The 144179-nt window shown below is 40.7% G+C and overlaps 3 protein-coding genes across 5 annotated transcripts; 2 read left to right on the forward strand and 1 right to left on the reverse strand.

The window, feature by feature from the left end:
- Nucleotides 1-2882: 2882 nt before the first annotated feature.
- Nucleotides 2883-34530, forward strand: LOC108705351 (beta-hexosaminidase subunit beta). Its single transcript, XM_041580502.1, has 14 exons — nucleotides 2883-3696; nucleotides 9003-9151; nucleotides 9591-9656; nucleotides 11348-11394; nucleotides 13309-13419; nucleotides 15422-15523; nucleotides 17080-17212; nucleotides 21544-21724; nucleotides 21859-21945; nucleotides 24061-24133; nucleotides 24646-24820; nucleotides 32185-32275; nucleotides 32446-32550; nucleotides 34193-34530. Exons 1-14 carry the CDS (start codon nucleotides 3422-3424, stop codon nucleotides 34251-34253), a joined length of 1656 nt encoding a protein of 551 aa, XP_041436436.1. The 5' UTR covers nucleotides 2883-3421; the 3' UTR covers nucleotides 34254-34530.
- Nucleotides 34531-39214: 4684 nt separating this feature from the next.
- On the forward strand, nucleotides 39215-54017 carry nsa2.S (NSA2, ribosome biogenesis homolog S homeolog). The gene is made up of 7 exons (XM_041580503.1): nucleotides 39215-39267; nucleotides 39304-39396; nucleotides 49834-50021; nucleotides 51528-51678; nucleotides 51781-51960; nucleotides 52572-52764; nucleotides 53888-54017. The coding sequence occupies exons 2-7, from the start codon at nucleotides 39394-39396 to the stop codon at nucleotides 53953-53955; spliced, it is 783 nt and encodes a 260-aa protein (XP_041436437.1). The 5' UTR covers nucleotides 39215-39267; nucleotides 39304-39393; the 3' UTR covers nucleotides 53956-54017.
- Nucleotides 54018-60724: 6707 nt separating this feature from the next.
- On the reverse strand, nucleotides 60725-105984 carry fam169a.S (family with sequence similarity 169 member A S homeolog). Of its 3 annotated transcripts, none has more exons than XM_041580504.1 (13): nucleotides 105879-105984; nucleotides 80929-81065; nucleotides 79215-79314; nucleotides 76479-76564; nucleotides 75551-75722; nucleotides 73865-74044; nucleotides 72098-72226; nucleotides 70731-70867; nucleotides 67972-68014; nucleotides 64998-65124; nucleotides 64554-64725; nucleotides 62840-63115; nucleotides 60725-61589 (listed from the first exon to the last, which is right to left on the reverse strand). In XM_041580504.1, the coding sequence occupies exons 2-13, from the start codon at nucleotides 81061-81063 to the stop codon at nucleotides 61041-61043; spliced, it is 2106 nt and encodes a 701-aa protein (XP_041436438.1). In that variant the 5' UTR covers nucleotides 81064-81065; nucleotides 105879-105984; the 3' UTR covers nucleotides 60725-61040. The 3 variants fall into 3 exon arrangements, with proteins under 3 accessions (XP_041436438.1, XP_018099917.1, XP_018099918.1); XM_018244428.2 differs by having other exon boundaries at nucleotides 105773-105885; XM_018244429.2 differs by lacking the exon at nucleotides 105879-105984 and adding an exon at nucleotides 105640-105763.
- Between the last annotated feature and the right edge of the window lie 38195 nt (nucleotides 105985-144179).

The following is a 144179-nucleotide window of genomic DNA, read 5'->3' on the forward strand; positions in this document are numbered from 1 at the left end:
GAAGACATATTGTAAAATGGATTAGGATTTATGCGACATATGGCAAACATATTGGGGATAATTATGTTGTGATGCACCTCCAGAACTTCAGTTGCAGTATTTTGGCCCTGATTGCATGAGGTGATTTTTGGGGGAAATAATGTGTTTAGTTGATAAACCCTACAGGCAAAAAGATGCTTCTTCCCTCAAGGCACTTACAAATTAGGGCTCGGCCAAGACATACCAACTTCTAAGGCAAGTACCTCTTGTGCCCACTCCTACTTCCAGCCCTGAGGTGAGCCCATCAAAAACATAGATAGCATTTGTCAGAAAATGGTGTATGCTTTGTATAACAATGTGTTTTAGCTTGCAAATTGCAGAATTATTGATGGAAAATGTTAGATAATACAGACACGAAAGAGGAAATCATTATCAAGTTCCTCTGCTTCTGGCTTTCCCCAGAACTTCGGTTTCTGTAAAGTGATTGTCATGATATCCTCATTTAACCCTTCAAAGAAAACTTAAAGCTAAAACTGTATTCAGGAGTACTGTATTTAAGGGGGGTTGAGTTAACTTTTAGTATGATGTAGAGAGTAATATTCTGAGACAATTTGCAGTTTTTCATTTTTAATTATTTCTGTTATGCACTGATTTGAACAAGAGATTGAAATATGAATAGAAGAGACCCTGAATAGAAAGATGAGTAATAACAGAGATATTTCTGTGTGTCATAGAAAGCTTGTTCTTCAAAATTAGAGACAGTTATCAATTACTGGTATAGGATCCTTTATCCGGAAACCTGTAATCCAGAAAGATCCGAATTACGGAAAGGCTATCTGCTTTGATGTCATTTTATACAAATAATCCCAGATTTTCTAAATTATTTTCTTTTTCTTTGTAATAATAAAACAGTACCTTCTACTTGATCCAAACTAAGATAAAAACAAGACTAAATTACAGAAAGTTCAGTTATCTGGAAATCCCCACATGCCGAGCATTCTGGATAACAGTTCTCATACTGGTATGTACTTTTAGATACGCTGCAACCATCTAATACATTGCACCCATTTACAAAGAGGCCTATTTATCAAAATTCTTCTTATTCAAATAAACTTCCATTGACTTCTACATGAACTTACAAGCTTTAAGATGCCTAAGCTTTTTTTTAAACGTTTTTTTACAATTAAATGAAAACTATACCCCCAAACAATGTAGGTCTCTATAAAAATATAATGCATAAAACAGCTCAGATGTAAAACCCTGCTTCATCTAAATAAACAATTCAATATACTTTTTAGTACAGGTAAAACCAAGAGAAAACCCCTAGTTTCCGGTCTCGGCTCAATCTTTTAACTATAACAGCTGCCTTTTGCTTCGGGAGGAGCCCTCAGATGCTGCCAGGACTTAACGTGAGAGGACCAAGGGGGAAGCTCTGTGCAGGCAAGGGAACCGTAACATGTACAGAAAGGTCTGGAAACAAGGAGCGTGGACAAGGGACAGGCCTGTCATAAATCATAAAGCTTTTTACATCCCTTAGTTGGCAATCCAAACTTCATTCCAGGATTACCTTTCCAGGCCTTTACTTGTTGGTCAGGGCATCATTTTCAGAGACTGAGAGATTTGCTGACCCCCAGAGGCATAGTGTTGGTTGCACATCTACAAGAAAATGATCAGATTCCATCTTCTGAATTTTTTGCACTATTGCCAAATATTAGATTTTTATACTGCAGTCCACTTCACCCTACATTAGAAGGGTCTACATTTCAATCACATTGTACACACCCAAGATTTAACTAGTGGGGTAATCTCTCAGTTATATTCTCAATTAATAGAGGTCCCACAAGATAACATTCCTACTCATGGACAGGCAGAGCCGCCATCAGGGGGGCACAGGGGTGACTGGGCCCGAACTAAGGGGGCCCAGTCCGGCTGCAGAAGCAGCTCCAAAAAAGAACGAAGAAAACTGTTTGGGAAAAGAACAAAGAAGCTGAGACAGAAAAAGAATGAAGAAGCCATGACAGAAAACAATAAAGAAGACCGCAACGAAAAAGAACAAAGAAGCCACAACAGAAAAAAACAAAGAAGACCACAATTCACACTTCAGTGAAGTGGAGTAACGACTGTTCCCCAGAGCAAAAGTCGCCAGGAAATAGGGTGCAAATAGCGGTTGCCACCTGGCCAGTATTTTACCGGCCCGGCTGGTAAAAATGGTGCTTAATGCCAATCTTATTCATAGGGAAAAACCATAAAAATATAGAAAGGCTGGTATTTTTTTCCAGAAAAGGTGGCACCCCTAGGTGCGAACAGGCACTAGCAACAGTCTCTTTTGCTAGCGAATTGTCTTATACGACTGTTAGTAAACTGCCGATGTCCCTGCGGATGGGATATCTGGTGAATTGTCGCTAGCAACGGCCACTTCACCCTTTAGTAAATCTGCCCCCATAGTGTTTTGCAGGGCAGCCATCAGGGGGGAGAGTCGTAGGGGCCCCGAGGGTAAGGGGGGCCTGGTCACGCCACACTTACTTGATTAGCCGGGCCCCTCCATCTTTCTGAGAACTGCTGACTTCGGGAAGGCATGGACCTTTAAGGGACCCTGGCCACCAATTTTCTTATAATGTGGTGGGGGGGGGGCTGGTCACCAATTTTGGCCACCAATTTTTTTTTTCTCATGTGGGGTCCTAGCCACCAATATATTTTTAATGGGGGGCCCTGGCCACAAATGTTTTTTTATGGGGGGTCCTGACCACCAATATCTTTTTACTTTTTATTAACATGTGGGAACCCTAGCCACCAATATTTTTTTTGTTTTTTTAATGTGGTGGGGGTGGACCTGTGGGGTGGGGGAGGGCAGACCTGTAGGTGGGGCTTGCAGTGGGCGCAGCCCGGGGGGCCCAGGAAATCTTGTCGTATGGGTCCCTGTGATTTCTGATGGCGTCCTGGTGTTTGGTATACAGTAGGTTGGGCTTTGATTTCATCTTGTGGCATAGAAATCTCCCGCCTCCACAGGTAATACAAGGTACTGAATTTAAGTTCGCCCAGGTCACGGTACAGCATCTCACAGCAACCAACAAGCGATTTGTTTTTAAAGGTGATCAGTAAATGGTTCCAGGTGATAGGCTGCTGCTTTTTATTGAGTAATCCTACTGCTCCCCAGCACTATTTCTTTAAAAAGGGAACGAGAGAGACTCTCACTAGAGGAAGTTATAGAGCACTGACAGCAGCCATAGCTGCACACGCCTGCCACTGTGAATAAGCGGCCCAGAATTGAACCTGACCGCCACCACCTACAAACGAGTCCCAATTACAAAGTGATCTACTTCCTTTAAAATCACATAAATGAAGGGGCGGAGGCATGTTGTGCTTATCACGTGACACTGAAGTTGTGTGACTCCGGCTGTTCGGAGAGAAGTGGCGGCAGTGTATTCGTGACTGGCGGGGTGATATGGCTCTGCGGCGAGTCACAGGGATTCTTTCCCTGTCTTTCTGTCTATGGCTGTCTCTCGGTGTGGCCTCCCACTTGCGCGGGAAGCTGCTGGGTGCTGAGACGCAATGGACTGTAGCCGAGGACTCGCCCTACGGTTCTCTATGGCCGCTGCCTCGGACAGTGATTCTCTCAGCCGACACCTTCCGCATCCCGCCGTCCGCCTTCAGCATTGTGCATGGCTCGGGCTCCAGTGTGGGCACTTCCTGTGTGATGCTGCAGGATGCCTTCCGCAGGTGAGAAACCCTCCTCCTCCTCAGCCACTCCAGACTGGTGCAGGGGAAGCGATGTGCCACAGCTGGAGTATTTAGCTGGGCTTTTCCCTCACACTCATCACTACCTGCAACTTATAAAGCAGAGGACATGAGCTGACTGAAGTGCTGCTGTGCAGTTGGTCAGTTTGAGTAGAAACATTTCCTGGGGCGGAGAAACAAACATCCATATTCGGGCTGGTTGGCAAGTGTGTGTGGTGACATGGCTGTGGGCAGAATGGCGGTGTGAGGGCAGCTCTTCAGCTGGATTCTCATATGGCGACACTCACGCTTGTACCTAACTACTGCTCCTGTTGTGCCACGGATTCAAGTTCAATTGCTGCAATTTGGTCAGTTTACAGTAGGGCTGCACCCAATCCACTATTTTGGATTCAGCCGAACCCCTGAATCCTTTGTGAAAGATTTGGCCGAATCCTGATTTGCATATACAAATTAGGGGTGGGAAGGGGAAAATATTTTTTACTTCCTTGTTTTGTGACAAAAAGTCACGCGATTTCCCTCCCCGCCCCTAATTTGCACACTTTAAACCTTTAGTTTGGAAACAGATCAGCGCACACACACGAGATTATGCAGTCGGGGAGTTGACCTCTTTTACTGTGTCACCAGTAATATCAACCCTCCTGATCTCCTGATGAAGGAAGAAACATTACTGGTGGCACAATAAAAGGGGTCAACTCCCCTACTGCATAATCTTGTGTGTGTGTGTGTGCAGATCTGTATCCAAGTGATTGCTGTTGCTAAGGGATCAGGCCAGGCCAACGGGGGACCAGCACCACCGTTGCAGTTAAGTGAATTGCAGGTGTGCGGCAGAATCATTTTGTTACACTTTAAAGGAACAGTAACACCAAAAAATGTAAGTGTTTTAAAGTTATGAACATATCGTGTACTGTTGCCCTGCACTGGTAAAACTGATCTGTTTGCTACAGAAACACTACTATAGTTCATATAAATAAGCTGCTGTGGAGCAATGGCGGAAATTGAAAAACAGCTATATGGCACAGGTTAACGAATGGATAACCGCAGGCACGTTTCAGGGGCTGCTGCCGCCTGAGGCAGCAGCCCCAATGCTGCCCCTCCTCCTGCTCCGCTCTTCTAACTTCCAGCGTCGGAGCGGATGGAGGAGGGGCCACATCGCTAGTGCAGTGATCGCTATTGCGCTCGCTGCACTCAAGACTAATTTCCATTTTAAAAAACGGAAATTCGTCTCTTAAAGTTACCAAAGGCGGCCCTGGATAACAGATAACACCATTAGACAGACAGACCACTTATTTGCTATCTGCTGTGTAACCTGAGCCTTTTCTCCTTTGAATGGCTACACAGCAGCTTATTTAAATAAACAATAGTAGTGTTTCTTAAGCAAACACAGCAGTTTTACCAGTGCCGGGCAACACTGTATTATATTTTGATACACTTTTATTTTTTGACGTTACTGTTCCTTTAACCTTTGTCGCATACTGTAAGCTGTCATCCAGGTGCAAGAAAGCTCTGGCTCCGGCAGTGTCTGGGCATCTACTGACATCTATCCCCCTAATCCCTGTCATGTCCTGTTATTTTATTTCCTGGTATTTATATACAGTAACACATTCACAATGACCCCAGCCCAATACAAGCCCCAAGCCAACAAGTCAAAAACACCAATTTCTCCCCAAATTCCTAATGTATATTGCACCACAATGCACTTACCTGCCCTCACTCATTATGACACTGCCTACTTTTGTCTTTACCACACCTTTATCTGAAGTGGCTTCAATTAAACATAAAGCTGAGAAGAACTTAATAATACAACATGTTATCATATCAAAGGCTATTGTGATACTAAGCTCTATAGTTAGTATAGTTATGGGTATATAGAATTTAATTAAAAGTAGGGAGGGGTGTGTGTATGGATGCTGGGTTTTCATTTGGAGGGGTTGAACTTGCTTAGTTTATTGAGATAACCAACTTTCTCAAGTGCTTTCTCCAAATGCCAAGTGGAGATTTTCATAAACATGGAATAAGAAGCACATGTGATTTTTGTGGCTGCGGATGCACTCCTGTAACACAGAAGAAAGGAAATCAAGACCTTGTTTTCTTTCACAGAGTTCCCTATAGTTAAAATAATTCCATTTTGCTGATAGACCCACTCTCTTCACCTATATCTTATTACTGTTCAGACATTTAAAAAAAAAAAAAAAAAAACATTATTTGCCTCTTGCAAGTTAAGCAGTCTGTTCTTTATTGTTCCTTATTACAATTTTGCCTTTTCTGCTGCTGATTTAAAGCAATTTGCTATTCCAGTGCCATAAGTTCAGCTCTGACATTTTACCTTTGGGGGTGGTGACTGTACTGGTCCTGCCCGAAGTTCGTATGTGCAGGGGTGATGCTGCAAATTTTTCCCTGGGCCCACAGAAAACATATTACAGCTTCTGGCATTTGTTAAATACACTTTTAACATTGATACTTTTTACTTTGTTTGTACATTGTTTACATATGCCTACGTCTGACTTCTTCTTCTGCCTATGCTGCTGTTCATCTCTTTAACCTCACCACCCCCTAGTATATGCAGGTCCCTGTGTAACTCGTCCTCCACTTTATCTCTCACTGTCTAGCTTAAAATCTACTACATGAAAAAAGGTAGGCAAGCAGCAGGTTACCCAGTCTACTTTCACCAAAATATAAAATTAATACAAAGGGATCAGATGTTAAAAAGGGGGTTTGTGTGCTTGTAACTGAAAGGGAGTAAGTGTATAATGTTGCCATTTTTGCTGCATGGATTAATGCAGCAGACTAAATTTAACTGAAGGAATAAGGGTGTGCCCCATAATTGTTGGGCACACCCTGAAACATACAACAGGTGTCTTGCTTTTTTAATATGCTCTTAAAGGAGAAGGAAATGCTATATTTTAAGTAAGCTTTATAAGAAAGGTCTATAAAATACACCAGTAAACCCTCAAAGTAATGCTGCTCTGAGTCCTCTGTCAGAAGAAACACTGCATTTCTTTTCTTCTGTTGTGTACACATGGGCTTCTGTATCAGACTTCCTGTTTTCAGCTTAAACCTCCAGGGTTTGGGCTTGAGAATGCTCAGTTTGCTCCTCCCCTCCCTGCTGTAATCTGAGCCTAGAGCTATGAGTGAGCAGGGAGAGACTCAGGCAGGAAGTGATGTCACACCAAGCTAATATGGCAGCTGCTATCCTAAACAAACAGAGAGAGCTTCTAGAGCTGTTTACTAGGGTATGGTAAAGTATTCTGCAGAATCAATATAGTGTTATAGATTGCACTATTGTGGCTAATCTATTGGCAATAAACTGTTTCGGTAGCTTTCCTTCTTTAATGTAGCTTTAGTTGGCAAGAATGTGCCTAGGTTTGCTTGTGGGAGATAACCTGTTATCATTGGATGACATAGAAAATACACAGGAAAAGCAGATTGTGGTGAGTGAATAAGTTCTCAGTAATCTTCCTATGTGACATAAACAACAGTGGGGGTAATTTAATGTTTAAAGTTGGCTATAGGCCTAGTAACCCATAGCAATCAATAGGGAGGAAGCATTTACTGGTCACCTGTTTTAACGGGGACCCGTCACCCAAAAAAAATTATTCGAAATCCTATTTTATCACATTAGTCAAGTAAAATGAACTTTAATTACACTATATAAATTGTTTAAATCTTATGTACTTCAGTCTGGGAATTCAGAATTATAGCAAGCAGGCAGGAGCCATTTTGTGGACACTGTTATTAAGACAAGTCTTGTATCATCTCAGAATCTTGTTTGTGCACCAGAATGGGGGACCTGATGTCCATCCCCATGTCCTGGCTACACAATTAAATGGTAAAGAGAACTGGGTGACTGTGAGGAGAGCAGTGACATCTAGGAAGTGCTGAATGGAAAGTGAAAGTAATTGTCTGCCCCGCCTCTATGCATAAGGCATAGAGGAGGGCCAGAAAATATTTGATTGACAGACAAGATTTAATGAGCTTACAACAGCTATGAATACTTTAATAAAAAATAGAAATTGGCTTTCATGTTAAATTTGAAAAGGACTTTATTATACAGATTTTTGTGTCTGGGTGACAGGTCCACTTTAAAAGCAAATGTCCTTTTGGTTGCTATGGGTTTCTGCACCTGGGCAAACTTAGCACCTTTTATTACATAGTGGGGTATAGGTCTAGTAACCCATAGCAACCATTTAGGCAGGTCAGCTCTTTGAAAGCAAATATTCAACAGGTTGCAATGGCTTGCAAAAGTGGGGAAACTTTTTTTGTCATTAACCTAGTGAAATTTGCATACTGGTATTCTTTAAAGTACATTCAAATATATTCCCGAAGTTCTAATATAAGCACCATTTCAAAAAAAAAAACAAAAAAAAAACAACCTTTTTCTTTGTACAAATAATAAAACTGGTTTATTGCAGGCAGGGGAAGGGCTTGTATTGTTTGTGCAATGTACTTGGGAAAATGCTTTTACAGGTCAAGGCAACTTGGCTGTTGTCCATTACTTCTTAGTATTTTGTGTTCATTAGTGGGAACATCAGCATTGAGTCTTCACTTTCCTAACAGACTGGAAATGAAATCTAACCTTAGACCCATAGTTACATAATAGTTTCTACATAATGAAATAAAAACACCAAGACACATTTTAACTATAAATTCTCAAAGTCTTTATTAAGAAATAAATTACCGATTCTCCACTTGCGCTTCTCTTCAGAAACGGCGACAGGACGATGATCCATCTTGTGATGCCCAATTTCTCCTCCCTGGCACCTATAGAGGGCAGGGAGGAGAAATTGAGCGCTGCAAGATGGATCGTCGCCCCTGTTGCCGTTTCTGAAGAGAAGTGCAAGTGGAGAATCGGTAAGTTATTTCTTAATAAAGACTTTGTTAAAAGAAAAAAAAGTGTTTTGTTTTTTTTCGTTAAGTACAAACAATTTTTTTTTTTTATGTTACTGGTCCTTTAAGCATAGAACATTTATTACTTATAATACGGACACAGGAAACTGATATAATAGAGGCAACAGGCTTAATGGCTGGAGCACCGTTATGATGGGCCGAAGGGGGCCCACAGTTACACTATATGAATGCAGAACAAAACATCTTCCTACAAGGATTGGTTCCAGGGGTTCCTAAAAGCTTCTGGCTTTACAGCAGAAATATTTTTAGATATACAGATTTTTTTTTTTGTGAAGACAACATGAAAACAAATGTGAAATATCTTTATAATGCCCATTTACTGATTTATCAGTATGGGCCAGTGTATAGCGCATTCTCATTTTGTATTCTCATTATGTCTGCAGGTATTACGATTACATGTTTGGCTATTCCAAGTGGAAACATGTATTTGAAAAGCCCACGGATGCTGGCCAGTTGCTGCAGCTTCAAGTTATAATTCTTTCTCAGGACCATGAATGTCATCATTATCCCAGTGTTAAATCGGATGAATCATGTAGGTATTTATTTTCCTTTTTGCTTTTTTTGTGAACATCAAGCAAAATGCTAGTGTATCTATATCTAAAGGGAAAGTAAAATAGACTATGAAATGCCCTCACACACACACAACAATATACCCATTTCTAAAAAGTAATTGTCTTTTTTACTCTACCTGTCATAGAAAATACAATGTAGTTAGGCAGTTTAATTGTTCAGCTACATAGCAGTATTGCCGTTTTCACACCAGTGCAACCCACCTTTTTATGCAAGATTCTGGTTTCTGTATCCTATAGATATGCTCCATATTGGGTATGGCCAGAATAATGGCTGTTGTTCAGAAAACAATATAATGCATTATTCATCATTCATTTATCATTCTTTGCCATTTAAAATCAAACCTTACAGAGGTGCTTTATAGAATGGTAGTTTCGTTAAATTGACTTTTGTCTTTGCAGATGAACTAAGTGTTGGAGAGAATGTAGCTATCCTGAAAGCAAAGCAAGTTTGGGGCGCTCTCAGAGGTACACGCAAATGATCTTTATCAGTATATCTGTAAATCTTGTAAGGTAACGGGAATCAGAAAATTAGAGAATAAATGTATCTGAGCAACTTACAATATTTAATGTATATATGCTCTGACAAATGTTTAGGTTTTTATGGTTTACTTTATAATTATGGGTTACTTTAACCAGCACAGAGGTGCAGCTGCTCTGACAGAAAAAAACTTTCCATCTAAAGTTGTGCACAGATGGGTGCCTTCTTTCTTATATCAAAAAGGCCTGTCCAAGGTGTCAGTGAAACTTTAAGAAACAAGGGAAAGTTGTGCTAATCACTAATTTTTAAAACCATTCGGCGGGGGTGCAATGAGGCTGTGACCACAAAGTACGTACATATAGACAAATACAAGAGGTCCTCTGCACTCAACCCATTATCAATATATTTAAGAGAGATTTTGTGCATGCAGCTTCTAAACATGCCTTACCCTTTAAAAAAAACAGGGATTGCTTGTCCATATATTGCAATATATTTAAGCTGGACATCTATGTCAAAGTCATCCCATATCTGGCCAGTCCTACACTCCAACTTTAATCTGATTCATTACGAATTCTATTGCTTCATTATACATTTTACACAGGGACTAAGTTTTACCTGCAACTTACTTGCTGCTTTCAAAGTAAAACTCCCAAACTTGGCTGCCCTTTTATTAGACACCAGTGGGATCACCTGACTATAGCTGGGAAGGGTGGGAGCTACAACATGGAGCTGGTCACTGCTCCTGCTCGCCACTAATTTTTGAAACCATTCGGCGGGGGTGCAATGAGGCTGTGACCACAAAATACATATAGGTCAGTGAAACTTTCCATACTCTGCTTGTGAGGCTGTAACTCTTAACTCTTACCCCCATGATCTCTGTACACTACTAAGAAATCTCACTATCATTATCCTTTATAACACGTAGCACCATAGATACATCATGGAGCCTGCAATCTAAACTGATGAAGTGCCCAACATATGCCAGAAATCTTGCGCTATTTAGAGGACTATGTCCTATCTTCTTTGTTTAAGTAAAACATCTGGGTATAGGTTATTTAGTGTGTTGGGTAGACTTAATCCTACTGATCCTGTTGTTTCTGAACCAATACAGGTACTACACCCATTATCTAGAATTCTCAGGACCTGGGGTTTTCCGGATAATGGAACTTTGCATATTTTGGATCTTCATACCTTAAATCTACTAGAAAATCATGTAAACATTAAATAAACCTAATAGGCTGGTTTTGCTTCCAATAAGGATTTATTATAACTTGGTCTGGATCAATTACAAGCTACTGTTTTATTACAGAGAAAAATGAAATCATTTTTTAAAATTTTGATTTGGATAAAATGAAGTCTATGGGAGATGGCCTTTCCATAATTCTGAGCTTTCTGGATAATGGGTTTCTGGATAATGGAACCCATACCTGTATATCTATCTATCTATACCCTTCCCTTTCCGGGAAGGGTTCATACCTAAGTACACATTCAGACATTGCTGATAGATTTAAAGGCAGTTATTTATTCTTCTTGTTCTCTAGATTCAATAATGCAGACATGTGACTATTGTTTTAGCATAAGCTATGTATGACTGTGGAGTCTTTTTTTTTTTTTTTTTTTTTTTTTGGTGGACCGGAACAACAAAACTTTTCTGACTTTTTTTTAATCCTTTTTAAAGGGCTGGAGACTTTTAGTCAACTCATCTATGAAGACAGTTATGGAGCTGTAAGTGTGAATTTTTTCAAGAGAAACAGTGCAGGATGCTAGAAAAAGAATAATGTGTTATGAATGGTACATGGCAAAGATTTGCCCTTCACCAAACCAGGTGAAAAGTGGTATTTATCAATAATATCTTGCAATGTAGCATCATTCAAAAGAGGCATCTTCCACAAATGGCAATCTCTTATCTAATCCAATGGTTATGATCTGCAGCATATTTATATAAGAAAAGCAAAATAGTTACATAATATTTATGCAACATCAGTTATTTTGCATGTTTACCCTGTCATTGTGGACTAACTGTATAATAACAAAAAATATAACATTTAAACACAAACATAGATTTAAAGAGACCTTATACCCCTCTTTTCACCATGAGTTCAATGAAAAGGGCTTGTGCTGCACATTTTATTGACTGATTTTGTTTTTTAATTAGGAATGTGTATGCTTTTTATTTTTTTTGTATTAAACTGGGCAACATGTAAAAAGTGAAAGCAAAGTCACATTCTACTTCCTGACTTGTATAAGCACATTAAAAAAAAGTCAGTAGTCCACTGAGAAGCCTCTGTATAATGAGCTGTTTCGTATATCACAGCATAAAGCTGGCCATACACGGATAGATGCTGACTCGGCCCCTCCAGAATGAGCTGGCTGTTTTAGTATGTGTATGAGGCCCTCAGGAGGGTTGGACCCACTGACATTTGGCTAGAAATCAGCCAGATGTCAATCAAGCAGGCTTGAAATTCTCATCAGATGAGAACCATATAGCAGACTGAGAAAGTTCTCATTTGATTGGATTTTCGAAAACCTTTCATATAGATATGTGCCAAGTTGGCAGCTTCTATTGGCCCGTGTATGGCCAGTTTGGGCTTTGAAATAAAGAACAGCTCAAACTGAGTCTTCTCATGGGCAGCTCATTCATTTTGATTATGATCTTACAAATCAGAAAATAGAACGTGACTTTGATTTCAAAGAATTTTATCTTGTTTAGTTTAAGAAAGCCCAAACACCATATATTTCCTAATAAAAACAAGCCCTGTTCATTGAATTACTGTTGAAAAAGGGACTGTACAGGCCCCTTTAAGTCTACTCAAAATTATTGTAATTGTTAAATAAACACAATATAATTGTTCATTCTCTATTAAAGGAGAAGGAAAGCTACGGAGGCATTTTATTGCCAATAGATTAGCTGCAATAGTGCAAGCTAGAATGCTATATTTATTCTGTAGAATGTTTTACCAAGCTTTCTAAAAAGCTCTAGAAACTCTCTGTTTGTTTAGGATAGGAGCTGCAGTATTAACATGGTGTGACATCACTTCCTGCCTGAGTCTCTCCCTGCTCTGGGCTCAGATTACAGTAGAGAAGGGAGGGGGTGGGGGAGAGGAGCAAACTGAGCATGCTCTTGCCCAGGGCAATGAGGTTTAAGCTGAAGGCAGGAAGTCTGATACAGAAGTCCATGTGTACACAATAGAAGGAAAGAAATGCACTGTTTCTTTTGACAGAGGACTCATGTTTACTGGTGAATTTAGATGGACCTTTCTGATAAGGCTTACTTAATTTCAACCTTTCCTTCTCCTTTAAGGATTAATAATATCTTAGTTAGGATCAAGTAGAAAGTACTGTTTTATTACAACAGAAAAAAAGAAAATGCATTTTAAAAATCGTTTAGTTAAAACGAGGGGACTGATCTCCAGTAATTTGGAGCTTTCTGGATTCCTGGTTTCAGGATACTGGATCCCATAGTTGTAATTTAATTTGAACAAGAAATCAGGTAAATAGCATACTTTTGAGTAAGGAACAGTTGTAGCTGTAAAAAAAAATCAAACTAAAGTAAAATGTTCCTGTTCTTAGAGGAATGTGATGGGAAAACTCCGTTAGCTTCTACATTCCCCCAAATACATTTTGTTTTCTGTTAAACAGTTTATGATCAACAAGACTCATATAGAGGATTCCCCAAGGTTTGCACACCGAGGAGTTCTACTGGACACTTCCAGACACTACCTACCACTGAAGACCATTTTCCTGAACTTAGTAAGTTGGTTAGAGGCACTCTAAAGGTGGCCATACATGCAAAGATATTATTGTACAAAATTAATATTCAGTGCGTGTATGGGGGAAGACGGCCTGCTGATATCTGCTAAAGACCAATCCGCCAAAATGGAACATTTTAAAGGCGCCTGAATATTGGTCAGGGTTAACTGCTCTATCATCCGATACAGGTAGAGTTTTGTTGTTTTTACCTGTATATCTGACTAGTCAGCTCTTAACATTTTTAATGAAAACTAATCATCTTTTTTGCAACCAATGGTCACAGTAAAGATTGTAATTGTTACATGTATGGCCACCTTAATATGTTTGTAATTATTTGCACTTCTATATTTAATCTGTGCTCCCAAAGGCAGAACTTGTTTAGCCATGAATGTTACTTTTTCCCTAACGACTTTCAGAAGAATTTATATCTTTGTAGTGCATAGTCTTTTTTTGTGGAGTGAGACATAGACACTTTGCATGCTGTGACCTTACTATATATTATTTTAATATACAGTGGTGTGAAACTTTGCCCCCTTCCTGATTTCTTATTCTTTTGCATGTTTGTCACACTTAAATGTTTCTGCTCATCAAAAACCGTTAACTATTAGTCAAAGATAACATAATTGAACACAAAATGCAGTTTTTAAATGAAGGTTTACGTTATTAAGGGAGAAAAAAAACTCCAAATCTACATGGGCCTGTGTGAAAAAGTGATTACCCCCTTGTTAAAAAATAACTTAACTGTGGTTTATCACACCTGAGTTCAATTTCAAAGGTTATAAAGCCATTTCTAAAGCTTTGGGACTCCAGCGAACCACAGTGAGAGCCATTATCCACAAATGGCAAAAACATGGAACAGTGGTGAACCTTCCCAGGAGTGGCCGGCCGACCAAAATTACCCCAAGAGCGCAGAGACAACTCATCCGAGAGGCCACAAAAGACCCCAGGACAACATCTAAAGAACTGCAGGCCTCACTTGCCTCAATTAAGGTCAGTGTTCACGACTCCACCATAAGAAAGAGACTGGGCAAAAACGGCCTGCATGGCAGATTTCCAAGGCGAAACCACTTTTAAGCAAAAAGAACATTAAGGCTCGTCTCAATTTTGCTAAAAAACATCTCAATGATTGCCAAGACTTTTGGGAAAATACCTTGTGGACCGACGAGACAAAAGTTGAACTTTTTGGAAGGTGCGCGTCCCGTTACATCTGGCGTAAAAGTAACACAGCATTTCAGAAAAAGAACATCATACCAACAGTAAAATATGGTGGTGGTAGTGTGATGGTCTGGGGTTGTTTTGCTGCTTCAGGACCTGGAAGACTTTCTGTGATAGATGGAACCATGAATTCTACTGTCTACCAAAAAATCCTGAAGGAGAATGTCCGGCCATCTGTTCGTCAACTCAAGCTGAAGCGATCTTGGGTGCTGCAGCAGGACAATGACCCAAAACACACCAGCAAATCCACCTCTGAATGGCTGAAGAAAAACAAAATGAAGACTTTGGAGTGGCCTAGTCAAAGTCCTGACCTGAATCCTATTGAGATGTTGTGGCATGACCTTAAAAAGGCGGTTCATGCTAGAAATAAAGCTGAATTACAACAATTCTGCAAAGATGAGTGGGCCAAAATTCCTCCAGAGCCCTGTAAAAGACTCGTTGCAAGTTATCGCAAACGCTTGATTGCAGTTATTGCTACTAAGGGTGGCCCAACCAGTTATTAGGTTCAGGGGGCAATTACTTTTTCACACAGGTTTGGATTTCTTTTCTCCCTAAATAATAAAAACCCTCATTTAAAAACTGCATTTTGTGTTTACTTGTGTTATCTTTGACTAATAGTTAAATGTGTTTGATGATCAGAAACATTTTGTGTGACAAACATGCAAAAGAATAAGAAATCAGGAAGGGGGCAAATAGTTTTTCACACCACTGTATATAATTTTGTTATTTTAAACCATTAGCATTTTCTTTGCTGGTTTCTGACTTTTCTCCAATTATGTTCTTCCAGGATGCAATGGCCTTTAACAAGTTTAATGTGTTTCACTGGCATATTGTTGACGATCCATCTTTCCCATACCAAAGTATTACTTTTCCTAATCTAAGTGACAAGGTAAGAGCACTAACAGTGAGCCAACATCATAGGATGGGCTTATTCTAAGTTTGTGTGTGGATGCTGTTGCTGTAGATCTTGATGTGTTAGACAGTTTGTGATATTGTGATCATAGTGCAGTTCAGTTGTAGCGACTGACTGCCTTTTTGATACAGGTCAAATAGGACTTTAATTATTATTAAGTTGTTAACCTTAGTTTAGGACATTGGGGGGAAAAAACAGATCGCGAAACTGATTTAAAGTAAGCTTAACTCTTCAGAGAAGTATGTTGAAGAAGAAAATTTAACACCACCAACACACAATAAGGATTTAAACCCCCAGGTGCTTAGACGTAACTAAACATACTGTACATATTTATTATTAAAGAAAAAGTCATGTTTATTAATCAATTATACCTTTAGCCAGCATACCGGTAATTAAAAAAGCCCTAACCCATAAAAATAAAGACAATGCAGATTAGATCAAGGGGCCCCTTGTGTATATATACAATCCCATTCAGATATAAATTAGTGAATCATTGAATCCACTATTAAAAGTTTTCAATGTCAACACCAGGGGATATTAGATTTATAGGTCTAATATTATGGGTTAGGGTGTTTTTAATTATTCTAGCTAAAGGTATAATTGATTAATAAACATGACTTTTTCTCTAACAATAAATATGTATGTTTAGTTAAGTCTAAGCATCTGGGGGTTTAAGTCCTTAATGTGTTTGGTGTTTTATATATATATATATATATATATATATATATATATATATATATATATATATATATATATATATATATATATATATATATATATATATATATATATATATATATATATATATATATATATATATATATATATATATATATATATATATATATATATATATATATATATATATATATATATATATATATATATATATATATATATATATATATATATATATATATATTTAGACACCCCAGACCCTTATAATATCTAGTCACCAATAAGGATTCAATATGTTAATTGTAAGTTGAAGAAGCAACATTTCTCTATAGAGTGAGCTGCTAAGACGAGTAGAAGCACGAGTAGTTGGTTATTATTGAGGTGTTATAGAAGCATACTATTTTTTATGTGGAACTGATATGTGTAACGTAGCTGCTGAGAGCACTCGCTACTATATGGAATAAAAGTAAGTCTAGTGAAAATGTCTGATTATTGTCTAAGCCAGTGTTCCCCAACCAGTAGCCCGTGAGCAACATGTAGCTCCCAGTTGCCTCAAACAGGTGCTTTTTGAATTCCAGGCTTGGAGGTAAGTTTTGGTTGCATAAAAATCAGTACTGGCAAATAGAGCCTCCCATAGGCTGCCAGTCCACATAGGGGCTACCAAATAGCCAATCACAGCCCTTATTTGGCACTCCAGACACTATTTCGTGCTTGCGTTGTTCCCAACTCTTTTTACATCTGAATGTTGCTCACAGGTAAAAAAAGGTTGTGGATCCCCGTGGAACCCTTCCATGTAAAATGTTTTATTTCAATTAAATGGGTATATGATAACCATATAACATGTGTGCTTCCAGGGTTCTTATCACCCATACACACACGTTTACACCCCCATTGATGTCCGGTTGGTGATTGAATATGCTAGAATGAGAGGAATTCGTGTTGTACCAGAGTTTGATTCACCAGGACATACAGATTCATGGGGTAAAGGTGAGTAATAGAATGGATACGTTTATTCCACTCGGACACATTAATAATGGCCTTTCACACACAGGATATGTAAGCATAAAAAAATGGACTCGAGGTTGCTTTATTTAAGAGAATTTAAGAGAATAGAACAAATTATTTAGACTTTAGTGCTGCTATAATACTCCTATATAATTTAACACTCTACACTTTGCAAATAAAAATACTTTGTGCTTTCAATACAGACTGCAAATCAAAAGTACTTTGTACTTTCAATACAGACTGCGAATCAAAAGTCAGGTGATGTCATCATGTATCCCTGTAACAATTGTTTTAGGGGCAAATGTATCAAAGGTCGAATATCGAGGGTTAATTAACCCTCGATATTCGACTTGCTCTCCCATGGACTGCTACCTTGACGTGGTGGGAGGGCTTGAGTGTCTCAATAACCCAGAGAGCTATGCTGGCTGGAGCTTATACTCCTGGCAGGGCCACCCATGCCAGACAGGTCAAAGGATAGAGACCAGACGAAGTGCAGTCCCTGGCCCTCCAGGTTGGGGGTTGGGCTATGGGCCAACAACCCATTCTCGTTAAAAAAAAAAAAATTGTTACAGAAACCACAACGACACAATCAGAAAGCAACTTGGTTGGCAATGATTTCTCTCCAGCAGAGCTTATGACGCAATCTGGTGAAAGCCCTAGGGAAGCCAGTGCGCCGATAAATCTTCTATCAGCCAAGACCAAAACAAAGATCGGAACATGGAATGTCCGCACCCTTTACGAAAGCGGTAAAACAGCACAAGTGACCAAGGAGATGGACCGCTATAAGATCACCATACTAGGATTATGTGAAATAAAATGGACAGGAAACGGACAACAACGACTGGCGAGCGGAGAAACTATCAACTACTCTGGCCCACAAAAACAGCACATGTATGGAATTGGACTGCTTATGACAGCAGAGGCAGCCAAGGCATTGATGAAGTGGGAACCAATCTCAGAGAGAATCCTGTCAGCTAGATTCAAATCCAAAGGAAGAAACGTTACCATCACTCGGTGTTATGCACCTACTAACACTGCAAAAGAAGAAGAGAAAGAAGAGTTTTACAGTGCATTGCAGGCAGCTATTGATAAGATACATAGAAGGGACTTAAAGATCCTCATGGGAGACCTAAATGCCAAAGTTGGGAAGGACAACACCGAAAAAGAACTAATCATGGACAAACATGGAGTGGGGGAGAAAAATGAAAATGGAGAACTCTTCATGGACTTCTGTGCTTTTAACGAGCTTGTCATTGGAGGCACTGTCTACCCGCACAAGAGCATCCACAAGAAGACCTGGACCTCCCCTGATGGAAAGACAGAGAACCAGATCGACCATATCACCATTGGTCGAAAGTGGAGGAGGAGTCTACTAGACGTCGGGGTGAAGCGAGGGGCGGATGCTGCGTCAGACCATCACCTAGTGCAGGCGACACTGAGGCTGAAGCTAAGGGCACACAGGGACCAGGCACAGAGGCCAGCATTCAAATACAATGTGCAGAGCCTGAAAGATGCAAATAAAGCTACAGAATACCAGTGCAGCTTGAAGAACCGCTTTGAGGCACTAGCAGAGTTGGAGAAAGAGATGGTGGAAGACCACTGGCTGGAGCTGAAGAAAGTCTGGAGGGATACCTGCCAAGAAGTCCTGGGGAAAAAGAACAGAAAGCACAAGGAATGGTTGTCATCGGGTACATGGGATCTTATGACTGAAAGAAAAGAACTCAAACAGAAGATGAATAATCGTCAAAATCATCAGGAAAAGATGGATCTCCAAGCACAGTATTGGGAGACAAATCGGATGGTGAAAAAGAGCTGTAGAGCGGATAAGAGGAAATTCATTCACGACCTTACAGAGGAGGCAGAAACGACAGCGGGGAAACAGGACATGAAGCGATTGTATGAGATCACCAGAACTCTCGCAGGCAAGAACACACAGCCATCATGTGCAACAAAGGACAAAGAAGGCCGCACCATTACCAACGAAGGCCAAGAACGAACGAGATGGGTCGAGCACTTTGCAGAAGTCCTCAACAGGCCACCTCTAGAGCAGCCTCCACTCATCCCACCAGCAGACAGCCTTTTGGACATCAACACCAACCCACCCAGTAGAGCCGAGATCATCACAGCAGTAAAATAAATCAAGGCTGGGAAAGCAGCAGGTCCAGATGGTATCCCACCTGAAGCCCTAAAAGCGGACGTCATAACAACCACGAACATGCTATACCCACTGCTTCAGAAAGTCTGGGAGCAGGAAAGCGTGCCAAAAGAGTGGAGGGAAGGGCATCTGGTGAAACTTCCCAAGAAAGGCGACCTCTCCAACTGCAACAACTGGCGAGGCATCATGCTCCTATCTGTACCTAGCAAGGTACTCACACGAATCATGCTGCTGAGACTGAGGAAGGCTCTAGACAAACGACTGCGAGATGAGCAAGCAGGCTTCATGCAGGACAAATCTTGCACGGACCACATTGCAACATTGCGCATCATCATAGAACAATCACTGGAATGGCAGTCTCCACTTTACACAATCTTTGTAGACTTTGAGAAGGCCTTTGATAGCGTAGATAGAGAGGTCGTCTGGAAACTTATGGCACATTATGGGATACCACCAAAATTCATCTCCATTATCAAACAACTTTACAACAACTCCACATGCCAGGTTGTGCATAAAGGAAAAATGACAGAGCCTTTTGAAGGTGAGACAAGGCTGCATGTTGTCACCAACCATCTTCCTGTTGGTAGTAGACTGGATAATGAAGAGTTCTACACAAAATGCCAACACAGGAATCCACTGGTCCTTCACTAAAATCTTGGAGGACCTAGACTTTGCAGATGATGTCAGCCTCCTGTCGCACAGACAACAAGACGCACAGCAGAAACTCACACGTCTATCAGAGGAAGCAGCAAAAACTGGCCTCAAGATCAACACTAACAAAACAGAAACCATGAGGATTAACAACCAGCAGCAAGATCAAATCCAGCTGCAAGGAGTTGACATTAAGGACGTGGACAAGTTTGTCTACCTGGGCAGCGTAGTAAGCAAGGATGGAGGAGCAGATGAGGACATCAGGAGCCGTATCAACAAAGCCAGACATGCATTTAACACCTTACGTCCCATCTGGAACTCCACTGCCCTTTCACAACAAACCAAAATTCGTATTTTTAAACCAATGTGAAAGCAGTCTTGCTTTATGGTTAGGAAACCTGGAGACTGACCATGACAACCACAAGTAAGCTCCAAACCTTCATCAACCACTGCCTACGACACATCCTACACATCAGATGGCCAGAGAAAACTTCCAACATCAGCCTATGGAAAAGATCAAAACAGATTTCCATTGACCGAGAAATCAGAAGAAGAAACTGGGGCTGGATAGGCCACACCCTCAGAAAAAGTTCTGACAACATCACAAGGCAAGCTTTTGAGTGGAACCCACAAGGGAAAAGAAAAGTTGGCCGGCCAAGACAGACATGGAGGAGGTGCATGGAGGCTGAAATGAAGGCAGCCGGATGGACATGGGCTCAGCTGAAGAAGACCGCTGCGAACCGAGTTCGTTGGAGGAGTGTCGTTGAGGCCCTATGCTCCCCGCTGGAGCAAACAGACTAAGAGATTCGACTGGGGAATGAAAATCCTTAGACTTCGAATATCGAAGTCGAAGGATTTTGCACAAATAGTTAGATCGAACGAATAATCGTTAGATTGAACGATTAAATCCTTTGAATCGAAGGATTTTAATCCAACGATTGAAGGATTATCCTTCGACCAAAAAAAGATAGCCAAGCCTATGGGGACCTTCCCCATAGGCTAACATTGACTTCGGTAGCTTTTAGGTGGCGAACTAGGGGGTCGAAGTTTTTTCTTAAAGAGACAGTCTATTGAATGGTCGAATAGTCGAACGATTTGTAGTTCGAATCGTTCGAAGTCGATGGTCGAAATAGCCAAAAAAACACTTCGAAATTCGAAGTTTTTTTTCTTCTATTCCTTCACTCGAACTTAATGAATGGGCCCCTAATTGTCAGATATACTTACTGGTTATATAGCTTAAAGGAGAACTAAAGCTTAACTAAAGAAGTAGGCTAGAAATGTTGTACATTATATTTTGTATATTCAGGATAGGCACAGTATGTTAACTTTTCTATACAAACATATGCATATATTTTATTCTTATTTATGCATCTATTTTTTGTGGAAGCACAAAGGAATAAGCCATCAGTCAAGTCAGGGAGACTGTATGTAGACAGTGCCACAGTTTGAGTTGCTTTCTTTTAATTTAACAGAGCTTAAAATATTAACGAATGATTCCTTTTTGCAGGGCAACAAAATCTTCTAACTCCTTGCTTCAACAAAGGACAGCTGAGCGGTACATACGGCCCTGTAAATCCCATCATAAATGATACCTACAGTTTCATGTACAAATTCTTTCAAGAAGTCAGCAAAGTTTTTCCTGATCAATACATCCATTTAGGCGGAGATGAAGTAGACTTTTCTTGCTGGTATGTTAGAGATGTTCAATTGACAATACACCAACTGCAGTTTAACTGTTCTGTCACATCATCAGTACAGTATATATTTATAAAATACTTTTCTTTTGTTATGCGCATACCCAATTTTGATTTTCTTTTTGCAGGAAATCAAATCCTGATGTTGCCAAATTTATGACTGACCGCGGCTTTGGCACAGATTACTGCAAGCTAGAATCCTATTACATCCAGCAGTAAGTTGTTAATGATTCTGATATCTTGTGTATGAGTTGATATTTAATTAATAATGCAGCTAGCAATGGCTGGCAGCAGCAAACGCCACCAAGATATGATCCTGTATAAAAAGTTATAAATTCAGTCTTCTCTTTTATTAGGGATGCATAGTCCATCCATTATTTTGGGATTCTGGATTCTCGTTAGATTCAGCATAATTCCAAGCATCCCCTAGTTTTGCATAGTCTGGAAAAAAGAATTGTCACTTTGTCGTCCAGAGAATAAATTCTTATGACTTTAGGGCATTGGACTCTATTTGATAGAACCAAGTACTGAATTTGTCACATCCTTGCCTTACAAAGATCATAAGGGTGTATCTAGAAAATGCAGCGCAGTTTGAGACTCCACAACTCAAAATGGACTTTACATGAATAAAAAAAATTTGTAAAGGAAAAGTATAACTAGGTCTCCGTTTATATTACAGAAGCTGAGTTTAAAGGAGAACTAAAGCTTAAAGGAAAACTATACCCCCCAAACAATGTAGGTCTCTATAAAAAGATACTGAGTAAAACAGCTCATATGTAAAACCCTGCTTCATGTAAATAAACCATTTTCATAATATACTTTTCTAGTAGTATGTGCCATTGGGTAATCATAAATAGAAAATTGCCATTTTAAAAAATAAGGGCCGCCCCCTGGGATTGTACGATTCACTGTGTACCAAACAAACTATACTTGTTAGGTCACATGAGCCAATTAACAGATAAAGTTCTGTCTTTTGCTTCCAGACTTCTTCCTGTTACAGTTAGAGTTGTAGTATTTCTGGTCAGGTGATCTCTGAGGCAGCACACAGACCATCACGAAATGGTGGTTCAAGGCAAGAGATGTAAAAGGGCAAGATTTAGACCGGATATCTGACACCTCAGATATCAGGGTAACTTCTCTTTGATCTGCCCCCCCCCCCTATATAAGTTTTGAAGCCTCTGAACTGAAGGTTATGAACATTTGTAGTTATTGTAAGATTCCATTTCTTTATTCACCCTGAGGCCAAATTATTTAGTCTAAAAGTACAGTATCACAAAATATGTTTAAAAATACACCTGTAACCTGATTTGCCCCAGCGATCAGTTTCCTCCATATAGTGCTGGAAACTATTATTAAATGGAGTTTCCCTTGTGAAATAGCATATATACATGATCACAATTTATTAATCACAAAAACTGTGGCTTGGAATAACTGAACTTTACATAACTTTACATATGCAAGATGTTTATTTTTTTTTCATTTTGGCTTTTCTGTATCTCATAAGCTGGCCATACACTGCCAGAACAAGCTGATGTGGGCCCCATTTTGCCCACCGACATGCTAGCTCGGGCCAATGATCAGATTGGTGCAAATGTATCAAAATGTGAGATTAGAGGTCACCACAGAAAAACTCGCCACTTTCTATTCATTCCTATGAGATTTCACCATTTGATAAATATGCTTTTATATCCCATAGCAATGAATAGAAGTTTTTCTATTGGTGACCTCTAATCTTACATTTTTAACATTTGCCACATAGGGGCATATTTATCAAAGGTCGAACTTCGAATTCAAAAAGACCAACCGAATCGAGGTCGAAGTTTTTTGGGGTCGAAGTGGGCCGAATTCTGCCTACTTCGAATCGTACGAGCGTACTTCGATTCGAAGTTTTTTAAACTTCGCCTTTCGATCTCCCAAACTCCCCCAATTGCCTCCATATAGGTTCTAGGAGGTCCCCCATAGGCTAAAACATCACTTCGGCAGCTTTTAGGTGGCAAATGGTCGAAGTCGAAGTTTTAAAGAGACAGTACTTAAAAAAAATTTGACCTTCGAATTTCTACATTTTTTCAAATTGGAATCGAAGTTGGACTATTCCCTAGTCGAAGTACACAATAAATAGCTTGAAATTCGAAGTTTTTCAATCCAAAACTTCACCTCGACCTTTGCTAAATCTGCCCCATAGTGTTTTAATCACTGCAACTTTTCCACCAAAATACAAAGTGAATCACAGAATTTTACCACTGCAGTTTTTCTCTAGTAAAATAAATGCTGATTGGAATCAACTTTGCTATTGGCAGCTGGAAACTAATTCTACTTGTGCTATTGTTTAGAATTTTGGGCATAGTCTCATCTCTTAAGAAGGGCTACATGGTCTGGCAGGAGGTCTTTGATAACAACGTTAAGGTAGGTACATGGTAGTTTAACCTTTATTCCCTGTATCCTCCCCTCCATTCATGTCACATTGGATAATGAGCATGTCCTACATGTATTTTATGCATAATATTTATAAATGAAGGCATAACATCATCACACAATTACCCAGGTACATTTTATAACAAAGTTTATTTTTTAGTTTTAATAGTGTTCTCTTAATTACCCTCAATTTTGAGGTTCTGATTAAATTTTTTTTATACATTTCAAAGCATTAACTTTACCCAGTGTCCAGGTCATAATACATTAGAGAACCTGCTTGTTTTTATTGCTGCCCGCTGGGGTCTGAAGGGGGCCATACACAAGCTAAAGCAGATGACTATTGTGCAATTTTTGGCCATCAACCAGATGGGCTAATCTGAAAGGAAGTGAGTTGGAGCTGCACCTGACTTCTCTCCCTTTCACATAGGAAGTGACTTACATGTATGTAACAAGGCTGACTTTTAACCGGCTTTAATTAAACATATCTGTTGTAATCTTTACAGATTAATCCAGACACCATAGTGGAAGTGTGGAAGGAGGAGAACTGTTATGAAGCACTATACAAAGTGACAGCTGCAGGGTTCCCAGCTATCATGGCTGCCCCTTGGTACCTAGATTACATTAGCGTTGGCCAAGACTGGCAGAAATACTACAAAGTTGAGCCACTAAATTTCAATGGTTCGTTCATTTGCTTTTAAAAACGTATACATATAAAATAGCAATAATTTTTAACATGTTATTTTATAAACCGAACAGTAAACTGTTAGCAGTGTAGAGTATTCATTGTAAAAATCCATCTGTATGTGCCATTAAAGGAGAAGGAAAGCTACCAAAGCAGTTTATTGTTAATAGATTAGCCACAATAGTGCAAGCTATAGCACTATATTTATTCTGTAGAACTCTTTACCATACCTGAGTTAACAGCTCTGTTTGTTTAGGACAGCAGCTGCCATATTAGCTTGGTGTGGCATCACTTCCTACCTGAGTCTCTCCCTGCTCACTCAGAACTCTGGGCTCTAAATTTACAGCAGGGAGAGGAGGAGGGAAAAGGGTGGGGGAGAGGCACAAACTGAGCATGCTCAAGCCCTATCCCTGGAGGTTTATGCTGAAAGAAGGAAGTCTGATACAGAAGCCCATGTGTACACAATAGAAGGAAAGCATCAGCATTACTTCGAGGGTTTACTGGTGTATTTATATAGACCTTTCTGAAAAAGCTTACTTAATTTTAGACTTTCCTTCTCCTTTACGCTGCTTGGTGCTTTACACTCACTATGTTCTAAAGAGGGTGGGTTAGTGTCTCTGGAAGCTGCCATTCTTTTTGTTTTCGTTGAATTGATAGGTATAGTGTCGTAGCTAGAGTCCCTGGTTAATTGGCAATTATGTAAATGACAACATACATGCAGTTAGGTAATTTTAGCATTTTTGCATGTATGGCTGCATAATACAGACCAGCCTGCGGCCATTAGGTGGCATACATGTAAATGGTGTGGCAAATTGCTCAATGTATGGCTGATGGATCTACAAGTCTTTCAATATTTTGCTAGTCCTTTTGATTACTACACATTTGTACAGTTACTACACAGCTGAAAACCCCTATATCTATCTGATATGTTCTGCTGAGCCATTCTTCAAAGATTTCAGACACGGGTAGGCGGCTATGACTTGTATTTCAAACAGAAACCCATTGAGCGTTTCCCATCGTAGATCAACAATATGACATGAGGTGTCATGTTCACTTTAAACTCTGCATTCATTCTTTACTGTTTTCGGGAAAGTATATTGAGACAGTGTTGGTTTGACAATTCAAAGACTTCATAAACTATTTCTATTTGGTCTGATGCTTTAATTGTTGTGTGGGGTAATCTGTGTGATCAGTGCTGGTATTTTTTAAGTGCATTTGTATTGTTTATCGAGTAGAGTCTGCAGTTTGAAGCGGTAGAGGTTAATTTTTGGGATTGGGCTATTCCTCCAGCTGTTTCATAAAATTCACTAGGGAGTGTTTTTGACCAAAGCGGTTTCGTTTGGCAGTGCGGTAAGTGGTCTCAATGATCTTCTAGATCAGTGATCCCCAACCAGTAGCTCGTGAGCAACATGTTGCTCCCCAACCCCTTGGATGTTGCTCTCAGTGGCCTCAAAGCAGGTGTTTATTTTTGAATTCCAGGCTTGGAGGCAAGTTTTAGTTGCATAAAAACCATATGTCCTGCCAAATAGAACCTCCTGTAGGCTATTTGGCACCACCCAGGAACATTTTTCATGCTTGTGTTGCTCCCCAACTCTTTTATTTTTTACATCTGAATGTTGCTCACTGGTGAAAAAGGTTTGGGACCCCTGTTCTAGATATTGCTTCTTAACAATGGAACTAGCCCTCATTCTGATTCACGTCAACTATCTGCATTATTAGTTGTAATAAATGTTAGAAATAAATGTTTTATCTTATGAGTGAATGAGGGCATGAACCTGCTCCGTTACTTGTCATTTTTTTCTGTTATGAGCAAACGCTATATTACATGATGTTAGAATGGCCCCCCACTAGTAATTGATTTTATGAATGAGAAAAGGCAATGGGGCACTTAGATTATCTGAGTTTATGCCCACTTTTTTGCCTTACTCAAAATGCCCCAGGATCATATGAATTTCTGCTCACTGTGCCTTTGCCTAGAGGAATCTTCTTTAAAATAAGGGAGTGAATGGGAAATTCATGAACTTAGGGGCAATAACCAACAATTGGTTGGTCAGCAAACAAAAATAGTTACCATGATTTACTGCATAGGAGCACAATTATGTCTGTGTTTGTGAACTTTACTTTGCATGTTCATCCATAGATGAGTAACATTTCTTTTCTTTGTCTTTATTAGCAGGTTTTAATATATGGAAGTGAATTTTAATTTAATGTGTTATTTATTGTGATAATTTACAGTTATTTCCATCTGTGCAGTGTTTCTCCCTCCCAAATATGAAGTCATATTTTTCTAGTGAATAATTTAGTGTGGTTGGCCAGGTTTTGGCCAATGCAGGTTCATTGAAGTCTCAGCTTGTTTTATATTTTACCACTATTTAAAGATGACCTGTATTTAAGTGTCCGTTTAATTGGCAAAAACAAATGAATGAAAAAGTAGCATTTCAGTGCAAAGAATGCTTTTTTTGTTACAAGAAGAACTGCCGGAGAACTGCCTGAGCCTTTGGCTTATTGCCATCATTGCTTTAAAGGACAAGGAAAGTCTAAAATAGAATAAGGCTAGAAATGCTGTATTTTGTATACTAAATATAAACATGAACTTACTGCACCACAAGCCTAATCAAACTAATAATTTATACTTTCAAAGTTGGCACACAGGGGGCTGTCATCTTGTAACTTTGTTAAACATCTTTGCAAGACTTAAGGTGGCCATAGACACCAAGATCCGCTCGTTTGGCGACATCGCCAAACGAGCGGATCTTTCCCCGATATGCCACTAAACTGCGTGGCTATATCGGGGGTTATTTGAACGTTGGGCCGTACGGCCGAACGATCGAATTACGATGCGCCAAGCGGCTCCGACGGGTCGGTCGGGTAAAAATCCAACCTTCCCGATCGATATCGTGGCCAGATATCGATCGGGAAGACCCGTCGGAAGCCCCCATACACGGGCAGATAAGCTGTCAAATCGGTCCAAACGACCGATATCTGCAGCTTTATCTGCCCGTGTATGGCCACCTTAAGACTGTGCACATGCTCATCAGCCTAAACAAAGCTGCTTGATTTCTGCATGGCTGGGAAGTAAGGCGGGGGCTCCCCCTGCTGTTCATAAGTATGATTGTTTCCCTGCTCAGCAGTTAGGGACCGTCTGACAATTCCTATCCACAGCAGTAAATGAAGGAGAATTTCACTGCATACAGTCAGGTTTCTTATAAAAACGGTACACATTTTTTAATTAAAGTATATTGGAGATAGGTTTCTTTTTCATTAAAGAAAGTAAAAATGGGATTTTATTTTTTTGCCTTTCCTTGTCCTTTAATCTAACCCGATGTAGTTGTGTAAGTGATACAATTCTTCTTTCCATACACAGATGGTTGGCGGATGAGATCCGGGAACAACTGATTATTTATTTCCAGCCAATTCGATAACGAGACTTTTATTCATGTTTTCAGGGTGAGGTTATTTGGATGTGATTAGCAAAGTCACTGATTAATGAAGGTGTCTGTTTAAATTCCCCAGTTGAATCCAGACACTATAATTGAAGTGTGGAAGGAAAAGCTTTATCAAGAGAAGATGGCGGCTGTTACAGCTGCCGGCTTCCAAGCCCTTCTTTCTTCTCCTTGGTATCTAAATCGCATCTCATATGCTCAGGACTGGATCCAGGTCTACAGAATTGAACCAACAAATTTTAATGGTGCGTCTCAGTGCCTGCTTTGCTGCAGATTCACAGCTAAACATGGGCATGGCTCTACATTCAAGGCATCCTCTTTCATCTCTAACACCTCCATAGAAAAAATAAGAGGCAACTAAACTTACAGTAATAGAAGGTTATTAAAGTTGTACTGTCATGGAAAAAAAAATCAAAACACATCTGTGCTGCTCCAGCAGAATTCTGCACTGAAATCAGTTTCTCAAAAGAGCATACAGATTTTTTTTTATATTTAATTTTGAAATCTGACACGGGGCTAGACATAATGTCAGTTTCCTAGCTGCCCGAGTCATGTGACTTGTGCACTGATAAACTTCAGTCTCTCTTTACTGCTGTACTGCACCCCCAGTAGCCAAACAAAGGAACAATGGGAAGGTAACCAGATAGCAGCTCCCTAACACAAGATAACAGCTGCCTGGTAGATCTAAGAACAGCACTCAATAGTAAAATCCATGTCCCACTGAGACACATTCAGTTACATTGAGAAGGAAAAACAACAGCCAGTTCCATACTAAAGTGCTGGCTTTTTTCTGAAAGCACATGACCAGGCAAAATGACCTGAGATGGCTGCCTACCCATCAATATTACAACTAAAAAAAATATACTTACGGGTTCAGGAATGAAATTTCATATTGTGGAGTGAATTATTTGCAGTGTAAACAGTGTAATTTAGAAATAAAAACTACACCATTAACTAAAATATGTTTGTGTTGATCTCAAGCTCGTATAGTTCAGCCATGTCATTTACAGTCAAAGCAGGGCTTGTGTATAAGATAAATATTGCATTAGTCTTGGTACTAGTTATCTTCACTTGCGTTGAAAGTGCGCATAGAAACATGCAGCAGGTACAAGGAAAGTGCTGTAGGACCATGTTAAATGAACCTTGTTTGAAAATGTTTGCTATACAAGTATGTATAGTAGAAGCATGTGGCTTACAGGGTTTTTACAGTTGTGATAGTCTGGCCAAGATTTGAATAGTTCCTGCTGGACAAAGGCTACAGTCTGTCCATTTCTCTTTATACTATTGCCCAGGATTATTATGGTTTTATTCTTCTGTATTTTATTCTTGTGTTTTATTCTTCGTGACAGGACATAAAAGTGTAGTGAGTTTGAAGAAGAACAATGATCTTGGAAGGGAGATAAAATGAGAGAGAATAAGAATTGTCTTTCTTTGCAATATTAGCTGCCAGTCTGGCTGGTTGTTTACATTGGGGATTTTGAAATGTGGTGCCAGCCGGAACTGAATATATAGTGTGGCAAGGGAAATGCCATGGGTATCCCTGATAAAACATTTATAGTGGAAAGGGTGGCACCTGCTTATTTTGGATGGAGTTGACCTTGTATGAGAGATTGATGCCGTGTTACATGGGTCTAAATATAACAGCCATTGAGAGTGAGCTGTTGATATGCCCATGACGGAATCCGCTGAATAGAAACTACAACGTTGCTGTCTTGAATTTATTCAGCTATTTTAAAGGAGAAGGAAAGCTACAGAGGAATTTTATTGCCAATAGATTAGCTGCAATAGTGCAGGCTAGAATGATATATTTATTCTGTAGAATGTTTTACCATACCTGAGTAAAAAGCTGTAGAATCTCTGTTTGTTTAGGATAGCAGCTGCAGTATTAGCTTGGTGTGACATCACTTCCTGCCTGAGTCTCTCCCTGCTCACTTAAGCTGGCCATAGACGTGCAGATTTACCTTCATATCGGATGAATGGTCGCTCAGTGCCATCTCCCAACCTGCAACTAACCATTCAGATCAAATAAAGTAGTAAAAGAACAGATCAGAAGATGTTCTGCCCCTGATCAAACCTGTCCGATCAACTGAACAACCGACATCTCACGGAAAATGTCAGGACGCTCCACACACGGGCCGTAAATCGTACAAAACAGAGATTCGTGCGATCGAATCTTTGCGTCTATGACCAGCTTAATAGCTCTGGGCTCAGATTACAGCAGAGAAGGGAGGGGAAGAGGAGCAAACTGAGCATGCTCACGCCCGGGGCAAGGAGGTTTAAGCTGAAGGCAGGAAGTCTGATGCAGAAGTCCATGTGTACACAATAGAAGGAAAGAAATGCTGTGTTTCTTTTGACAGAGGACTCAGAGCAGCATTACTTTGAGGGTTTACTGGTATATTTAGGTGGGCCTTTCTGATAAGGCTTACTTAGTTTTAACCTTTCCTTCTCCTTTAAAGGAAAACTATACCCCCAAAATGAATACTTAAGCAACAGATAGTTGCATATTAAAAAATCTTACCAAACTAGAATATCTAAGTAAAGATTGCCCTTTTACATGTTTTCCTTTGAGACCCCATTTTATAATATTCTCTGCCTCGGAGATCACCTGACCAGAAATGCTGCAGCTCTAACTGTAACAGGAAGAAGTGTGGGGGAAAAAGACAGAACTTTGTCCAGTAATTGGCTCTTGTGAACATGTATAGTTTGTTTGTGCACTGTACACAGTGAATCCTACGATCCCAGGGGGGCGGCCCTTATTTTTTAAAATGGCAAATTTCTGTTTATTACCCAATGGCACATACTACTAAAAAAAGTATATTATTATGAAAATGGTTTATTCACATGAAGCAGGGTTTTACATATGAGCTGTTTTATGCAATATCTTTTTATAGAGACCTACATTGTTCAGGGGGTTTAGTTTTCCTTTAATTGTTGGTTTGCCTCCCACCATAGAAGAGTTATTGTGGAGTATTCATTTTTCTTACTGCTTTAACAAACATGGCAGCTGAGTAAGCCTCCAAGTGCCTTCAGGTCTATCGTCTGGCTGCTGCCTGGTTCAGAGCAAGCATGTCATGCGTATATGGCAAAGGTTATGCTGCCCCCCTAGGCTTGCTGGGTAACTACCTGCCTGCCAGGAATATTCAGCCCTACTCTGTACCATTCTTACACCAACCAAGAAGCTTGCCATAGAACTTTTTTTCTTATCACAGAACAGATGACATTTTCTCATTACAAATTGCAGAGTAAAATGTCGTAATATCGTTCTAATCTACAGCTAAAATATTCTATTCCATGAAAGTAATAATGGATGATGTGTGTGTGTGTATGTATGTATGTATGTATGTATGTATATATATATATATATATATATATATATATATATATATATATATATATATGGCACCTTAGTACACTGACCTTGTACCAATTTATGGTCGTCTGCTTTCTTTAGTATTCTTATAGGGGTACAGTAACCCATTGAGTACTTAAATATTGCTGATTATTAGGGAAGCCCCGAATCCACCTTTTGTGAAAGATTCAGGAAAATATCGAACTGAATTCTAATTTGCATATGCAAATTAGGGGCAGGAAAGGAAAACACGTACAATTTTTTACTTGTTTTGTGACAGTTATGTGACTTCCCTCCCCTAATTTATATATGCAAATTAGGATTCGGCCAGACACAAGGGATCAGTCCAAATTCTGCTGAAAAAGGCTGAATCCCAAACCGGATCCTGGATTCGTTGCATCCCTACTGATTCTCCTGATCAGTATTCTTGCATGCATTGTTGTCCAATAAACTGTGCTTGATACCATAGATAAGCCAGACCAATAGCTGTTATGGTGCTGAGCTAAAGATGCTGTGATTCAAATTACACCTTTCCATTGAGCTAATAAGACTCTGTGATTTGTTGCAGGAACTGCCCAACAGAAGCAGCTTGTAATTGGAGGTGAAGCCTGTTTGTGGGGTGAATTTGTGGATGCCACTAATCTTACTCCCAGACTATGGTATGTCTGTAGCATTCTGTATTTTACTTGGTATCTATGTTTGCTTTCCAACTTCTAAAAACAAATATTTCCCATAATACATAGTGAATAGTCCGCTTTCCGTACATGAAATGTGGCAGTGAATTCATCTGAACGACACTTAAGACTTGTGTCCGCTCTGTATCTTGCAGGCCTCGAGCAAGTGCTGTAGCTGAAAGACTATGGAGCAGCCAGAGTGTGACATCAGTGGGAGATGCTTACAATCGACTTGTGAAACATCGCTGCCGCATGCTCAGGTACTCGTTACTTCATTCTGCTCAAACAGCATATCATTAATACAGAAGGCGTTTATTGCACCAGGCAACCCAAAGTCGTGATACAAGGAGCAACACGCAAATAGTTTTTATTTATTTAAATTAAATAAAGTTGCCAACTCTTTAACTGTTCTAAACTGATACATTTAGTTAATTCATATACTATTTTTGTCCCTGCTGAGCAGAATCCCTGAGTTTCATTAGGGGCAGTGACACTCACAGATTCGGGGAGATTAGTTGCCCATCGACAAATCTCTTCTTCGGGCCGACTAAGCTCCCAGAACTGCCTCCCGCCGGCTAGAATGTAAATTGCCGGCGGGATGGCACTCGGAGCACTTTGTTTTCTGAAGTCGCCCGAAGTTTTCTTGTGAGACAACTTCAGGCGACTTCGGAAACAAAGTGCACCGAAGTCGAAGCGTTAATTGCCCGTTGAAAAGTGTTAGGGCTCTTACATACACAGTCTGTACTTTTGAATAACATTGTACTCGATGAACAACGTTGGAATGCATCAAGTATGTTTCTTCATGCGGTTCCTTGCAGTGGAATACATGAAGTTGAAACTGTAACTGCTTCAGTCCAAACCTTAGTACAGTGATCCCCAACCAGTAGCTCGTGAGCAACATGTTGCTCCCCAAACCCTTGGATATTGCTCTCAGTGGCCTCAAAGTAGATGCTTATTTTTAAATTCCAGGCTTGGAGGCAAGTTTTGATTACATAAAAAAACAGATGTACTACTAAACAGAGCCTCCTGTAGACTGCTAGCCCACATAGGGGCTACCAATAGCCAATCACAGCTCTTATTTGGCTCCATCCAGGAACATTTTTCATGCTTGTGTTGCTCCCTTACTCTTTTTACATCTGAATGTTGCTCACGGGTGAAATAGGTTGGGGATCCCTGCCTTAGTAGATGCCTATGTACAAGACCTCAAAGTGCCATGTTCAAACCATTTGAGTTGAGTCTGGCAGCTCAGTAATTCAGATTCAGACTCTAAACTGTTACAATTTTGCAACATTGAGTTGATACATTTCTCAGCAGCATCTCTGGAGTATCAGCAACAATTGTATCAAGTCTAACAGCTGCCTGTAATGAAACCCAGAGATTCTGCTCTGCAGGGACAAAGATAAGAAATGTATCAAATAAATGTATCAATTTACAGTTTACAGGATTGGTGACCCCCCTCCCCTCCCAGAGCTGCTTTAGGAGAGAAATTACTCTTTACACTTCATTAGAAAAACCGTCACACATAGAAAATAGAAAGTCATTGGAAAAAGTCATTATTTCTGGTGATCTATGTGAAACCAACTAGTTGTTTGAAGGTGAACCACCCCTTTAAGACTCACCACCACTCAAACTCGTTTATAGCTTTGCTTTTCATCCACGGTTTCCCAACAGAAATAATGTCTTTATTTCTCTCATTGTGCCCTGCTGAGACCAATACTAAACACAGAAATACATAATTATTTTTCCCTGTGTTTAATGGTCATGTCCTGTATCAATATGCACATGTGATTACAGAGCCTAAGGTTGTGGATCAGTAATGTCTCAGCAGCTGGGGGATCCTGAAATAGGGAAAACAACTTCCTGATGTACATACCTGACTTGTGATTTTCTCCTTTTTTGCAGGCGTGGAATAGCAGCTGAGCCTTTATATGTGGGATACTGTGACCATGAGCTGGATGTCTAGAATGGTCACATGACAATCTTTACACCAATCAGCAAGGGAACAGCTTTGGGATGTAGCGAGCCAAACAATGCACTGAATTATTTTCCTGATCATATTGTAAAGTGGGTGTATCCAAACGGCAGTTTTTTTTGTGCTGGCACGGCCTCTGCCAGCATCCAAAACCAGCTCATGGGCCACATGTTTGGCACCCCTGTGCAACTGTTTTTTTTTTTTTTTATAAATCATGATCTACATATAGAGAGATGTTTACATAATAAAATTCTTGATTTAAAAGGCATTTGCTTTATTTCTTAACACAAGCTGGTATTGTACATTGAAATAATGACACAACCAATCCCATAAAACATTTTATTCAAGCGTTATTCATTCTTAAGGGCTCGTACCAATGAGCGTTTATACCTGCGCTCCCCTGCATGTAGTTTTAATGCGATTCACAGCAGAAGAGCGCAGGACGAAACACATTCTTTTAGGGTTGATTGACTACACAGCCGACTTCAATGCGTTTCCGTCGGATCCGACGCTGGGCGACAAAACCCATGCATCAAGTCGGATGCGACAGGACAAGACAAGTAATATAAAGTCGGATGGTGTCGCAACGGTGATCCGACATGACTAGCAGATGCAAATGCTGCAAGCTACGTCTGCATCCGACAGTCGTGTCGGATCACCTTTGCAACACCATCCGACCTTATATTACTTACCTTGTTCCTGTCGCATCCGACTTGACGCGTTTTTTACGAAAAGTCTGTCTCCCATAGACTTAATTATAATCACAAACAATTCCGATTTTTAAAGATTTCCATTTTCTGTAATAATAAAACAGTAGCTTGTACTTGAATCTATATTATTATTATAATTATAAGATATAATTAATCCTTATTGGAAGCAGAATCAGCCTATTGGATTTATTTAATGTTTATATGATTTTCTAGTAGACTTAAGGTATGAAGATCCAAATTATGAAAAGATCCATTATCCGGACTAGTGTTAAATGGACTAATTGCCTACTGGCTGCAATTCGCAACTGCAGTGTAGCACCTGTGTTAACTCAGCCTGTATTCCAAACATAGAACTCTGAAAAAGTTCATTTGCAAAGCTAAATATCAATGTAGTTTTCAGCTATTAGCATTGTATCTCTTTGTGTTATAAACTATGCAATTATTATTATTATTTTGGCAGGGTGGGAAAAGAAAGCAGGGTGCTAGTGTCCTAAAGAAGCCAGCATGCATGAAGTGCGCTGTAGCCAAGTGATTAAGCTCTTGCTTGCTTTGCTGTTCTAGGGGCAGATTTATTAAGGGTAAAATTGAAAATTCAAATTTTTTTTTTTTTAACGTCCAAACTCTCAAATTCAGTTGTGCATTATCCAACCTTGATTCAAGTTTTAATTCTAATTTCAAGATTTATCACACTCTGGCCCTTTAAGAACTCAAATTCGACTATTTGCCACTTAAAACCTGCCGAGTTCATGCATAAGTCAATGGGAGAGGTCCAGGGACCAATTTGGACATGTTCGTAGCCTTCCTGACATTCGAGGTTTCTTTTTTTGAGAAAAAACTCGAATCAAGTTTGGTCGAAATTGATTTGAGTTTTCGAGTCGGTAAAATTAGTGCGAGTTTAAGATATTAGATTTTGCTGCTATATTTATTATGACCTCGTTTTTTTTTTATTAAATAAACCCTCCAATTGAATTTTGAGTGTATTCGAATTTAATGGTTACAAAAAACTCACATGAATTTGAAATTTGACCTTTAATAAAAGTTTTAAAGGAAAACTATACCCCCCAAACAATGTAGGTCTCTATTAAAAGATACTGAGTAAAACAGCTCATATGTAAAACCCTGCTTCATGTAAATGAACCATTATCATAATAATATACTTTTCTAGTAGTATGTGCCATTGGGTAATCATAAATAGAAAATTGCCATTTTAAAAAATAAGGGCCGTCCCCTGAGATTGTAAGATTCACTGTGCACACATACAAACCACATGTTAGGTCACATGAGCCAATTAACAGACAGAGTTCTGCCTTTTGCCTCCTCACTTCTTCCTGTTACAGTTAGTGTTGTAGTATTTCTGGTCAGGTGATCTCTGAGGCAGCACAGATAGAGTCACAAAATGGTGGTTCAAGGCAAGAGATGTAAAAGGGCAATATTTATGTAAATACATATTCCAGTATGGTAAGATTCTTTAATATGTCATTCAATTTGATATAAACTACCTGTTGCTTAAGTATTCATTTTGGGGGTATAGTTTTCCTTTAATATGATGTACAAACTGAAATTCTGAGACAAGTTGCAATAGGTCTAACTTTCATTTATTTCTTCTGTTTTTTCTTTTCAGTTATTTAGATTTGTTCAGCTGCTTTCCGGGCTGGTATTTTGGCAGCTAACTGGTTGCTAGGATCTTACCCTGTTTAGTAACGACAGTAGACTGGACTATGAGTAGAAGAGGGACTGAATAGGATGAAGTAATAAAAAGCAACAATACACTAGTAACCTCACAGAGAAGTTGATTTTTTGGCTGCAGGGGTTCAGAGATCCCCATTTCAAAGCTGGAAAGAGGCAGCAGACAAATAATGAAGACCAGTTGCAAAGTTGCTAGGAATGGGCCAGTCTATAACATATTAAAATTCAACTTGGAAGCTAAACCACCCCCTCAATCACAGTAACCTGCAGGCAGTTGATGATACAGGTTGGGAAAAGCGAGGTGGTTCTCCTTTCCAAAATCAAGCTCTTTAACCTTCAGCAATGAGGTATTTCAATTTATGTAGAAAACAAATATAACAAAGCCAAATGGTACATCTGAGAATAAATATGTTGGTGTGAAACTGCAGTAGCCGTTATGCAAATGCCTTTTTCTTGAGCAAAGCATTCTGATCCAGGATGTTCATTGGTTCATAATTAGACAGCTCAAGGGTAAAAGTAAGACCACATGAACGATTTTGGTGTGATTGGACGCGCTGCAACAAAAATAAGGTAAGAGAATTGACGCATCGTGTTGCAGCGTTGATCCGACAAGACTGTCTGATGCAGATGCAGCGATTGCATCCAACAGTCGTGTCGGATCAACGCTGCAACACCATGCGACAATTCAATCTCTTACCTTATTTTTGTCGCAGCGTTCTGATCGCGCCGAAATCGTTCATGTACAATCACAAATATGGAGCGCTCACCTCCCAACTCATCTCACAGTTGTTGTGCCAGGTGCTGAACCGGAAGACCCCAATCCTGTCGAAGGGTCACATCAATACTCCAAGAAATTACCAGCAGCACACTGTTAGTCTTGCATAAGTGCTCAAGTGCAGATTTATTGTGTAGCCCATAGCATATAAAGGCAACGTTTCGGACCTCCCAGGTCCTTTGTCAAGCTTGTCAAGCATTATGTATTATGCACTTGTGCCCCTGCTCTTCCCCATTTTGTTTCGGTCTCCTCTTCCTAACAGATTGTAAGCTCTTTAGAACAGAAACCACATCCCAACTGTGTACTGAAACTCATAACACATCATTTTTCAAGCCACACCTTATAATGTTATACCTTTTTAATACATTTTTATAAACACATGCACCCTTTTTGAAAAAAGTACACCATCACATGTGGAGAGGGGGGAAGGGGAAGTTCACAGTAAAACAAAAACAGTTTTAAAGTTTAAAGCAACACAAAATAAAAAAAATCATGGATATTATTTAACTAAAAGAATAGGCAAAATACACTGGCACTTTTCGTGTTAATAATTAAAGGTTATCGAAGGTCGTGGTGAATTTTCGAATTAATAAAATTAGAATTTCAAGCTATTTTTTGTGTACTTTGACTAGGGAATAGTCCAAATTCGATTTGAACAAACTTCGAAAATTTGAATTTCGAAATTTATGTACCATCTCTTTAAAAATTCAACTTCGACCATTCGCCATCTAAAACCTGCCGAATTGTTGTTTTAGCCTATGGGGGACCTCCTAGAACCCATTTGGAGTCAATTGGTGGACTTTGAAAAAATCTAAGTTTTTTTGGGGAAAAACTTTGATTCAAATTTGATCGAATGAGCTATTACTTCGAATCTTATGATTCAAATTCGGCCGAATACGAACCTATTTGATCAAAAACTGACCTATTTGGCCAAAAAAAAAAAACTTCGACTTAATTTGGTTGGTTTTTTGAATTCTAATTTCGAAGTTTTTCAAATTGGAAATTCGACCCTTGATAAGTCTGCCCCCCAGTGTATGCTTTAATAGCTGATAATACACAAAAGCCATAAATATCCTGTAAATTATATCCTTATAAACGGTGAGTTCTGATGTCACATGACTCACTAAAATGTGTGTATTATAATAAAGTACCCCCAGTTGTAAAATATGAGGATATTAGAAGTTACCTCGGAGTTCCATGACCTGTATAAAATCACTCGGCCGACATGAAACTTATAATATCCTTATATTTTACAAGAGGGGGGTACTTTATTCACTATATATTTTACAATAAGGGTACTTTATTCACTATATCTGTCAGTTCGTGTCACACTTCTAATTCATCTTACAAACCTAGCCCGACCAGGATTCCTACTCTGCTCCCATTGCAAATGACACATTCTGCACGTGACCCTTTTCTCTCTCGCTCTGCTTCCTGATAAACGTCACTGGGACATTACGCAAAGCTACGTCACTATTCATTACCCGAGCACTTGACCCCCTTCCCAGAATTCCCTACATAATTGTGTACCACCTATTTTAACTTCCAACCGGAAACTGCCACAGGCTTATTTCGTTCCCTTGTTGGGTCTATTTTAAGGCTTGCGTACAAAAGCAGCAGCAGCAACATCTAAGAAATTCCAAACGCGCACAAATGAATGATGAGAAATATGACGGCGAATCTCATTGGTAGCCGTCCTGTCACAGGAAGTGATCTAATCCAGAGGCGGCGAGTGAAACTTTCTTTACTAAGTTCCGCCTCCTCTGTTGTAGTGCGGCCGTGTGACTCTCCGGTGGCAGGTACCATCTAAGTGTTCGCTGGGAGCGCAGGAACGTCAGACAGCGCAGGGACGTCAGACAGCGCAGGAACATCAGACAGCGCGCAAACAGAGGTATCTCAACAAAAGTAACAAGGCGGCCGCACAGTCAGAGCTAAAGAGAGAGCCGAACCCACCGCCAGCATGGTGAGAACCGACAAGCCCCGCCTTCTGCCTGCTTTACCCAAACACTGTTTCCTGTCCTTACACATGGCAGTGGGCAGTAAGGGTTAAATCCCCCTGACGTAGGAAGGCACAGGAAATAGAATAAAAGCCCTTCCGGGTCCCACCCGCGCCCATCTCAATTTTCCTGTCGAGGAAATACCCCCACACCAGAGGAGCTCTCTCTCTCCTTCTGAAGCGCCTGGGGCCGAGGTTCACCTTGTGCGTGTCCCAGGGGAAGCCGGCGGGCTTCAGGGCCTTTTGTTGCCTACGGCGCAGTAAGACGCAATGCTGCCTCGGGAGGTAGCGCATGCGCGATAAGACGCCGAGCGCCCATCTGATAATGGCGCTACTTGACTTGGCGAAAACTCGCTCCCGCGACAACACGCCGAGAGCCCATCTCCAAAATGGCGCCTACGGAACACGGCGAAAAGACGCATGCGCATTGGCGCTCAAAATAAAAGGCGCGCGCCGATTACAGGTAAGCACTGTTGGCGTTTTTTATTTTCTTCAAGCTGCACCCTAACAGAGGATCTACTGAGAGAATCTCCAATACCTCTGCAGTGCACCTGTATTCTGTCCAGCCCAGGTGTAAGTAAGCTGGCTAACAAAAACGCAGGAACCTCATTGTTAATATACAATGCCTTACAAAGACTCTATCTATCTTACAGACTGTCTGATATGAGCAGACGCTCAGGTTCCAGGGGGTAAGTGCACAAGAGAGTTTTTTTCGAGGGATTACAAGTAAAAAGCCGATGGGCTTAGTGGTAAGTAACTGTTCTAACTGTCTTTCACAGAAGTCCCCCTCCAAGAGAAGAATCTCAAAGGAGGAAGACTCCCAGGATCGACTGCACGGCCTGTGGAGATGCAGCTCTACATGACAGAAGGCTATGTGAAAGATGCCTTCACGAAGCAGCAGGTCCTTCACCGGACCTACACAACCTAAAAGATTGGATGCAAAGCACCATCAAAGAATCCATGGACGACATGGTTAACCAAGTCACAGAGAGAGTCCTAATCAATATAGGAGACAGATACAACCCACAGTCCTCCACGGCAGGGAGCAGTGGCAGAGCCCATAAAAGAAGGGAGCCCCCAAGCTACTCCAGCGTCTCGGAAGGGGAACTTTCCCAAACCGAAGAAGACGAACCAGATGACTCGGGCTCTTTCAACTTGGACTACTTGGAACCCCTAATTAAAGCCATGAGATCAGCCCTAGATCTCGATGCTACCGAAGACACTCCCAGACACGACAGAATGTTCAAATCCATAGCCAAAAAAAGTGCTAAATTCCCCATCCACAGTGTCATCAAAGACACTATTCTGGAAGAGTGGAAAATGCCTGATAAAAAAATAGGCACCTCCAGAAGAATTAAGAAATTATACCCCTTTGAAGAAAATGACTTCAAATTCTGGCATACCGCCCCCAAAGTCGACGCGGCCATAACCAGAGTGGCAAGACGTACCACCCTACCAGTAGACGAAGGGGTATCACTCAAAGACGCCATGGAGAGGAGACAAGACATGACTCTCAAAAAGTCATACCTAATCAACGGAACATCCAATCAAGCCTCAGTAGCCATCACCACATTGGCAAGAGCTAACCAAATTTGGATAGAAGACCTAGAACTATCCATAAAAAATGGCACTGACAGAAAAAAACTGATACAAATGGTTCAAGACATCAAAACCGTCAACGAATACACCACAGAGGCCTCCATGGACCTAGTAAAATTTTCCGCAAAAGCCATGGGGCTTAGCGTGGCAGCCCGCAGAGCCCTCTGGTTGCGACACTGGCATGCCGATCCCCAGAGCAAGCACAACCTCTGCTCTCTTCCCTTCGAAGGGTCTTTATTATTTGGGGAGAAACTGGATAACATTATTTCCAAGGCATCTGCAGGCAAATCTGCCTTCCTTCCGCAAGATAAAAGGGACAAGAAACCCTTTCGGAAACCCTTCCAGGACTCCAAACAATACAGACCAGGCAAACCCTCCTTCAGACAACCTTGGAGGGCCAGAGGCCAGGGCCAACCCTGGACTAGAAGGAAGGACTTCAAATCTGACAAAAAGCCAGTATGAAGGTGCGCGAGCCCCCCTGTCTTGCCTTGGAGGAAGACTAAATCTTTTCAAGACAGTGTGGGCTCACAACATATCGGATTCATGGGTACTGAAGATCCTCGACGAAGGGTACAAGCTAGACCTCCTCTCCTATCCAACAAGTACCTTTGTGTCCTCAGAAAAACCCAGATCCTCAGAAGCAGAAAAGAACTTAAAGAGCATCCTCTCAGACCTATTGCTCAGAGGAATAATCTCAGAAGTTCCCCAACAGGATTCTTTCAAAGGAATCTACTCTCACCTCTTCCTGAAAAGGAAAACGAACGGAACCTTCAGGGTTATCCTCAACCTCAGACACCTCAACAAGTTTCTCAGAACAAAAAACTTCAAAATGGAGACTCTGAGGTCCATATGCCAACTTATCAACCACGGGGACTGGATGGCAAAGATAGACATCCAGGACGCATATCTCCACATCCCAATATGGGAAACTCACAAAAAATTCCTGAGGTTCACGATATTGGGCAAACACTTCCAATACCAAGCCCTCCCGTTCGGTCTTGCATCCGCCCCAAGGGTCTTTACGAAGATACTAGCACCCATGATAGCCTTTCTGAGACTCAAAGGCATCCAAATCTTCTCTTACCTCGACGATATGCTCATAAAGGCACCATCACACAACATGCTTATACTACATCTAGAGATTGTCTTAAATACCCTGAGACAATGGGGATGGATCATCAACTTGGAGAAATCCAATCTCCTTCCAACTCAAGAAATTCTATTCCTAGGAGTCCTAATCAACTCCAGAAAACTCCAAGTAAGACTCCCAGAAGACAGAGTCTCGGACATAATCCACCAAGTGAGACAACTATCTCTCCATCCCATCACAACGGCGAGGATATGTCAACAAGTCTTGGGGAAACTTACATCTACCATAGACTCAATAAAATGGGCCAGATTCCATACGAGGCCTCTCCAAGAGGACTTCCTAAAAAAATGGGACAGGAACCACGAGAGGGACTCGCAACTGATCCACTTAGACCCCAACACAATCTCTCAAATGTCCTGGTGGCTCAAAAGAGAAAACCTGGAAACTCCGGTATCCTTAGCCCCCCAGAAATGGGAAACAGTCACGACGGACGCAAGCCACATGGGCTGGGGAGCCCATTACAAACTAATCCAGATCCAAGGAAAATGGACCCATTCAGAGAGCAAGAAATCCTCCAACTGGAGAGAACTGAAGGCGGTCTCGTTAGCCATCTACCGCCTCCAAAAACACCTAAAGGACAAGTCCATCCTAATCAGATCAGACAACTTAACCGCAGTAAGTTATATCAACAACCAGGGGGGTACCAGGTCCAGACAGTTGTCCTCCTTGACCACAGCTATTTTCGAATGGGCACAAAAGAACGTGATAACCATCAAAGCTTCCTACATCCCGGGCCCTTCGAACTCCCTAGCGGATCATCTCAGCAGGAAGTTCCCAGCTATAGGAGAATGGGAACTGAACCAGGATGTATACCACACGATCTGCAAGAAATGGGGCAACACATCCATCGACCTAATGGCAACTTTCAAGAACAAAAAGAACAAAGTGTTCTGCTCATGGCAGAGGGACCCCAGGACAACATACTGGGATGCGTTCTCCTTCCTATGGAACTTCCCCCTAGCATACATTTTCCCTCCAATATCCATGATAGCGAGAACTATCAAGAAAATACAAGAGGACAAAGCACATGTGATCCTCATCACACCCTGGTGGCCAAGGAGACCCTGGTTCCCTCTGCTCTTCCATCTATCCCTACAGAAGCCATTCCGTCTTCCCGTCACTCCAGACCTACTCCATCAGGGACCAATACTACATCCAGATCCAGGGAACTGGGCCCTAACTGCCTGGAACCTGAAAGGATAAAACTGAAGGGACTGGGGCTCTCCGACGAGGCCATCAAGACCCTCACAGCATCCAGGAAAATTTCAACATCCTCCAAATACTACAAAATTTGGGAAAAATTCTCCAGCTGGGGACTGGGGAAATACGGAGAGGCCTTCTCCATTTCTGAAATCTCCATCATAGAGTTCTTACAGTCTGGGGTAGAGGCCAGCCTCAGCACCTCTACCCTAAAAGGGCAGATCTCTGCCATTTCTGCTTACACAGACAACCAATGGGCCTCCCGTCCACTCATCAAACAATTCTTCAAGGCTCTCTCCAGACTTCGCCCTCAAAACAGGGACTCGGTTCCCCCATGGGACCTATCTCTAGTCCTAGACGCTCTGACCAGAGCTCCCTTTGAACCCTTAGAGGACGTTCCCCTAGAAATCCTCTCATTGAAAACCACATTCCTGCTGGCCATCTCCTCAGCCAGAAGAGTGGGCGAACTCCACTCTCTTTCCGCCAGGGAGAGCAAGATAACCTTCCTCCATGACAAAGTCATCCTGAAAACCAGGGACAACTTCATCCCCAAGGTAGTCTCAAAATTTCACATGTCCCAGGACATAATACTACCAACCTTCTTCGACAATCCCCAAAACGAAGAAGAAAACAGACTTCACCACCTAGACGTCACCAGATGCCTGAAAATCTATCTCCAGAGAGTCGCAGACTTCAGAAAGTCAGACAACCTCCTCTTAATTCATGAGGGTTCTAAGAAAGGCCTTGCAGCCTCCAAAAAAACCATCTCTACATGGATTAGAGACTGCATACAATCAGCTTACTCCTCTCAGACAGTACCTGGGCCTACTTCTCTAAGAGCACACTCTACCAGAGGAATCGCGGCTTCCTGGGCCTTCCATGCCCAAGTATCGGCGGATACCATATGCAGAGCAGCTACCTGGAAGAACCTCCACACCTTCTCCAAACACTACTGCTTTGACATTTTCTCCAACGATATAGCTGAATTTGGGCGCAGTGTCCTTTCAGCGGCTACAATAAAAGCTCATAACTAATCCCTCCCTAATGTGTTGCTTTTGTACATCCCTTACTGCCCACTGCCATGTGTAAGGACAGGAAAGCAGAAAATCTATACATACTTACCGTGATTTTCTTTTCCTGGACTGTAACATGGCAGTGGGCAGGGGTTCCCTCCCTAAAATGGGGGTATTATCTCCAGCCATTGAGATGGGCGCGGGTGGGACCCGGAAGGGCTTTTATTCTATTTCCTGTGCCTTCCTACGTCAGGGGGATTTAACCCTTACTGCCCACTGCCATGTTACAGTCCAGGAAAAGAAAATCACGGTAAGTATGTATAGATTTTCTGCTATCCAGCGCGTGTTCTCCAGGGTTGCCAGGTTTTCATTTCAAAACCAGCCAAAGACTATCAAAAAACTAGCCAAAAACTAGCCAAAAGCCATTTTAAAAGTAGCCCAAAAGTAGCCCAATTCTTAAACTTACAAATCTTAAAAAAATAAAGTAAAACAATAAGGGTATCAAATAAATTACATTCCTCTAATTTTCCAATAATTTTTTTCATTAAAGAACATCCTGCAGCTGTTGGTTCAACTACAACTCCCAGCATCCCCGGCTGCGTGCATGTGTATTGGAAGTTGCAGTTGGGTGCTGGAGGTTGGGCATTGCTGCTGGAGTCAGACATGATCAGTAAGAAAACTGGGATATACACTGACATATATAAGAGACATACGCAGAAAAGGGAGGCAGCAGCATGTACTCACCCTGTACCAGGAACCCCTCAGTGACTTCTAATATCCTTATCATTTACAGTAGGGGGTACATTATCCCTTATAATACATGAGTGATACTCAGAGTTCCCTGTATAACTCAGCCTGCAGCCTTGTGCCTTTATATGGTCACAGAACAACCCCTCAGTGACTCCTAATATCCTTATCATTTACAGTAGGGGGTACATTATCCCTTATAATACATGAGTGATACTCAGAGTTCCCTGTATAACTCAGCCTGCAGCCTTGTGCCTTTATATGGTCACAGAACAACCCCTCAGTGATTCTAATATCCTTATCATTTACAGTAGGGGGTACATTATCCCTTATAATACATGAGTGATACTCAGAGTTCCCTGTATAACTCAGCCTGCAGCCTTGTGCCTTTATATGGTCACAGAACAACCCCTCAGTGACTCCTAATATCCTTATCATTTACAGTAGGGGGTACATTATCCCTTATAATACATGAGTGATACTCAGAGTTCCCTGTATAACTCAGCCTGCAGCCTTGTGCCTTTATATGGTCATAGAACAACCCCTCAGTGACTTCTAATATCCTTATCATTTACAGTAGGGGGTACATTATCCCTTATAATACATGAGTGATACTCAGAGTTCCCTGTATAACTCAGCCTGCAGCCTTGTGCCTTTATATGGTCACACCCCTCAGTGACTTCTAATATCCTTATCATTTACAGTAGGGGGTACATTATCCCTTATAATACATGAGTGATACTCAGAGTTCCCTGTATAACTCAGCCTGCAGCCTTGTGCCTTTATATGGTCACACCCCTCAGTGACTTCTAATATCCCACCTCAGTCTTTGTACTTTTCATTCTTCTCCCTCTGACTTCTGCCTTATTTAATACAAAAGTTCACTGGTTATTTTCCATGGGGTGCCCATTTTAACTTCCTGCCCATAAAGTTTTACATAATACTGCGAACCAATATCCTTTCAATCATATAATTTTAATCAATCATGTTTAAGCATGCATTTCTAACCTTTGAAAAAGCCATGCTTTTTTTAGGCAAAGCTCATATTGGCCTGCATTTGGACTTGCAAGTTAATTAATTTGCTTATGCTCCTATTTAATTTAAGGTATGCTTATCTTAGTACTTCCCATTTATTAATTATTGGCTGCAATAAAAAAATATAACAAAGTGGCTTTTTTAAAAATTGGAAATGCCAGCTAAAACTTGATTTGTTAAAATTACCTGGAAATTGAGCAATGAGTAAAATATAGTATAAAACAAGGCTGACGTCAGAGGGAGAAGATAGAAAAGTACAGTGACTGAGGGGGGAGGTTAGAGCACCAAAGTAAAATATGTGCTTTGCAGAGGAGCACTAAATAACAAGTACAGAGAGGGGGGAGGAAGGCTTGAGGAAGGAGATATGAAAACAGTACAAAAGACAAGGAAGATGAACAAAAAACTAAAGTCGGAAGGAGATGGAAAAATACAATGACTGAGGGGGAGCACGGATCACAGAAGTAAAATACGTACTTTGCACAGCCAAGATCGCAACTTGATTTGTGGCCAGGACTTTGCCATTGGTCTTTCTCTTTTCTCACACTCTCTTTCTTCATTGGTCTCTCCATCTCTCTCTTTTCCCACACTCTTTTTCTATTGGTCTCTCTCTCTTTTTTCCCACACTCTTTCTCTATTGGTCTCTCTCTCTCTCTTTTCCCACACTCTCTTTTTCTATTGACCTCTTTTCCCACACTCTTTCTCTATTGGTCTCTCTCTCTCTCTTGGTCTATCTCTCTCTTTTCCTACACTCTCTTTCTCTATTGGTCTCTCTCACTCTCTCTCTCTCTTTTCCTACACTCTCTTTCTCTATTGGTCTCTCTCACTCTCTCTCTCTCTTTTCCCACACTCTCTTTCTCTATTGGTCTCTCTCTTTTCCCACACTCTTTTTCTATTGGTCTCTCTTTTTTCCCACACTCTTTCTCTATTGGTCTCTCTCTCTCTCTTTTCCCACACTCTCTTTTTCTATTGACCTCTTTTCCCACACTCTTTCTCTATTGGTCTCTCTCTCTCTCTTGGTCTATCTCTCTCTTTTCCTACACTCTCTTTCTCTATTGGTCTCTCTCACTCTCTCTCTCTCTTTTCCTACACTCTCTTTCTCTATTGGTCTCTCTCACTCTCTCTCTCTCTTTTCCCACACTCTCTTTCTCTATTGGTCTCTCTCTTTTCCCACACTCTCTTTCTCTATTGGTCTCTCTCTCTCTTTTCCCACACTCTCTTTCTCTATTGGTTTCTCTATTTTCCCACACTCTCTTTCTTTATTGGTTTCTCTCTTTTCCCACACTCTCTTTCTCTATTGGTTTCTCTCTTTTCCCACACTCTCTTTCTCTATTGATCTCTCTTTTCCCACACTCTCTTTCTCTATTGGTCTCTTTTCCCACACTCTCTTTCTCTAGTGGTCTCTTTTCCCACACTCTTTCTCTATTGGTCTCTCTCTCTTTTTTCCCACACTCTTTCTCTATTGGCTTCTCTCATTTTTCCCACACTCTCTTTCTCTGTTGGTCTCTCTATCTCTTTTCCCACACTTTCTCTGTTGGTCTCTCTATCTCTTTTCCCACACTCTCTCTGTTGGTCTCTCTCTCTCTTTTCCCACACTCTCTTTCTCTGTTGGTCTCTCTCTCTCTTTTCCCACACTCTCTTTCTCTGTTGGTCTCTCTCTCTCTTTTCCCACACTCTCTTTCTCTGTTGGTCTCTCTCTCTCTCTTTTCCCACACTCTCTTTCTCTGTTGGTCTCTCTCTCTCTTTTCCCACACTCTCTTTCTCTGTTGGTCTCTCTCTCTCTTTTCCCACACTCTCTTTCTCTGTTGGTCTCTCTCTCTCTTTTCCCACACTCTCTTTCTCTGTTGGTCTCTCTCTCTCTTTTCCCACACTCTCTTTCTCTGTTGGTCTCTCTCTCTCTTTTCCCACACTCTCTTTCTCTGTTGGTCTCTCTCTCTCTTTTCCCACACTCTCTTTCTCTGTTGGTCTCTCTCTTTTCCCACACTCTCTTTCTCTATTGGTCTCTCACTTTCTCTATTGGTCTCTCTCTTTTCCCACACTCTTTCTCTAATGGTCTCTCTCTCTTTTCCCACATTCTCTTTCTCTATTGGTCTCTCTCTCTCTCTCTTTTTTTTCCCACACTTTTTCTCTATTGGTATCTGTCAGTGGCCAGCATCACTCACTCACCATTACAGTCTGTCTCTGTACTGTCTGTGTCTCCGTTGGTGAGGGCTTGATAAAGGGCCCAGTGGAGGCCCGAAACGTTGCCGCTTTGTTTGTGAGCTGAATAAATACTGATCACTTAATCAATTGCAACAGTTGTGCCGCAGGTCTCTTGCTTTGTGATATACAATTTTGGGCTTTGGGCAGTATTGGGCCTGATACCTGAAGGCACCTGACACCAATCCGGTGATACAGACCTGGAATAGCACTCCAATTTTGGGATCTGTTGGTGAGGTCTGTCTCATTCTCTATTCACTGGTGTGTCTCTCAAATTGTCTTTATTTGCAAAAGCAAATACAATTTTATCATTACCAAAACACACAGGGAATTATAATGGGCTTTATTAGGACTGAATGGTGTTGGGGTTAAGTCCTGAGATGGTGTTTGGGGGTAAACAGTAGCAGTCCATAGGATATAGATAAGATTCTGCTGTATTGCAAACAGTAGAGGATATCTGCCCGGCCCGGAAGGTGCTGCTTGATGTGTTCAGGTGGACCTAAAGAAATGTGCTTAAAGGATTCCAGATGGAATATTTCTGTTCGGATCTCATTTGGGTTGATCTGAGTAGGTGACAGGCCCTACATTTCCCTGTTAAGGAGGATTGGGATGATGAAGCCAAATGCTCATGGAAGCAACAAATAGATCTATAAACTGAGAGAAGTCAAAGAACAATTACATTTATGTTTCTGTTATCAATTTAGCCTTATTTTAGCCAATTTAGCAGGCTTATTCCAAGTCCCCATGCTCTCATTTAAAGGAGAATTAAACCCTAAAAATGAATGTGGCTAAAAATGCCATATTTTACATACTGAATGTACTGTACCAGCCTAAAGTTTCAGCTTGTCAATAGCAGCAATGATCCAGGACTTCAAACTTGTCACAGGGGGTCACCATCTTGGAAAGTGTCTGTGACACTCACATGCTCAGTGAGCTCTGAGCAGCTGTTGGGAAGCTGAGCTTAGGGGTCGTCACTAATTATCCAGCAGAAAATGAGGTTGGTCTGTAATATAAGCTGATGCTACAGGGCTGATTAAATTCGGATGCTAATTGCACTGGTTTCTGTGCTGCCATGTAGTAATTATCTGTATTAATTACTAATCAGCTTTATATTGTGACATGTTCTATTCTATGTGTACTGTGTATTGTGAGTGGGTCCCTAAGCTCAGTAAGTGACAGCAGCACAGAGCAGGTGCAGTGAATCAGCAGAAAAGAAGATGGGGAGCTACTGGGGCATCTATGGAGACACAGATCTTTACTGCTAAAGGGCTGTGGTTGCCTTGGGCTGGTACAGAAGCTCAAAACATAATGTACAACATTTCTACCTAATTCTTTAGTTAAACTTTAGTTCTCCTTTATTGGTAGAGTCCACTTGTTCTTTAAGAAGACAGTAACTGTGAAAACTCGTTACACTGCTATTCTATTTCCTGCCTTAATTGACGCTTGTGTTCTGTTTACAAACAGCCGCAGAACGACTACATCGAATTACATCGCAAGCGCTATGGCTATCGCCTGGATTATCATGAAAAGAAGCGCAAGAAGGAGAGCCGTGAGGCTCATGAACGCTCACAGAAGGCCAAGAAGCTCATCGGTCTCAAAGCCAAACTGTACCACAAGCAGCGCCATGCGGAGAAAATACAGATGAAAAAAACGTGAGTGTTTGAAGTTTCACATGATCTTTTGGTTTTTGTATTCGTGTTTTGCTGTGTTGCTCCCTGCCCTGTGTTTATGAATTAATATATATGTGTGGGGGACCTAACTGTATATTTCACCGTGTGATGTTGGCTATTAATTGCTGTATCAGAGGCAGGAAGCAGCAAAAGAAAAACAGTGAATATCAGAAGCAGCTCTATACCCCCTTGTATAACATAAGGCCATTGAATAGGCTTGTGCTGAACATACTATTTGCCTAGTGTTTTAATTGCAAAAAAGCTATGATTATGGTTATTGCACCGAATCCAGGATTCGGTTCGGGATTCAGCCTTTTTAAGCAGGATTCGGACTAAACCTTCTGCCTGGCCGAACCAAATCCTAATTTGCACATGTAAATTAGGGGCAGGGAGGGATATCACGTGACTTTGGTCACAAAACAAGAAAGTAAAAAATGGTTTCCCCTTCCAACCCCTAATTTGCATATGTAAATTAGGATTCGGTTCGGTATTCGGCCAAATCTTTCGCAAAGGATTCGGGGGTTCGGCCGAATCCAAAAAAGTGGATTCGGTGCATCCCTAAAAAAAAAAATGAACAGCTGGTACACCCAAAAACTGCAAAGTGGAGACAAGCCCATGTGTTTACTGTGTCAAAAGGAACAGAACGTTTTGGGGAAGGGCCCCTGCTTCATATGAATTAGAAATATGTTCCTTGAGGAAGGGGCCCTTTATTTTTGTTTGTTGTTTTTGGCATACTAAAGGGATTCTGTCATGGGAAAAATGTTGTTTTTTCAAAATGCACCAGTTAATAGTGCTGCTCCAGCACACTTCTGCACTGAAATCTGTTTTTCAAAAGAGCAAACTGATTTTTTTTTTTTATATATTTCATTTTGAAATGTGACATGGGGCTAGACATATTGTCAGTTTCCCAGCTGCTTCCAGTTATGTGACTTGCGCTCTGATAAACTCCAGTCACTCTACTGCTGTACTGCAAGTTGGAGTGATATCACCCCCTCCCTTCTCTCCCCAGCAGCCCATCAGCAGAACAATGGGAAGGTAACCTTGGTACATATATAAGAACAGCACTTAATAGTAAAAACCCATGTTCCACTGCGACCCCATTCAGTTACATTGAGTAGGAGAAACAATAGCCTGCCACAAAGCAGTTCCATAGTGCAGCACTGGCTCTTTCTGAAAGCACATGACCAGGCAAAATGAACTGAGATGCACCTACACACCAATATTACAACTAAAAGAAAATATACTTGTTGGATTAGGAATTACATTTTATATGGCAGAGTGAATTATTTGCATTGTAAACAGTGCAATTTAGAAATAAAAACTACACCATAAATATCATGACAGAATCCACTGGGGCATGTGAAAACCAGAAGTTTTTTCATAACTATCCCTAAATAAGTTCTTTATGTGAAGATTATTCTTCAGTAGTAGAAATTGTCCGGTTTTGTCTTAATTATCATTATCATTATTATTATTATTTTTCTTCAGTCTAAAGATGCATGAAAAGCGAAACACCAAGCAGAAAAATGATGAAAAGACGCCAGAAGGAGCTGTACCGGCATATCTGCTGGACAGAGAGGGTCAGACTCGAGCCAAAGTTCTGTCTAATATGATAAAGCAAAAGAGGAAAGAAAAAGCTGTAAGTAATGTGATATGATAAACATCTGACTTGTGACTGGCCGAGGCAACTGAGCTGCTTCAAGTTATAGCATTGTAATTGGTTGTTCCTCTTTCACTCTAGGGTAAATGGGAAGTACCATTGCCTAAAGTACGTGCTCAAGGAGAGACAGAAGTGCTGAAAGTTATCCGCACTGGAAAAAGAAAGAAAAAGGCCTGGAAAAGAATGGTCACCAAAGTGTGCTTTGTTGGTGATGGCTTCACCCGAAAGCCTCCCAAGTATGAAAGATTCATTAGACCTATGGTGAGTTATTTATACTTTTCTTAATGAAATAGTGCCTCTCATTTGACTTCAAAAATACAGGTTTCTTGTGCTACTAGTTTAAGTGGTGATAGACAAGGGTCACATTATTCAAGGCCACACACCCCCACACCATTGTCAAGCATACAAATCACACTGTGCATAAGCTATTTAACACCACCATGTGACACATTAATTTGCATAATTAGTTGAGTCCAATTAACCCTTCTCAGTCCCAAGACCAATTTCAATTGAAAGCAAAACTTGGTCTTGGGACTGAGAAGGGTTAAAGTCAGTAACTAACTCAGCGTTAGAGAGCTGAAAAGCAGGAAGTAGTGTTCTGACTGACATGTTATACATCAAATCACTCCAGCCTTTATACATTACATTTTTGGCTAACTAACTATATTAAAAAAGAATTTATTCTGCACAGCCTGTCTATTTACCCAGATTTTATTTTTACACTGAACTGTTCCTTTAATAACTGTCCTATATTTGCTTTGCATGTATGTATATACATCTGTACCTTCCATTTTAGACACTGTATTCAGTTGTCTTTCAGTAAAATATGCACACAAATGATTCTGTTGCTCTAACACACGTCTTTCCAACAGGGCTTACGTTTTAAGAAAGCACATGTGACACATCCGGAACTTAAAGCCACATTCTGCCTTCCTATTCTTGGTGTAAAGAAGAACCCCTCCTCTCCACTCTATACAACATTAGGTGTCATTACTAAAGGGACAGTTATAGAGGTGAACGTAAGCGAGCTTGGTCTTGTCACACAAGGAGGCAAAGTTGTTTGGGGTAAGTAATCTTCTCTACTATGAGCAGATCATTTGTATTGTTGCAAATATACGTATTATATAGTAAATAAAGAACCCCCTTTTGTAAAATTATAGGATATTATAAGTTACCAAGGAGTTCCATGACCATATAAAAGTACGAGGCCAAAAGTCATGTGACATAAATGACATCACTAAGCTCCGATGGCCACCGATGACATCACTAAGCGCCATTTATAAAGATATAATTTACAGCATATTCGTGGCTTTTGTGTATTATATTGCTATACAGATTTGTGATGGGCCCCCGGCATTCCATCAGATGGTGACAATCAACGACCGCCTTTGTCTGTAGGGAGCAGTGCCTGGCACATCTGCACTATTCCACTGATTACTCTCTACTATTTATGGCTAAACCTTGTGCTCATCATTAGATACCATTCATTTGATTGTAATTTGTTTGGCCTTAAAGGAGAACTAAAGCCTAACTAAAGAAGTAGGTAGAAATGTTGTACATTATGTTTTGGGCTTATGTACCAGCCCAAGGCAACCACAGCCCTTTAGCAGTAAAGATCCGTGTCTCCAAAGATGCCCCAGTAGCTCCCCATCTTCTTTTCTGCTGATTCACTGCACATGCTCTGTGCTGCTGTCACTTACTGAGCTTAGGGACCCACTCACAATATACAGTACACATAGAATAGAAATGTCACAATATAAGGCTGATTAGTAATTAATACAGATAATTACTACATGGCAGCACAGAAACCAGTGCAATTAGCATCAGAATTTAATAATCAGCCCTGTAGCATCAGCTTATATTACAGGCCAACCTCATTTTCTGCTGGATAATTAGCGACGACCCCTAAGCTTAGCTTCTCAACAGCTGCTCAGAGCCCACTGAGCATGTGAGTGTCACAGACACTTTCCAAGATGGTGACCCCCTGTGACAAGTCTGAAGTCCTGGATCATTGCTGCTATTGACAAGCTGAAACTTTAGCCTTGTGCAATAAGTTCATTATATAAAATATGCCATTTTTAGCCATATTCAGTTTTAGGGTTTAGTTCTCCTTTAATGCTTTAAAAAAAACTTGCTGTCATGATTGTAATCTTTAACTTCTCTCTCTTATCTTTTTTTTCCCCTTCAGGAAAATATGCACAAGTCACAAACAATCCAGAAAATGATGGGTGTATAAATGCAGTTCTGCTAGTATAACATGGATTTTCCTGGAAAATTGTCTTAATAAAATGGCTGTCCCAATAAAATGTTGCTATTTATGGCTCTCCTTTTCCTGCTTTCTTTAAGTGAATTGAGTATAAACTGACTTACGGCATAATGTGATGCAGTTCTTCATCCAGTTGCATGTGCCCATCACTCATTTAATGGTATTTGGATCCAAGGGAGAGGTTCAGCCCTGGTAAAAACACACTAGGCAATACCTGAATGCCTGTTTACAACTCTTGCCTGGTGCTTAAACTGAACCAGAACCCCCATTTTATGTTTTTCAGGGGACCAGAAAAAAATGGTGTAAAATCAGGGAAATGTATTGTACATACATAACGGGCTGGCAGGTCGGGTGGTTTTTTGTGGCACTCTTCTTCGTGGGTGGCGGCGGGTGTGGGTTGAGCTCTTCTCCTGCTCTCCCTACTTGCCACTGTCAAATGCCGACTTCCGAGCTCTTCTTTTATAGACTCTGCGCCTGCTCGCCCCTGCCCCTTTTGTGACGTCATCAGTGGGTCGGTGCGAGTCTATAAAAGGAACCCGGAAGTCGTGGGCAGGTGCGGGTTGGGGAAATGCTGACCAGCACATCACTAATATATCGCTGGGACCATAAACATGCCAAATTGCTGTTTTAGTCAATGGGAGAAGTCCTGGGATCAATATGGAGTTTGTTGCTTTTCTGACATTTGAGATTATTTCGGAGAAAGAACTCAAATCAAGTTTTTAAAAATCGAATTGAATTCAATTTGAGTTTTAGGGTTGATCTTATACACCCGAGTTTAGAAAAGTCCATTTTTTTAAAAAATTTCAATTGGTCGAATTTAGAGTATATGGGAGTTTTAAAAAAATTAATTTGAAATTCGACCCTTGATAAATCTGCCCCTAAGTGTGAGTTGTATGTAAGTGGGGTGTATGTAACTCGAGGACTCCCTGTATTATTTAGGGGTTTGCCAATCTCTTGAGAACTAGAAAGAAAATTGTCAACTGCAAAAGTGCTACAAAGAGCGATTTGAGCAATTTTATATTTAGAAGGTTTACATTCTCTTTAATCCCAAGGGTGGTCAGCAACTATGGAAAAGTCTCTTACAGCTTTGGAATATTTTTTTTTGCTGGGTGTAGCACAACCGAAAGCCTTAAAGGGCATGTAAAGTTTAAAATAGAATAAGGCTAGAAATGCTGTATTTTGTATACTAAATATAAACATGAACTTACTGCACCACAAGCCTAATCAAACAAATAATTTATGCTTTCAAAGTCGGCTACAGGGGGTCACCATCTTGTAACTTTGTTATACATCTTTGCAAGACTAAGACTGTGCACATGCTCAGTGTGGTCTGGGCTGCTTAGGGATCGTCATAAACAAAGCTGTTTGAGTTCTGCATGGCTGGGAAGTAAGGCGGGGGCTCCCCCTGCTGTTCATAAGTATGATTGTTTCCCTGTTCAGCAGTTAGGGACCGTCTGACAATTCCTATCCACAGCAGTAAATGAAGTGAGAATTTCACTGCATACAGTTAGGTTTCTTATAAAAATGGTACACATTTTTTAATTAAAGTATATTGGAGATGGGTTTCTTTTTCATTAAAGAAAGTAAAAATGGGATTTTATTGTTTTGCCTTTACATGCCCTTTAACACTCAGCAAAAAGCTGTAGTGGAAAAAAAAAATCCAAAAGTTAAAACCTTTTGTCCTAGCAAAACTTCCTAACTGCTAGTTGATCGTTTGTGTTGCACATACAAGGGGCACAGTCAAACACTTTGGTTCATGTCCCCAGATAAACAACTTGTACAGGGCCCAACATTTCTCATGGAGGTCCTGAATGGAAACGAGAGAAACAATTTGTACTTAACGTTGTGTTTTGCTCTGCATGAGATTCTGTGAGGGGCACTTACTTACATGTGGGATTCTGACCTACAAACACAACACAAAAAAAAAGCAAATAGCGATGTCTTTATGTACCTTCTTCAGAAAAGTCATTTTAATAAACGTGTCTGCTGATTGACAAAATACAGTTATTATAAAAGCAATAGACCTTATAACGTATCAGGAAGGAGATTGGTTAAACAGCAATTGAATGATCATGTAAATGTTAATCTATATTATAGGTGGAATATTAGACTTTATCTGGTGGTTCCCTGGTGTATGATGATATTCATGGCCGCTGCTTCGGCACTTGCACCATAAAACCTCATAAAGTCATTAATAAAACTCACGTTTATTTTACAAATCAACCTGCTAAACATGTTTGTAACAAAAGTTGAAACAATTCTAACGTATAAAGCAATGAACAGTTCACTCACAGAATTCACTTAAACGTCTCAAACAATGACAGGGTGTAAAACTTTTCCCAAACATCATAAAATGTTTCTTTGGAAGCAAAAGAGACACGTGCCGCTTACATTTACAGAACACTGTTGGGTGCTGGTTTGTGCCTTAACCTCCAAGGGCACCAATTAGGATACAGCAATGTTCAAAATAACATATTTCTTTTTAGGGATGCACTGATTCGGTTCAGGATTCGGCCTTTTACAACAGCATTCGGATTTGGCCGAATCCTTCTGCCTAGCCGAACCTGAATGCCTTCCCACTCCTAATTTGCATATGCAAATTTGGATTCAGTATTCGCCCGAATCTTTCCCAAAGGATTCGGTGGTTTGGCTGAATCCAAAATAGTGGTTTCGGTGCATCCCTATTTATTTTGTTCTTTTGTAAAAATATAAACAGAAATTAAGAAATCTGGAGAAAGAATTACAGGTGACCGTGGCAGAGGGTGGAAGACTGCAGTCCACTAGCAGTTGGGGGATAACTCTCCAAAAGCAAACAATTGCACTACAAGGGGTGGATTTATCATTACAAAAGCCTTACAGCTCACACAAAAATAAGGGAAACTTAAAGGGATACTGTCATGGGAAAAAAATTTTTTTCCAAAACGCATCAGTTACTAGTGCTGCTCCAGCAGAATTCTGCACTGAAATCCATTTCTCAAAAGAGCAAACAGATTTTTTTTATATTCAATTTTGAAATCTGACATGGGGCTAGACATATTGTCAATTTCCCAGCTGCCCCAAGTCATGTGACTTGTGCTCTGGTAAACATCACTCTTTACTGCTGTATTGCAAGTTGGAATGATATCACCCCTCCCCCCCCAGCAGCCAAACAAAAGAACAATGGGAAGGTAACCAGATAACAGCTCCCTAACACAAGATAACAGCTGTCTGGTAGATCTAAGAACAGCACTCAATAGTAAAAACCCATGTCTCACTGAGACACATTCAGTTACATTGAGAAGGAAAAACAGCAGCCTGCCAGAAAGCATTTCTCTCCTAAAGTGCAGGCACAAGTCACATGACCAGGGGCAGCTGGGAAATTGACAAAATGTCTAGCCCCATGTCAGATTTCAAAATTGAATATAAAAAAATCTGTTTGCTCTTTTGAGAAATGGATTTCAGTGCAGAATTCTGCTGGAGTAGCCCTATTAACTGATGTGTTTTGAAAAAACCATGTTTTCCGAAGACAAGATCCCTTTAAGGTTGGGGGGAAAACCATGTTAGTTAGGGAATTTTCCCCCAAGTGTGCTTTCTTAGATAAGAACAAGTTCAGCAAGAACTTTTTCTTATTTATGACAGCTAGGGTTGCCACCTTATCTGGAAAAAAATACCGGCTATACTATATATTTATCTTTTTTCCCTATTAATAACATTGGGATCAACCATCATTTTTACCGGCCAGGCCGCTAAAATACCAGCCAGATGGCAACCCTAATGACAGCCCACATGGAAAAAAAATACTTTTAACTAATTACATTCCCCCCCCCAAAACCTTACATAAGTTCCTTAACTTATACTGGGTTTTCTTAATGATGGCTGCGGTAATCATAAAGCCCCAAAGTGAAAAACAAACTGGAGGGGCAACCTTCCCTGTTTATGTCCCACCTATTGGAGCCTCTCCCAGGATAAATGTGTCACACTAGGAAGATAAAAACAGAAAACATAGTTGCAAAGTTGAAGCAAATGCTACTATTGTGTGTGGAAGTGTGAAACAGCCAATTCAACCCCCGAAAAGCAGTAAAAAGGTGCAGTTAAAAATATATATATATATAATACACAAAAGCCATGAATATCTTGTAAATTATATCCTTATAAACGGTGAGTAGTGATGTCATCAGTTATAAACGGTGAGTTCTGATGTCATTTCTGTCACATGACTCACTGAAACTTGTGTATTATAATAAATAAAGTACCCCCAGTTGTAAAATATGAGGATATTAGAAGTTACCTCGGAGTTCCATGACCTGTATAAAAACACTCGGCCTTCGGCCTCGTGTTTTTATATGGTCATGAAACTCCTCGGTAACTTATAATATCCTTATATTTTACAAGAGGGGGTACTTTATTCACTATATAAACGGCGAGTTCTGATGACATCAGTTATAAACGGTGAGTTCTGATGTCATTTCTGTCACATGACTCACTTAAATTTGTGTATTCTAATAAATAAAGTACCCCCAGTTGTAAAATATGAGGATATTAGAAGTTACCTTCGGAGTTCCATGACCTGTATAAAAACACTCGTGAAACTCCTCGGTAACTTATAATATCCTTATATTTTACAAGAGGGGGTACTTTATTCACTATATATATTATACCTGATATAACACAATAGAACAGCAATCTGTTTTACATGTGTTGTTTAATATGAAAAGTAATACCAATTTTAAAACTAGGGCTGATCGCTTATTGAATACGGACTGCGTTTATGCGTGCGCGAGAGCTTTCATGATGGCATCGGTGGGTGCGATATGAATGGATCAGCAAACAGAATTTGTTTAAATGGGTTATAAAGTCAAAAACTAAAAGCCCAATTCCAAGTTCTCCATTGAAAAAGTACCCAATTTCCAAAATACATTCATTAAAGGAGAAGGAAAGTCATTTACCACTTGGGGGTTAGTCACCCTCAATGATTGCATTGACTTACCTTAAACCCCGGGCCGGTGCTCCTATCAGCAGGAAACTGCACCGGCCTGGGGTTATACCAGTGAGCACCACGGAGCGATCCTCTTCCGCCTTCTTCTTTCTTCAAATTTCCCGGGGCAAACGCATGCGCAGTTGAACGAAATAGACGACTTTTTAGATAAAGTTCGGCTTTTCGTTCTACTGTGCATGCGCAGCCGCAGAAAGACAGAGGTAGTCGGAAGTGGATCGATCCGTTGTGCTCACTGGTATAACCCCGGGCCGGTGCAGTTTTCTGCTGATAGGAGCACCGGCCCACGGTTTCAGGTTTTCAGGTAAATCAATACAAGTGCATGAAGACTTTCCTTCTCCTTTAAAAATCCTGTACACAATCTCTTGTCTGCATTTCCCACCCCCCTTCACTCCACTAACTGTGATTACTGAGAATACAAATCTTTTGGGGCCACCGGCTGGACTACAATGAAAATCAGAGCAGCTGTGAGAGGCAGGGGAGCAGCTTGTGTGGTTGTTTCTGCTTTAGTGAGAAGCAAAGACATGAAACGTTCCCAAACACTGCAGCCCTACCATTCAGAACTGTGCAGCGCTGATCATTTCCCAGTTGTCCAGCAGAGGGAACCTAAGGATTTGTGCACAAAAGTGGGAATTGCAGGCCACAATTTTTTTTATGAATATCCAGTATATTAGAAAGTATTTTTTCCACTTTATTGTGTTTGAACTTTGATTCTTAACTTCTCAACATTCTATCTTTTTTTTAATTTGCCTTTGTATTTTACATGGATGCACCGAATCCACTATTTTGGATTCGGCCGAACTCCTGAATCCTTCGCTAAAGATTCGGCCGAATACCGAACCGAATCCTAATTTGCATATGCAAATTAGGGGTGGGAAGGGGAAAACATTTTTTACTTCCTTGTTTTGGGACAAAAAGTCACGCGATTTCCCTTGGTTCGGCCAGACAAAAGGATTTGGCCGGATCCAAATCCTGTTGAAAAAGGCCGAATCTCAGATTCGGTGCATCCCTAGTATTTGACCTTTCTCCACCTTTTCTTATTTCGAAGATATTAGCAGTTTTTATACTGCTAATATAATGAGTTTGAAACTAATGTTCATTTTTTGCAATTATGCACAGATAAGAAAATCATCTGACCTTTCTCTGGTCAGTTCTATAATTTCTTATATTAGTGTGAAAACTGATAATATTTTGAAAACAAAAAAAAGTATATATATATATATATATATATATACACCAATTATTCACAGACCAGCACTCCCTATTGTAAAAGTTCAATTATTTATTGTTACATAGTATCTATGCCCGACGTTTCGGTCCCTGTTGGGACCTTTTTCAAGGATGATACAAGGATCCGAAACGTCGGGCATAGATACTATGTAACAATAAATAATTGAACTTTTACAATAGGGAGTGCTGGTCTGTGAATAATTGGTGTATATAAAATTACCGTGCACCGCGCCCTTTGAAGAAGCTATTGGCCTTGGAGTGCGGATACTCACTTGCAAGTATATATATATATATATATATAAAATATAAATTGCAAAAGTGCTCAGAAGAGCTCTCTGGGCAACAACAAATTTCCTTTAACATGTGGAGCACTTTACATTGCCTATCCCTGGTGTAGATCACAGGAAAGGTTCACTTCGACCTCCTGTTCAAACATATCAATGTAAATATGAAGAGAAGGGCAGCTAAATACAAACAATGCATTATTAGCTCCTATTCTACAGTATAAAGTATAAAGCTATATATGCCCAGATTTGCCTGATTCTCTGCCATCTTGGGGGGGGGGGCACCTTAACTAACAGAACTGGAAGACAACACTTGTGTCATTGCAAACCATAAGTTCTGCTGCTCACACCTGGAAGTCTTTTTGTGCTTTGGTTCTGCTTTGATGTTTGTGTACTTGTGTCATCAACAGAAACGTGGTGGTGGGGGAGGGGGGGACTTTAAAGAGAGAACAGATAACATCAACAGGAAAAATTGTACAAATACAAATGCCTGTGACCTACGTCCACCAACTTTATAGAACTTTAAAAAAAAAAAATCTAGGTTATTTCGTTTTACAAATATGTGAATAACAACAAAGGTGACCATGAGCTAAACAAGCTTATTCCTCTTCTTGGCTGGTCCTTTATATGCCCTGGCCTTCCTGCGCAAACCTCTCCTCTCTATTACTGGCACTTCTGCTTCTGCTTCCTCCGAGCTGCTCTCCCCTCCTCTTTCCATGGATTTCTGCGCTGACTGATCTGTCTCCACCGCAGACTCTTCCGACTGATCCCCGGACTGACTTTTCTGTCCTTCTGAGAGTTGCTGGAATGCAACATCTTGTAGTTCAACAACAAGCAAGGGACCTTGCCGGAGGGTGGGGAGTGTGTCTGTCATCACATTGATGGAGTGTTTGTCAAGTGATCCTGTGTCCATGGATTCAGTTGTATCAGAGGTGGAACATTCTTCTGCACCGTCAGTTTCCTCATAGCTTGCCAGTCCGTTACCTGAGAGCTCTTTGCCAGATACTGGGATGCATGTCTCTGTATCTTTTACTTCCAGGGCCTCTTTTATATCTTCTTCCTGCCTCATCACAGTGTTTTCCAATTCAACTGCCATGTTCTCTTGGGAGGAGGTCTCTAAATCATCCGAACTGATGACCTGTAAGTTAAACAGTTTTCATTTGCTAATTCAGTTTAGTACATACATACAGCAATCGTATATTATTGTGCTGCTGAGTCGTTTTCCAATACCACTGAATGCTCCAATGTCATTGGTCAGATAAGCAGGTGGGCTTATACCCAGCATTGCCTAGGAAATGACAGGTTCTTACATCTGGTCAGTTTCATAATACTAGTACTAGAGAACTGTATTGTGACAAAGGACAAAACGTAGCAAGAAGTTTTCAGAGGTTAACGCCTTAAGGTGGCTCGTTTGGCGACACTCTCCACGATATGCCCACCTTGAGGTGGGCAATATCCGGCTGAACCTGATCGTTGGCCCTAGGGCCCAAAGATTGGATCCTATCAATGGGTTACTGGTGGTCGGATTGCGGGACCGCATCAACGAACAATTGACTTTCGGCCAGATATCGATCGGGGAAGCCCGTCGGAGGGTCCCATACATGGGCCTATAAGCTGCTGATTTGGTCTGACGGCAGCTTTTATTGGCCCGTGTATGGCCACCTTAAATCTGTCTGTCCATCTGTTTATTTCAAAACCATACAGCTGCCCATATGAACTGCTATCCTAGCATCTGCACCTACACCTGATATGAAATGCAAAGCTGGATTGGCTTTCAGTGTAAATGCTCCTGCTCACTGATCCCGGCTAAGGAGTATGGGCAACGGATATGAGCCGATTTTATAGACCCAGACTCTAGGGGAGGGATCCGCATGTTTAGGGAGGGGAAAAAAGCAGGGTCGGACTGAGGGGCCCGGGGGCCCATCGGAGCTGCTGTTGCAGGGCCACCCTCCACCGCCGCCAGACTCCCCCTGCATGCGCCGTCCAGCACCGCGCTCGGGCGCACTGTGTTGGGAAGGTCTCCGGCTGCAGGAAAAGGAAGCTCAGAGTGCGGATCTGGGCCGGGGGGGCCCACGGGTTTTTACCAAGTGTCCCGTTGGCCCAGTCCGACCCTGGAAAAGAGGTTCTAGGTAAGAGGCATATGAGTGTTGGAGGGGTGTTGTCTTTTAAAGAATTGGATTTTAGATATTCTGAATAATTCTGAAATATTTTTTTCAGCATTAAAGTAAATGATGAGCCCCAAATGCTACACTATGTACTAAGTAACATGTGATATTTTGTTTTTAGGTACAGTATAAACTGAACTGCTTTGCTATTGTCAAGTACCACTGGGGCAGGGAGTGATTGCTGCCCTGTTAGTAGTAAGTATAAGCCATATGCAATTCTCACCTGATCAGGAAAGGAATCCATTGATTTCTCCAAATCCATATTAACAGAAACTAGAGTTGTTAGAGATTTCTCATCCGTGTCTCCAGGCTCTAGATTTGACTCAGTATCCAGTACTTCCCTTTCTATTTCTTGTGTATCCAGCACGTGAGGTTCGAGGGTCTCCTTTATTATGTCCTCCTGCACCGTGTCATCTGTGTCATCCTTTTCTGTATCATCAAATAGCTTTCTCAGGTCACCATTGAATGATTCTGACACTGCTGGTTCTGGTTCTGTGATCTAAAAAAATCAGAAAATGTACAACATGTCAGGGCAACAATAGAGCTACATTTTGTATTAAATATAGAATAATCAGTTGTTAATATTTCCGCAGTGGGTAAAATTTGAATGAGTAAAGATATGTCAATATATTAAATAAATGCCAGCCATATTTTGCTGCTGAGCCACTGGCATACACCAAGCTTGCGGTAAGTTTGCTAAACATGCCAAAGAACTATAATCAATGGGCTGATTTATATTATTATATACTTTGTAACTGTAGTGCCAAGAAGTTTCATTCTACAAAGAAAAGCTTTATGGGATCTGTAATCTAGAGAGCAATATAGTAAGTGAGATAACCATATAGTATAGATTGCTTATAGGCCACCATTATTCTGTAGCAAATATAGATTCATTTTTCTTTAACCATTCTGATATAATGTAGACTTAGGGGGTTATTTACTAAACTCCGAATGCAAACATCACGAAAAATGTGTGATTTTTTTTTTATAAAATCAGACTTTTAAAAAAATCTTTATAAAACCCCAAGGATGAGAAAGTCCGAATCAGAAAGTCCGGCATCTCAGAACTGTCGAGGTTGCATATAAGTCAATGGGAGAAGTCCCCATGATTTTTTGATGTGCTCTGGGTTTCGTGGGCAAAAATCAGAGTTTTCAAGTGAAAAATTAGAAAATCAGATGAAAAATCAGAAAAAATGTGAAAATCTGTTTTTTTTCCCCCATGCAAAGCAAATTTTAGTGAAAATGTAATAATAAATAAGCGTAAAAAGCCAGAGCAGATTTGATCAGAAGTTTGTAGCAGGCACTTATACTTTTTGTTCATCTCGAAGAGACTCCAACATATTGGATATCTCACTCACACATAAGTGACAAGAGAACTGTGGAAACTTTTACACCAAACAAGTAACTTTTATATACGTATATGTAACAATCTTGTTGGGGCCCGGGCTTTCTACTGCGGAAGCCAACAAGGAAATGCAAAAAAAGTCCGTAAGCGAGGTACCGGCAGAGAGTTAGATAAGGCAAAGTCAGGCGAAGAGTTCAAGGCAGGTGGCAGAAATCATAGTCAAGGGTCGGGCAGAAGTCAAAACCAGGAATTCGAATCACAAACAAACGCTTCGGCAGGACAGTTAAACTGGAACCAGCTTGGGCACATCCAAAATGGCGAATGGGCCTTTTAAGGCTGTTTTGGCGCCAAAATTCAAATTTGCGCCGAGTAAAGACGTCATGACGCCCAGCGTCATGATGCAGGTGCCAAACCACAGACTACTCAACACTGGCGTCACCTGACGTCAATGCCGGATCCGCCCCCGCAATCGGAGAGAGATGCGCCGGGAGGTAAGAACCCTAGACAATCTCCCGTCTTTCAGTATGAAGCATTGAAAGGAGCGCTATTTAACTCTCTCTCTTTTAGTTATTCTTTTACTGTATGTTCCTACCTGATTATTGTCGCTGCTTTCTTCAGCATGAAGACTGTCCTCCAAAAGCTGCCCAACAGGTTTGCATGAAATCTCCTCCTGTAGCTTCGCCATATCCCCGTCATCCTTGTCTTCTGCTAGCTGTTGTATGAGCTCTGTAAAGTTTTCCACTATCTGTTCTTTGGACTCCAGCCTGCAAACAGCATAAATATTCACAGTCAACCAATCAATAATCTAATATTCAGTTCTAATAAGGAAACTTACTGATTTGGTAATGTAAACAAGCGAACCTGCCCAATTCACTGGACCACTGGCCTTACATTGCAGAGCATTTTAACACTAACATTATCTATGTCACTAAACTTTACAGATCTTACAACTGGAAAACATCTTAAAAAAAATGACTTGTCTACATTTTGTAAACAAAGTTATAATCCAAAGCAGTTTATTGAGTAACGTTGTTACTTTGTTGTTTCATGCTGGCGGCTGTTGTCCTCCTCATCTTCCTCAGTTTCCAGTTCCTTCCTTGAAATCTTGGGACGTTTCAACTGGCTGCTTCGAGTACGAGTTGAAACAAGTGTCGGCCCCTGCTCTGTTACAGGAGAGAAAATATGAGAGCCAACAAGCTGTGTTCCTCCTCCCGCCCTGACAAATGGAGGGTGTACCCCCCCCCCACACCAAAACGTTGATGCACAGGTGGTTACAATAAAAGGGGTAAGCTCCCCACCTGCAACAAACATGGTGTCTGTGCAACTCTCTCCAAAATTTTACTTGCATTTGATGTTTTTATATAAAGATATAAGAAAATATGGATAAGGGAGCACCTTCCATCAATTAGGAGAAACAGTGGATGGTGTGCAGGGTTTGAATTGTAAATCATAAGTGAGAGAAGAAAAAGAACTAACCCTTACAATTGCACCTCCCCATCCCGTCATCCAATCACTCAGTGAACCAGTTTAAAACGTAACTTTTAATAAGTAAATTAAATTACAACAAACCCAGGAAAACATTAAAAACAGATAAGGAGCAGGGAGGCGGAAAGACTAAAGGTAGGTAGCTGGTGTCTCAGACCCGCCTAATCGGCTTGCCACTAGCGTCACCCAAGAATAGGCTGGAGGGAGTTAAAGGGTTTCTAAAAAGCTTCAGAATGGGTCTCAGACCTGCCTAATCGGCTAACTGCTGATAACCCTACAAACCACAGTTAAATAACCAGCCCTTCACCGGCACTCAAACCCTTCCGGTGTGAATTCAGCACCATGTGCATACCAGCACACACCAAACCTGTCTGGCTGGGCTGCCGATTGGCATCAAAGGTTCAAGCCCTGTATGTGGCAATGAGGTAATGGGTTTCTAAAAGATTTCGGATTGGATCTTAGACCTGCCTAATCGGCTAACGTCGACGTCCCTTCAAACCACAATTAGATATCCACCTCTTCACCCGTATTAAACCCCTCCCGGTTGCGTAGAGAAAGACGCACCATGTGCCTACAAGCACACACCAAGCCTGTCTGGCTGGACTTTACCGCTTGTAAATTCACAGTTCACCAACCGCTTCACCCACTAAGCTCCCCTCCCGGTTCAGATTGTGGAAAATTGGTATAAGTCTTGTTCAGATCCTATTACCTAACCTTTCTAAAAAGCGCCTGATGCGCGTTTCGCCCACAGTAAACAGGCTTTGTCAAAGGCTGAATTGTAAGGGTTAGTTCTCTCACTCATTTATATAAAGGACTGTCACAAGTATGGTCCTTTAGCTGTTACAACTCCCAACAACCTTCTGTGTAATAAAAGGCATATACAGGGCCACTCCTGCCATGAATCAAGGTGAGAACCTTGCCTCGAGCAGCAGTGAACGGCCAGTTACAAGGAGCGGCAAAAAGCCGCCTCCTGTAACTTTAGGAGCCAAATTTCCAGTTTTTAAACCAGAAATTCAGCTCTGCTAGTGCAGAAAGCGCTGTGTCAGCCCCTTTTGACCCGCTCAGATGCTAAACTTTTAAGCGCACAATGGGAGAGGGGGGCGACAGCAGCCCACGGATCACCCCTGGGCATATGTAATAAAAGGCACTAGGTGCAGTAACCCATATCAGTCAATAAAATGGTTGTTGTTAAACTGGTGACCAGTTAATGTTACCTGCTCATTGGTTGCTGTGGGTTTTATACCAGGGTAAACTAAGTTGAGGTAAATTTGCACCTGGGCAGTAACTCATAGCAAACAATCAGCTGCAGGTTGAACAATGAAAACAATGTTTCCTTTGTTGCCATGGGTTACTGCCCAGGTGCAAATTTGCCCAGTGTCTAAAGGGAGCCCAAGGGTTTTTATTACATAACTCTATGAATATCTTAACTAGAATTGTTGTGCAGACTCCACAATATGCAGGATCAAGGTTAACCATCCTTATTTGCCCACCCCCCCATGACACTGCTTATTTTACTGAATGAATGAATCGTCACACTGACTATCAGTTCTTTTCCCAGTAAGGCTAAGGGCACACTAGGCGATAGCGCCGCGATTTGACTCGCGGCGACTTTTCGCCGCGACTTTTAATCCGCAATCGCTGTGGAAACTTTGGTGCTGGCGTCTATGGGGAATCGCGTCAAATCGCCAGCGTAAAAACACACGTGGCGATCTTTTTTCTATTGTCGCTCGAAATCGCCTAGCGAGGCGATTTCGAGCGACAATAGAAAAAAGATCGCCGCGTGTGTTTTTACGCTCGCGATTCCCCATAGACGCCAGCGCAAAAGTTTCCACAGCGATTGCGGATTAAAAGTCGCGGCGAAAAGTCGCCGCGAGTCAAATCACGGCGCTATCGCCTAGTGTGCCCTTAGCCTAATAGTTGGCCTGCAGACGCTGGGTTAACCCAGACTGGCATTCTCAGGACAGATCTTTTAATACAAGAAAAAAAAACAGTGACTATAGAGGAAGCACACCCAGTGGTTACTGGGAGGGTCTGAACCATGGAATGGATGAATGGTTTGGGCGGCTCAAACTGGTGGGGAGGGGGACGTGAGCAGGGAAAGTGGCTGCATATATGGGGCAGGTTGCTATTACTATGTCTGTTGGGCCCCTATGTCTGCTGGATTTTTTGGCGTGGGGGCCCTGTGTGGGGTTGGTACTAGGGATGCACCGAATCCACTATTTTGGATTCGGCCGAACCCCCGAAGCCTTCACGAACGATTCGGCCGAATACCGAACCGAATCTGAATTTGCATATACAAATTAGGGGTGGGAAGGGGAAAACATTTTTTACTTCCTTGTTTTGTGACAAATTCATAACCCATCCCTATTTTGCATATGCAAATTAGGATTCGGTTCAGCCAGGCGGAAGGATTCAGCCGAATCCGAATCCTGCTGAAAATGGATGACTCCTGGCCGAATCCCAAACCGAGTGCTGGATTTGGTGCATCCCTAGTTGGTACGTCCCTGATAAAATACTTTCTGTACCTTCAGATTTATCTTCCAGAGGTTTCTCCTCTTCAGGTTCTTCCTAAAAATAGAAGGAACTTTGATTATTATAAGTACCATCTCCAAATGATCATACACATGGGGGATGCAGTTCTGAGATGCCCATAGGAATCAATGGTGGGCGTTTGACAGCACAAACTAATATTCTGCCTTCATGCAGAAGTTTTCAATAAAAAAACATAAAAACCCTATACTGAACTGCATGGAAGCCTTAGGGATTATCCACAAAACTCTTTAATGCTTCCTCTGCAGTCCCCATTGTCACTTGCTCTTACTGCTCCAAAACATTGCAGTTACCTGTCTTGAGAGAAAAGAGACTTATGAACTATATATGTTTTGGTGACTTTGAGGGGGAATGTAATTAAAATCGTGAGCGTTACTTAAAATGGTGTTTTTGTGAATGTTTATTGCTGCTTGCAATGAAAAAACATTCGCTAGTGAATATTACATTGTCCATTATCGCTAAGCAAAGGTTACTGTTAACACCTGCTTTGGAGTTTCGTTAAATATTTTGTTGCAAAGACCCCTTTATGATCGCAAAATTTTATTACATACACTGCGAATGTTCTCAACAGCGATTTGGCCACAAACTTTGTGAGGAAGCCGTTGAGGTTTATAATTAGTCATAAAGGAGGCAAACACGGTCACTAAGGGTAAGGTCACACGGGCAGATTCGCGGAGATTAGTAGCCCCGGCTACAAATCGCCTCTTCTTCGGGGCCACAATATCCCCGATCTGGCTTCCCGCCGGTAATAATGAAAAATCGCCAGTGGGATGGCACTCGCAGCGCTTCGTTTTTCAAAGTTGCCCCGAAGTTGCTCATGAGGCAGAAAACTGCACTGGCCCGGGGTTATACCATTGAGCACCATGGAGCGATCCTCTTCCGGTCGGCTTTTCACTTTAATGCGCATGTGCAGCCACAAGAAAAAGAATAAGCTGGAAGAGAAGCCCTCCGTAGTGGTCGCTGGAATAACCCCGGGCCGGTGCAGTTTTCTGCTGATAGGAGCACCGGCCCGGGGTTTCAGGTAAATCAATACAATCACTTGGGGGTGCCTAACATTTGGCACCCCCAAGTGCACCAAGCCTTTCCTTCTCCTTTAACTGGGATTATTGTTTAAATAACACTGACACGCATCAACTATTTGTGTTAAGATCTTATATAGTTGGAACTATGTATTATTCAAGTTTATTGGGGGCCACCATCATCTGTTGTAGATTTGCAGTCGTCACTGTTGTGATATAAATCATTTTATGCAGCTGACCTGATGTAAATCTGCCCTAATGTTACTCTAATTACCCTTATTCAGAACTCCCAAACATTCTGTCATCTCGTGTGCACTGCCTGAGGGTTATATTTTTGTCTGTGGAAGGGCAATACCACCAACAGAGATCTGCTGCCAGAAATGTCAGGGTTAAGACAAACTTAAAGGGCATGTAAAGGCAAAAAAATAAAATCCCATTTTTACTTTCTTTAATGAAAAAGAAACCTATCTCCAATATACTTTAATTAAAAAATGTGTACTGTTTTTATAAGAAACCTGACTGTATGCAGTGAAATTCTCACTTCATTTACTGCTGTGGATAGGAATTGTCAGATGGTCCCTAACTGCTGAGCAGGGAAACAATCATACTTATGAACAGCAGGGGGAGCCCCCACCTTACTTTCCAGCCATGCAGAACTCAAGCAGCTTTGTATATGACGATCCCTAAGCAGCCCAGACCACACTGAGCATGTGCACAGTCTTAGTCTTGCAAAGATGTTTAACAAAGTTACAAGATGGAGACCCCCTGTAGCCAACTTTGAAAGCATAAATCATTTGTTTGATTAGGCTTGTGGTGCAGTAAGTTCATGTTTATATTTAGTATACAAAATACAGCATTTCTAGCCTTATTCTATTTTAGACTTTACATGCCCTTTAATATAAAATAATTGTTGTTATTGTTGAACCTCACTTTACATCTCTGGCTAAGGGCAGAGACACGCTGCTATTTCAGGAGATTAGTTGCCCAGCGACAAATCGGTTCTTCTTTGGTTGGCTAATATGCAGGTTAGCAGCGGGGGAGGATTTAGCCCTCAGACAGAAACCAAGGTTCAGCAGACTTCTACTTCAACTAATGCTATTATGCAGAGAGGCACAGGATCCTCAATACTATGACTGGTAGGTAAACAAGTTAGGGACCGCCATATGGGGTTTACCTTGACGTGGTATGGTGGCTTTTCAACTTTATGATCATAATTTGTAACTAAAAACCCCTGTCTTTGTTAACACATGCATTTGCATATCTACTGAATTACCTAGACAGGGGCCCAGGGAATGTGCACTGACCCATTTGGTTATGTCAGTAGCACTTCCCTTATACTTATATACATTTCTACTCTACAGTGCTCCCACAACCCCCTCTTGTATCGGCTAATATCTCTGAACTGCCTTCCCGCTGGCTAGAATGTAAATCACCGGCGGGATGGCACTCGGATCACTTCTGCTTTCCGAAGTCGCCCGAAGTTTCCTCGTGAGGCAACTTCGGGTGACTTCGGAAAACGAAGCGTTCCGAGTGCCATCCCACTGGCGATTTACATTCTAGCTGGTGGGAAGGCAGTTGGGCGACTAATCCAAAAAGTATTTGTACCCCCTACTGAGCCCTGACCCCTCCACCTGAATATTGCTCTGTTTATTTTAACAATGATTTTTTTTAGGGATGGAGAACAGACATGGAATTTAACTAACTCAAAAACAGACCTGGATATCCATTGGTAAGCATGGCTCACTGGGCTCGCTCTGACTCTCACAGACTGGATCCTCTATTTCAGGTTCAGGTTCTGGTTGCTGTGAGCAGAGTTCTTTACAAAATGTGTCTGAATCACTTTTGGAAGCCTCTGCAGGTAACAAAATATATACCTAAAAACTTCAGAATTAGTTATAAAATAAAACACATTTTAAAAGGATGTGAGCATGAAATGAGTAGCTCACCAGCAATTAGGGATGAACCGAATCCACTATTTTGAATTTGGCCAAACCCCCGAATCCTTTGCAAAAGATTTGTCCGAATACCGAACAGAATCCTAATTTGCATATGCAAATTAGGGGTGGGAAGGGAAAAACATTTTTTACTTCCTTGTTTTGTGACAAAAAGTCCCACAATTTCCCTCCCCCGCACATAATTTGCATATGCAAATTAGGAGTCGGTTGGCTGGGCAGAAGGATTCGAATCCGAATCCTGCTGAAAAAGGCAGAATCCTGGCTGAATCCTGAACCAAATCCTGGAGTAGGTGCATCCCTAATAGCAATGTTTAATATAGCGCTGATACATACAAGTGGTCATGGCTGATACTTAATGAGAAAGCTATGATGAATACGTACATCAGGTTTGTGCCTGTGTCCCTGTGCACTTTTTTTTAGTATGGATTACAATTTGAAAAGTAGGTTGCAATCACATGCATGCAGTGTCAGGTCTGCTTGCCAACATGACATTAGAAATTACAGGGCAGATTTATTAAGAGTCAAATTGAAAATTCAAATTGAAAATTTCTTTATGGTCAAAACTCTCAAATTCAATTGTGAATTATCCAAACTCGATTAGAGTTTTAATCAAATTAAAATTTCGAGATTTACCATACTCTGGCCCTTTAAGAACTTGAATTTGACTATTTGCCACTTAAAACCTGCCGAATTACTGTATAAGTCATTGGGAGAGGTGCAGTGACCAGTTTGGAGTTGTTTGGAGCCTTTAAAGAAAATAATCCAGTTTGGTCAAATTAGATTCGAGTCGGTAAAATTCGTCCGATTTTGACATATTTAATGTTATTAATAAATAATTGAAGATCCGATAATAATAATAATAATTTGAGTATTTTGAGTAAATTCTAATTCATGTGAGTTAAAAAAAACTCATATGAATTCGAAATTTGACCCTTGATAAATGTGCCCCTACATGTTCTACATGTTAATAACTAAGTCAGGCTGCTTAGACCTCCCTTGGAAGCAAAGAAACAAGCTGGAGGCTAAAGGTAACAACAGTAAGAAATTCAAATTGAACAAATTGAAAACTTAGTTTACAAATGGGCTTTTCTAAGGCATTCATATTTACTTTCATCCCGTGTATATACCTGAGAGTCTCTGAGCTTTCTTCTGGAATACACTTGAAATGAGAGTCCTCTGGAACAAGAGACCAACTCCTTCTACCTCCCACAAGAGTTCCCGGTCTCCAGGATACTTTTCTAGATACTGCTTGCAGGCTGAAATTCAGAACCCATACAAGAATGTATTCAATGATCTGACCCAAAACTGTTTTGTCCAGGATTACAGAACAGAAGTGCCAAAAATCCAAATCCTCCAAAATTGCCCATGCCGGCAGCACAGCAGTAGAAAGAGATTAGGAGCAGTGGGGCAGCGGATTCTCCATGTCGTGTGGCCCTAGCCTTAAAGGAACAGACCAGTGTACAAATAAAAACTGTGTAAATAGATAGGCTGTGCAAAATAAAAAATGTCTCTAATATAGTTAGTTAGCCAAAAATGTAATGTATAAAGGCTGGAGTGACTGGATGTCTAACATAATAGCCAGAACACTACTTCATGCTTTTCAGCTCTCTAACTCTGAGTTAGTTAGCGACTTTAAAGGAAAAGTCAAGTCGCTTTTTCATTTCAGTATCCCTGTGTAGCCTACCTTAGCCCAATGTGAACCGCATTAGTTGCGATTTGAAAAGCGCTCCAGTTTCACTGCACCGTCGCATTCTTTACACCATTGCGCTCTGATTTACCCGGCGGCCATTTTTTTCTGTATGCGCGCTTCCTCGTTCCAATGCGCATGCGCCAATAGCCCAATCCTCCTGACCTCTACACTGAGGTTGCTTCCGACGCTTAACACAAGCATGTGCGCATGCGCTAGATTTTTTTGGTGAACTGCGCATGTGCGCATCGCCAAATTTCAGCGTGCATTCCTAAGGGAGGGAGGAGAGAGGCTGCGAGTGCTGGAAACCAGACGGAAGAGAAGAACAACATTGCTGCTTCACAGATTAACTGTCAAGCACTTCAGTGGTCGGTATGTGAACCATTCTAGAAGGCTTTTCGCTGATAAAATTTATGTTAGGGGGGTTGACATGTCCTTTAAGGGGGACCACATGGGACATAACTGTTCAGTGGGTTTGCATTTTATCCTCAGCATTCAGCTCAGATTCAAAAGCAACATTCATGATTCATATGCCCCCCCTCAAGCCACTGATTGGTTTCTGCCTGGTAACCAATCAGTGGAAACCAAGAGAGCTGAAAAGCAGGAAGTAGTGTTCTGGCTATTATGTTACACATCCAGTCACTCTTTATACTAGTGATGCACTGAATCCTCTATTTTGGATTCGACCAATTACCGAATACCGAACCAATCCGAATCCTAATTTGCATATGTAACGTAAGGGTGGAAAGGGGAAAACATTTTTTTATTCCTTGTTTTGTGACAAAAAGTCAATGGTTTTTTCCTCTCCACCCCTAATTTGCATATGCAAATTTGGATTCGGTTCGGCCGGGCAGAAGGATTCGATTGAATCCGAATCCTGCTGAAAAACAATAAATCCCGAACCGAATCCTGGATTCGGTGCATTCCTACTTTATACATTACTATATTAGAAACCTTTTTTATTTTGCACAGCCTGTCTATTTACCCAGTTTTTATTTTTACCCTGAAAAATTCCATTAATGTGAGGTTTGCTTATCCAAACACTGGAACCTACCACTGCAAGTGAATTACACAGTGAGTTGAACTTGAATAATACATACTACTGCAAGTACTGCTAACTATAATAAGAATATCAGGGCACGATCTCTGTTCGCCAGACCTGTTCTGAACTTAATTTGAATAATATTACAATGATCCAAGCAGTTACCTGTATACATCAGTGAAGACAAAGGATACCTCAAACCAAGGTTCTCTTCAGTAAAAGAATCTACAAAGTCTTCCAGTATCTTTAGGGCAAATTCCTTATCCCGGTATCGCTTCCTTACAAACATGGTATCCAGAACAGGCAGCTGATAACTTTGAGTGAGGTAAGCAGGACACATACTCCCTGTAAATGCAATCAGATCATGTTGTTTCAGTGCTGCCAATTAAACAAGTCATGCTTAGCCATTCACTCTGGTGAACTTTGAAATACTCACAAATCTGGACATCTACACTGTAAATGATCTCTTTCTCTCTCTCTCAACTCCTAATAGGAATGGTATTGGCACATGCTACTTTTCCAAGTGTAGGTCAACATCTATACTACCGATATTTACTTCCCGGGCGCACCTAGGCTGGCTCGGTTTGTCGCCCCGTCCCCTTCCTTCCTCTTCCTGTCCCACCCCCTCCTGTTTGTAGTCTACCTCTCCTTCCTGCACTCCAGGCTAGAGTCCTGCACGGAACCAATTTCTAAGACCCGGACCCAACCCGAACCACAACCCACATATTTACCCACTTTGATCCGCTATCTGACCCAGACCTGCAACTGCCTTATTCACAACCCGATGACGACCATCAAACAGGAAGTAATGTTGCTGCAAACCAGGAAGTGATGTCATCAAAAGTGGGCGGGGACAGAAACACGTTTTGTAAAACTTTAAAAGGAGTAAAATATAGACAAAAGAACATAAGAAACTTAGATGAGACCCACAATCCGACCCACGATATGCAGACCCTCTGCCCACATATATACCCGCACCTGAAAATCCTCCCCTCATTCCGCAGGGTGCCCGACGACCCGCTGCAGGACTCTACTCCAGGCGACTGGTATGCAGGAGATTTGCGCATGTCGAGTGCCCATAACTGGGCAACTGGATGGCATGCCACCCCTGAATTTCTGCTGCTCTAGGACCAGGCCAGGACTGGCAATCTGTGGGTTTTGGCAAATGCCAGAGGGGCTGCTGTAAGTTTCCATAGACAGTCAATATATATTGGGCCGGTGGGGGGGGCTGTTTGTGCCTCTGTGTACCTGAAATGCCAGGGCCTATTTTGAATCTCAGTCCATGCTTGCCTAGGACTGGGCCTTTGTGGCCTTGCCACCAATCTGGGCCTGATGGCTGGGATTTGGTCTGGTGGGATCCTTAAACTCACATAACTTACTACAAATATATTGTCTACAGATGATACGTTGTCTTGCTTTATCTCAAATTTCAATATGCAAATGAGCATTTGGAGTCAACAACTTTTTTGCAATAGATTCTGTATCCGGTTGAATAAAAAAAAAATGTATTCCATTCATCCCTTGCTATCATTTATTTACCACTCTCTGTCAGCTTGTTCCATTCAACTACAGAGTTGGCAATTTATTCTCCTGCATTCTCTCTATGCTGCAGGGCTGTTTAAGGCTATGAGAAGAACGTTGCTAAACATCAAGAAGATTGAATACGGGAAGAAGTATGGAGGCAAGATCTGATGGGAGCCACATCATTAGATTAGAAATAATTTGCTAATTCAGCTCTAAACCTAAATCTAAAAACTTGAACTGGAAAACTGGAACTTGAAAACATTTTTTTAACAGATTAAACAATTAAGGCACAACTACATAACTATATTATACAAAACCACAACTGACCAGCGGGTTTGACAGAATAGAATCCAACAGCCTCCCCTTTCCTCCAGAAGATCTTTGCATAATCTGAACTGCTGTGGCACAAAAAAGGGACCTCATCTCTCTCCATCTCTTGCGTTCGATATATAATGCGATTTAGGACATAAAGAACCATTCGCTCTCCCAGAGTCCTGACCTGCAAAATAAATATTTGTCTGAGGTTTAGCACATCACCCACATTGACTATGTCAAAATAACCTTATGCCTTATTCATATTTAAAAGAACAGTAACACCAAAAATTAAAGTGTTTTAAAGTAATGAAAATAATGTACTGTTGTGCTGCACTGTTAAAACTGATGGGTTTGCTTCAGAAACTCTACTATAGTTTATATAAACAAGCTGCTGTTTAGCCATGGGGGCAGCCATTCAAAGCTGAAAAAGGAGAAAAGGCACAGGATACACAGCAGATAACGGATGAGATCTGTACTATACAATAGGATTATTCAGTATATATCTGTTATCCATTGTGTATCCTGTGCTTGAATGGCTGCCTCCATGGCCATTTATATGTATCTAAACTATAGTAGTGTTTCTGCAGCAAACACACTGGTTTTACCAGTGCAGGGCAACAGTAAATTATATGGACATTCCTTTAAGACACTTTCCTTTTTTTTGATGTTACTGTTCCTTTAAGAGAAATATTCTGTAGGTAAAATGTTTCAGAGATGCAGAAAACTGTAACTTAGATCTAGATCTTTTATATAGAAATTAAACTTACTGCAGCACAATGCACATATTAGGATAAATGTAACCAAAGTTACCAGTAACATTGCTTTTTTTCCTAATGCTACCCTCTCTTTATAAACAGTATAACTTCTGTATACTGAATGGTGCATCTGCCATCTCCGTTCCACTTTACAGCCCTACAAGTACAAGTCAGGAATAAAAAACCTGATGAAGGCCTTCACGGGAAGGATTGGATGTTCTCACAATGTCTTCAACAGTCCACCATTGATCAGCAAGGTAGAAAGCAACAGCTGCAATACAGAGGAAATGATATTTTACCATTAGAAAATAAGTCTTTATAACCATTAAGGCATATACTCAATATACAGTTAACAGGGTCGGACTGGGCCGGCGGAACACCGGGAAAAGACCGGGTGGGCCCTGGCCCTCATGGGCCCCCTGCCGGCCGAGAACTGCTCCCCAATCTGGGCAGAATTTAAAGGGGTGGTTTTAGTATGTTATTTAATTATATTCTAAGCAACTTTTCAATTGGTCTTCATTATTTATTTATTTTTATATTTTATGAATTATTTGCCTTCTTATCCTGGCTCTTATTTGCCTTCTTATCCTGGCTTTTTCTAGCTTGTCTAAAAACAAATGCTCTGTAAAGCTACACATTTATTGTTATTGCTACCTTTTATTACTCATCTTTCTATCCTGACCCTCGCCTATTAATAATCCATATTCTCATTCAAATCAATGCATGGTTGCTAGGGTAATTTGGAACCTAGCAACCAGATTACTGACATTGCAAACTGGAATGCTGCTGAATAAAAAGCGAAATAACTAAAAAAAATAGATAACAGATAATAAAAAATTAGGGATGCACGGAATCCAGGATTCGGTTTGGGATTCGGCCAGGATTTGGCCTTTTTCAGCAGGATTCGGATTCGGCAGAATCCTTCTGCCTGGGCAAACCGAATCCGAATCCTAATGTGCATATGTAAATTAGGGGCGGGAGGGAAATTGTGTGACTTTTTGTCAGAAAACAAGGTAGTAAAGCATGATTTCCCCTTCCCACCCCTAATTTGCATATGCAAAATAGGATCCGGTTCGGTATTCGGCCGAATCTTTCGTGGAGGATTCGGGGATTCCAAAATAGTGGATTCAGTGCATCCCAAATTAAAACCAATTGCAAATTGTCCCAGAATATCACTCTCTACATCATACTAAAATTTAACTCAAAGGTGATCAACCCCTTTAAAGAAAAATATGAAGGGCGCTCGGTGCGCTGGATTTGACGCATGTGCACCGCCTTCCGGATTTCGCGCATGCACGCCGCCTTCCGGGTTTTACGCATGGTTTGTAACCCAGTGGGCCCCAAATGCACCAGTCCCACCCTGACAGTAAATGATGGCAGGGTAGCTACAAAACATATTAAGCTTTTTGGAACAAACCTTATTTAAGTCACAACATTATCACCGGTTGAACAGTTTTACTAGAAACATCATCTATGTAACCAGATCATCCTTATATTATACAAGTGGTGCATAATCAAGCCATTAATTCTTTTTATACTATAATCCATAAATGTGTCTTTTTACAGATGTGCATTTCCTTTTAAGCATTTCTGATTAGTGCTGCCCAGTTTCCTGTTACTAATTCTACACGTTTTCATAATAGAACATATTTGTTTTTGTCTTGCTAAGATTTCTGTTTGTCTCCAGATCTACTCTACTTTTCAATACATACTCATTACAGTGCTATATTACGCTGCATTACAAGCAGAAATGTAGTAGTTGAAGGAAGATACTGGTATGACTGTAAATTAGAACTGGTCTACTGTAATGATCTGGGACTGATTACTTCTTGTTGTTATTGCATTTCATGGTATTTAAGGCATTTATTGCTCCAGTTAATCTAATGTACTGAGCATGAAAATCTCATGGGCAAATGATATGTAGGTCAGAGCACCAGAGTTCTCACCAGATTATGGCTGGGTGAATAGCTGTAGTGAAAAACATTGTTTACTTTATGTTATAATACCTAGAGCAGTGATCCCAAACCAGTAGCTCGTGAGCAATATGTTGCTCCTCAACCCATTGGATGTTGCTCTCAGAGGCCTCCAAGCAGGTGCTTATTTTTCAATGCCAGGCTTGCATTGTTCTGGTTGTATAAAAACCAGGTGTACTGCCAAACAGAGTCTCCGGTAGGCTTCCAGGCCACATAGGGGTTACCAATAGCCAATCACATCCCTTATTTGGCACCTCCAGGAATATTTTCCATGCTTGTGTTGCACCTCAACTATTTTTACTGAATGAATGTTGCTCTCAAGTGAAAAGGGTTGGGCTGCCCTAGAGTATTCCACGTAGCACAAAAAAATTAAAAAATCTGATGTGAGTTAAATTAACACTGAATATGTGAAAATTACCATATAATTCCCAGGACCAGATATAGTTGGGGTAGCATTGTTCACATTTTCTGCGCTATAGTTGCCTTTAAAATAAAGAAGTTGTTCACCATTAAGATAACTCAGTATGATGTAGACAATTTGCAATTGGCTTTCGATTTTTATTATTTAAGGTTTTTGAGTTATTTGGCTTTTTATTCAGCAGCTCTTCAGTTTACATTTTAAGCAATCTGGTAGCTAGGGTCCAAATTACCCTAGCAACCATGCATTGATTTGAATAAGAGACGGCAATATGAATAGGAGAGGCCTGAATAGAAAGATGAGTAAAAATTAGCAATAACAATACATTTGTAGCCTTACAGAGCATTTACTTTTTAGAAGGGGTCAGTGACACCCATTTGAGGCAAGAGGCAAATAATTATAAAACTATAAAAAATAAATAATGGAAACCAATTGAAAAGTTGCTTAGAATTGGCCGTTCTATAACATTATAAAAGTTACCTTAAAGGTGAACCATCCCTTTAACAGCAATCTTATAAAAGATCACATACCTGTCAGTGTATCCTCGGGTGCAAAGAGAGCAAGGACTTTGTGCGACTGATCTCCACCAAAGAGAGGCACAAAACCTACTGTAGAAAGGCTGATTTGGACCTAGAAAACAATATTATATCAATTACCTTTTATAAATCCACATAAAAAAATGACATTCTTTGCATTGTAACTGTGTCATAGGTTGTTATATTCAGTAACAGAAGCAGAGAGCCTTCTGCTGTATGTTTTGGGTTCAATAAACCTCACATTGTTTCAGACATTCATTGTGCTGCTGACATTTTCTTCCTTGCAGCTTTCACTGTGTATTCAGAATGGTCAGTACAGGTATAGGATCTGTTATCTGGAAACTCGTTATCTAGAAAGCTCCGAAATACGGAATGGTCGTCTCCCATAGACTCTGTTATAATCAAATAATCCAAATCTTTAAAAACGATTTCCTTTTTCTCTGTAATAATAAAACAGTAGCTTGTACTTGATCCCAACTAAGATATAATTCATCCTTATTGGAAGCAAAATCAGCCTATTGGTTTTATTTTAATAATTACATGATTTTCTAGTAGACTTAAGGTATGAAGACCCAAACTACGGAAAGATCCATTTTCCGGAAAACCCAGGTCCCGAGCATTCTGGATGACAGGTCCCATACCTATAGCCTAACATTTTTTCAGAGGGACAGTCCCTCTTTTGACAGCTTAACCCGCAGTCCCTCATTTGTACTGGAAAGTCCCTATTTTCTCTGCACTGAACAACCATAAAAAGAAACAAAGTTTCTAACTTAATTGGCTTTTAGCAGAGAGCACAGAAGAGCTAAAAGGTGCAAATAAAATACTTTGTAACAATTTTGAGGCACAAAAAACTGTTTAGATAAGGAGAATTATTTTCAAACTTTAATAAACTGGCAAATTTTGTAAAATGAACATGGTAATTAGGGGGTGTGGCCACAGAAAGGGCGTGGTCAAAAAAATTGCTGCGCTACGTACAAAAAAATGTTTCTCCTTCTTTTTACTTAAAAAATGTTGGGAGGTATGACTTTATTAACCTGGGCCACTCCTTCCAGCCTTGTCTCAGTTCCAGCACAATAAGCAAAACAATCATACAGTGTAAAATTATTTAGCCTCCCATTGTACTGTTCCATGATAACTGAGCAAAATTGTTCCTGTTTAGAGAATATTTACATATATTTATGAGGCTTTATTGTGGTTATCATTGCACAATGCTGTATTTATTTACACGAGAAGGCCACAAGTCTATACTAAAAAGTTGCTTCTTGTTAGGAAATTGGTCACATGACTAGGTACAGCTGGGAAATTGACAAAATGTCTAGCCCCATGTCAGATTTCAAAATTGAATATAAAAAAATCTGTTTGCTCTTTTGAGAAATGGATTTAGTGCATAATTCGGCTGGAGTAGCACTATTAACTGATGAGTTTTGAAAAAAACATGTTTTCCGATGACAGGATCCCTTTAATTTACTGCTCGAGCCCTGAATTTTATTACCCTGCTAGGTAGTAATTCTACAGTCAGTCTTTGGGTTTATATACCTACTGGCAACATGATTAATTACTACAATCACCAGTTGTTTTTTCAACTATAAACTCTATTATCCACTCTTTAAATGTCTCTGTAACCACTTAGCTGGTCTCCAGTGGTAGACAAAATACACACAATTATTTCAACAGAACCTGCTGGTGGTACTCAATGCAGTATTATTACCTCACTGTGATCTGCTAGAGAGAAATACTCTGGGTTGTCAGGATCAGCACAGTGCAGGTCGGCCAGATAGTCCTCTGCTGAGTTGTCCAGTTCATTACGGCTCCAGTTATCCAGGATATCAACAAGGAAAGCCATGCCTGAAAAAAAAAAGCATATTACACAAAATGTTTTATACTACCGTAAGATAAATATGATTATTAACAAAAAAGTATCTATCCTTATTTGCAGATATCTCTCTGCGTATCTGGGTATCATATATTTTAAATACTTTTGTTTACAAAGCACGTTTAGCCCTGCTTGTGCCTAACAGTGACTTGCCCTCTGGCAGGTGTAAGTGTGGTTTGCAATGTTGAGGAGATGCAGGCTTCCTACTTGCATGTGATTCGTGTAACACATATAGGAACACCTGCAAACACAACGCTTCCCCACAGAATATATTTTCAAGCCTAATCTATATTTAAAGGAGAAACACATCTTAAAAAAAACCCTACCCCCTACCCTACATAGACTTAGGGGGTTATTTACTAAACTCCGAATGCAAAAATCATGAAACACTCGTGATTTTTTATATATATATATATATATATATATATATATATATATATATATATATATATATATATATATATATATATATATATATATATATATATATATATATATATATATATATAAATATAAAATCTGACTTTTAAAAAATCACTGACTTTTTTCGAATTTAATAAACCTCTAGGATGGAAATCTGAAAATCCGGCATCTCAGACCTGTCGAGGTTGCATATAAGTCAGTGGCAGAAATCCCAATGATTTTCTGATGTCCGCTGGGTTTCGGACAATACCCTTGAAGTTTTCGAGTGAAAATTACGAAAAAATTATGAAAATCTTGAAAATCGGATGAAAAAGTCAGAAAATTCGTGAAAATCTGATTTTTTTTCCCCAAAAGCAAATTTTCTGGAAAATGTAATAATAAATACGCAGAGCAGATTTGATCAGAGTTTGTAGCAGAAAATATTGAGATAAATTCGGACTTTGATAAATAACCCCCTTTGTGTTTAGTGTACAGCAAATGAGCCCTTCTGTGTATATCTAATTACTGATGTGACAAATTCGGAGACAAGTCACAGGGTGGAGCCAGTCCTTATTAACATACAGATGTTTGGAAAGGAAAGACACAAATTGCAGTTCATACATGGCACAATACACCGAAAAAAATAGCACCAACTATCACAGTATTCTGTTTTAGTTGCAAAACATTAAATGCTAAACAGAGAAGCAGTTAGTCAATACACAATCCACTGTAGTCCCACCTACTGCTATCTCTATCCCTTCCTTACATTCACCTCCCCCATACTTAAAGGAACAGTAACATCCAAAAAGTGTTTTATAGTAATACAAATATAATGTAGCGTTGCCCTGCACTGGTAAAACTGCCGTATTTGCTTTAGAAACACTATTATAGTTTATATAAATAAGCTGCTGTGTAGCAATGGGGCAGCCATTCAAAGGAGAAAAGGCTCAGGTTACACAGCAGATAAGCTCTGTAGAACACAATGGTGTTATCTGTTATCCACTATATAACCTGTGCCATATAGGCTTTTTTCAATTTCCACCATTGCTACACAGCAGCTTGTTTATATGAACTATAGTAGTGTTTCTGAAGCAAACACATCAGTTTTACCAGTGCAGGGCAACAGTACATGATATTTTCATTACTTTAAAACGCTTTTATTTTTTGGTGTTACTGTTCCTTTAATAAGAAGTGTCCCAATACAACAGGCCAGTCTTGCCTGAGGGGAGAGCTACCTCCTTGCTATCCCTCCTAGTTGGAGCCAAGCCGCTCTTGCTACTTAACCTACCTATATTACTCTCCTAGAGAGTCTTATAACAGGTAGTAACCAATCTCTATCTGTCCTCATTCATGAGGTACTGGTCCCTCTAGAGCAAACTGGTTTTACTGGGCTTTGTTGTACCCAGGCTCATGGAAACACCCAGCTGGGTCAGCAACCAGAAGCCAAAGAGGAAGATCCACCCTTCCCTTCTCCACATTAACCCTATGGGTCCCTACATAACAATAAAATTATAGCCTCGCAGAGCAATAGTTTTTTGGCTGCCGGGGTCAGTGACCCCTACTTTGAAAGCTGGAAATAGTCCGAAAGAAGGCATATACTTAAAAACTATGAAAAATAAATAATGAAAACTCAATTGCAAAGTTGGAATAGGCTATTCTATAAAATACTAAAAGCTAAGATGAACCACCTCTTTAATTCAAAGGATAGATTGGTTGCTATAAGTAAAATTCAATACATTATATACAATTATTATTTTAAAAGCAGTGACATATGTCAATGTGTATGCACTCAGCCATCCTTAGTTTTAAATTAGGGACCATATGATGTCTATACATTTACAGTGAAGTCCATACATTTATGTTTCTTATCATATGAGCACAAACATATACATGAAAATCATTTATATCAATAATAGACCCAGGCATTGGTATACGGCACTCCACCAAACGTAGGCAGCACCCCCAATAAACAATGATATTAACTGCCAACTGATGCCATATATGTTATTTGTGAAATGTAGGCAGTTAGCATGGTTAAGCAATTATACTGGGAAGGATAAAGCAAACTGCAGAAACAGCTGTAAATGCCCACAAGCCTGTCAGGTCACATATATGTCACATCATGTGTTTCTCACGAATGCGCCATGTGATTGGCCAGAAACCCTTCCGCCCGAATAAGTAAAGTAAAAGCAGCCTCGGGCAACCCATCTGATCAAACACACACGCAGAACGGATATTGGAGAGGAAAAGAATGTCCAAATAAAGCAGATAAAAAATGTGCCCGGTTTATTTTACAGAAATATGATAATATTTCAACCTATGTAGGAACTCTGGCTGATTATTAAGGCAAATCTGTAGTGGGCTACAAACTGCTGTTAAACACTGTGTTCAGTGCTCTACCCATTAATGCAAAAACAATAGGAGAATATCTTTCAACTATCTGTGCACCATACAGAAATCATATAACCATTTTTGGTACATGCAAATATATTTAAAAAAGAGAATAAGTTAAAGGGGAACTATGACAACAATGGAAATTTAATATAAGCTTCAGCATACTGAAATAATAAGTTTTATATATATAATCAATTAAAAATTCTGTATGGTTTCTGAAATAATCAAGTTCATCTTCACTATCCCTCTCTCAGCATCTGTTTTTCTTCATTGTCCCTTCATGCAGGAGTTGGGTGTCATATATTCATTGACAGTTAGTTCCAATTTATATTATGGAGGGGCTCCTTTTGCCTAGAAGATGCATTAGAACTCACTCTATTAAAATCACCAGACATAATGTCTCTCTACATGCAGAATTTGTGCAAAAGGCAGTTATTTTTTTAGATTTTGTTTGTACTGGAATCAGTTATTTGAGTGAGCTCTAATACATCTTCTAGGAAATGAAGCCCCCCTATAAGATATATTTGACCTAACTGTCAATGATTATCTGACACCCAACTGCTGCATGAAGACAGAATGAAGAGAAACAGATGCTGAGAGAGGAATAGTGAATATATACGTGATCATTTCAGAAACTATGCACAATATGTAATTGATTGTACAGGTATGGAGAATGCTTGGGACATGTGGTTTTCTGGATAACGGATCTTTCTGTAATTTGGATCTTCATACCTTACGTCTACTAGAAAATCATGTAATCATTAAATAAACCAAATAGGCTGGTTTTGCTTCAATAAGGATTAATTATATCTTAGTTTGGATGAAGTACAAGGTATTGTTTTATTGTTACAGAGAAAAAGGAAATCAGTTTTAAAAATTTGGATTATTTGGATAAAATAAAGTCTATGGGAGACGGCCTTTCCATAATTTGGAGCTTTCTGAATAATGGGTTTCCGGATAATGAATTCCATACCTGTATTTAGAAAGTTTCTTATTTCAGTATAATGAAGCTTATATTAAATGTTCATTTTCACGATAGTTCCACTTTAAGTATTGACTGTGAAACAAACCTATACCATCTGCACAAGACATACCACACAAGGCATCTGAAGACTTAGAAACAATGTTTAGGATATTTCTTTACAAAACTGGTGGAGGATGCCTGCAATAACTTTCAGGAACAAGTGTAGGAACTGGTTGGCATTACAATAAAGTCTGTAGCTTAGAATTTGGAAAAGAGCAAAACAGGTGGCCTCAGGTCTGTGATCATTCATGGAAAGGCTCATGACAAAACATCCTGTATGGGGCCCTAAAATTTATATGACGCAGGAACTTATGCATCCTGGAGCCCTCCAGCTGTTCCTAAACTGCAACTGCCAGCGTCCTGGAAGTTGTAGTCCAACAATGACTATAGGCCCTAAACTGAAGAGCCAATACACAAAGTAATAACGACAGTATGTTGCACTATATTTTATATTACCCCACAGCTACATCTTTTTGCCAAAACAGAGATAAATCTTTTGGGATTTACAAATTTCCCAAGTCTCCATTAAATACAGCTCTGGACTAGCCAGTCAGTTATTCTTTGCAGTGTAGAATTATACTATAGGTGATTTGAGGGCCACCCACAACTCAAGACTCTGAGGGAGACCCAAAGACTCCAAAGTCACTTGCAATAAAAAGAGATTTGTATGTTTTGATCTTTTGGTGTTAACAGTGTGTTCAACTGGACATCCGAAATAAAATAGTTTTTGAATTAATATTTATATGCAACCTCAGATCAATGATCTGGGGATGATAAGACATATATATGAGGTTCCCAATGCTATTAGCCTAAACCTCCACTTTGACACCACAGTGCTTCTCTAGCATTATATCCACAAACCAAAGTACAAGCTATTGTAATCAAATAATTGTAATTATAAATTATTTTCTCTGTAATGTTAAAGGAATACTTTACCCCCAAATGAATATTTAAGTACCAGATAGTTTATATCATATTAAGTGACATATTAAATAATATTACCAAACTGGTATATATAGTTAAGTAAATATTGCTCTTTTACATCTCTTGCCTTGAACCACCATTTTGTGATGATCTGTGTGCTGCCTCAGAGATCACCTGACCAGAAATACTGCAGCTCTTAATATAACAGGAAGAAGTGTGGAAGCAAAAGACAGAACTCTGTCTGTTAATTGGCTCATGTGACCTAACATGTATAGTTTGTTTGCGTGCACCATGAATCCTACAATCCCAGGGGGCGGCACTTATTTTTTAAAATGGCAATTTTCTATTTAAGATTACCCAATGGCACATACTACTAAGAAGGTATATTATTATGAAAATGGTTTATTTACACGAAGAAGGGTTTTACATATGAGCTGTTTATGCAATATCTTTTTATAGAGACCTACATTGTTTGTAGACTTTAAAGTAGACTTTAGGTATGCTGATCCATATTATGGGAAAAAAAACCAAATAACTTAGGTTTGAAAAGTTTCAGAAAATAAATACCATACTATTCAAGAGAAGATCATTTGCAGATGCTCAATTCTGAGACACAAGTGAAGATGTAAGCCAGCGCTTTGCCAAAAAGTATTAGACTCTGGCCCTGATGTTGATGTCTGCATATGAGGAGGCTACTGTGTGGCTTGAGAAGTTCTGCCTGGATACTGCTCTGCGATTTATACCTCCTAGGCAGACACACCAATAAATACAGATGAACCCCAGAATAACAACTAGATCATGATGTGGGCCAGGAGAGGACAGACTCAATGGGCTAATACTGTCCTCACCAGATGTGATTTTTAAATCTGCCCTGTAATCGAGGCCCCAAACACACTGCCCATGTATGACCAGTTTTTAGTTTCAATTTGCAAAAAAGGAAAGCCATTGTGTTGGGTATGTTTCTTTCATATGCTTTCTTATTCTTAGGATGGCCATGCAAAGGCAGCTTTAAGCTGGCCATAGACGAAAAGATCTGATCGTACGAATCGAGGATTCGTACGATTTTCGGAACGTGTGTGGAGAGTCCCGACATTTTTCGTCCAGCGGAGATCGGTCATTTGGTCGATCGGACAGGTTAGAACATTTCTGTCGGCTGCCGATAATATCTCTGCGTGTATTGCCGATCGTACGATTTTCAGTGGGAGACTGTCACTAGTGTTGTCAGACATAAGTATCGTACGATTGCTGTCAGGGGCAGAACATTGCTGATCTGTTCTTTAACTAATCTGACTGGTAAGACTTTGATCTGAATGGTTAGTGGCGGGTGGGGAGATGGGAAAGTCCGATCGTACAATGATTCGTACGATCGCATCTTTGCATCTATGGCCAGCTTTAAGGAGCCAATTTGAGTCCTTTATAGTGAGTCAGAGGCTTATATGCCCATACATGGGGCCCTCCGACAGGGCTACCTGACCAATATCTGGCCAAAATTCATACAGATGATAACCGGGCATGTTTGAATTTTACATCAGATCGAGGATGCAGTCCTCACCCCAACAGCCCCTATTGCATTTAGTGACCTTTCCAAATGAGCGGATCTTATAATGTATTGCCACCTTCAGACAAACAAAAACCTGAAATTTAGAAAGGGAAATTAAAGTAAAAATCTGTATTTTTTAGGTGTTTTTATGTAAGCACAACACGGCCCAATGTTGAAATAGCTAGACAGGCAGCATTGTGTCTGATTCCTGTAAAGACATCCATACCAACACCAGGCGACTTTAGGCAATTCTCTCAATCTCGTCTGTGCCTTGGGCAACAGTTTGTGCCTAAAAAATTGTAATGTGCTGCATTTAATTTTAAATCAATTTAAATCAATTTGCGATATAAAAAAAGCAAACTATAAGGGCTATAGCCCGTTGTATTTTGTGTTCTTTAGCAAGTAAGAAAGTAGATATTTTTTTCTGTAGAACATTAACAGTATGTTTGAGAAACTATTTTTGTCTCATAGGTTTTCCCTGTTTGCTGTTTATAAGCTAAATTCAAAATTCACGGTTGACAGCTTTTTAAATGGTATCGATCATCAGTAGGGCTGATTTATGCAGGATCACTGGTACAATGGTGTTGCCCTTCAATGGTGTTTTGCTTCAGAACTCTACTGTAGTTTATATAAACAAGCTGATGTGTAGCCATGGGGGCAGCCATTCAAGCTGAAGAAGGAGAAAAGGCATAAGATACACTGCAGATAACAGATAAGCTCTCTAGTACACAATGGGACTACTATAGAAAAGTGGTAAGAAGTGGTAACTCCAAGAAAAAGTGGTATGTTTTAACACCCCCAAGAATAAGTGCTGCGGTCCGAACATTCCCATTAGGAAAAGTGGTACGATCCGACATTAAAAAAAGTGGTACAGTCTGACACCCCCATCAAGAAAAAGTGATTTGGATCAAAAACACCCTATAGAAAAGTGGTAAGGTCTGACATTTCCACAGATAACCCCAACAACCTTCCCCAAGAAAAGTGGTACAGTCTGATGCCCCCATCAAGAAAAGTGGCATGGTCCAACACCCCCCAAGAAAAGTGGTATGGGTCGACACCCCCTCTCAAAAAAAGTGGTATGATCTGACACCCCCACCCCCTCAAGAAATGTGGTACAGGCCGACAACCCCCCCCCTTAAAAAAAGTGGTATGGTCCAACACCCCCCTCTCAAGAAAAGTGGTACGATCCGACAATCCCCAAAGAAAAGTGGTACTGTCCAACATCCCCTAAAGAAAGTGGTATGCTATAACACCCCCAAGAAAAGTGTCAGACTGTACCCCTTTTCTATTTGTGTGTTGGACTGTACCACCCCCCCCCTCTAGAAATGTGGTACAGTCTGACGTCCCCATCAAGAAAAGTGGCATGATCCGACAACCCCCAACAAAAGTGGTATGGTCCGACACACCCCCGTCAAGAAAAGTGGTACGATCTGACAACCCCCTCAAGAAAAGAGGTACGGTCCGACACCCCCTCAAGAAAAGTGATATGGTCACCAATTATTTTTACATTTTCTATGGGGGCCCCTGACCACCAATGTTTTCTTTTTAACTTGTATGGGGGGGGGCTGGCCACCAATTTTTTAAATTTTCTATGGGGGGCCCTGGCCAGCAATAATTTTTTTTAACTTGTAGGGGGGCCCTCGCCATCAATGGTTTTTCTAACTTGTAGAGAGGGGGCTGGTCACCAGTGAAGTTTTTTTAACTTTTATGGTAGGGCCATGTCCACCAATTTCTTTTTTAAATTTTATGTGGGCCCCCGACAACCAATGGGTTTTTAGTGCCCATGTTTGTGTGGCTGTTTTTAAAAAAAAAGACTGCTAGACACAAGCAGCGATTTATATATAAAATAAAGTGAGTAAAACAGAGAAACAGGGTAATTGCTTCCTGCCAGCACTCGTAAATAAAAGCCCAGAATTAATGAACTCAGTGTTATTACTGTTATAATTATTTGCAGCCAACACTTTGGGCCAGGATCAGGGTCGGACTGGGCTGGTGGGACTTTTGCATGCAATTCCGCTTCAGAAAAGGAAAAGTCGCCAGCGTTTTTGGAACTTTAATGCATTTTCGGCACACAGCATGATGTAAGTGACAGTGGATTGAGGAAGATGTAGCTGCTTTTTAGCACTTCTCCTGGTCTGAGATGGTGGTCAACTCTGGCGAAAGAGGTAACGTTCAGTAAAATCCGCTCTTCAGTGAATTTGCACAGTAGCGCACATTCGCAGAGAGAAAATACGCCTGGCAATAGGATCTGAAACAGCGCTAGCAACTGTCTGGTTCACTAGCGAATTAGCGCTTGCGCCTGTTAGTGAGTTGGTGATGTCCCTGTGGGTGGCAACGCTAGAGAATTGTCGCTAGCATTAGCCACTTCGCTCTTTAGTAAATCTGTCCCCTTGTGTGCCATAATCCCAAACATTTACTATACTGCTGCTCAAGTCCGGACTGAGAATTAAAATAGGCCCTGGCATTTCAGGTACACAGAGGCCCAAACAGCCCCCACCAGCCCACTAAATAGTGACTTTCTATGGGACCTTATAGCAGCCCCTCTGGCATTTGCCAGAACCCACAGATTGCCAGTCCGGGCCTGCTGCTGCTTGGAAAGTCTATGGCTGCCTTAACAGTTATCATTCATGACATAAATAGACTTATTTTGAGGCTAAATTAACAGATGCATTCATTGTACTTATTTTAAACTGTATAAATACTTGACGTATGAAACCAAATCTCTACTGTCCAAAAAAGAAAATAACAGAAACCTTTTAAAGCTTGGGTAAAAAAACAGAAACTGAAGTATTATAAAAAGGAGGGTAATGTAATGAAGTGTGCCTGTGCTTGAGTTCTAAGGGGTGCAAGAGTGTGCTCCTTAGTTCTTACTTACAAAGCATTTGCTTCCCAAGCAACATCAGGAGATGCAGCCCTTACCACCTAAAAAAACCTAAAATTTTTCGAAATTTATTATACCCCAAGTAGTAATGGGCAAAATTCTTTCATTATGGGAAAAAAAAGCGAAGCTCGGAAATTGACGCTGGTGTTAAACGCAATGGCAGTCCGAATAGTGTTGACCTGCAACAGATTTGACGAGAGCGACTTTTCCAACATGTGTCCAAGAATTTTTGACCCCTGCAAATTTTCGCGGGAGTTTAGCAAATTTATTCACCGGCAGAGAAACACGGAAATTCTCTGCGAATTCGCGCCTCGCTAATTTATTCGACATTCACTAACCCAGAGGATGGAAAAAAATCGAATCCGAAAATCAGACCATCTCAGAATCATCTCAGACCTGCCAAGGTTGTATATAAGTCAACGGGAGAGTTCCCAATACTATTTGGAAGTTTCTGTGGTCTGCGGACTTTTCGGGAAAAAGTCCTAAAAAAATTGAGTGATTCAGGAAAAACTCCCTCCATTTTTCCCTCGATTTTAACAAGTTTGTCCCCTATCCGATGAAATTGTGCTTTTTTATAAATAAATAAGGTCAAATCGCAGATTCTAGTTTGCTCTGACTTTATTATTTAATAATAAATAAACCCGTTCCCTAATCTGTCTGTTTCCTGAACACATTATTAAAGGGGACCAGCCTAAGCACAGCCTTTTTCCATTGATGCTTTAGATCCCTCATTATTATAAGCGGCAAAATTCCACAGTCTTAAATCCCAGCAGCATATGTAACTCATACCCCTCAATGTATAACCTTTGTAAAGGATTATGAAATATATCAGCACTCTATGTATTAAAGGATAATAGTAATAATATGTGTGCAACAGCCATTCTGTATTAGATAAGAAAGCAATGCGGTTCCCTCAGGGACATTCTTTCTGGCTGAAAAGTCTTAGGCACATTCTGCACAGCTGGGGCAGGGTCTTCTATTAAGCCACAAATCCAATGCAAAGGCCTCCAGAAGGGAAACATACTGGGAAAAAGTATAGTTTTCTCCATTGGTTTCCATTGCTGAACTCGAGTAAGACCCCATCATTTGCATAGGTAGATCTACATACTCCTCCCACCAATGGTTCAACATATTTAGGAGTTAAGCCTTATTCTGTAAACTCCTGTATGGGACCTGTTCTCCAGATTGCTCGGGACCTAGAGTTTTCCAGATAACAGATCTTTCCGTAATTTGTATTGTATACCTTAAGTCTACTAGAAAATCATTAAAACATTAAATAAACAGAATAGGCTGATTTTGGTTCCAATATGGGTTAATTATATAAGGTACTATATGGTACATGTATGGGATCCGTTATCTGGAAACCCGTTATCCAAAAAGCTCTGAATTACAGAAAGGCTGTCTCCCATAAACTCCATTTTATCAAAATCATCCACATTTTTAAAAATTATTTCCTTTTTCTTTGTAATAATAAATAAATACATTGTACTTGGTACTAAGATATAATTAATCCTTATTGGAAGCAAACCCCGCCTATTGGGTTTATTTAATGTTTACATGATTTTCTAGTAGACTTAAGGTCCCAAGCATTTTGTAAATGTAACATTCTTTTTGATACATATACATATTCCCCCGCCACCCAGATATATTTAAACTTATAGATAAATAGTAAGATTACAGTACAGGTATGGGACCTGTTATCCAGAATGCTTGAGACCTGGGGTTTTCCTGATAACTGATCTTTCCGTAACTTGGATCTTCATACTTTACGTCCTGGACATGGCACGTGAGCTTACATATTTTGGCAAAAACATGCTACTAACACCTCAATATTTGTAAAAATTTATTTAAAGGGATTCGCACAGGCTGAATTTGAGCTCTGAAAATTTTTTCTCTTGGTTATGTGCAAATAATATCTGTAGCAGCTGCTCACCCCCAGAATGTAGGTTAGACCGAACACTTTATTTTTAATGGGTCAACGACTTTGAGAAGGGTATTGAAAGCAGTACACCTTTATTAGCCGTTGACACATTACTGACTGCCAAACAGTGGCGGAACTACCGGTGGAGCAGGGGGTGCGGTGCCCGCACCCCCTCAGGGCCCCCCGGCAGCTCGCGCACCACTCAGTTCTGCGCCCATTTCCGGCCGTACGGAGGGGGCGGGGCCCGGCTGCACGTCCCGCGCCAGGGCCTGCCCCCCTCTAGTTACGCCTCTGCTGCCAAACACTAACAGGATAGACCACCAAGGTAGAGTACTGCATGGGTTCAGTCTGAAAAATCCATTCCCAACTCAGAACGGCTGACCTGTAACCTGACCTGCACCCGCCACCCAATATACACCCCTACCCAACCAGGACAGCACACAGTTAACTAACCTTCAGACCGGGACCTGCAGAACCAGAAGTGACATCACTCCGGCGCAGATTCAGCAGGGTAGGGAAAGAAACTTGATCGAATCCCAGGGGAGGGTGAGGGAGACAAGCCCTTCTCCTTACTTGGGTATCCGACAGGTTACTTATGGACTGGCTGGAGAGATTTTCTGCATAAATCCTGACTGATATCTATACCAAGATATTAAAAGGGAGTATACAGTTGCGAAAAAAGAAAGCACCAGGCTCCCAGTGGACCTCGGAACCCTCAGTCCAATGCTAGTCAGGAGGCAGGTGGCGACATTTGGGGCCGGGTCCGTGATGTCACCCTATGTCCATGTGAAAACTGTATGGTTGCCAACCATATTGACTGTCTGATTGCCCTTTTAAGAATCAGGAAATTATTTTTCCCCCTCAGAAGTTTAAAGTAGACCAGTCATCCAGACACAAAAATCTGTATAATAAAAGTCCTTTTCAAATTAAACATGAAATCCAATTTCTATTTTTGATTAAAGCATTCATAGCTGTTGTAAGCTCATTTAAAAATCTCAGCTGTCAATCAAATATTGTCTGCCCCTTCTCTGTGCCAATGGCACATTCTTGTTTTTCAAACTTCTCTGCTCTAAAACGTACAATCAATATCTGAATATTCGCTGTATGACAAATAAAATCTGATTGTGTATGGCCAGATTTAGGGACAGTTTGCTCTTCTAAATTGGGGAAGGTTCTGGGGTAAATATGTATAAGTTGTACAAGATTTGTTGTAAGTTAGATTTACTAAAGGCGAAGTGGCCGTGGCTAGTGGAAATTCGCCAGAAATTTTTTGCATCCTATTGCCTGGCGAACTATTGTTAATCCGCAAATACACTAAAGTGCGGATTTTATAGAACGTTACCTCTTTCGCCAGAGTTTCCTTCGCAGCTTAGACCTGGCGAACTGATAAAATAGAGCTACATCCTCCTCAATCTTATGTTAGTGACATCATATCCTGTATGCTGAAAAGTTGTTAAATGATAAAAAACACTGGCATTTTTTCATATTTTATAGTGGTATTGTATATAAAAGTTGAAACTATTACGAATTTTAGTTTTAACCATTTGAGGGGCATGCCAAATTTATTTTAGGGTGGGCTCATGTCTAGGGCATTAGAGGATCTCTTTTGTCTTTATTTTGCTTCCTTGGAAATTTTTAATAAGTGGCCACTTCAAGCATTTGCACCAACATCTCTAATAAAGTCATATTTATGATCTATATGTACCTGCCCTATTCAAATTGACCTAAGGGCAAGTGTACTTACAAAGTTTTGCTAGGCAGAATCAAACGTTAGCAAAAGTTCGCTATGAAATGCTAGTGCTGACATATTAATGCTAGTGAAACTTCGCCAGCGTTTGGCTGCTGAGACGCAGCTTGGCATTTTAGTGAATTAGTGTAGTGGTAGCGAATTTGTGCCTGAAATGACGTGAAGTGTGGCGAAGTAGGCGAAAATTCACCCTTTACTGAATATGTCTCTTAGAATTGATACTCCAATATTTTCATGTTAGTTACACTATATTTATTAGGAGCTAAGGGGGTAAAGATGACCCAAGGTTGGACCTACAAGAGGAAATTAAACGGAAAAAGGCAGCAACCACTGCATGACAGGCTATTTATAGAGATATAAGTGGTGGGTAAACCTTTGCTGTAAATGCTGTATATTTTTCATTTCAGTTCAGCAATCATGGAGAAATGTTACTAAAGGCACAGGTGCAGCAAACACACAGACTGGCACATCACACAGTGCTAAAAGCCGAGGCCTGTTATACCCGCAGTGCACAATAAACACTATTATTACTACGGGGCTGGAGCCATTTTGGAACAGAAAGTGTTTCAAAAAGGGATGTAATTTGAGCACATTTGAAGCGCTAATAACATCACTGTAGGTTGCCAAAATGTTCTTATGTAACTGAAAAACAACCAGTAAACCTGAATTTAAAAAAAATGACTAGAATTTTGTAAATTAAAAAAGGTAGTAACCTGTGAATGGGAATGAGCTTTCCACTGCAACCAGCAAAACATTTTCTACTGACTGATCTGTATGAAAAGGTAAACAAACACTCCCTGAGATATTCCAGTCACCACTCTGACACTGACATTTGCTAAATGTATTAATAATATATTATATGGAAATGTACTTATAATTGTATGTAGCTTACAGGATTTATTTATTTAATATACATAGGGGGAATGTAATATTGGTCACTCACACAAAATCATTTGCAATGCGAATAAATGTTTGCAAAGTGAAAAATGTTGCCTTTGTAAATACTTTGCCCCTCACACGACAGTATGATAGCGATTGCGAATTTTATCCTTTATCGTTTTATGTAATAAAACTTCACAATCGCAAACCATTTTTTGCGACAAAATATCTAACAAAACTGCAGAGCAGGTGTTAAAGGTTTGCAATGCGCAATTGAGATTCGCAATGCAATAAAAGCCTAATGAAGAATATTACATTGCAACATGCCCATTTTTATTACATTTCCCCCTTAGTCAAATATGCACATATACATCCAATATATCTTATAGGGGGCTCCTTTTGCCTAGAAGATGTATTAGAGCTCACTCTATTAAAATCACCAGACATCAAGAGAGCCCTGGAGACAAGCGTAGCATAGGGGGAAGGGCGGCATGACCAGGCCAGCCTACTAAGCGGGGATTGGTTAGGCAGAATAGACTGGGCAAAGGAAAGGGGGGGGAGTTATAGTGGGCATAGGTTTGGGCGCCAAAAGGAAAGTCAGTCAGCGGCCATTTTACAGGAGAAGAGACTGGTCACTGTCTTACAAACCGAGCGATAATGGAGCCGAACATTGAAGCGATGCAGGAACAGCTGCGAGCAGAGGCATCAACGAGAGGAGCGGGGTGGCTTCAGCAGCTGTTACCAGAAGCAACAACGGAGTCGGAAAGGACGGGAAGCGACGGAGCAGCGCCGGTTCCAGCCAAGAAGGCACGGCGGTCCAGGCCTCCAGTGAGACTCAGCCCGTCACCACCGCGCAGAGGCATCAGACGGACAGCAAGGAGCAGCCCGCAGCCAGCGCAACAGAGGTACCGGAGTCGGAAGGAGTCAGTTGATGCGGCGAGAGGTGAGACACCCGGGAGGCAGTCAGCAGGGACAATCGGAGACAGAGGGAGCGGCGCGGCAGACGGTAATATCCCTCAGGGCAGCGCCGGAAAGCAGACGGAGAAGCCAGGCACCAGGGGGAGGAGGTACCCCGCGGGTGGGCTGGAAGCGGCACAGGAGCGGGGCGCCAGCAGGGGGTCTAGAGCAAGGACCCGACAGGTGACAGCGCTGCCGCCGGAGGAAGCCGTATGGTCTACCCCATCTACGGCAAGGGGAGAGGGTCAGCTTGCACAGCGTCCACATCACAGCGCAGTGGCTGCAGCACGGCAGTCAGCTCAGGCAATAACAGACCCACAACTATTACAGGGGAACAGACAAGGTAGAGAGGGGTCGCAGCCAGCTGAGAACAGGCAGTCAGGGTTCGATGGCGACAGGGTAAGATCCCTGTCAGGCAATGTTTCGGTACAGAGCACAGATGACAGCGTGTTGCCCAGCACTTCTACAGCTGGGATGACAGAGAGAGCAGCAGAGGATCAACGTAGCACGTTTGCTAACCACAGGTAGCTCTAGCCATACGGCACAAATTATCACCTCACAGAACATGCAAAGTGAAATGGGGCAACAGGGAAGGGAGCTAACAATCCCAGTTGGGGGACAAGGAGCCCATAAGGTCCAAGAGGGTAGTACTCCGGGGGCAGCCAATTCTATGGAGACATTCCTAGGGGGTTTGCGCACCTTGCTGATGCAAATGGGTGGTGCACAAGGTAACAATATATTAGCCAATGCGGCAAGTGAAATAAGACCAGCAGTGGTAAGCACCACAGAAAAGGCGGCAGAAAGTACAGGGAATAAACCAACACCTATTTCAGATGCAGCTAAGGGGCATACATATGTGTGTTATGAAGGCCCACTAGGGGCACATCTGAAACAGGAGCTTAGAGAAAAATTTGGAAACGAGAGTACGTGGATATATTTACCTTACTACCGCTGGAGAGGTTTAATGTAGAGAAGTGGGAAAAAGGGAAAGAACACAGAAAAGAGGAAGACGAGGACAGAAGGCGTTTCCGGTTGATCCCTAGAACATTTGGGAACTGGTTACAGGCATTTGCAATTTTGGCCAGTGTGACTGGTGAAAAGCACCCAGGGCAATGTTCTGGGTTATTTTGTTATTTAGATGGGATATGGGAGGCACATAGAGTATACGGTGGTTTGGCATGGTTAAGATACGATGAGCATTTTAGGCAAAAGATGGCGATCAGACAGGACCTTCAGTGGGATCATAGAGACATTGGTCTGTGGATGCGACTCATGAACAACAAAGGTTATCAGGGCTATACAGTGGCGCATAATGCTCAGCCCTTTCAGGGGGGCTCCAGCGGGGGGACGGCCAGCTCGGCAGGAGCCCACAAAAAAGGAGTTTGCTGGCTGTATAATGACAGCTACTGCAAATGGGGGAACACATGTCGATTTAAGCACGAGTGCTCAACATGTGCAGGAACACACCCGTTTTCCAGATGCTTTAAAAGGAACAAGGCGGTTTCACCCAGAGCAAAAGATAGCTATACAAAAAGGGGAGACACCAGTGAAAATAGAGGAGATGCTTCCTTTTCTAAATGAATACCCTGATAGAGATAAAGCAAAATTGCTGATTGGGGGTTTTAGAGACGGTTTCCGAATTCCTGGGAAGGAGATGATGGTTGCAAACCGTTTTAAAAACCTAAAATCGGTGAATGAAAATCTACAATTGGTGAGGGAAAAATTGGAGAAGGAAGTCAGATTGGGGCGTATGGCAGGGCCGTTTAAGGAATCACCTTTGGATAACATCAAGGTCTCACCATTGGGCTTGATTCCAAAAAGGAACAAGGAAATACAGATTAATTCATCATCTGTCCTATCCAAAAGGGGGTTCAGTAAACGACTACATTGATAAAGATCTGACAAAAGTATCTTATACATCTTTTGACGAAGCCATACGGCTGGTCAGAGAGGCAGGCAATGGCGCCTTCATGGCCAAGACGGATATTGAGGCAGCTTTCAGGCTACTGCCAGTGCATCCAGATTCATTGTACCTTTTGGGTTGCCATTTTGAAGGGGAATTTTATATAGATCGATGTCTGCCAATGGGGTGTTCGATATCATGTACGCTGTTTGAGGCTTTTAGCACATTCTTGGAATGGGCTGTGAAGCGCAGGGCTGGTCTAGATTCTATGATACATTATCTAGATGACTTTTTATGTGTGGGCCCTGCCAATTCCACGGTGTGTGCTGTATTGCTTCAAACGATGCAGGAGGTTGCCATTCAATTTGGCATTCCACTAGCGCCGGAAAAAACTGAGGGCCCAACAACGTGTATAAAATTTCTGGGCATTGAAATCGACACAAGGGAAGGGGTGTGCAGACTCCCTGAGGATAAGATTCGAGGGCTACAAACAGACATTCACAATGCGTTGGCAGCAAAAAAAGGTCACGTTAAGGCAATTACAGTCACTCATGGGCAAGCTCAATTTCGCTTGCAGGGTTATGCCAATGGGCAGGGTATTCGCAAGACAGTTAGCGATGGCCACATCAGGAGTAAAATCACCACATCATTTCATTCGTTTGAATAAGAGTCATAAGGCGGATCTAGTGGTCTGGGAGCGATTTTTGGAGACCTATAACTGCAAGTCCTATTGGTTGGGGGAGACAGAATCCAATGTGGATCTGCACTTATTCACAGATGCAGCTGGGTCTCTGGGGTTTGGAGCCTACTTGGAAGGCAGTTGGTGTGCTGAGCAATGGCCGGAGGCATGGGGGCACGATGGCCTTACGGGTAATCTTACACTGCTGGAACTATTTCCTATTAGAGTGGCCATTGAAATTTGGGGTGAACGTTTTGCAAACAAATCAGTCCTTTTTCACACAGATAACATGTCAGTAGTGATGGCGATAAACAACCTCACGTCATCTTCACAACCAGTATTAGCGGTGCTAAGGTCCCTGGTGTTACGTTGTTTACAGTTGAACATTGTGTTTCGGGCAAAACATTTGCCTGGAGTTGTCAATGATATTGCTGACGCTCTATCTCGATTCCAGTGGGACAGGTTCAGGATCTTGGCACCAGGAGCAGAACGGAAAGGAACACGCTGCCCGGCACATCTCTGGAAAATCGTGTGCGAGGTATGCTAGAATGGCTGGAACAGTCAGTGGCACCAACAACATGGTTGAGTTACAAAAGGGTATAGGAAGAATAGTTCAGGTTGGAGAGAGAGAGTGGAAGGGCACTGGATGACACAGATAGGCTGAACATTTTACTTTGGCAGTTAACGTTGTATTTTGAGGAGGCTATATCGGTGAGCCAGTTAAGTAAGAAGATGGCAGCATTGGCATTTTTATTTAAAGCAATGGGTTGGAGGGACGTGACAAAAGATTTCATGGTGCAGCAAATTGTAAAAGGTTTTAAGAGAGGGAAACAAGTGATGGACAAGAGACGACCAGTCACGTTGCAGATCCTGAGGGAGATTATTGCGTTGTTACCGAATATGCTGCGTTCCCAATACGAAGTGGCGTTATTTAGATTGGCGTTTTCGTGGGCATTTTTCGGAGCACTTCGGATTTCGGAACTAGTGAGCAATAGTAGAAAAGGTTCAGGAGGGTTACAGTGGGAAGATGTACATCTGACGAATGACGGCCTACACATTGTGGTCAGGCATTCGAAAACAGATAAAAAAGGGGCAGGGTTACATATATTCCTTTACGGGGTTGAAGGGTGCGACACTTGCCCAATTCAAAACTTCAAAAAGTTTGGGGCTGTTAGGCCAACAGCTCAAGGCTCGTGCTTGATACACGAGAATGGAGCATGTTTGTCCAAGTTTCAATTCATAGCCATATTCAAAAAAGCAATAAGATCTTTAGGGTTGACTTTTTCAGAGTACGGCAGCCACTCTTTTCGTATTGGAGCGGCAACCGAGGCGGCAAGGTGGGGCCTCGGGGAGGAATCGATCAAGAGAATCGGGCGATGGGAATCATCTAGGTTCAGGTCATATGTAAGACCACATAGGATGGAAGACGGGCTAACTCGATAATAAAAAAAAAAAAAAAAAAAATTTTTAGTGAGAATCGAAAGTTTGAATTTACTTATGTTTTACAGGTTCAGGACCTTGTGTGGCTTGGATCGTGGGCCACTCCTACATTCGGCGGGCAGAAAACAGGGCCAGGGTCCGGGAACCCAGTGGGCAGTTGGGGTTTTTAAGGAGCCAATTACTGTTAACATGGATTGGAGTACCAGGTCTACAATGGGAAAGAATAGTACCCATTTTAGTGGAAAATGCAAAGAAACAAGGGCCGCCGAACGTGGTGATTTTGCATGCAGGGGGCAATGATTTAGGGAAGTACCCAATGAAACAGTTGATAAAAGATATACGCCGGGATTGTTTGAGATTATGGTCCCTATTCCACAAGCTGCTGATCATATGGTCAGATATTATCCCCAGACGGGTTTGGAAAGGGGTCAGGTCAGAGATAGCCATCAATAAAGCAAGGATTAAGGTCAACAAGGCAGTAGGAAAATTTATACAGAGCAACGGAGGGGTAGTAATCCGCCATGTAGAGCTAGAAAGTCAGGATTCATGTTATGCAGCGGATGGAGTGCATTTGAATGACATAGGGCATGACTTATTCAACAGGGGCATTCAAGAAGGCTTGGAGTTCGCTCTTAAAGTATGGGGTCATATGTGTGCTTGAAGGAGTCCAAACACACATATTGTGGCGGGTCCTTGTCAGTCCGCTAGGGCGATACTCATGGTATGGGATGGTATAAAAGGTATGGTTAACCCCTGAGGTGGGTAACCATGGTAACAACTGGAATATTTAACACAAGCTTGGAAGGGGATAAGTTATATACTTGGAAAAGTACAGCAGATTGGTGATAACTGGACTGTGTTCTGCAGGTCTGCTGAGCTAGGAATTGCGGCCAGCTGACAATGCATTGAGGAACGGCAGACTGACAGGGAACCCAGGGTTTTTCATTTAAGGCTATATATGAATATATACTGTTATGTGATGTTATGATAATTGTTGTTATACCATGTTGAAGCCATATAAGGGCTGATATGTTTTAATTGACATGCATTTGTTATGTATACAACTGTTGGGAAGTGATTAAATAAAAGCTGTGGCCAATATCATTCCAAATAAGCAGATTGTCACGCGTGGTTAATTGGAGGAAGGAAGCAAAGTTAGGCCGTGCCTGTGTCAAGAGAGCCCTGGAGACAAGCGTAGCATAGGGGGAAGGGCGGCATGACCAGGCCAGCCTACTAAGCGGGGATTGGTTAGGCAGAATAGACTGGGCAAAGGAAAGGGGGGGAGTTATAGTGGGCATAGGTTTGGGCGCCAAAAGGAAAGTCAGTCAGCGGCCATTTTACAGGAGAAGAGACTGGTCCCCACCCACCCTCCCTAGTTAAAGAGAAGAAGGACGGTTAAGGTTAGGAAATATTATAAGAAGTAATTACAAGTCACAGCTCGAAGGGCGGGTCCTTGTCAGTCCGCTAGGGCGATACTCATGGTATGGGATGGTATAAAAGGTATGGTTAACCCCTGAGGTGGGTAACCATGGTAACAACTGGAATATTTAACACAAGCTTGGAAGGGGATAAGTTATATACTTGGAAAAGTACAGCAGATTGGTGATAACTGGACTGTGTTCTGCAGGTCTGCTGAGCTAGGAATTGCGGCCAGCTGACAAGGCATTGAGGAACGGCAGACTGACAGGGAACCCAGGGTTTTTCATTTAAGGCTATATATGAATATATACTGTTATGTGATGTTATGATAATTGTTGTTATACCATGTTGAAACCATATAAGGGCTGATATGTTTTAATTGACATGCATTTGTTATGTATACAACTGTTGGGAAGTGATTAAATAAAAGCTGTTGCCAATATCATTCCAAATAAGCAGATTGTCACGCGTGGTTAATTGGAGGAAGGAAGCAAAGTTAGGCCGTGCCTGTGTCATGTCTCTCTACATGCAGGATTTGTGCAAAAGTGAGCTCTAATCCATCTGTTAGGAAAGGAAGCCCCCCTATAAGATATTTTGGATCTAACTGTCAATGAATATCTGACGCTCAACTGCTGCATGAAGACAGAATGAGGAGAAACAGATGCTGACAGAGGAATAGTGAAGATAAACCTGATTATTTCAGAAACGATGCAGAATATTTAATTGATTGTATTTAGAAAGTGTATAATACCTTGTTATAGTTATAGTATAGCTTATTATAGTTATATTATAGCTTATTTCAGTATGATGAAGCTTATATTAAAGAGCATGTAAAGTCTAAAATGGAATAAGGCTAGAAATGCTGTATTTTGTATACTAAATATAAACATGTACAAAAACATTACACAATTTTTAATTAAAGTATATTGGAGATAGGTTTCTTTTTCATTAATGAAAGTAAAAATGGGATTTTATTATTTTGCCTTTACATGCCCTTTAAATTTTCATTTTCGCAATAGTTTCCCTTTAAGTTAGAGAACAAGGAAACTTCACTTCTGTTCCCCCAGGTAATTTCCCCCAGTCCCTAAGCAATAAGCCATGCAGAACCTTCGCTTTATGTTCAAGGCTTACTATGAAAAGAAAGAGAATGAGCTTTGCTTACAGTTGAGGTGATATTTACCTTCACTGTCATTGACCTCTGAACTGAGACAAAAATCCCAATGCATAAGCTGCTACATCATTTCCAACCTACTGGTAATAGTTATTAGACACAACACAGAGGTCCGCACAAAAGAATGTAGAAAACAGCTGCACTGGTGCAAGAAAAATTAAAAATAAGCAAAAAACATTTCTGCACTCAACAGTCTTATGGAAATAAATAGAAAATATGTATTTAATTACATGAAAACTCCAACATTTTGGTCAATACAGTATGATGAGAAAGGTCAAACTGTAGTGACTGAAATGTTGGATTTATAAATATCGAACCACAAATCACATCAATTCGTTTGTAGATGCTGGGAGCTGAACTTCAACAACTGGTGGACCATAAATTGAGCAATAAGGTATTGCTGTTTTCATCTTGCCCCACTGCTGCCATTTTACTACACTACAGTGCTGTACATACTTGCATCTTAATTAGGAAATATTTGTATTTTTTTTATTTTGTGCGTTTCTGTCACTGTCTGGGGGGGTAAAAAAATTAACAGTCCACAGATCCGGTATATCCTCTGTATAATGAGCTGCCCTTATCTTAAAGCCTGAGAAAGGCTGCAGTTTAGAAAAGGAGGGTTTTTTTACACAGAGCTCATTATCTGCATTCAAACAAATTTCTTTAATAACAGTGGCAGAGAGGGGATTTCAAGGTAGAATCAGGGAAATTTGTATTTTTATATGTTATACATTATAGTTATCATGCTTCAAAATCGTGAATATACTCTACAAAGCCTCTCTGTAGCCATAGTGGCAGGCATTCAAGTTAAATAGGTCAATAGGTCACATTTTTACACAGCAAATAACAGATAAACTGTGTAGAATACAAAGGTTTTAGCACTTAACAGGGGAGATAAACAGGGGTCAAACGCATTTCATGGCTCTCTCTAGAGCTTTGAAATCCTTTCTCATTTACAAAGCATATATGTTGGATTGAAATTGTTTATTTGTGGGAGCTGGCAGGACAGACATACTTGAAATTTTAAACATAATATTTTATTGTTTGATGATTTAAATTGATTATAAAATATATATAATACAAACAAAGGAGTAAAAAAAGTGTGATAAACAAATCCCTGTTTTTTCTCACTCCGTGTGGCATCAAGGATGCTCAGGGACCAGGGGCTTTCTGGATAATGGATCTTTCTGTAATTTGGGTCTTCATACATTTAGGGGCAGATTTATCAAAGGTCGAGTGATAGGGTTTTTTTTTATACCTGGAAACTCAAATGGAATCTATATTTCCGACCTGAAAACTCAAATCAAATTCGAATGGAATTAACATCTTCCAATGGGCTACTGGACCTCTGCCATTGACTTCTACATGAACTCGGCAGGTTTTTTTGGTGGCGTACTATAGAATTCGAGTTGTTCCCAGGGTCGAGGTATGATAAATCTCGAATTCGAGTTGGGATTTTTCCCAACTCGAATTTGTGAGTTTTAACCAAAAATCCAACTTGAAAATTAGAATTTACCAATCGAACCTTAATAAATCTGCCCTTAAAGCTGGCCATAGAAGCAAAGACTTGATCGTACAAATATTTTATTCGTACGATGTTCGTGCCACGTGTGGTTTGCCCCAACATTTTTCGTGCCATGGCGATCGGTCGTTCAGACGATCGGATAGGTTAGAAAATTTCTGTCGGCTACCGATAATATCTCTTCATGTATTGCCGATCTGACGATATCAGTGAGAGACCAGCTTTTGTCGGACCTATCTTTCGTACGATTGCTGTCAGGGGCCGAACATCGTTTGATGTTGTTACTACTTTATTTGATCTGAATAGTTAGTGGCAGGTCGGGAGATGGCACAGAACAATCATTTGTCCGATATGAAGGTAAATCTACACGTCTATGGCCAGCTTAATTCTACTAGAAAATCGTGTAAACATTAAATAAACCCAATAGGCTGGTTTTGCTTCTGATAAGGATTAATTATATTTTAGTTGGGATCAAGTACAAGTTACTGTTTTATTATTGCAGAAAAAAAAAGAAATAATTTTTAATCATTTGCATTATTTGGATAAAATGGAGTCTATAGGAGAAGGCCTTTCCGTAATTTGGTGCATTCTGGATAACAGTTTTCCGGACAGCGGATCACATACCTGTATAATCATTTCAACATGCGTTGATATAATATAACGCCAAAGGCCAGTTACCCAACACGACTGCTTTCTATCTGTGCAGAATTAATTTGCTTAACAGTTTGGACACAACTTGATCAGTAATATGTACCTATGGGTATTCAAGCTTAACTAGTATTTTCAGGGGCCCATAGCAAAAACTTTTCTTTAGTTCATTTCTCAATATCTATTGTTTGGCGCAAATCTATCACATACTACTTGGCTCACAAACAGCTTCTAAATCTGCGGTTAAGCTTGTGGTTGGGTAGCTTTGCTCTAGAACAGGTCACTGGGATAGAATAACTCCCCGGCACCCAGTTTTATTGCACAAACATTAATATGTACCCCCAGATCCGAGCAGATATCCAGTCCCAATGATGTCATACTGCTCCCATTACATTACACAAGGAAGCTGCCATATCCTAAGCTGATGAGCCGACCCTGTCATTCATTCTCTGTTACATAATAAGACCATGCCCAATACGCTGCCACAATGTAGTTTAATGTAGTCCCTGGTAAATAATGACATTACACATGTGTTTGCTGTGTGTTCTGATGAATACAGACGTGTAAGGAATATAATACATGTGCAGCAAAGAGAAGCCTCAGCCAATAAGTTTGTAGCCATCCGTGCCATTGGCTTTTGTGCAGGAACGGCCTCTGTAGAAACAAATTGTGTTTGTGTCTCCGAGAAGCACATTCATGACAATAAAAGCAGCTGCTACGTGTGACAGTGGAACGGCTACGCATGGCTGAGTGATCAGAGAGGCTGCAAGAAGGAATGAAAGAAATACACGAGAGCAATGATAAGGTATTGGGCCAGGACAATGGCAGCTACATGTACTGCAACAAAGGCTCTTTATCAATCTGCCAGTGTGTGGCTGTAGCATTCCTGCTGTCACTGGCTGCAATTCCATGAAATATACACTCACTTTACACAGCACCCCCCCCCCCCAAATATGTACAATGGCTGCACCCCCCAATAGGGCACCAATCAGCACCCATGTGCAGTCATCCCTGGCACCCTGTATTAAAGGCTGATGACACCAAAGCAATAGAAGGAATAGTACAGAAGGCTGCCATTAGCCTGACACTGCTTACCTGCCTGTGAGCCCCAGGAGAGGACAATGCTTAGATCAGATACAAGTTGGGTATTACCAATGTCCCCCAGTCACAGGGGCCCAGCCCAGAGCTCCTCAGGTCGGTGTCAGCTCCTCTGCCCATTGTCACTCACCTTGGCCAAAGCTGCGCCTCCCCGGGTGCTGAATGGTTGCGCCGAACGGACACTGCCAGGTTCAATCCTCTCCCCTTCCCCCTAAGCCGCTGTCTGCTGCCCCTACCTCTGTGACGTTGCGATCAGTCCCCGCACTCACTGCCTACGGCCTTAAAGCGACAGGCACGCAGCCCATCCTCCCTGCCTTCAACCCGGGCTCCCTGCTAAAGAGACAGGAAAGGGAAAGTTTCCTATAAATAAAAATAACCCCTGCTGCAGCCGAGCATCTGACCTTGGATTGTGTCAAGGAGCAGCACGATAAATCAGCGCTTTGTTGCACCCTGAATTCCACAAATAACTCCCACATGCCATGGAGAAAGCTCACAATGGGATTGGTTCTTCAGCTACATGGTTATACCAACATAGCCTGTTGCTTTTGTAGTAAAGAGTGAGTTGACATGAGCTTGCTCATCTGCCTTCCATTTGTATTTCTTTTACAATACTGGGAGCTGCCATGTTGATTGTACTGGCTGCTAAATGATTTTCCATAAACTTCAACAAAACAGGACTGTAGCTCCAGTGAGGCAGGCGGTGTTGCAGAACAGTAAGTATAAATGCAAACCTGCAAGGGAGAAATGTTTTGTGTGTTCATGCCCTTACACTTTGAATGAAGTCTATATTAGTAAAAAGAATAATTTTTCTTAAATATTTAGTTCTGTCAATTGTGAATGCATGCACACGTATACCAAGCAATGTATGTGTCTTTATTTATCTAGTACTGTATTTATTTACATAAGGGAAACTGCAAGTACAATATAGTGCAGCTTGTAGCTACAGTTGTCCTTTAAAAGACAAAGTAACCAGTGTTATCCAAACTGGCTGCAGGGCCCCACCAAGGGCACGGCCTCCTTCCTGCAGAGGCGCAGTTTAAGTATTTGTCAGAGCAAAACAGCTGAGAGGGGGGATGCAAGCAGGGAAAATATGGCATGATTCTGTTGCCACTATGTCCGAGTAGATCAGATAAAGTGAGGTGTAATGGGAATCAGTGTAGGTAAGTACAAGGGTACCTACCCGCTGTCCATTAAATATTCATTTGTACACACATTGCTCCCCTGCATGGAAAAGCATGTGTGAACTGATCCAGCTCTCATGTATGGGTAGGGTTGCCACCTGCCCGGTAAAATGATGGTTGATCCCAATGTTATTAATAGGGAAAAAAGATAAATGTATAGGAAGGCCGCTATTTTTTTCCGGAAAAGGTGGCAACCCTATTTATGGGTCAGTACACACATGAACAGATATCCCTTCGCAATCCTTCCCAAAGTTAGTGTTGTCAGCATTCAGTGATGGTGTGTTGTCAATGGGTGCTATCCGCAGGCCAGAACTGGATGAATTAACACATGCATTGCTGTGCCGCGGAATAAAAGTGCACTGCTTGGCACATTCCTATTTTAATGCCAGTGAGTTTGTATGTTACGGCAGAGACTGATCAGTGTATTTCACTTACATGTGCAAATTTACCAACATAGGTGAAATGTTGCACTAGGGTAGTATGTGCCCTTTCTTGGCACTATGCACAAGCCTAGGGTGACACAAACCATCTGCTTCAGGCATTGCTGGTATTCAGACTTGCACTCAGATAGGGGTCATCAAGTGCAAAGGTGCAATTTGTCATGTTTTGCACACTTTGCACCATGCACTGCACTTTTTAATATTGCAAAAACAAGAAATCTGCAATCTGTATTCATGAGTGGAAGGGTTGGGGCGGTAAGTAGGCAGCCTCCCTTCCAACCCCTAACTTTCACACCATTTGGACATCATACAGAGTGCAGGCCATCTGGTCAAGGCACCTCTGTCCTTAGCTGTCCTGGTTATGTGGCCCTCTTATGGGCATGGTATTTGCCCCTTTGTGCCCCTGCACTTCTGTGCTATGCAATAGTGCAATGAATCCACATGCCAGGTTACAGTGGCTACAGAGAGTGGCAAAACAGGGCTTGTTTTAGGTCCCCATCTTTACAGGGGCCCCTTGGAGACAAAACATAAATAAAATACAAAAGAATATAGTATATTGTTTAAATATTAATAGATATAATTGGTATAAGTATGCAGCTGCTGTTGAATTGCTAGTTTCATCATTTGGCTAGCTATGAGTCAGGTTGCCACCAGCCTGGTATTTTACTGTTACAGCTGTCAATGTTATCAATCTGGAAGAATCATTAGAGATATGGAAAGGACTGTATTTCTAACATTCTGGGAATCTTATTTAAGAGTGATACATCAATAGCTGGTGTGCTGCCGGACAGACATCTAGATTTACAGTATATCATTTTCCACACAAAGTTACTTGGAGTTATATACAATAATAGTGTTGCCTCTGGAGTACCTCCCTACAATAATCACTGGCACTGCACTTTAACAGAGTCTCACAGGTGAATAATGGTTCTGGCACCTCAGCTCCTGCTAAATCTCTGGCCTTGTTCACAATGAGCAGATGCAGGTACTCTGCATAGATGGGCAAACTTTGCACCCATCAGGGCAAAATACATATAGCATTTGCCCCCAGTTCAGGACTCATGGGGGCAAATTCACTAAGCGCTGAATCGCCGAACACTAGCGTTTGGCATTTTCGTTACTGCGCAAATTCACTAACGAACGCTGGCGTAGTTTCGCTAGTGTTACTTCGCACCCTTACGCCTGGCGAATTTTCGCTAGCGATGTAACTACGCAAATTCACTAACGCGCGCAGTGTACTGAACGCTACCTTTTACGCTAGACTTCCTTCGCCACCTCAGACCTGGCGAAGCGCAATAGAGTAGATAGGGATTGTTTCAAAAAAAGTCAAAATTTTTTCTAAGTCCCAAAACACGCTGGCGTGTTTTCTACATTATGGGTGATAGGCTGAAAAAGATCGAAATTTTTTTTGGGGCTCCCCTCCTTCCCCCCTACATTTCCTGACTCATGGCAACTTACCTAGACAGTGGGCACATGTGTAGGGCAAAATAACATTTTTATTTGATGATTTGAAGGTATTCTAGGCATTTGTAGTGCTGATACGTATTCCTCCATTGAAATTTGAATTTGGCGCCCTATGCAAATTAGCCTTCGCTAGCGTAACTTCGCTTTACTTAGCGAATCAACGCTAGCGCAACTTCGCAATCTTAGGCTACCCCTGTGCGCAACTTCGGATTTTAGTGAATTTGCGGAGCGCTGGCGAAACTACGCCTGGCGAAGTGCGGCGAAGTTGCGCCTGGCGAAACTACGATTGTTAGTGAATTTGCCCCATTGTGCTTGAGAGCCCTATACCATGGCCTACTACGAGTAAGCATTAAAGGACCGGTAACATAATTTTTTTTTTTTTTAAATTTCCGTTAGTATAGAACGAAAAAAAACCACAATGACAAATTAAACTTTTAAATGGCTAAGTCTTTATTAAGAAATAACTTACCGGAACTCCGCTTGCGACCTTCTTCAGAAAAGGCGACACAACGACGATCCATCATGCGGCGCTCGATTTCTCCTCGCTGGCTATCTCCTATAAGGAACGACAAAAGACTTCAGGACAGCACCAACGAATTCTTTTATATTAAAACGCCTTTATTCGTGCTTCACAGGGGCATCACGGCCGTGATGCCCCTGTGAAGCACGAATAAAGGCGTTTTAATATAAAAGAATTCGTTGGTGCTGTCCTGAAGTCTTTTGTCGTTTGTGGTGCCAGTGGAAAGTGGCCACTGGTGGACGTGCACCACCCACAAAAAAAGAGTGAAAATCGTTGTGCTGACTGCTTGTCTACTATCTCCTATAAGGAAGGCAGGGAGGAGAAATCGAGCACCACACAATGGATCGCCGGATCACCTTTTCTGAAGAGGAGCGCAAGTGGAGTTTCGGTAAGTTATTTCTTAATAAAGACTTAGCGATTTAAAAGTTTCATTTGTCTTTGTGTTTCTTTTTTTGTTCTATACTAACGATTTTTTTTTTTTTTTTTTTTTAAATGATGTACTGTTCCTTAAAGTACACAGCTTGCAGCATGCCTTGCTTCCACATATTCTCCAAAGGAGTCATTTATGAGTGTCCATGCCAATACCCATATGCTACTCCTTACAGAGTGTCCCATACTAAAGGTACCAAGAATGCTGGACTAAGCATTTTACAATTTCTCACTTAATTGTGTGTCCTCTCCTGGAGCATCTCTTCATCAGCAGCTGCCTTTGTCACACAGGCTCTCACTTGGGCTGCAGCGAGGGCAGCCATTAGTGGGGTACAGGTGATACAACTATATAGGGCCCCATTACTTTTGGAGCTCCCAGTCAAGTACAGTTTAGTACCATTGAATTCTGGTTTGCTGTGCTGAATGTACTTGTCATGCAGAAGCATAAATAACCCTCCCCAGTTATGAAAATTTCTTGGGGTCCATGCAGCAAGTATTGACTAGCTCCAATGGAACACATTCAGTATAAGTCTGGCCCTAGGGAATTAAAAACAATTGCAGTAAAAATCTCTTGAAGCTGAGCACTATCCATCACGGCAAGAGGAACCTGCTAAGCAGGATATACTATATATGTGCAAAGAGAGTAAATAAAAGGAACTGTGGGAAGATGTGTTGGAATAGAAGAATTCTCTGACATTTCTTGAAGAAATTACCTACAAAGAGAATACCTTCCTACCTAGTAACTAGGGTGAGTAGCACTAATTATCTTTATACTTATTCTCATATATATCCTCTTCCCTAATAGAGTTGCCTACGGTGGCCGGTGAAGTTGGGGGTTGGTCCAGTGACGTTGGGGGCAGTCCAGTGATGTCAGAGGCGGGACAGGTGACATTGGGGTGGAGCAGGTGACGTCAGGGCAGGACTGATGACTGATCACCATGTCATTATTCAGTGTCCTATCCGGATTTCCTAATTTGGAAATCTGGACAGGAACTTTTCACCTGGGCAGCCCTTCCACAAACCGACAAACAAATTTTTTCGCCAGCCATGGATTCGTGGCAAAAGTCCGCATTTTGCCATCTGTGAATTTTTCCGCGAAACTGCAGCAAAAGTTCACTGCAGAAAAAAAAATTGTCGTTCTCGTCAAAAATCTGTTGTGTGGAAAAAAATTTTTGATGCCCATTGACTTCAATGCATTTTGCTAATTTTTCGGGACAAATTCACTCATAACTAGAGAACCTGCATAGACTTTGGATTTGGTTTCTAACCTTCAGTAATTTCTATGACTTGCGGTGCCACCGTAATCAGGAATGGGTTGACGTGAATCAGAGCACTATTTGGTGGATTAGAGGAAAGAAGGTGAGATGGGCATAACCTGGCTATGTAATTGGGTTGCAATTAGGGGGAGTAGGAGTAGCAAGAGAGGTGTCTAAATGTAAAAGTATATAATTGAAGGAAAATATTTAATACGAGCCTTGACCTAAGGCAAATTTACTGGACAATCCGGTGAAATACTAGCTGGTGAACAGCCCTAGTTTTGCTATGAGTTATTGGACAGGCACCTGTCTGGCTACCATTAGTGGTATTAGCAATAATCCTCTCCAGGGGTCCAGAATGTCACGAAGTGTGGGGGCTTCACACCAACATGCATTTATTTGTATTTATAGTCACAATACCAGCAGCTCTTCTCAAATGGTTGTACCATAAACAAGAAATTTACAGTAACTTATACATTTAAGGAGCAGTGTAAGGCTAGGGCCACCCATGGGCAGAACACTCCTAGCCAAAATCGGCTTACTGATTTTAATTTCTGCCCTACCTTCGAGGACAGTAGCCTCCTCTCTTCAGCATTGAATAGGCTCTGTGTGAACAGACTCAGCAGATTTTGGTAAAGAACCACAAGTCTCTGCATTTTGAGGCTACTGCCTGCACTAGGTAAGAAATCAGCCAGCGAATTTTGGCTAGCGGTTTTCTGCACCTGTGTGGCCCTAGCCCTAGGGCCACAACACCCCATTGTATTGCATTCAGGTGTAACTAAAACTAACCATGTACAGCTACTCTGTGTACTAATCTTGTTCCAGGGTTAGAAGAAGATTTCTTAAATCATGTGTGAAAGGGATTGCAAGGGGCTAATGTCTTTTCCTGCCTGAACACTTGATTGCACAAGTATGCTTCTTATCAAATACACACAAGTTGTAGACTGTGTAAACATACTATAGCCACTCAGGTGTTCAAACATTACCAAATATAGGGTAATCACATTGTGTATGACATCACAATGGAATCTCTTTGTTTACTATGCTATATAAGTTGTAGTACTACCCATAATAAATCGGAACTTGCTTTGTAACACACGAGCCTACTGTGTCGTTCTTTGCAAGACCCCTGCGCAGTGTATCTGGAGGGTGTAATCAGATGGTTTCTGCCGTGCCAAGACGAACCGGTTCGCACAGGGATAGCACAAAGATAGCACAGTGAAAGCCCGGGATTTCTCCTGTTCCTTTCAATGTGCTAATGACAGCCATTCTTCATCATCCAAACAGACCATTTCTTTCAACTGAAAACTGCTGTATTTCATGTACAGTTTGTTTATTAAACTAGAATAGAATCTATTTTATTATTAAAGGCTGTTTGCTAAGGCTCTACTACATGATGTCTGGGGCTATTTGTGTATATATTGTCCTACTAACTATATTTACTATCCCTAAAGGAAAGATTAAAAAATGTTTCCTGCAAGACTTTCCCTATTACTTCCCTGCTTCCAGCCTTGAGGCTGAACCCTGCTCCACAATACAGTTAGGGTTCAAAAGGTGGTAAATTATTTTTGTTATTATTATTATCAAGAAATTATAGGTAGTTCTATTTACATTGTCACCCATGGGCACCCAAAGCATATATGAGGAACAAAAAATATCCAAGCAAGCACAGATTAACCAGAAAAAGCCAACTGTTTGTTGGCCTCTATCCAGCATTTCATACTCTAACGCAAAGTGGAAGGTTCTCCTTATTATTGCAGTGACGAACTTACTAACCCTAGATAAATACTTGCAGCTATTCAAACAGTGCTTTGTCAAATACAAGAGTCCCTTGTCAACTATGTAAATAATTAGTAGAATCAAGGACTATTTAAACATGTAGATGGTAATCTATGCAAATGCTACAAGGATTCACATAATGCCTACGGAGGCCAGACTAATAAGTGCCTTCTACTTGTAACTGGCTCCAAAGAGGCTTGTATATGGGGCATACAGTGTATTTTGACCCACGCAGTCCTCTCAGCAGACATTACTCATGTGCCATAGGCCTTTATCAACCTTCCTCCTTCCCCCTATATAAATCTATAATTTTCACCACTCCTTTTTTTGCACATACCACACCCCATTACACACAAACTACACCCCCACCAGGGGTTTAAATAAATGTAACGTCCAAACAGATAAATAAATGTGACTGGTTTGTAGGCCTTAAAGGGATACTGTCATGGGGAAAAAAAATGTTTTCAAAATGAATCAGTTAATAATGCTGCTCCAGCAGAATTCTGCACTGAAATCCGTTTCTCAAAAGAGCAAACAGATTTTTTTATATTCAATTTTGAAATCTGACATGGGGCTAGACATATTGTCGATTTCCCAGCTGCCCCAAGTCATGTGACTTGTGCTCTGATAAACTTCAATCACTCTTTACTGCTGTACTGCAAGTTGGCGTGATTTCCCCCCCTCCCTTTCCCCCCCCCAGCAGCCAAACAAAAGAACAATGGGAAGGTAACCAGATAACAGCTTCCTAACACAAGATAACAGTTGCCTGGTAGTTCTAAGAACAACACTCAATAGTAAAAACCAATGTCCCACTGAGACTCCTTCCGTTACATTGAGAAGGAAAAACAGCAGCCTGCCAGAAAGCATTTCTCTCCTAAAGTGCAGGCACAAGTCACATGACCAGGGGCAGCTGGGAAATTGACAAAATGTCTAGCCCCATGTCAGATTTCAAAATTGAATATAAAAAAATCTGTTTGCTCTTTTGAGAAATGGATTTCAGTGCAGAGTTCTGCTGGAGTAGCACTATTAACTGATTCATTTTAAAAAAAACATGTTTTCCGATGACAGGATCCCTCAAAGCTGGCCATAGACGCAAAGATCCGATCGTACGAATCAACCACTAACCATTCCGATCAAAGTCTTACCATTCTGACCAAATAAAGTAGTAAAATAACAGATCAGCCAATGTACTACCTCTGACAGCAATCGTACGATAGTTATGTCTGACAAAGCTAGTGACAGTCTCCCACTGAAAATCGTACGATCGGCAATACACGCAGAGATATTATCGGCAGGCAACAGAAATTTTTGAACCTGTCTGATCGACCAAACCACCGATCTCCGCCGGACGAAAAATGACGGGACTCTCCACACGGTCCGAAAATCGTACGAATCCATGATTCGTACGATCGGATCGTTGTGTCTATGGCCAGCTTTAGGCTTCCTTGTGCACAGAAAACAATGGAAAATATTTCCAGCTGTGCTCATTCCCTAAGCTCAAATGCAAATCAAAGCAGAACCGAGCTGCACAAATCTATAATAACCTCTGTGCAAAGCAGGAAAATGCACGTTATAAAACTAATTGTACTCACACATGTTAGATGGTGGTCTTTCTCCCAGGTGGGTCCTCAGTTGTAATATGGAGAAAGTGTATGCTTTGCTGGTAATTCCACCACTGGCTAACAGGGATGGACTGGGCTCCCTAGGGTCCACCAGACAACGTGACACCCAGGACCCATTTTCACAGCAATAAGCAGGAGACAGTGCCAACTCTAACATGTTTTATATATGGTGGGAATAGGGGTTATGGACTGGAGACCAGTAGAGCCTAGGCTTACTGGGAGATCTATTGGTACTCCAGACCAAACTTGGAGGATAGAGAAAGTGTCAGACTGGGCCAACAGGACACTGGGAAAAAACCTGTGACTCAGATCTGCTTCCTAAAAAAACTGCTGCCACTTCTTTCAAACCTCACCCGATTGTGGCAGGTACTCTGAGGTTGTTCCAACAAGAAGTAATAGTTTGGGCTAGAGCCCCCAGAGTTAGGGAATTGAGTGTTCAGGGGTAGGCTAAGCCTAAGGGAGAAGCTTGGGCATTGAACGTGAAGTCGTGGCAGAGAGTTGGGGTAACAGTTTCTTAGCCAAAGGGGGCCCCTGTACAGCAAATTCCACTCCTGCCAATGTGTCTTACATGACAAGTGCCCTGGAGGCTTCAGAGGGGAGAACACTATGTATGTGTGTGAGTAACCGACATTGTGTGAATAAGATCTTTGTTGGCAATCAGTGACCTGGTCTTAGTGTAAGCTGTTGCCCTGCAAGAGGCTGCTATCTCAATAAAAGTATTTGGGTTTGTCGCATTTATTGTGGAAGTGGATTTTCTGGCGGCAAAGGCCTAACCTAGGAACATATTAATGACAGGTGCTCACCAGCCACGAGGGGTCCTATTGCATGTTTGCATTTATAAGTATATCCAGTGGCATTTATTTTTCATTGCCATTATCAGGAAGGAAAACATTTGTTCCAGACACCAAGGTGGCAAGGGGATCAAAATGTTGAAAAAATGCTTTGGCAATAAAAGCAACAGTCAGTAGTGTTCTATAGGCCTTCCAATGGACTTTAAAGGAATTGTTCAGTACAAAAATAAAACTGGGTAAGTAGATAGTATGTGCTAATTAAAAAAATGTCTCTAATATAGTTATTTAACCAAAAATGTAATGTATAAAGGCTGGAGTGACTCTATCTGTAACATAATAGCCAGAACACAGTGACTTGAGGGGGGTCACATGGGTCATAACTGTTGCTTTTGAATCTGAGCTGAATGCTGAGGATCAATTGCAAACTCACTGAACGAAAAATTATGACCCATGTGGCCCCCCTTAAAGTCACTGACTAACTCAGAGTTAGAGAGCTGAAAATCAGGAAATAGTGTTCCGGCTATTATGTTACACATCCAGTCACTCCACCCTTTATACATTACATTTTTGGCTAACTAACTATATTAGAAACATTTTTTTGTTTTGTTATATTATATATTTACCCAGTTTTTATTTTTACACTGAACTGTTCCTTTAAATCAAAGTATCCTAAAGCGAAATGCGAGCCATGTACCTGCCAACAAAATGCAAAAAATATAAAAATGCAAAACGACTAAAGATTATTACTAAAGGGGTTGTTCACCTTTCAGCAAGGTTTAAGTGTGGTTGAAAGAAGTGGTCCCCAACCAGTAGCTCACAGGCAACATGTTGCTCACCAACCCCTTGGATGTTGCTCCCAGTAAATACACAAGGGGGGTTGTGGGAGCACCCGCATTGCTAAGTAAAAATATATATAAGTATAAGGGAAGTGCTACTGGCATATCCAAATGGGTCAGTGCACATTGCTTTTACAGCCTGTAGCTTTGGCTAAGCTTCTTGTGGCTTGTAGCACCCCCCATACCCACCCCTATTAATTAATAGTGGCCCTATGCTTTTAACTGCACCATATTTATATATTTTTGTCAAAAATGGGCGTTGGTTTGGGCAATCACTCTCTCTTAAAAGCTGCAATTCAGCAGCGGGGGAGGATATAGCCCTCCAGAAACCAAGGTTCAGCAGACATTTACTTTTTACTTTACTAATGCTATTATGCAGAGAGACACAGGATCCTCAATACTATGACTGGTAGGTAAACAAGTTAGGGACCGCCATATGGGGTTTACCTTGACGTGGTATGGTGGCTTTTCAACTTTATGATCATAACTTTGCAACTAAAAACCCCTGTCTTTGTTAACACATACATTTGCATATCTACTGAATTACTGAATTACTTAGACAGGGGCTCAGGGAATGTGCACTGACCCATTTGGATATGCCAGTAGCACTTCCCTTATACTTATATATATTTTTACTTAGCAATGCGGGTGCTCCCACAACCCCCCTTGTGTTGCTCCCAATAGCCTCAAAGCAGGTGATATTTTTAAATTCCAGGCTTGGAGGCAAGTTTTGGTTGTATAAACACCAGATGTACTGCTAAATAGAGTCTCCTTTAGGCTACCAGTCCATATAGGGGCTACTAAATAGCCAATCACATTTGACATCCCCATGGACATTTTCATGTTTGTGTTGCTCTCCAACTCTTTTTTACATTTAAATATGGCTCACGAGTAAAAAAGGTTGGGGACCGCTGGTTTAAAGGATAATATTCTTAGATAGTTTGCAATTGGCTTTAATTTTTGTTATTATTTGTGTTTTTTGATTTATTATAACTTTTTATTCAGCAGCACTCCAGTTTGCAATAACAGCAATCCGGTTGCTAGGGTCCAAATTCCCCTAGCAATCATGCATTGATTTGATAAGGAGACTGGAATATGAATAGGAGAGGCCTGAATAGAAAGAGTAAGAAATGTAGCAATAACAATAAATGTGTAGCCTTACAGGGCATTTTTTTTACATGGGATAGGAGAAAAAAGGCAATTAAACTATAGAAAGTAAAGAAGGCCAATTGAAAAGTTGCTTAGAACTAGCCACACTATAACATACTAAAATTTAACTTAAAGGTGATCCAGCCCTCTATATGAAGTCACAGCATAACATGTTGAGCCCTAAATGATAGATGCAGACATGCTGTATCCATTCCATTTGATGAATTAATGACTCAGTCTGTAGTGGTTATATAATTCTCCTGGTTCAGATAGTGGGCCTTAGTTTAGATATGGTGCCACCTGCTGGTTGCTAGTAGTAATTATAGCTGTTCTGTGTTGGGTTGCTGATTATTGAACAGTTTAATTTGGGGTAACTATAACTAATGACAATTAGCTACAATTCAGTGGGGCATTTATTAACCAAACAGTCTATAGACCACTATGTGACCTTTGTGCAATGGACTATAGTGGGAGCATATCATTGATAATCACTGATAGTATCCCATTGCGTCAGGCCATCAAACATCAATGTTTAAAAATGTGCATTCTAATATGTAGAGCCCCCCATAATATTTACGCTACATAGTGGTACTGTGTAACTGTATAAGTCTGCCCTTGACGCTGTTTGCCAATTGTCCACATGGTGGCAGCACAGGAGCATCTAAATATCCAACGGCAAAATCGCCAAACAAGCGGATATAGTTGTATGGCCACCTTAAGTGTTGTTCTTTAGTCAATCAAAGGCAAATCAATTAAACACCCAACAAATGATGATATAAGCTTGAAGATATAAGATACATGCAACTCCTCCTATATAATATACTTACTGAAATACTCTTGTGGTTTAGGACATGCATCAAGGAAAATAAAATGTAGAATTCAGGAACATAAAGGAAATATTCTAAATTTGAAATCCCGTCTAACTCTGTCCCAGAACCAGCCTTGGCCTTGGTTCTTCAGCCAGACTACTTTATCATGCTATAGCTTTTATTAAATTGCCTACTTCAAAAGGACCATGGGACCTGTTATCCAGAATGCTTGAGACATGTGGTTTTTTGGATAAGTGGTCTCTCATACCTTAAGTCTAATAAAAATTGATTTAAGCATTAGATAAACCCAATAAGATTATTTTGCCTCAAATAAGGCTTCTGTAACGTAGGGTTTCTTAAAACCCAGAACTAAGACAAAGGTCCCGGTCATGGCTCATGCTTCCGCCTATAACTGCCGCCTTTCGTTTAGGGAGAAACCCTCTGCTACTTGGATGCCAGGTCTTATAGTGAGAGGACCAAGGGGAGAGTTCTAGGCATGCAAGGGAACCAAACGTGTACTCGAAGGACGGGGAACAAGGAACGTGGTTGAGGGAAAAGCCAAGTTGATACCAATTGGGCAGTGCAGTAAAGAATCAAGATCATAGTCGGGGTAACAGGCTGGGTCAAAACCAAGAGCATTGTAGTACAGAAACAGGATCCAAGAAAGTAGTCAATAAATGGGCTAAGGTCAAGACAGGCAGCAAACTAGAATTGGTCAGGGACAGGCAAGATCAGGAACAGGCAAGACAAACTAGAAATCGCACCCAGGAAGTATGAAAACAGACCTACATTGGGCAGTGAATTTTTGGCTGCGGGCCCTTTAAATATCGTCAAAACCCAGAAGCAGCATTTAATTTGCACATCAGTACGTGAAGAAAGAGGACGCGGGTTGCCCCCGCTGCACAATTAGACGACCAGGTATTCTCACATATTCATTGTCTCATAGTTTGGATCAAATACAATGAACAGTTTTATTATTACTGAGAAAAAGGAAGTCATTTTAAAAACAATGATTTGATGAAAATGGAGGATATGGGAGATGGCCTTCCTGTAGTTCAGAGCAATTTGCATAACGGGTTTCTAGATAACGGTTCCCATTACAGTATTTTTATACTTTCTTTTAAAAACTTGCTTTACAGACACCCTGGTTTTAGGGTTGGGGGGTTTGGAAAGTGGGACACCGATACAGTGTTTTTAGCATTATCAATGTATTTCAAGGTCATTTTTACTTTCCGACTGTTCCTTCCAGCTCCATGAAATATTACCTTACATAAAAGCAAAATTAAATTTTTTGTGACAGGGAAAGATTAGGGCTCTGTGTCAGAGTAACGTTTCTGTCTTCCTTCTCCTTTGTGACCCAATTAATTAATTTGCAATTACAGAACACACCTGCTTTAAACACCTTACTGGAAAAAGGAAGCAGTAAAGCCAGATCGCTACAAGTAATGTGTTTAAAGTTAATTGTATGGCGCAAAGTACCCTTTTATCTATCTCTTCAAGCTGTTTTCTTTCTAAATTCTATATTGTTTCTAGCTTTTTAAATTGTTCTTTTCTTCTTTTTCAGAATACAGGTATGGGATCCATTATCCAGAAAGCTCCAAAATACAGGAAGGCCGTCTCCCATAAACCCTATTTTAATGAAATAAATAAAAATTTCAAAAATTATTTTCTTTTTCTCTGTAATAATAAAACAGTAACTTGTACTTAATCATAACTAAGATATAATTAATCCTAAACCATCCAATTGGGTTTATAAAATGTTTCAATTATTTTCTAGTTGACGGGCAGGCCCATTTATCAAAGTCTGAATTTATCTTATTATTTTCTGAAAACTACTCCGACCAAATCCGCATGGGTTTTTTTACCCTTACTTATCAATACATTTTCCCGAAAATTTCCTGTGCTGGAAAAAACACAAGAAAAATCATGAATAAAAAAATTGGCAGAATTTTTTGGATTTTCCAACAGAAAAGCGCAGATCGAGATATCTTCTGGACTTCTCCCATTGACTTTTATGCAACCTCTACAGTTTTGAGATGCCAGATTTTCGGATTCAGACTTTTTCCATCCTGGGAGTATAATGAATCCCGAAAATTTGTGGGGGTTTTTCCACTAAGAGTTTGGATTTTATAGTAAAAAAAAACACCTTTTTTAATTTTTTTTTGCATTCTGAGTTTAATAAACAACCCCCTTAATGTAAGGAGATCTAAATTATGGAAAGATCACTTATCCAGAAAACCCCAAGTCCCAAGCATGCTGGAGAACAGGTCCCATTCCATACCATACAAGCAACTCCCAGTTTAAACCATCAGATTCATGAAGGATCCAGAAATAGTAACCAGAATGAAGCTGCACTTCCTTCCAGCTTTCCTTGAGACTCCATTGGTGCAATCTGGCCATTTGTGTGCATGGTAAAATTGATTGCACGTCACAGGCTAAATGAGCAAATATTTGCTCATTCTGATAAAGTTCCTCATACCTTTTTTCCTGCTCTTCAATGAATAACATTTAAGAGATAATTACTTTGCTGTTGCCTCTGTGGTCAAACAAATCCAGCAAGAAAATGGGTCTACACAGAGGACTGGATATGTTGATATCAGGCTGCTCCTGCTGTGAGGCAAGGTGAGATTCTTGCATTAGGTGGCATTGTGTGGCCAGTTACAAGGGGCGCAAAAAGCCTCATAACTTTAAGAGCCGAATTTGCCTCCGCTAGTGCAGAGAGCGCTATTGCACTCAATGTGTTATTGATGCTGCCCCACTTTGACCAACGGCGGCATCTGGGCTGCGGTCTCAGGCGGCATCAGCCCCAGGATTGCCACTGGTTGATATATATATATATATATATATATATATATATATCTACTTCAAAAAGACCAGCAACACCAGGATTTTTGTGTATCAAAACAAAGTGTATTCAATTATTGCATGAATAGCCGACGTGACGTTTCGGTCCACGCAGGGACCTTCCTCAAGGTAAATTGTTTAGGTTTCTTTACTATCTATATATATATATATATATATATATATATATATATATATATATATATATAGTATATAAAGTTTGTCTGTGTGTGACTCATTGAACTTGCTTGGTGAGAGATAGGCAGATTAAAAACAAAAGTTGCCTGGAGTAGTAAAATCTCATTATAAGAGATTACATTAGCCTTTCATTAGTTACCTGTGACTGACAGCAGATACAATTGGCTGTACTGGGTGAAACTGATTAGCTGGTGTGATTTCCCTGGTCCAACCAAACTAATTATAGCAGCAGTCAGTGATTTGCCCAACTTACAAACAGCATGACAAAATCATTTGCAGCAGGGTAAAATATGAAGGAGAGAGTATGCGCCTATAAACCATAATGTCTCAATAAATATAATAGAAATGTATTATAGAAATAAAACAGATTATTTTATAACATCTATTACAGTTAGTGTCTATTTTTATAGTTGGGGCATAGCTGTAATCCCTGTGGGCGCCAGGCAATGTAGAATCTATGGTGTGAACATTAAAGAACTGGTGTCAAAGCAGAGAGATAAGTTATGAACTAATTAACCAATTAATTAACTAAATATGATTACTATGTTTTTTGTTTTATTTTTTCAAGCATTGGCTTGAATTTCTGTATTGATTCTCTTGTCAATAATATTGATATTTTGTGATATATCTGAATGTCTATGTTAAAACTTAAATAAAAACAAATAGGAAAAAAAAAAGAACTGGTGTGCTAGCCCCAGAGCTGCCCTAGGCAATGGACCCCTTGCTTGTGCATTTACTGATTGCAAGTGCTCAGTGGTGGGAGGAAATATTTCTGTAAATAGTTGCACAATGTAAGAATTATGCTTCTTGCATCTACAAATTGGACCTGAACTGGACATGAGCATGTGAGCCTGATGCAATAAATGCGTAATGGTATATTCTCTGACTTATTATTCCTCTTAGGATTTCAATTCCTGTGTCATGTTCTATTTAATGGCATGAAGCTAAAGGAATGACCCCCAAACCTTCTGGGCTTAACAAATATGTAATTAACACTGTCTGTCGAATTTCTCACTAATGTCCCTTTAGAAGCAAATCAGAGCAATTGTCTCTCCTTCCTTCCTCTTGGCTATGTAAACATGTGTCTTCAAAAGAAAGCTTGATTGCCAAGAATCTGCCCTTACTGTTTATATACAAGTGGATATAGTCCCTGTACTGTGATACAAGACAGGTGTAAGCTCTTGGTTATGTTACATTCCGTCCAGAGACAGCAGAGACAGCAGAGACAGCAGAGACAGCAGAGCAAATGCTGCTGATGGCCACAATGGGGTGGAGGTCCACTCCTGACTGATGCACAGTTGTAATAAATATGGGAATGTGGGAAAGCCCAACTGTACTGGTGACTGACGTGGCCTAAATCATTTTGTTTTTAGACCAAACTGAAATAGTTCCAAAAAAAACCAACAAAGCATCTCTTGGTTATCTCTTGACTCAATGCAAAATTCATTGAGCCATTAAGCTGCTTTCTATCAGCCTTTTTATAGCTGTGGTGCATAGACACTTATGGTAAGGGGCTGCTGATAAAAGCAGTAATTATTCAGAGAAGAAAAAAAAAATTGTCATAGATTCATTTAAATGTTCCCATTGGCATATAATAAATCACTGATGTTCTCAAGTTCCTCTGGCAAAGGATCGCTCTTGGGTCCAAATCGCCCATCATCTCTCCATTTTCACACTTCGCTCCTCCTGTAGCCAAAGGTGAGGGCAATTTGTTTGAAGTATGAATCCTGAACAAAATTTGGGATTCTGTGCATCTCTAGTTTTAAGACCCAAAAAACTATCCTTGTTCAAGATGTGAGGCTCCTCAACCAAAATAAAGAGGCCTGAGCAGTAAAGTGAGTATAGGAAGGGATGGATTCTATAAGACAAAAGAAGCAAGAGTTCAGCAAGTTACAACAGGGGAACAATATTAAACGGTGCATAAAAATATTCATATGAAATGCTGGAAATTGGCTGAACCCCTAACTACTGCCTTAGTTCAAACTCACACATGGTACTACACAGTGTTACTTTTACTTTATCTTCTCCACTCGCTGGGAAACTTGATCCAGTTGTTGAAGTATATCACTATTGGTTTAACTCTGTACCTCTTCATCTGTGTATGCTTTACTTGTAAAGCTCCCGAGCTTCTTGATTTATGTATTTTATATGGCACCTGTTATCCAGAATGCTTGGAGCCTGGGGTTTTCCGGATAAGAGGTCTTTGTAATTTGGATTCCCATAGCTCAAAACGTCTACTAAAAAATTGTTTCAACATTAGTTAAACCACATAGGAATGTAATATGGCCTCTTGTGGCTCTGTCACATAGATGTTTAACAGTACCAGGCCTTTGCTGTAGAAGGAGACACTTCAGAGCAGATGCGATGAACTCAAACAAGTTTTATTGATGTCAAAGCCTTCTATAGAGTTTAGTTTACAGTACAGACCAGGGCTCTGGTTGCCCACAAGGATATTCTTCATAAAAAATCAGTTACTCACGTACACCACAGCGTTCTCCCTAATGAAACCTCCAGGGCCCATGTCACATAGTAACATAGTAACATAGTAAGTAAGGTTGAAAAAAGACACATGTCCATCGAGTTCAACCTTTTTTTTTTTTTTTTATTAACTACCTATCTGCCAGTTGATCCAGAGGAAGGCAAAAAAACCCATCTGAAGCCTCTCCAATTTGCCTTAGAGGGGGAAAAATTCCTTCCTGACTCCAAAATGGCAATCGGACTAGTCCCTGGATCAACTTGGACTATGAGCTATTTCCCATAACCCTGTATTCCCTTACTTGCTAAAAAGCCATCCAACCCCTTCTTAAAGCTATCTAATGTATCAGCCAGTACAACTGATTCAGGGAGAGAATTCCACATCTTCACAGCTCTCACTGTAAAAAACCCCTTCCGAATATTTAGGCGGAACCTCTTTTCTTCTAATCGGAATGGGTGACCTCGTGTCAGCTGGAAAGACCTACTGGTAAATAAATCATTAGAGAGATTGTTATATGATCCCCTTATATATTTATACATAGTCATCATATCACCCCTTAAGCGCCTCTTCTCCAGCGTGAACATCCCCAATTTGGCCAGTCTTTCCTCATAGCTAAGATTTTCAATACCTTTTAACAGCTTAGTTGCCCTTCTCTGTACCCTCTCTAATACAATAATGTCCTGTTTGAGTGATGGAGACCAAAACTGTACGGCATATTCTAGATGGGGCCTTACAAGTGCTCTATACAGTGGAAGAATGACCCCCTCCTCCCGTGACTCTATGCCCCTTTTAATACAGCTCAAGACCTTATTTGCCCTTGATGCTGCTGACTGGCATTGCTTGCTACAGCCAAGTTTATCATCTACAAGGACTCCAAGGTCCTTTTCCATAATGGATTTGCCTAGTGCAGTCCCATTAAGGGTATAAGTGGCTTGGATATTTTTACATCCCAGGTGCATGACTTTACATTTATCAACATTGAATCTCATTTGCCACTTAGCTGCCCAGATTGCCAGTTTGTCAAGATCCTGTTGCAAGGATGCCACATCCTGGATGGAATGAATTGGGCTGGATAATTTTGTGTCATCTGCAAACACTGATACATTACTTACAACACCCTCCCCTAAGTCATTAATGAACAAGTTAAATAAAAGTGGACCCAATACTGAGCCCTGGGGGACCCCACTAAGAACCTTACTCCAAGTAGAGAATGTCCCATTAACAACCACCCTCTGTACCCGATCCTGTAGCCAGTTTCCTATCCATGTGCAAACGACTTCATTAAGCCCAACAGACCTTAGTTTAGAAAGCAGTCGTTTGTGGGGCACAGTATCAAATGCTTTGGCAAAATCCAAATAGATCACATCTACTGCCCCCCCACTATCCAGAATCTTACTTACCACATCATAAAATGCAATCAAATTCGTCTGACATGACCTATCCTTCATAAAGCCATGCTGATTGTTGCTCATAATGCCATTCATTAGGACAAAATTTTGAATGTGATCCCTTAACAAGCCTTCAAATAATTTGCCCACCACAGATGTCAAGCTTACTGGCCTATAATTGCCAGGCTGAGATCGTAATCCCTTTTTAAATATTGGAATAACATCAGCTTTTCTCCAATCCATAGGCACCATACCAGATGACAGTGAATCTGAGAAAATCAGAAATAAGGGCTGGTCTAAAACTGAACTAAGCTCTCTTAGAACCCGGGGGTGTATGCCATCAGGCCCTGGAGCCTTGTTTACATTAATTTGTATTAAAGCTTTTTGAATCATAACCTGAGTCAGCCACTGACTAGATTGAGCTGAACCATTCGTGCAGTTATTAAGTGAGCCTGTGAACCCAGACTCCTCTATTGTATACACTGAAGAAAAGAACTGATTTAACACATTTGCCTTATCTGTATCTGCTACAACCATACTGGTACCATTATTTAATGGAGCAACACTCTCAACCTGCATCTTTTTACTATTAATATATTTAAAAAACTTTTTAGGGTTAGTTTTCACCTCCACCGCAATTAACTCTTCATTTCTTTTCTTAGCCTTCCGGATTGCTGATTTACAACATTTATTACAGTGTTTATATTCATTAAATGCAGCTTCTGTCCCTACAGATTTGTAGTTTTTAAATGCCTTTCTCTTCTTTCCCATTAACATCTTTACCTCTGTATTAAGCCACACAGGATGATTCTTAGAGCTTCTACGTTTAGTCCTTAAGGGAATAAATTGAGAACAGTAATGATTTAATATCATTTTAAAGGACAACCATTTCTGTTCTGTGTTTTTAGCTGAAAACCTAATGCCCCAATCAATGCTCTGTAGGGCAGCCCTCACGGCACTAAAATTAGCTTTGGCAAAATTCATGGTTTTTGTTGCCCCAGTATATTTTTGTTTTTTGCACCAGACATTAAAGGATATAACATTATGGTCACTATTACCCAGGGGTTCAATGACTTGCACATTTGCTATAAGTTCTGGGTCATTTGAGATCACTAAATCAAGAATAGCATTTTTTCTGGTAGGCTCCTCAACAACCTGTGCTAAAAAATTGTCGTGCAATAAGTTTATAAACTTGTTCCCATTAACTGATCTAGCAGTACCGTTGCTCCAGTCAATATCTGGGCAATTAAAATCCCCCATTATCATTACTTTACCTAAACTAGCAGCCTTTTCTATTTGCATTAGGAGCTTTGTCTCTTCCTCCTCACTTACATTAGGGGGTCTATAGCATACTCCTACAATTAATTTGCTGGATTCTTTACAATTGGTGAAGAACTCCACCCATACGACTTCTGGCCCCTCATTTTCTAACACAACCTCCTCCTTTATATGAGCTTTTAAATCCTGCCTAACATACAGACATACCCCTCCTCCTTTTCTATTGCCTCTGTCCCTCCGAAACAAAGTATAGCCACTGATATTTACTGCCCAGTCATGCGACTCATTCAGCCATGTTTCGGCCACACCAATCACATCATATTTTCCTTCCATCACCAGCAGCTCCAGCTCTCCCATTTTACCAGTCAGACTTCTTGCATTTGTAAACATACATTTAATACTGGCACCATATTGAACATATGACATGTGGTCCTCCCTATCCTTAACAGTATCCCTAGCCAAATCTCCTCCCCCATTTTCCCTTTCTTTGCCCACTATCTCATCTAACCTGTCTACCACTGAATCTTTTACTGAACCCTCCCCCCCCACACCTAGTTTAAAATCTCCTCCAACCCTCTAGCCATCTTCTCTCCCAAAACAGCTGCCCCATCATCATTGAGGTGCAGCCCATCCCTAGCAAAGAGCCTGTAGCCGACTGAAAAATCAGCCCAGTTCTCCAAAAACCCAAAACCCTCCTCCCTACACCAATCTTTTAGCCACACATTAATCTCCCTACGCTCCCGCTGTCTCCTTAGCGTTGCTCGTGGCTCAGGTAATATCTCTGAGAAAATTACCTTGGAAGTCCTCGCCCTCAACTTTGAACCTAGTTTTTTAAAATCATTTTTGAGGACTTCACCACCTCCTCTAACTGTGTCATTGGTACCTATGTGTACCAAGACCGCTGGGTCTTCCCCAGCCCCTCCCAATAAACTGTCAACTCGTTCCACCACATGCCGAACCCTAGCACCAGGCAAGCAGCAGACTGTTCGGCATGTAGGGGCCTTGCGACAGATTACCCTATCCACCTTTCTAATAATTGAATCCCCTATAACTAGAACCTGCCTTTCCTTCCTTGCACTCCCCCCACCACCCGTATTAGAGCCACTGCCTCCCGGGGTGCTCCGAGAGTCAGCCTGCTCCATACACGCCAGTTCGGAGTTTTCCTCCCCAGCATCTTCAGCCAAAACGGCGAATTTGCTGTTTTGGACAAACTGTGGACCAGCCCCCCTACTCTTCTGTCCCCTACTTCCCCTCTTGACTGTCACAAACCTTCCTCCCTCATTAGCCTCCACTGCCCCTTCTCCTCCCCCCACTCCACTAGCCCCTGCCAGTGGTTGCTCTGCGAGCCTCCTTTCCTCCCCCTCGTTTGCCGATGCTCTCAGTGCTGCAAGTTCACCCCTTAGAGTCTGCAGCTCAGATTCCAAGATGAAAACCCACCGACATCTCTCACATGTAAATACTGCATGGAACTGCTGCTCCAACACCACATACATGTGACAAGACACACACTGAGTAATACCAGCAAACCCACTCATATTTACACTGGGTACTTACAGTCTCCCAAATGTAATTCCTCACCAACACCTATGGGATGTACTGGCAGGAGTGTCATTAGCTGTCAGGGGCTTCCTCGCCTAAGGGACTATCCCCCCAATCTCTGCTGTGTCCTCACACGGCTCAAGCTTCTCACATAGGCCCTTCACTCACCTACTCCTAAACACTCACTTCCCTCTCTGGTGTACAATCACCTCAAGTCTCTAACCCACACTATTACTCCTTGTTGGGACAACAGACTGTCCGTGCTCACTAGCCCTCTCTTTCTTTCACTACTAAGTGAACTCACTGGCCACTTCTATCCAATAGCTAGCCCTCACAGCACCAACCTTCTCAAGGGTTTGGCCACTTCGTTCTGCTCCTGCTGCTGTACATTATAAAAATTAATTCTTTATTTTTTTTACCCCTTTAGGGTAAGGGAACACACTAAGATTCGGGGAGATTTAGTCGCTCGGCAACTAATCTCCCGAAAAGCCTTCCCACCGGCTAGAATCTAAATCGCCGACTGGATGGCACTCAGAGTTTTTGTTTTCCGAAAACGCCCGAAGTTTCCTTGTGAGGCAACTTTGAACGACTTCAGAAAACAAGCGCTCTGAGTGCCATCCTGCTGGCAATTTGTGGGAAGGCTTTTCGGGGAGATTATTCGCCCGAAGAAGATGCGATTTGTTGACGGTTGACTAAATCTCCCTGAATCTTAGCGTTTGCCTTTACCTTTACACGTCACCCTCCTAAAAACCAGACACGTCCTCATATCTGCCAATTAGACTTTATTCTATCTCCTTACAGGATTGTTTGCCTCAAATAAAGATTCATTCTGCCTTAGTTGATATCAAGTACAGCTGTACAAGGTACTGTTTTATTATTACAGCGAAAAAGAAAATACTGTTTGAAAGTTTGAATTGTGTGATTAAAATGGAGTCTGTGGGAGATGGCCTCCCAGTAACTTTCTGGAAAACAGGATTCCATGTATGAAAAACAATTGAAAAGGACCTAAAATTTTAGGATTAATTGGATTGTATTCCGCTTTAAAAAAATAAATACGTGTATTCATTTGTACCTACTGGTAGAGAAAAATGGAGAGAACTTCCAAGAAAGAAGCAGCAAATGTTAGGAATGAAGGGGCAAAAGGTGACATTAACTACTTATTACATATTACCTTGATTTATTCATTATTCTTCAAATATTTATTTCATGGCAGTAACCTGCTTGCAGCCTGTAATATGTTAGTGTTCTATTACATCCTATGCATTTCTGTCTCATTTCAAATATTTGATTTTCTGTCCTAACATTAAATAGCTTGGAGCTGGCCGGACATTCAGATCTACACCTAGAGCGATAATTCATTATATTTTAATTGGCCCGTGGGTTACTGATAATGCATTTCTTTTCTGCTGTGTATTGCAATCAAACTCTGGCAGAAAGTGAAATGACTTTGTGCAGATATTCTGAAATCCAGAAAACCATAAATATTCTAGCACTTATGGTGGTAAAGGCTCCAACTTCCAGCCTTGCAGCTTTTATCGTTTCCCATTAGAATTGCTATATAGTGCAACTGATCTCATCCCTCAGCACTTATGTTTGGCAATGCTCATATTCACAGTTTGAACATCTTTTCGACATAACGAGAAAAGGCTTGAAAGCTCTTGTTTATAATTTTACTATTGATCTTATCCACGGGATCAGATTACACGCAAATCCCATTTCCAGGCATTTTCTTTATGATTTAGGGGAACAGCAGATTTCATTTAATCTTTTAAAAGCATAATATAGCGAAAATACAGTAAGGGGCAGATTTACTAAGGGTCGAATATCGAGGGTTAATTAACCCTCGATATTCGACTATGAACTAAAATCGTTCGACTTCGAATATCGAAGTCGAACGATTTAGCGCTAATCCTACGATCGAAGGATTATTCGTTCGATCGATCGAAGATTCGAAGGATTTTAATCCAACGATCGAAGGAATATCCTTCGATCAAAAAAACACAGGCAAGCCTATGGGGACCTTCCCCATAGGCTAACATTGAGTTCGGTAGCTTTTAGCTGCCGAACTAGGGGGTCGAAGTTTTTCTTAAAGAGACAGTACTTCGATTATCGAATGGTCGAATAGTCGAACGATTTTTAGTTCAAATCGTTCGATTCGAAGTCGTAGTCGAAGGTCGAAGTAGCCCATTCGATGGTCGAAGTAGCCAAAAAAAACTTCGAAATCCGAAGTTTTTTTAATTCGAATCCTTCACTCGAGCTTTGTAAATGTGCCCCTAAATCTTTACAGAGGGAGCTCTACGTAAAAATTTTCACCAACAAAGAACATGGTAAAAAAAATCACCCATTGACTCCAATGCTGTTTTGTCTACAGAAAAAACGCCCATTAACCTTATATGCTTTTTTTTTGTCTAGAGAAAAAACGTCCATTAACTTTTCCCATTGCTTTTCCATGGTGTTAAAAACATCCATTTTGGTGTGAGAAAAGACACCTACTGATAATATATAAAAAGGTGAAAAAATCCATATGTTCTCTATTTTTAAGACTAAAAAATGATGGTTTGATTTTTATCTTTACTACCTTCAGTCTTATTCATCCTGAAATAAGCAGGATTAGTTTCTAGGGAGATGTATGTATAACCTTATTTATAGAGGGCTAATAGGATATGCAAAGCTGTACGTTTTACATTACAGGTACAGGATCCGTTATCCAGAAATGTGTTATCCAGAAAGCTCCAAATTACTGGAAGTCATTCTCCCACAGACTCCATTATAATCAAATAAGTCACATTTTTAAAATTGATTTTCTTATACTCTGTTGTAATAAAACATAACCTTGTACTTGATCCCAATTAAGATATTATTTATCGTTGCTAGAGGAAAAAAATCCTCACGGGGTCATTTGATGTATAAACTAATTTTGAGTAGACTATAATGTAAGGAGATTCAAATTAGGGAAAGATCCTTTATCTGGAAAACCCCAGGTCCCCAGCATTCTGGATAATAGATCCCATACCTGTATAGAAAAGTCTGCACAGGGAGACCAAACGTTGTAATGAACAAGTTTAAATATGTAGACATTAAGGGGCACATTTACTTAGGGTAGAATATCGAGGGTTAATTAACCCTCGATATTCGACTGGCGAAGTTAAATCCTTCGACTTCGAATATAGAAGTAGAAGGATTTACCGCAATTTGTTCGATTTTAATCCATCGATCGAACGATTTTCCTTCTACCAAAAATTTGTTAGAAAGTCTATGGGGACATTGAGGTTCGGTAGGTTGTACTTGGTGAAGTAGGGGGTCGAAGTTTTTTTTAAAGAGACAGTACTTTGACTATCGAATGGTCGAATAATCAAACAATTTTTAGTTCGAATCGTTCGATTCAAAGTCGAAGTCGAAGGTCGAAGTAGCCAATTCAATGGTCGAAGTAGCCCAAAAAATCATTCGAAATTCGAAGTTTTTTTTATTCTATTCCTTCACTTGAGATAAGTAAATGTGCATCTAAGTGCCATGTGGCCAGAGACACATAAGAAAGCCCCTGCCCTGTAAATCTTACAATCCAAAGCTCCCCATAGACGCGATTTTAGGAAAGTCTGACCAATCCTTCGAAATTATCGTGCGGTTAGAGGTATTCGAACGATCGTACATCTTACGATTTTTCGTCTGACATCTGTCAGGAAATTGATCGGCCAGGTCAAAAAATCTTTGTCGGTCCCAGTGCAATCTATCTATGTTTGCAGGGCCAAGCAGGCAGCTCCCCTTTGTTTTCCTGGCAAATTGGTCTTTTTAGTTGTTGGTCAATTCGTACGATTGTTCCAAGAAAATCGTGCTCTCGCGATGAGGATCTGATCTTTTAAAAATCTCAACATCTATGACCAGCTTTAGAAAGATAATCAAGAGATAATGGGCCAGACTACACACAATTACAAATACTTCTCTTCTCCCACAGATTTCTATTAAGGTTTTATGAAATAAACCTTGTGTTTTTCTGGTTAAGTTAATTCTGGCCCCAAATTCTCTGTTTAAATAAGCAACTTTCTTTCCCTTAAGGCCCCCATAGACGCGACGATTCTTCTTTGCGAAACGACCGATTTCAGCGCAGCCCGACCGATTCGTCAAATTATCGTGCGGTTAGTGGGATTCAAACGATCGAACATCTTACGATTTTTCGTCCGACATCTGCCAGGAAATTGATCGGCCAGGTTAAAAAATCTTTGTCGGTCCCAGTACAATCTATGGATGTTTGCAGGGCCAAGCAGGCAGCTCCCCTTTGTTTTCCTGGTAAATTGGTCGTTTTAGTTGATGGACAGTTCGAACGTTCGTACGATGGTTCTCAGAAGATCTTGGTCTCACGATGTGGATTGGATCTGTTGAAAATCTGTACATCTATGGCCAGCTTTATTGGTAACTTTGTCTCAAGCTTACAGAGAATGAGGAGTCCATTACACAAGGGGGAGTTAGATGTATAGACAGGGTTGCCCTAGGCACAGCCATGCAGGATAGCCCTTGCACATATGCCCCCTTCCCCTTATTTCCATTTGTGCCACACATTTTAATATAAAAGCAAATCCAAATTCAAATTGAGTTCTTGGACTGTATAAGCTGAAACTGATTTCCAATAACCTAATATTTTACAAGAGGAAAGTACGTTTGTCTTAATAATTCATGTTTCAATGTCATGCGACAAAAATGGCATCACTAAGCACCATTTATAGGGATGTTTATTGTGGTTTATTCGCAGCTCTTGTGTGTTACAAGGAAATATTGCTATGACTGTTGGGCTCATTTATAAACACTGGGCAAATTTGCACATGGGCAGTAACCATAGCAACCAATCAGTTAGAACAACACAGACAAACATACAACTGGTTGTTCTGGATCTCTGCCCAGGTGCAAATTTGCCCAGTGTTTATAAAATGCCCGGCGCTTAAATAATGGCATCAAAATAAATGAACAGTGAATACAATGTTCACATTATTCTATGACATGCCTGGAGGGTGTGTTTATATAGATGTATCCCTACTGTGTTGGTTTCCTGTTCTGTTCAAACCAGTAAGCTGAAGTAATAAAATATCTATTGTGTCATAACATGTGCAACAGCTTCTAACTAATGTAATGAGTAAAACCTGCTCCCTCATTCCTGTAGCAAAGACAGTGGGGCAAATTCACTAACAGTCGAAAATTCACCAGCAATGGCTTTGCGCACATTGCAACACTTCGCCAGCCGTAAATTCGCCTGGACAATGCTAATTCACGAAGATCTGAAGTTGCGCACAGGGTACCGAACGCCAGCGAAATTACGCTCAGCAGTTTGAAGTTACGCCAGCGTTGGCTAATTAGCATACAGTGTGCAGTTAAAATACAATGGCCGTATATACTGCAGCAAATACATTACACTACACAAGGCCAGGGAACCTTAATAAAATTATATAAAGTTGTTATAATGCCCTACACATATGCGCACTGTATAGTTTAGGTGCATTATATTAGCAAATGTAGGGGGGAAGGAGGATACCGGAAAAAAAAATTTACGATCTTTTTCAGTCTATCACCCTTTAAATAGGAAAAAATGACAGTGTTTTTTTGGGACTTAGAAAAATGTTAAACCTTTTTTTGAGGAAGTCCTATCTACTCTATTGCACTTCGCCTGGTCTGAAGTGGCAAAGGCAAGTCTGGCGATAGAGGTAAGGGTCAGTAAAATCAAAAACTTAGTGAATTTGCCTAGTAACGCTCTTTCGCCAGACCGTAAATTCGCCTGGCGTTAGAGTGCGAAGTTGCGCCAGAATCTATCTCCTTGGTGAAATTTACCATCTTTTTCAGTCTATTACCCTTTAAATAGGAAAAAAAGCCAGCGTTTTTTGGACCTTAGAAAAACTTTCAAACTACTATCTATCTACTCTATTGCACTTCGCCTGGTCTGAGGTGGTGAAGGCAAGTCTGGCGATAGAGGTAACAGTCAGTAAAATCAAAAACGTAGTGAATCTGGCGTTAGAGTGCGAAGTTAGAGTGCGAAGTTTGGCAAATTTACACCAGCGAATTGACGCCAGCTACCGTTTACCGAAACGGTAGCTGGCGTCAATGCGTTAGCCACTTCGCCCTTTAGTAAATTTCCCCCAGTGACTCATGCTCAGACACTCACATTCCAGCCACATCATGCCACTTATTTACCAAGGCTGGATGCCTCACGAGGAAACTTCGGGCGACTTCGGAAAACGAATCGCCGCGTGTGATTAGCGCAGGCGATTTTTCATTTTAGCCAGGCGCAGAGCGAGGGGAGGCATTCGGGGAAGATTGGTCGTGGAAAGTCGCGGCGATTAGTCGCCAGGCGACTAAATCTCCCCAAATCGCCCAGTGTGTCCCAGCCCTTATAAGTAGGGATGCACCGAATTCACTATTTTGGATTCGGCCGAACCCCTGAATTCTTCGCAAAAGATTTGCAGATTTGCAAAGATTTTGCTGAAAAATGCTGAATCCTGGATTTGGTGTATCCCTATAGAAAAGTAAGCAATTAGCTCTACAGCGCCTTTTACACCATTTCTTGAGGGGCTGTTAAATATTTTCGCAAAGTTTTATTAATATGCTCTTATTAATGGCCAACAAGAATAAGCTGCCCTACTCTTTTAATAGGAATACGATTTCAAGTTTTCCCACATTTTACATTTGTTTTCAGTGGTCCCACCGATTTACCATTTAAATGGGTGCATTTCCCTGATTTTACATAATGTTTTCCTGGATTTTACATAAAGATTTTATCCTGATGTTCCCAGAAATTGCTATTTGTCCTCTTTGAATGTTATTGTTAGTGAAATAAAGAGGTTTAAAATACTAACCAAATGTATATATTGCCATGGTTCTTCTGCTTTATAGTTATATTCTCAGTCTTCGTTATCCTCTCTACCTGAAATAAAGTATAAAATATACTGTAATTTGCAATCTACTTATTGGGATAAAGAAACCTTTAAAGGGGATGTTTACCTTTAAGTTAACGTTTAATATGATGCAGAGAGTGATATTCTGAGACAATTTGCAATTGGTTTTTAATTTTTATTTGTGGTTTTTGCATTATTTAGCGTTTTATTCAGCAGCTCTCCAGTTTGCAATTTCAGCAATCTTGTTGCTAGGGTCCACATTACCCTAGCAACCATGCATTGCTTTGAATAGAGACTGGAAGATGAATAGGAGAGTCCTGAATAGAATGATAACATGAGATGGGGTCAGTGACCCCCATTTGAGGGCTGGAAAGAGTCAGAAGAAGAAGAAGGCAAATAATTCAAAAGCCATAAAAAAAACGAAAAAAATAAGGCTGATTGAAAAGTTGCTTTTAATTGCATATTCTTTAACACATTTGAGGGCAGATTTACTAAAGAGCGAAGTGGCTAACACTAGTGACAATTCGCTAATGTTGACACCCGCAGGGACATAGGCAATTCACTAACAGGTGCAATCGCCAATTCGCTAGTGAACCAGACTGGTGCTAGCGCAGTTTTGGACCCTATCGCCAGGCGTATAGTAGCTCCGCCAAATGGGCGCTACTGCGCAAATTTACTAAAGTGCGGATTTTACTGAACATTACCTCATTCGACAGAGTTGACTTCGCCACCTCAGACCAGGCAAAGTGCTAAAATGAAGCTACATCTTCCTCAATCACTTACATCATATCCTGTCTGCCGAAAATGCATTAAAGTTCCAAAAACGCTGGCGACTTTTCCTTTTCTGAAGCGGAATTGCCTGCAAAAGTCCTGACATAAACTTTTTTTGGGTAACTGGTTTTCTCCAGACATTTCATATGGATCATTCATTTTACAGTGGGCTCATGTGTAGGGCATTGTATTAACTCTCTTGTCTTTAGGACATTTGTAATAACAAGGGGTAACTTCAAGCATTTGCGCCAACATTTATAATAAAGATCTCCCTACAACTTTAAATTACTCGCCGTATGCAAATTGACCTAAGCGCAAGATCACTAGCGAATTTTCGCTAGGCACAAACGAGCGCTAGCTCATCATCTCTATGAAATGCTCGACTGCTGAAGTTACACTAGTAAAAAGTCGCCAGTGTTCGGCGCCCAGGGCTCAACGTTGTATATTAGTGAATTAGTGTAGCCGTAGCGAATTTGCGCCTGGTGAAGTGGTGCGATGGTGTGAAGCGGTTGCTGGCGACAATGCGCCCTTTAGTAAATCTGCCCCTAATTGTTCACTTAATGGTAACCCATCCCTTTAAAGTAGAAAGTTTAATTTCTTTCCATACGAAATGCTGCCGGCCTTGTGCCCTGTTAAAATGGCTAACAATTGGTAAATATCCAGGAAGCCGCTCTTAGTCTTGCCACAGGTATAGGAGCCATTATTCGGCAATCTGATATCCAGAAAGCTCCAACTTACGGAAAGGTTATCTTCCATGGACTCTGATTTAAGCAAATAATTCACATTTTAAAAATGATTTTTTCTTTGTACTTATAAAACAGCACCTTGTACTTACTGGCAATTTAATCCTTGTTGGTGGTAAAACAATCCTATTTGGTTTAATTCATGTTTAAATGATTTTTAGTGGACAAACACTTTTTCATTTCAGTTGTTTTCAGATTATTCACCATAAACAAAGACTTTTCCCAATTACTTTCCATCTTTTATTTTTTACCGTTTTCCCAAAATTTAAGTTTAATGTTCCTGTCTCTGGCATTTCAGTCTGACAGCTCAGTGATCCAGGAGCATCTGAATTGTTACAATTTGCTACATTTAGGGGTATATTTATCAAGTGTCGAATTTCGAAGTGTAAAATACTTCGAAATTCGACCATCAAATTAAAATACTTCGAATTCGAATATCGATGTCGAAGTATTTTTCTTCGAATTTGGCCATCGAACAATCGAAGTAAAATCGTTTGATCGAACGATTAAATCGTTCGAATCGAACCTTTCAAGCGATTTTAGCGTACAATCGAACGATTTTACTTAGATGTGTAAAGACTTAGAAAATGGTTGTAGAAGGTCCCCATAGGCTAACATAGCACTTTGGCAGGTTTAATTTGGCGAAGTATTGAAGTCGAAGTTTTTTTTAAAGAGACAGTACTTTGATCTATCGAATGGTCGAATATTCAAACTATTTTTACTTCGAAGCGAATTCGAAGTAAATTCGAAGTCATAGGAACCTATTCGATGGTCGAAGTATCCAAAAATTACTTTGAATTTCAAATTTTTTTACTTTGAAAATTCCCTCGAATTCACTTGGACCCATAGTAAATCTGCCCCATAGTTGATACAATTAGTTGATCCATTTCTCAGCAGTAGCTGTAGAATATTAGCAACTATTGTATCAATTCTAACAGTTGCCTTTAATGAAACTCAGGGATTCAGCTCAGCAGGGACAAAGATAAGAAATGTATTCACTAAGGGGCACATTTACTTTGCTCGAGTGAAGGAATAGAATAAAAAAAACTTCAAATTTCGAATGTTTTTTTGGCTACTTCGACCATCGAATTGGCTACTTCAACCTTCGACTACGATTTTGAATTGAACGATTCGAACTAAAAATCGTTTGAATATTCGACCATTCGATAGTTGAAGTACTGTCTCTTTAAAAAAAACTTCGACCCCCTACTTCACCATCTAAAACCTAAGGTCCCCATAGGCTTTCTAACAATTTTTTGGTCGAAGATGGATCGATGGATTAAAACCATTATTAATTGTTATTAATTAAACGATTTTTCGGTCGATCAGTAGATCAAACTAATTGCGGTAAATCCTTCGACTTCAATATTCGAAGTCGAAGGATTTACATTCGGCAGTCGAATATCGAGGGTTAATTAACCCTTGATATTCGACCATATGTAAATCTGCCCCTAAATGTATCAATTTAGAACAGTTAAAGGGTCAGCGACCCCCCCCCTCCCAGACCTGCTTTATAAGGTGAAAAATGAAACTTTACACTTCAATATTAGGAAAATGATCACAAATGGAAAATAGAAAGTAATTGGAAAAAATCTTTATTTCTGGTGAACAATCTGAAACCAAATGAACTGAAAAGTGTTTGAAGGTGAACAACTCAAATTATGGAAAGATCCGTTATCTGGGAAAAGCGCCAGACAAACCCCAGCATTCTGACTAACAGATCCCATAACTGGACAAGGAAGCCACAACCAAATTGAGATTTTCTAATGTGTAGACTGATCAAAATGAATAGCTGCACTAAAGCACTTGAGTTCCTGTGTTTATAAATTAGTCACATTCAGAAATTCTATTGAGATAAATGATCTGTCAGAGAAAAGTATCTCCCCCCCTTTTCTACCTGTGTTCCCATTAGAGTGGCTTCATTATTTATTTCATATCCACAATACATATCATTATTGATTAAAGAATTTATGGCCAGTAAAATAATACTCAAAGTTTAAAAAGCCCCAGCAAAGCTGTTTAGAGACTTATATTTAATTTCCAATCAATATAAATATATATAAACTGTCAAATCAGATCACCCACTGGGGGAGTCGATCAGTACAGATATGTGGCCTGTTTTCCAGAATGTTTGGGACCTGCGGGTTTCCAGATAAGTGGTTTTTCCATAAATTGATAAATCTGCTAAAACATTAATTAAACCCAATAGGACTGTTTTGCCTTCAATGAGGATTAATTCTATCTTAGTTGGGGTCAAGTACAAGCTACTGTTTTATTATTACAGAGAAAAAAAGGAAATTTGAGTTATTTGATTAAAATGGAGAATATGGGAGATGGCCTTCCCATAATTTGGAGCTTTCGGTATAATGGGTTTCCGGATAAGGGATCTCGAGTTTGCAATTTCAGAAGTCTGGTTTTTAGGGTCCAAATTACCCTATTAACCATACAATGATTTTAATAAGACATTGGGATATGAATAGGAGTGGCCTGAATAGAAAAATGAGCAATAAAAAGTGGCTAATACATTAGTAGCTTACAGAGCATTTTCTTTTTAGATGGGCCAGTGACCCCCATCTGAAAGCTGAAAAGAGTCAGAAGAAGAAAGCAATTCATTTAAAAACTATTAAAATAAATAACAATTGAAAAGTTGACATGAATAAGGCATTCTATAACATACTAAAAGTTAGCTTAAAGGGCATGTAAATGCAAAACAATAAAATCCCATTTTTACTTTCTTTAATGAAAAAGAAACCTATCTCCAATATACTTTAATTAAAAAATGTGTACCGTTTTTATAAGAAACCTGACTGTATGCAGTGAAATTCTCCCTTCATTTACTGCTGTGGATAGGAATTGTCAGACGGTCCCTAACTGCTGAGCAGAGAAACAATCATACTTATGAACAGCAGGGGGAGCCCCCGCCTTACTTCCCAGCCATGCAGAACTCAAGCAGCTTTGTTTATGATGATCCCTAAGCAGCCCAGACCACACTGAGCATGTGCACAGTCTTAGTCTTGCAAAGATGTTTAACAAAGTTACAAGATGGTGACCCCCTGTAGCCAACTTTGAAAGCATAAATTATTTGTTTGATTAGGCTTGTGGTGCAGTAAGTTCATGTTTATATTTAGTATACAAAATACAGCATTTCTAGCCTTATTCTATTTTAGACTTTACATGCCCTTTAAAGAATTTTAATATTCACCAAAAATAAGATGAGATGTAGAGCAGGAAATGTTGTAACTTCACAATGTATATCATGTTGGTAGAGCAGAACAGAATAGAGAACAGGTGATCAGCCCCGTGTCCTGCACTTGAAGAGGAATGACCATGAAAAACTAATAGCAGCTCTATTCAGTAGAATATGTTCTCTCTCAATTCTGTAGCCCAGTACTGTTTGCTTTAATGCCTATGGCGCTCTTTGCCTTCCCCTAAATCATTTTATAAAATAAAAACTGGTTAAACTGTTGCACTTCTTGTTGCCTGGGCCGACGCTGAATGTACCTTTATGTGAAAGAAGAGACTGGTCTGAAAGAAGAGAATACAATTTGTCTTTAATAGAGACCCATAACTTCCATACTAACACCTCCCACCCACACCTGCCTTTAACCACTACCCACTACCTGCCCAATGTCTTGACTTTCTACATGATTATATTCTCTATTGCAGAATTACAATCCCAGCTGAAGTTAAAGGGATCCTGTCATCGGAAAACATGTTTTTTTTCAAAACGCATCAGTTAATAGTGCTACTCCAGCAGAATTCTGCACTGAAATCCATTTCTCAAAAGAGCAAACAGATTTTTTTATATTCAATTTTGAAATCTGACATGGGGCTAGACATTTTGTCAATTTCCCAGCTGCCCCTGGTCACCAGGTTCTGTGAATGTTTCTACAAGCAGATAGACAAGCCCTACAGTGCTTTATGGGTTTTGCCAGATTTCTTATAGAGTGGCCTTTTGGTTACCTCCTCATATAGTAACCTTTCTAAAAAGATCTATTTGAAAGGATTCCATACTGTCTCGGTTCAGGTTCCTCCTTTTGGTTAAAAAATAGCTTTGCTAAAACATACGAGTAGAGAAACTGCCCCGTGTGAGTTTAGGCTCAGCATTCTATGGTCAACAGGAACCGGCTTTTGTGTTTGTTTATCTCTATAATCCTTTTGCTATGGAACCAGATTTTCACGTTGTAACAAGCACAAACATATCAGTTAAACACAAACACTGCAGTTTCTTGGTTCTTCTGTAGATTCCTTAGAATTTGGTGAGATTCACAGAATTTTGATTCGTTCTGTGTATCAGATTTATTTTTCTGACAACACCATACACAAGTAATCTGCACATTTTTTGACCAGTGCCTTTTCTCTTATTATATTGACTTGTCATTTTTTAAGCCTATAATTAAGGTAATCCTTTCATTTCTAATCCATTGTATGTAACTGTGGGTAACATGAGGCAAATCTTCCTGCTTTTTCATTCGATCTGCATGGTCTGGGCTCACTGGGAAAAAGAAGAGGACAAGTCTTGCACAAGCTCATAGTGGATCTTGGATGGATTGCTCTTTCCAGTCACATAGACATCATGGTTTCCCCTGTGACTGTCTGTAAGGTGGTAGTGAAAGGATAAGGTCTCTCTGATGTCCATTCTATCAAAATCCAGCATTTCCTCAGACTGGCCTTGAGAAGATCTAAAGGTCCCCATTAGGGTTGCCACCTTTTCTATATTTTTTATCTTTTTTCCCTATTAATAGCATTGGGATCAACCATGATTTCTACCGGCCAGGCCGTTAAAATATCAGCCAGGTGGCAACCCTAGTCCCCATACAGGGACCGATATAAAAGTCCAAGATTCTGTGTGCAATATATTGTGGTGCTCAATCTGAACTCTGCTGCGCAAAAACGTCTCAGCAATCAAAGTGTTATAGAAAAAAAATCAGATGGCACACACTGGAGCAAATGTGCTAAATCCTTATCATGATTTATTGAGATCTCAAAAGTTGAAAGTAAAGTTTCAGCTTGTCAATAGCAGCAATGTTCTAGGACTTCAAACTTGTCACAGGGGGTCACCATCTTGGAAAGTGTCTGTGACACTCACATGCTCAGTGGGCTCTGAGCAGCTGTTGAGAAGCTAAGCTTAGGGGTCGTCACTAATTATCCAGCAGAAAATGAGGTTTGTCTGTAATATAAGCTGATGCTACAGGGCTGATTATTAAATTCTGATGCTAATTGCACTGGTTTCTGTGCTGCCATGTAGTAATTATCTGTATTAATTATTAATCAGCCTTATATTGTGACATTTATATTCTACATGTACTGTATATTGTGAGTGGGTCCCTAAGCTCAGTAAGTGACAGCAGCACAGAGCATGTGCAGTGAATCAGCAGAAAAGAAGATGGGGAGCTACTGGGGCATCTTTGGAGACACAGATCTTTACTGCTAAAGGGCTGTTGTTGCCTTGGGCTGGTACTGAAGCCCAAAACATAATGTACGACATTTCTACCCTACGTCTTAAGTTAAGGTTTAGTTCTCCTTTAAAAAAGGGGAAATACGGTACTAAAAATGGGGAGCTGCATGGGTGGCTATAGTGAGAGGAACAAGAGAGATGGATAATTTTAAACTGGGGACCCAGATACCCCATTAACCCTTAAAAACACCCTTAATCACAACATGGCTTGGATACTCCACTTTTCTGTTCATATTACTATTCTATCTCCTATTCCCAGGCTCTTTTTATAAATGGCACTAAAAACGCTACTCTTTAATCACATAATTACATACAGTGCTACGAAACAAACTCTTGGCAGTAACTATTCAGCATTCCCCTTTCTTGGCTCTGTAACAAGTTTACTATATATAGTACAAAATTCCTTCCATGATCCCTGCTGTATTGCCTTTGCCTTTGGAACTCTCTGCTTTCCTGCACATCAGTTACTGATCTCTGTCACTCACTTTCTGCAATTTCATCCTTGTCTCTTTTCTCAACCTGGAGGGAACCATTGTTGAGGGAGAGAGTGATGGAGGGGAGGGATGGAGTGAGAACGCCCGAGGGAGGGCAGTGAACACGGACTAGGAGTAGGCAGAAGACAATTTAACAGGTACCTTGCCCAGCGCCCCCTTTCATTGCACCCTAGGCAGGTTCCTCTTCTGCCCACCCCTAGTTCCAGCCCTGCTGTATGGCACCTTCAGATCTGGACCACTCTGCATATTGTGCACCCCGTACCAATAATTAAGGGGCCGATTCACCAAGGGTCGAATATCGAGGGTTAATTAACCCTCGATATTCGACTGGGAATTAAAATCCTTCGACTTCGAATATCGAAGTCGAAGGATTTTAGCGCAAATAGTTCGATCGAACGATAGAAGGATTATGACTTCGATCGAACGATAAAATCCTTCAAATCGAACGATTCGAAGGATTTTAATCCAACGATCGAAGGAATATCCTTCGATCAAAAAAACTTAGGAAAGCCTATGGGGACCTTCCCCATAGGCTAACATTGAGTTCGGTAGCTTTTAGATGGCGAACTAGGGGGTCGAAGTTTTTTCTTAAAGAGACAGTACTTCGACTATCGAATGGTCGAATAGTCGAACGATTTTTAGTTCGAATACTTCGATTCGAAGTTGTAGTCGAAGGTCGAAGTAGCCCATTCGATGGTCGAAGTAGCCCAAAAAACACTTCGAAATTCGAAGTTTTTTTACTTCGAATCCTTCACTCGAAGTTAGTGAATGGGCCCCTAAGGGTTACAGTTAAGTAAATGATATTGCAAAGTGGACATTGATGTTGTCTGGTTATAAATCTCTGAGAACATTTCTAGGGACAAACAACCGTCAGCAGTGATTCCCATGGAATGAAAGATGCAAAGCTTTGCCAAAAAATTCTTCATCACATTTTCCTACCTCCCTGGCAGAATGTCTGGGCAGGAGTTGTAACAATGTTGTATGATGTGTAGTATGCAGTATGATGTCATAATTATGACATCAAAGTCCAATGATTTACAGGCACAGAAGACAAAAGCGATTTTAGTTTTATAGCCAAAGTCTCTTTATTAAAAATATATCACTTCTTTTTTTCCCCATCATCTCACTTTGATCAGTACACCATTTGGAGGCCTACAGAGGACGATTTAGTAATGATGCAATTTTACTTACATAAGGACGGACACAAGAAATAATGATTGGAATCAGTATGGACATCCCTGGATTGTGTGACTGTGACCCAATACAAAGTGATAGGCAGTTCTACATCCTTTAAAGACAAACTAAATGCCAGGTATTGGCTGCATTCCCAGGTAACATAGGTTGTGCTTGATAACATAGATCCAGTGTATGCTGCCCACCATGTCTAGATGTAAGCAAAGAAAAAAGTCCCTCCCTTAGGATGATGCCACACTTGCTTAGAAGATCAAGCCAATGGCATCTACACTAAACAGTCAAAACAGTGAGCGAGTCAGAACTCATCCCTAACATTAGGGCCCATTCTTACTAATAGAAGCTCCATGCTCTAGCATCTAATGAAAAGCCTTCCCAGAAGAGCAGAAGATGACTTATAGTCATGGAAAACCAACCTTTAGTGGTGTAACTAGAATTCAGCTCACTGTAATCCCGTGCTTGCCCACTCCCCACCGAACACAATCCAACTTCCAGCTAACTGCGTCCCGCTTTCCCACTGCAGGTAAGAGAGCAACTGGGGAGTGGAGGTATTCTTTTTAGCTCCTCTATAGTTACACCACTAACCAAGCTCTTATTAATCCCCTTGGTTTGGAAAAGAGATGTTGGACAAGCAGGTGTCCATATAGTGTAGCTATATCTTGTCCATATAGTGTAGCTATGCTGGTAGATGGGTATAGCTTGGAAATGGTGACATCTGTTAGGAAACCCTTCCTATCAGCATCTCACCTTATTCTATTTCCCATTCAAGGGAACAGAAAGAGGTGCCAAGGTTCCATGTCTCTCCATCAGCCAAGGGCTTCACAGGCCGGTAAACCATAACCAACAAATGCCTGCCTCCCCAGGGGAAACAATGAATAGCTCAGAAGAAATCAGATTTTTTTTTAATTGGCTTAAAATATAATTTAACATGAATCCTTCAATATTGACAAATACATATCATGTTCATTTGCTTACCTAAATTTTACTTTGAACCCAAAGAAAAAACACAGCATAT

Source organism: Xenopus laevis, chromosome 1S (assembly GCF_017654675.1).
Source record: "Xenopus laevis strain J_2021 chromosome 1S, Xenopus_laevis_v10.1, whole genome shotgun sequence".
In the NCBI taxonomy this organism is placed as follows: Eukaryota; Metazoa; Chordata; class Amphibia; order Anura; family Pipidae; genus Xenopus; species Xenopus laevis.

Coding starts and splice junctions, on each gene's coding strand:
- fam169a.S (XM_041580504.1), bottom strand. CDS start 81,063: ATGGCTTTCCTTGTTGATATCCTGGATAACTGGAGCCGTAATGAACTG. Junction 76,565..79,214: donor ACCCGAGGATACACTGACAG/GTATGTGATCTT, acceptor TCTGTATTGCAG/CTGTTGCTTTCTACCTTGCT. Junction 72,227..73,864: donor GTCTTCACTGATGTATACAG/GTAACTGCTTGG, acceptor TCTGAATTTCAG/CCTGCAAGCAGTATCTAGAA.
- LOC108705351 (XM_041580502.1), top strand. CDS start 3,422: ATGGCTCTGCGGCGAGTCACAGGGATTCTTTCCCTGTCTTTCTGTCTA. Junction 9,657..11,347: donor AGTTTGGGGCGCTCTCAGAG/GTACACGCAAAT, acceptor TCCTTTTTAAAG/GGCTGGAGACTTTTAGTCAA. Junction 32,551..34,192: donor CATCGCTGCCGCATGCTCAG/GTACTCGTTACT, acceptor CCTTTTTTGCAG/GCGTGGAATAGCAGCTGAGC.
- nsa2.S (XM_041580503.1), top strand. Junction 50,022..51,527: donor AAAATACAGATGAAAAAAAC/GTGAGTGTTTGA, acceptor ATTTTTCTTCAG/TCTAAAGATGCATGAAAAGC. Junction 52,765..53,887: donor AGGAGGCAAAGTTGTTTGGG/GTAAGTAATCTT, acceptor TTTCCCCTTCAG/GAAAATATGCACAAGTCACA.